The sequence below is a fragment of the Cyanistes caeruleus genome, chromosome 3, assembly GCF_971803275.1.
Source record: "Cyanistes caeruleus chromosome 3, bCyaCae1.hap1.1, whole genome shotgun sequence".
Classification (NCBI taxonomy): Eukaryota; Metazoa; Chordata; class Aves; order Passeriformes; family Paridae; genus Cyanistes; species Cyanistes caeruleus.
The window spans coordinates 109022957-109167135 of NC_141703.1; the positions used below are offsets into that span (position 1 = coordinate 109022957).

The following is a 144179-nucleotide window of genomic DNA, read 5'->3' on the forward strand; positions in this document are numbered from 1 at the left end:
CCCCTCCCACCTCCTTGAGCCCCCCAGCTCAGCCATGGGCTGAGAGGCAGAAAAGGCCTTGGCTGTGTGCAAGCTCTGCCCAGCAGTGAGGAAAACATCCCTGCACCATCAGCACTGCTTCCAGCACAAATCCAAAACACAGCCCCACGCTAGCTACTGTGAGGGAAGTTACCTAAGCCAAAACCAGCTTGAGGCATGATTTTTTCCATCCACACTGCAAAGACTTTTGGACAAAACTATTAGGGCCTGAGAAAATATTATTATAAAACAGCTACTCAAATTTGCTATATAAACTTGCCAAGCCAAAGTAGAGAATATTGAAAACATTTTGCATATCCCTATAAGTGCCCTCAGCAAACAATGACTTTCATTTTCCAGAGACCACAGGTACAGTTTTACATTGAAATTAGTCATCCAACAGTTTTCTGTTGGGTGAGTTTTACATCAAATAATTAATGCACAACAGGTTTTGTGGTCTTTTCCTGCAAAACTGGTAGCATTTCAGTTTAGTATTCAGCAAAATAAATGTTCTTAAATACATGTTGTATCATCATCAATGAACATCACATTCTAAAGGTCAGTATATACAAGTTCACCAAGAAAACATAAAGGAAAGTCAGCTTTAAACAGTGGGAGAGCAGGAAGAGTGAGAAGGATACTAAAAATATTTCATTAGAGTACAGCATCCTCTCAGGAACAATCTCTCTGTAATACCACAGGTGCCACTCTGCTGAATCTTTTGTTTCCTTCCAAGCTTATATTAGAGTTATCACAAAGGGACAGTTTTACTTAGGAAAATAAGTGTGGGAAAAGCCTAGTGCTGCAGGGTTTGTACTTCCAGCAGTATTCAAAACCTTTCTCTAAGCTGTTATTAATTACAAAAAAATTGCTCAGAAAAGGAGCCAAGCACTCTTGCCCAAACTCTATCATGCCACACCAAAGCTCTTACAGATTATTTCACTATTTCATGTTTAAAAAAAAATTCATAAAGTCCAATTTATTCTTATTTCCATCTTCTCCATGGGCTCTGATTTAGGCTAATAGTAATACATTATAATAAGAGAACAGAAATGCTTTCACTAAGAGTTAAAATAGGGATGTCTCTTCAGAGCATCAAAGCACTTGACTGCCTTAATTCCAAATGTTTATCTCAAGGTTAATGGCAAAATTTTATGCTCTCAAAAGCATGTTCAGCTGAAGCTTTGTAGAGTAATAGTGCTGCCCACCCCTCAGTTATTGTCACAAATATTTCCATTCAAGGCCACAGCAAGATCTCCTCAAAAGAGCCAGATACTCCACACAAGATACTTCCCCACCTTTAAATACAAGAATCACAACAACAAAGCTCTTAAAACAAGCTCCAGAGTCAGGCAGCAGTGATGTGGAGATGACCAGCAAAGACAAGACTGTCCAGCCAAGAGGCGCCTGACACAGCACATGGTGAGGCTGGAGCCCATCCCTGAAGGTGATATCCCATATCCCCTGAAGATATGGGAACCAGGTGCATTCATCTGCACTTAACCTGAACAAAATGGAAATGTATCAGCCATAAACCCCCTTGCCTTGATTTCACTGAGATAGGAACGCTCATGAAGTCAGCAGTACTCGCCTTTTCCCCGCCATCCATCGGGCCTAATCCTTTCTCCACAGACTGAATGCTGCCACTTAAGGTGCCAGCTCCAAATCCCAAGACATCTTCTCTCTTCCAACAACTAAACTTTCCGTTTCAGAGCACCAAAACAAGCTGACAACTTACACAGAGGAACTAGAGTTGCCACTAAGGCATTACTTTTCGGGATAACCTCTACTGCTGAAGCAGAGAGGCCACCCAGCCCAGGCAGGCTGAAAGCAGTTCAGACCCCCTCACATCTGCTCCAAACAAACCCAACTCCTCATTTATGCTGCTGTATGGAAATCACTTATTTCCCACCTGGATCTGATAATAAAGTCAGCTGGATCCCAGCCTTGAGCTCCACCTAATCTGCAAAGCAGATCAACAGTTACATTTGTGAGCTCAAAGTAATGTGTTTATAGTTTTGAATGTGTTTTATTATTAACTTCAAGTACTTCTCTCACAAACACCTTCCAAAAGACTGGTGAATGATGTTCCCATGTTCATTTTATATGTACATACATACATATATACATATATATATATACATATATATATACACATAATATGTGTGTGTGTATAAAACATGTAGGAAGAACCTTGGTTTTCACTTAAGACTTCCTTTGTTCCTTGCAAAGACAGTTTCATAAAAGTAACACAAACCAAGAAAGATTAAAGTTCAAGGAAAGCAGCAGCTGAGCTCCACACAGATGATGTCAGGAACAAACTAATGAGACACTTGTCACTCCTATATCAAATATATCTCAAGATTATGGATGGTGACATATGTCTTAATTGCATTTTATGATTCCTCATAAAGATTCTAGGCTATTCTAGGAGAAGCAAGACCTACCCTAAGGGTATGAAAAAGATTTTGAGATGTTGTCCCTCCTAAATGTTAAGATTAAAGATTTTGTTAGAGGTGGAGGAGCAGATTAAAGATTGAAAAAGCAAAAAGCTTGTACAACACAGGACTCAGAGCAAAGGACATGCTCAGAAGGAATCTTTCTCTATGAGGGAGCAGGTGAAGGTCTAGAAGCTTTGGAGGCACACAAGGGTTTGTAAGGTAGAAGAGAAAAACAAGCATGGAAGGATAGAAAACATATGTAGGAAGTGGTTGCTGCCAGGAAATGTAGGAAAGAAAAATGTTTAAAGCTCCATGGTGACAGGGAGAGCCCAGAATCTCTGGGAAAAAAAAAAAAAAAGAGGGGAGGCACAAGGATGAGTAATGCCAGGCAGAAAATTTAACAGAGGTGGTTTTCTATTGGGAAACAATGGGAAAATTAGCTAAAGGTTTTCATGGCAAAAGCACAACTGCCAGTAACTTCCTCAGTCCTCTTGTCCTTGGTGAAAGGCAGCTATCCTTAGAAGTCTTCTCTCCATTTTAAATAACTGGAAGGCCAGATATAGTGAATGACCATGAACTTCATCATCCTCAGATCATCCAACATGCAGCTGATCCATAGAAATCTATGTTCACTCTTTTTTGAAACCTGCTCTCCACTACTGCTTCCCCATGACAATCTCATCATCACTTACAAAGTTACATTTAAATATCTCCTGAAAAAAAAAAGGCATAATCTAGTGATTTATGTAAAATAAAATAACACCACAATGCTTTATTTATATTCTTCCAGCAGGACTTTTTACAGATTGAAACTCATCTCAACTTCAAAATAGTAAGTTTTTCAGAGCTGGAGGAAAACATATAGATAGATGAGTGGGGGAGGGTCCTAAAATATGATCTACATTTTTACAAGTCAAGAAACTGAGGGGGAAAAAAAAGTGATCTTACACATTTTCAGAGATGTAGCTTGGTGACAAAGCTGCTTTTTAGAAAACAAAGACTTTTAAAATCTCCAACACATTCATTCTATAGTCTGTACTCAAAGCAAACACACCAAGCTTTTGCATAAAAGAAGGTGAATAATCAGCCAGCTATACACTATTCACTAATGATGCAAGAAGCTATTTCAGAGAGTGGGATCTTTAAAAGCAAACACTGTCATGGAAAGATGCATTTATTTAGAAGTCATTAGAATATTTGTCTCATCTATTCTTCCATTTCCTCACCTGAGCTCAGTCTGTTTAAGAGCAACACAGTCAAGCTGTTTAATAATGGAAAATTCAAAACCTTTGCAATAAATATGTCCCTAGGCTATTTATTTTCCAATGCAATTTTCAAAATATTAATCAAAGCAGCAGAAAACAGAAAGACTCAGAGATATCTGAGCAAATCTAATAATTTTAACTTATATTAAATGTTTTCTCTCTTGTATGAGCTATTTAATTTTTAGTCAATCAGAACCAACCATACACAAGGACTTCCTTAAGAGAAGAATTAGAAGCTATTTAGTGCCATGCTGGGTTGGAAATTTTTTAATATCTTTCTGGATGTGGTGGGCTGACACCAGGTGCCCATGGAAGCTGGTCTATCATTGCCCTTCTCAGCTGGAAACCAGAGAGAAAATATATCAAAAGGCTGATAGGTCAATAAGAAAAGGGAGAGATCACCCACCAGCAAAACAGATTTGACCTGGGGAAATGGCTTCATTACCCACCAAAGTCCTTTTTCTCAGGCTCCACTCACAATTTTCTCTCCCTCCCCCGCAGCAGCAGCACAGGGGTGGAGGGAGTGGGGACCATGCTCAGTTCCTCACACATCGTCTCTGCCGCTCCTTCCTCCTCAGGGAGAACTCCTCACACCCTTCCCCTGCCCCAGGAGGGATCCCTCCCACGGGGAGACATCCTTCACAAATTTCAGCAGGTTCCCCTGGGCTGCAGCTGCTCCAGTGTGGAACCCCCATGGACTCAGGAGCTCTGCCAGCAAACCTGCTCCAGCGTGGGCTCCTCTCTCCAGGGTGGGCTTCCCATGGGGTCACAGCCTTGTTTCAAGCTTCCACTCACAAAGTTACATTTAAATATCAGGCTCCACTGTGGACTCCTCCATGGGCTGCAGGTGGATCCCTGCATCCCTCTGATCCTCCATTGGCTGCAGGTGGATCCCTGCATCCCTCTGATCCTCCATGGGCTGCAGGTGGATCCCTGCATCCCTCTGATCCTCCATGGGCTGCAAGGAAATCTCAGCTCTGGGGCCTAGAGCACCTCCTGCCCTCCTTTTCCACTGACCTGGGTGTCTGCTTCTTCCCTTCTCACCTCTCTCTCCATCCACAGGTTGTTGTGCAGGTATTCTCCTCCTCATTCTTAAATCCCAGAGCCTGTTCCACCATCCCTGAGGGGCCTGGCCTTGGCCAGCAGTGAGTCTGTCTTGGAGCCACCTGGACTTAGCTCTGTTGGACACAGAGGCAGCTTCACACAGAAGCCACCCCTGCAGACCCCCACCATCAAAACCTGGTCATGCAAACACAATATGCTGATTTAAGAAGGGTAAGGGAAGGAGAGAAGGATTATTTTTAAATATGAAGTCCAGCAGTCTTTGTGGCAGTCAGCACTTGGTTGAAGCAAACAGTGGCAAATGCTGATCTAGCTGTGCAAAAAGTCATGCTGGTCTCATTCAGTCAAAATCATGACAAATGTCCATGGAAAGTGTAAAAAAAGCTTAGAGAAAGGAATGCCAGACTTGACAGCGCTGAAAAAAATGCATGCACACCATTTAGCCAGCTTGGAAGGCTTGCTTTATTACTGCTCTGTTGTTTGGCTGTCTTTTCCTGATTCTTCTCCAGCACAGATCCTAGGTTCATTCTGAATAAGGTTATGTAGAAACCTCCTTTGTCATTCCTGATGGATGATACAGATGACTTTTTCTTTACTGAAGAAAACAGATCTAAGTACTCTTAACATTTGCATTGTTAGACCTGCTTTTTTTACATCAGGTGGAGGCAGCTATTCCCCTCAGCAAGTTCTTACTCGTTTTAAAACCACCTTGAATATGACAGACTCTCATTCTCAGTGAAACTGAGAATTGAGGCGGAGCCCCTCAGACTTCAGTAAATCTTCAGTAAATTCTGAATCAGAACAAAATCAACCCAGTAGCTAACTGGTCAGCACCCTTGGGCAGAGACCAGAATGCTTCTTATCAAAATTTTTCTGGTAGCTCATTGGAGGGAATGAAGTTCTGGGTTTTCTAGATAGTAATGCTTCTAAACTATCCAAAGGGAAGGAGAGTTGTAACATCAGAATGTGTTTGGGTTTGTTGGATTCTTTTACCTCATCATCAAATCATAAAATTTTAATGGGTTTAATGATCTAAGGGCACTACTGCTGTAGCTATCACGGTATTGTATCACCATTTTGCTCTGTAATTAGCAATTTTCCCTTTTTCTGGTCAAACTCCTCCTTTTCCAGTTGGATGTTGCCCTGATACCAGGCTCTGTGAGTCTGGGTGTGTGAGAGTGTGTGCAAACGCCATCACAGCAGCTGACAGAACAGCAGCACCCAGCCAAGTGGAAAATACAACTTTCAGAAGATAAAAACATGCATTCCCAGAGACAACAATCTGTCTGAATAAGTCATCTGTTAAATGTAGTTAGCCAGTAATTGAGCAGTGAAAACTGATCAAGATTTCTAGTGGCTCTCATCTAAAATTTTCCTATGTTCTTTGTTATAATTAAAAAAAGATATCATAAAATCAGACTTATTACGGTTGGAAAAGACCTCCAAGGTCATTGAGTCCAAACTTTGACCAAACACCACCATGTCAACTCAGGGCTTTCATACCCACCTACCTCTTAGGCAGTTATTACTTTGGATAAATAATTGTCTTTCTATTGTATAGAATCTGATCTTAGAAATACATGAAATATGGAGGACATCCTCACTTTTGCAAGAAGAAGGAAAGTACAGTGATTTTAACAGCTTCTATAGTTCTTCCCAGTGCATGAATATACTCTGGTATATGCTGGTGTGAAGAAAGCCACCAAGTTCCCAGTGGACAACTGGAATGGAAGTTACTAAATCTAAGAAAGAGGCCATAAACCTCTTGCTGACATAATAAATTAGGATATAAGCATCCTTGTCCTCCCCCTCAGCTGTGTGTCATATCCAGTTTCCACATTCTGAAAACTCTAATGAATTTTTCTGGTAACAGCAAGACCCGTGCTTTTCTTCTGAGTGATTTCTCACTGCATTCTGCTTGTCCTGTCCATTGTGAGGCAACATTCATGCTTTTTAAAATTCCAGTCTTTTTCTTCAGTCCAAGTGCTGAGCATCTCCATTGCCACCGTCTGACTTAATAGGTGTGGCATTTCCTTTTTTCCAAGAGGCAGCCTTAGCTTCTCCAGTTTTCTCTGAAGAGTAACACACCATCCCCTGTCCCAGAGCCCCTGCTAAATGTGCTGGAGGGCACCCTTGAGCTTGATGCCTTGGCCTCTGTGATGAGAGCAGATTTGAATATGTGGAGTGTAAATATTATTTAAAGGGAACAAACATCTTCAGGTTTTTCCCTCTTTAGCTCAATAGCAGTGAGACACGCATATTTCATTAAGCAAAAATAATCATCTGCTTTCCTAAGCAGCAATCCTCATTCTCGCTTAATAATCAGCCTTTAAGTGTTTTAATTAAAGGATGCAGACAAATGGTCTGATTTTGAGAGATGCTGAGCACCTGGTATTGCAAACTGCAGATGGTCTGTCCCTGCTCCCCTGACCTGCTCCTCTGGCCCTCGTTAAGGGCACACCACAGCACATGATGGCTGTGCAGAGTCAACTCTCACCTCTCTAGACATCATCATGTAAATAATAACATCATAACCCCTGTCATCTAACTGAAGCTAACCTGGCATCTGCATGGCATAGTTTATCCCAAATGTGCAGTTATTTATGGTGAAGTAGGAAAGGCAAGAACTGAGAGGGATCAGGCTCTAGGTCATGCTGGGACTCAGCAGCAGCTATGAAAAATGTCTCTGATGCCAAATACTGTTCAGCCAGCTCCTTCCTATCTTTTCTTTCTGTGTAACACTGATTCAGTCTCCCTTAACCCCACATGAGATAGTCAGGATATGCACAACAGACAGATAGATATGCTCAGAAAGGAAAGCAAAGGAGTAGAGGGATTTAAAAGCAGGGGGGAATGGTCAGTTAGATCTCTCCTTAGAGCACAGCAGTAAAAATCAAAAAAGGATGCACATCCCCTGCAATGCTGAGTTATTGCCCTAATAAATGCCACTGCCAAGGAGGAGCTGCTTGCACAAGACAGTGTGGCCCTAGAGACTAAACAGTAACTATTATACTTGCCTTTCATAAACCCAGTGGGAGGAAATTTTTCTGACAGCAGTATCTGCCACATTAATTTCTTACATCAGTTCAAGCTGTTTTATCTTCTGTTTGGTGTCTTTGGTTATACCCACACAAATGTGTTCAGGGGCTCTTCTCTGCTCCCCAGAAAGCAAGTGCACCCAGGGAGGTTCTGATGGAGGGCATAGTGGTGTCACAACTGTAAAAACATCACTAAAACTTTCCTTTGTCCCTCTGTCACAGCTGATACCAGCAGAGGTGAGGTAATATGAGAGGTAAGGAGGAAGAACAGGAGGGGAAAAACTCCAGCATCCCAATCTGATTAACCTCTGACCTGCAGTTATAACACAAGAGAGGAAAGGCATCTGCAAGCAAACTTCAGCAATCTGATCCATGCAAGTGAATGGGAAAGGATGAAGAAGGAGGAAACAACTAAATCTTCTTAACATTCCAGGAAAGAAACATCCCAGAAAGGAAGAGAGCCTGCAGAGGGATCCATAGAGGAAATAAAAATTGCCCACCTGATTTATTGCACAAGGGGAATTTAAATGTGATAGAAACCACCAAAAGTTTCAGATGTATCAAGTCTACACTGCCAGGAAGAGAGGAGAGTTTACAAATGATGGTGGCTTACAAACAAGCTACAGTCTTTCTTTCACTCCATAACCATGTGAGGCAGAGTTTGAGAAAGAAAAAGAGAAGGAGGAAAGGAACCTGGACTTCACAGCTGGATACTGGAATTTCAAACAAGGTGTTAAACTGAGGGTTTCCTGCCCTGCTCTTCTCCAGCACCAGCTTCACACATCAGCTCAGAGACCAGTCACCATATCATTTTTTATTTTTTTATTTACCATTCAAACAAATCCACTAGTACCTTTTTATTTTCATAGTGTCTTAGAGCCTGAGTCCAGGATCAAGACTTTAATACAGCAGGTGTCACACAAACTCAGGGCAAAAAGATTGTTTCAAAAAGCTTGAGATGTAAGTACATAAGATGTGTGGACATTCTTTCCCAAATAAAGCCTGCATGAAGCTGTTTGCACTTCAATTACCCATTTCTAGGTTGCTTTTTTTTTCTTTTAAATTTCATGCAGGGGATTAAATAACTTTATCTAAACTAACATAAATACCACTTAGGCTAAGTAAAACTTTCCTACCAATTCTTGACTTTCAGTTTGACACATTTCCTTGAAAGAAGTTTAAAATCCAGAAATACTTTTCCATAATCCCCATGGTGTGCTGTAGAATGCCTTGCTGGAGTCACAGAGCAGATACCAAAAGCAGAAATGTGTTCAAAAACTACCTGTAGACACTCTTAAAAAAAAGATCTCTCAAGGTGGGTAGATAGAAAGGCATAGGCAGTGTTTCAAACCTGCATTGCCTAAGCTTCAGCCAGATGAGAGGATGTTCCAGGACAAGGATCTCCCTGTATTTGCTCAGGTCTTGTACTCTTTCCCTAGGTACCCACTGCCAGCCCTCCTCAGGGAGAAAACAATGGACTCAGAAAGAATTTCTGCCTGCCCCAGCATGACCATTCCTGTGTAAAAGACAATGACAAAAAATTGTCATTGCTCAGAAAAATAAGCTTGAAATTGCCGCCTGATATGATCAAAACAGAAAAGCCCCTTGCTACCATCAAATCTATTTCTGTGAGGCACAGCAGCTGAGCAAGATGTCACTACACTGAGCAGGGCACGATCTGAGGATGAGCCACAGCTTGAAACCAAAACAGCACACAAAATAACAACGAGCAAACTCTTAGCAAACACCACGGGAAGCAAGAGGTCCTAAGGAGATATTTGAAGGAGATGGAGAGACTACTTGCTCTCACTGTGACATTCAATGCCCTTTCATACTGTTTTGGGAATTACTAGAGAGTTTCTGCCACCACCAATGTCACTCAGGCAATTCTCCCTAGGATAAAATATATTTTAAAGGTTTACAGACACAGCAGAAAAATAATATACTAAATTGTCAGTTCTAGAGAGGCACTTTCACATTCCTGCTCAGTTGAGTGTAGTGGCATCAATCTGACATCAAATGCAGATTACAGTGCAGAGATTAATCATAAACAGTTGGCTCTTACTGGTCAAGAGCAATGGACAGAGCAGGAATGTTTTGCTATTATTTTTGCCATTTCTAAGGTCACTTGTGGTATAATACATTAATTCAAACAATAGCCAGTGATGTGTGTAGCTGAGAGAGGAGATTGTATTCACTAGTGCCAAAACCTGCAAAAGCAAAAACAGTGTTCAGCCCATATAAAACTGGAGCTTAAAAGGCTGCAAAAGACAGGTCCTAAGCAGCAAGTTCAGCACCCAGCAGGCACCAAATGACCCGGGGAAACCGCATCTAATTAGACTAATGAAGCTACAGCGTGGCTGTGTGATGAAGGTAGCTGTTAGAACTTCTGTCTTTAAAGGCTTTGCTTTTCTTAATAAACAACGTTAGAAATTACCTTCTAGTACTTTCAACTCTTAAAAGCTTTAGTGGAATAAATATTTGCAAAGGGATGTAGGGGCTGGTTTCACCGAAACACATTTTGGGGCTGCTTCAGAAACAAAAGCTCACATAAACAGAAGCAAACAATAAACACCATGAGCTAAAGGAAAGGGCACGAGTAGCACTCTGGGTTACTTGGCACCAAGGTAAAATGTGCACCGTGGCAGGGAACTGCGATCAGCACGCAAAGAGGAGCTCGAAGCAGTGCCTGCAAACAGGTTGTGTGTGTGTGTGTGGCACTCGGCCCCCTCAGATGACGGGCTGGAAACAGCCACTGGGAGATGCTGAGGCTGAGTCCCAGCGCTGAGTGCCGAGAAGAGAGAGGGAGGGAGGGAGGGAGGGAGGGAGGGAGGGAGGGAGGGAAGGAGGGAGGGAGGGAGGGAGGGAGGGAGGGAGGGAGGGAGGGAGGGAGGGAGGGAGGGAGGGAGGGAGGGAGGGAGGGAGGGAGGGAGGGAGGGAGGGAGGGAGGGAGGGAGGGAGGGAGGGAGGGAGAAGGAGGAGGTGTGCGAGTGTTGCCGGGTGCTGAAGAGCTGGGGCTCAGCCCGGGGACAGCAGGTCACAGCTCCCGGGCGTGTCTGAGCTCCTCGGCAAGGTATCACCCACTTCAGGGTCTGCTGGTCCAAATACACGGCTCTGACAGCTGCGCTGTTTCTCTGCGGAAGATCTGAGCAAATGCTCTGCGCCACTTTACCCGCACCCTGGCACCCCTTCCCCACAGCCCGGCCGTAACTCTCCGGAGGAGGCTAACAGCATCACCCACGGGCACGCACTTGTGAAGATCCCAAATCCCACACGAGTCGGGTGCTTGAAACATTCCTTCCCCTTCATCCCCGACCCAGGCAGCAGCCTTTCCACCCAATTTAGGATACGCCACCCCCCTCCCCACACCGGAGGACTCGTGTGGCCCCTCCCAGCCCTGGAGCCGCGGAGGCGGCACAAGCGCAGGGTCCGCGGTCAGCATCGCACCGGGGCTGCTGCAGGTGGGCGCATCCCTGCATCCCGCCGGGCATCCCGCCGGGCATCCCGCCGGGTATCCAGCCCGCCATCCCCCCGGACATCCAGCCGGGTACCCAACCGGGCATCCCGCCGGGCATCCAGCCCGCCATCCCACCGGGCATCCCCCAGGACATCCCCCCGGGCATCCAGCCCACCATCCAGCCGGACATCCCGCCGGCTCGCCCCCGGCACCTCCCGCCCCGCCGCTCCCGCAGGTTGCGGGGAGCGCGGAGCCGCCGCGGCCGCGGCGCCGGGCAGGGAGCGCTCGGGGCGGCACCGGAGTTTTCCCCGCCGGCTGCCGCTCCCCCGTCCCTCCCCTCTCCTCCCCTCCCCTCCCCGCCTTCTCAGCGTTTCATTTTTGGCGGGGGCAGCGCCGGCTGCGGAGGGAAACGCTTGGCTCTCCGGGACCGGCGCCTGCCGCGGTGCGGATGCGTATGGACGAATCCTCGTGAAAACAGCTCCCGACGTTTTCCCCCACCCCCCCAAAAAAAAAAACCAAACCCAAACAAACCACCCACTTGGATAATTAAAACGGTAAATCTAGCTAACTTTTCATTATCTTGCTTGCTGTGTGCTTATATATGTAGATATTCATTATTTATCTGGCTTCATTTCGTCATCCTTTGGTTTTTGTTAGTTATCTGATCTTGTGCTGCCGGAAAACTTGAAATACTGGGGTTTGGAACAGAGGAGGACTCCGTTTCTGCTTTTTCCTAAAGTTGGACTGAGGAATGAAAACGTTCCTAGTTCATACCAACCTTGTGAATGCTTTTACTTGCTTTACCAACCTGAACGTAGATGAGATTTCCTGTGGCAGCATCCTGGAGTTTGCTTTCCTTTAATTTTGGGCATAATACAGCAAAGATGTGTGCATGCTACACACATACAGTCCTGTAGGCTGATGGATTTTGTATGCTGAGATTCTCTTTAGCTTGTGATGTTAACAAGTGAATTGTCTTCTGTTTTCATCCTAATTCAACTTGTGGATTCTGCCAAGAGATCATCTAAACCAAATGGAGTAGTGTTTCTTAGCCCTGTAATTAGTCAGCTGCCTTTTCAGGGATAGAAGCATGCTCTCGTTTGTACAGGTCACACAATTTGTGCAGCTTCATAATCCAGAGGGCTTTTGTTTGAGAGGATATTAATTTTATATAGTCCCTGTATTGACTGGATAGTTTATGAGACTGGGCAACCCCAGGCTTTCTGCAAATTATGAAAACCAACTTTAGGAAATTATATGTCTTTGCTTTGTTAGGTATTATAATACCACAGATACTTATGGTTGCTACTATAAGATATTCTTCTTGGCATATTAATCCAGCAGATATTTACCTGAGGAAAATAAAATTGAGATGTTAGTTAAAAAAAAAAAATAAATCAACGTATAATGGGAGAAAAGACTGTCTTATTTTCATCAAATAAGAGAAAATGAGAGCATCAGTTGCATAGTTGGTAAAAATTACTGACCTGAACTTTGCTGTAAAACACGGGCTAAACTGCCAAGTCTGACTTGGGAAAAACTTAGCTCAGGGCAGACTCTGTTGCTCTTCATTGATTTTGTTTCTTCCCTTTCTGAGAAGTCAATCATGTATTGATCTACCTGCCTATACATGCATGGGCATATTCACCTGCCCAGGCACACACCTGATACTGTCCAAGTTCAGGACTTGTGAGCTGAGGTTTTCAGCCACAATGACTACAAACAATGCAGGAGAAAGGAAAAAGGAGGAGGGATTTACAATATTTGCTGTTGGGTATGTATTTTACAGACCTTACCTTGGAAATGAGTCTCAGTAGTCACAGAAGAGAGGCAGGACCTCACGTGCACTTGGCACAGCTTCTGCTCTGAGCTGCTGCCTGCTGAATTTTCATCTGTATTTAAAGTAATCTTTGAAAAATGCGTTTTCATCCATCATTTATCTTGTTAGTGTTAAAAATGGGATAAAACATGCATTTGCTGGTTAATTTGGTCTGCTAAATTCTAGGATCTGTTGACCCAAGAGACAAGTACTTTGCTTAGGGGCTGAAAAAATTATTTTTGCTTATGATCATACAAACTGCTGTGTGCTGATGCTGCACGCTTCACTTCTTGCAGTGTTGTATGAAACAGGAATATGGAATTAGGAGTCATTTTTTTCTCCTACACATAGGACTTCAAGGGGTTAAGTGATTGGTCAGCAGCACTGCTCAGAGCATTAGTAACTCCAAGGATTATTACTTTCTGAACACTTGGAAAGTTACAGCCTTTGCCTCAGGTTGTTTTAAGGTACTGTGAATAAACTGCTCTTGGTACCCCAGCCTCTTCACAATTACCATTCACAACTTTTCTCTTTGGTGAGATTTCTGCAAAGTCCAGATTTCCACCAAGCTTGTCATAAATATCTGGAAGTTTCTTCTTTTTGATTGTGGAGACTGAAGCACTTGGAAGGTTAAAGGAGTGGGAAAGGTCATCAGCTGCAAGCCATTGTGAAAAGCTAATATAATATCTAAAATTTGATTTCTGACTTACCTAAAAGTCTGGTGTTTTTAAGAGGAGATTAATCAAGCCTTCATTATTTTGGAGTTTCATTGTAATTATTATTATTATTATTATTATTCCCAGAAGTTTGGGACTCTACAGCTTTCACTGCCCTCAGTGAAACCTGCAAATAAGCAAGTTTCCTTGCATGCTTCCTCTTCCTTCTCCGAGAGCTCCAAATTGCCTGATCTTTCCATCCAAGTAGCAAATGAAAGGGCTTGCAGAATACACTCAGGCAGGAGGCACCCACTGCATGTGGAATCCGACTTCTGAGTACTGAGAGTCCCCTTGAGCTGGGGTTACAGGACATCTCTCAGGTGCTCACATCATTTTGTGCTAATTCCATATCTGAGGGTGACATACCACTTTTGTAGTGTTTGAGAGAGCAGGAGTGATTAAAATTCAGATATTTTTAATGACTTACTGATGCACAGCTGTTAAAAGTGACAACTGAATTTATTTGATCTGAAAGAGTAACACCTTTTTGCCCCAATTTTCTCTTTCAGGTATTTACTGGAAATAAGCCTTATATGCTGCCAGATTCAGTGTTCTGCCCTGCTATTAACCCCCTACCCAGAAACAGGGGAAAAAAGGCACAAGTTCAAAATGCATGAAAAACTGACTTTAAGACAGCTTTAGCTGAAATTGAAATCAGTTTTTATAGCTTTGTCTTTTAAATGACTAATCTCTATCTGTGGGTGTCCATTTAACCTGTGATATAACTTTAGAAGCTGCTGGAGGCAATTTGTACTATAGGATCTGAGGTGATTAACATTGGATACACATGTCCATAAAGCATTTCAGTATTTGATGGGTTGCATCTCTTGGTGTTGGATGCCTTTCTCCTTTTTTTAATATCACATTCTCATCTGCAGGGTAATTTATGAGCACGAGCAAAGGTTACAGGCTTCCTTAATTCCAGCTTCAACTGTTATGGCATTTTTATATAAATGCTCATTTTCTTTGTCATTTAGCAAAAAGGATCAATGTGATCCATTATCCTGCAACTATTGTGGTGAAAAACAGCAAAAAAAAAAGTGGTTCTATCAAAAATGTGTCCCCTGGTTGTATTTTTTTGTAAACTAATTATATATGTCAGACATAATGTTGCCCTCTGCTATGACATTATGTTTCCAAATGTAATAAAGTTGGGGTAGTTTCAATGCATGAAAAAAAACAAGTATTTTTTCCATGGGCATTTGATGTCCATGGTTTGAGATTTGCTCCTGGCAGAGGAGCAAGTCTTTCTGCCTATACAATTCATATTTTAATTAAAACCAGGGTCAGAAAACGTATATTATATATATTGAATTTCAAGTGTTATTTTCTTAGTGGTTCATCTTAAATATTAATGCTGGAGTAAGAGAATGGAATTGGAGGTTATTTCCTCCACATTCTCTTTAGGTCCTCAGTTCTGCAGTTACTGGAGGAAGAAAAGCACATGGGACTACAGTGAAATATGGAGACCTAGACATCCTAAGAACTGACTAAACACTTTTTAGTTTGCCTTGCCTGCAGTAGGAGTGTGTCACATGGTAATTTGGGAAGTTTGCTTGGAAATGGAAGAGTTATGAAACTGGGTTTGCCTCCGACAGCTGTGCATCCCTGTGTGTGCCTTTGCAGGTTTGATATAGGGGAGAGGTGAAAAGCCCAAAATTAAAAGCAGGATGGCTACTTTTAAATAGGCTTGCTCTGCCATAAAGCATCAGATCAGCACTACAAAAAGTCCAACCTAAGGGCTCCCACATCACTGGCTCCTCTGAAAAATGGGAGGATTGGTAAAGCTCTATCAGTACATGAGAAAAGCAGCCTCGTTGACTATGTTTAAGTATTGTTTCTTGTCAAAATACAAAATGAGCTTTGAAAGTTTTGAGTGGCAAGCATCCCCAAATTTAAGACAAGGCTTACCAAAGTGAAAAAAATGGCTGCCTATGTTGTTGGTTTGTGTTTTTTTGTTGGGTTTGGGGTTTTTTTTCCTTATTTGTTCCTAGAATCTTGTGCCTAATTCATTGTATTTTGTAAGAAATTACCCCACTATGTTAAATGGCAGTGTTACCTTTTCAAGCTTTGACTGAGCTGGAATTGTGTTGATTGTGGAAAATAGAATGGTTTGATGGTAAAAACATCCCAAAATAATCAGCCAGTCATCTGGCCCATGCACAGATACAGCAGTTATGCCCCAAGTGCCTACCTGTTAAAAAGTCATTCCCTGCCACAGGGAATATTGAATTGCAGAGTGACAAACCTGCTGCTGAGCTGTCTGTGAGGTGCAAAGTGGGGCCAAGATGATTTAGCTGCCTACTTGCATAAGTAGGTGTCTGTGCTTACATATGTGCACAAACACACAGAACAGTTCGATGGAGGCCAATACAAAATTCATGTGAATGAACAAAAGTTGTGGTGAATTGTGAGGCAACATTGGGACAGGACCTACTGGGGAAAGAGGAAAGGAAAGCAGAAATGAAAACCAGGAATCACAGTATGTAGATCCAGTACGTAGACTTTTGACCAGAGTGAGAAGGGTTAGAACTGGCTACCTCTCCCAGAAATGCTCGTGCAGTAACGAGAGGGGATTGTAATTTGATGGAATTCTGCCAAAGGGTACTTTGTACCTATTGAAGTGTGGTTTCATTTGGCAGCTTCTCCTGACTTGAGGAGAACTTCCAAACTCTGCTGCTATAAGTCACAATCAAAAATATGACGGTGTTAGAACACTTTGACCTTCAAAAGAGAATTTGAGAGTATTAAATAACTGTACCTGTAACATAGTCGTGTCTGCAATAACAATTACAGGCAAAATGACAGAAGTCAGCATCCCCTTCCCCCTTTTACACAGTGGAAATATAAGTTCATTTTAGTCAAGTTTCATTCCTTTTCCTTTCTTCCTAGAGCTGTCTGTAGTTGTTTCCTGCAGCAGCTGGGTGAGCAGGACAGTTGGCCTGGGTCTTTTCATGGACTGGAATGCCAAATGTCCCTGCTTATCATTCCCTCCCTCTGACAGAGGACACGCTGTTCAGTGAATCACTCTTATGGCCAGCAGCAGAACATGACTTCAGCATCACCTTGCATCTTCTGTCCTCCCAGTCCTGCTGCTTTTTGTGCCTCACAGCAATTAGGTTTCAGGCAGACCACAAGTCCTCATCCTCCGCTGTTTGAGTTTCCTGGGGTTTGACTTGTTGGATTGCTGCTGATTGCACTCACGTGGTAGCACTGACACTGCCCTGCCTGGAAAACTTCCTGTGTGGGCAGCAATAATCCTTTGGGCTCTTGTTTCTGCCTGAATCCAGAAGCCACTGTGCATGACACTTACTGGAGGGTGGCTGTAATACATCAAAACAAACATTTTCCAATTTTAAGTGCAGATGATTTATTTGTATTATAACCACATTAGTTAGTCTCTAGATGCATACATTTGGGCCCTAATTGGATCTTTCATTGTATAAAAGCGATCCTTCCTCTAGGAGGAAAGAAACACATTATTTTTTTATTTTTTTCTACCTAGCACTGTTGATAGCATCAAATCCATCCAGTTTATTTGTATTAAGCCTAAGATTATATCTAAATTTAATGGGGGTAGGGGTGGAAGTAGCTATCAATACTCATTTTCTTATCCTTAGCTTTGTGCTAGATTATAAAAGATCAGCCTGGCTTGGAGAAGCCACTGCAGTAGGCAGTGGTGGAGCCCACGGAGTACAAGTTTGCCACCTCACTGTGATGACTGTGGCTCACTGAGTCACTGACGAGAAGGGGGAGCTCTGAAACCAGCAGAGACAACTGAAACAGGGAGATCTGTGATCAAAATATGATCCCTGAGAGAGATTTTAGGCCAAGGTTTATTGGTAGCTCAACCACTAAAGGATGTAGGCTAACTTGGACCTCATCAGTATTACTCAGAGATGCAGCCCAGTCAGTTATCAGAGTATCTTCCTCTAATTTGTGTTATAATAAATCCTGGTAAATACAGCACAAGCTTTTAACAGGGCCACAGACACAAAGCAATAAATGTGTGCTGGGTAAAAATATTAGGAGTATGTACCATTGTCTGGAAAGCTTTTATCAAAAATGGCTCATTATAACAACTATTGTCAAGTTATAAACCTTACACCACTTGTGATTGTTCAGGAGACTCTCCTGGGTGCCCTGAAATGTTTTAATTAATAGTTTAATAAAAATTAGTGTTTAATTATTCATTAACAGTTGAGCTGAGGGAATAACCTGTAAAGTAACCGGTAAGCGTGCAGGTGATGAAAGGTTGGGGAAGAATGCAAATGGATGGAACAACTGAGTTAGAATTAAAGACTGTCTTAAAAAATGCAGCTGCATAGAACCAGTATCAGGGATGCTCTCGGGCAGGAACAGCCAAGAGTGCAAATTTAACAGTGGAAATGAGTGGCCAGGCAGAGGTGACACCCCAGCAATATCACAGAGCTGATTCATGTTCAGATGATGTCTCTGGTGAATCCTTTTTGAATAACTGCTACGTGGCCCTCCACATCCTGGGCACGTGGGAAACAGAGAGAGCAGGGCTGCTCTGCAAGGGGGACATGCTGGGAGCCCAGGTGACCCCAGCACAGGCACTCCTCACAGAGGGGCCACAGCCCAGCACAGACAGGCAGAGCCAGGTGCCCATAATGGGACCAGTGACAGCCCCAGAACTGTGGGGGAATGAACCAGGGGCCACCCCAGGGAGCAGCCAGGAGCAAAAAATGACAGACATTATTTAGTGACAGAGAAAAAAAAATCAAATGTACCAGAGAAAACAAGCAAATAATACAATTATCCTCTCAAGAAAACAGGAAAGTCAAACTTTAGAAGTCTAATAGCATTTTGGTCTCTGTGAAAGATGCATTATAGGCTGCTGATTTCTTTCCTAGGGAAATGACTTCCATTCTGTCCTAACACTTGTATCTGCATAAACAATCTTCTGTATTGGGCTTGCCCAACATAATGGCATCATTACCATCTCTTCCGCACAAAGAATTTTTACATTATGGTCATAAATCAAACTCCTTCTCACTCTGCCTTTTACTGAAGACTTTTAATTTTTTTCTTCCAGTCAAGTCTCTCTCCTCTCAAAGACTGTACTGCAGGTCTCATTAGGAAATTACCTGAAGATTGACAGTTGCCAGTGGCAAAAAAGAGCCCCTGCTGTTTTCTAAAAGGCAAAATGTGTTTCTTTTCATTTAGACCAAAGCCTTGTGTGATTATGGGGTTTTGGCTTTTTTTTTTTTTTAATTAATATTTTAGGATGTTTATATCCAGAATAAACAACCATTTTCTATCAATACTAAGGATCTATGTCTACACTGTCACTTTCTGATTTTCTGTTAAGTTCCTGTCTCCTGATCATCAAAACTGTCTCGGTTTGAGTTTGTTTGGACCCTGTTATGCAGAAAACCAATCCGTTCCTTTCAAGACAAAAGCCATGTGTGGATTTAGAGGTGATTTGTTGAGGAGACCATTTCAAATAAGCACAGTAGCCAGGACCATATCCAGACTGGGGTCTTTCTGTACTGCACAGTGTTTTCCAGCACACTTCCAGCAGATCTTCTGCTCTCAAGGGCTCGCAAACCTTTGTGTCGTGTCCAAGGATGTGCAATTTATCCCCCCTTTGATAACAGGCTATCAAACTACCAATCCACTGATTGAGCTCTCATGTCAATTTAGGTCTTTTGAACCATAAAATCTCTAAAAAACAGTGATGATGTCTTTCAGCCACATGGCCCTGTGTTACAGGCCACACAGAGTGGGCACTGCTGCTTGTTCACCCTGCTCTAGATGGAGTTAACAGGAATATTGTGGGCACCAGCCCCACTTCAGCTAAGGAGCTGGGAACTCGCAGCAAGAGAGACATTTTTCCTGTTTGTTTCAGAGATTTGTGATTCAGGATTAAGTTTTTTGTTTGCATTTCAGATTTTGTCAATGGCCTAGAGACACCCTAAGATTTCTCCTTGGGAAAAGCAGATCAGGCTCTCCTCAGCCCAGGGCAAGGCAGCTACCACTGGAAAGATGACAAAATGAAACAGCAAGATGAGCAGCTCAGGATGCATCCATTAGTTTTTGGCACAAAATTCAGTGATGCTTTGAACTCTCTGTAAAAGACAAATCTGACCTACAAAATACCTATATTTGGATCCAGCTGCCAAAGAAAGACAGGTAAAGAGCACCTCTAAGTGCTGTGCCATCCAGATCCCCTCGTAACAACAAAGAACAGGAGCCTTACAAATGCTGTCACTTCTCCAGAACATGATTTGTGAGGCTTTTGTGAGGCAGTTCCACAGTCCCTCGTGAACAACAGACTGGGCTGTGGGTGTATATGGTATTGGGACACAATGTGCTATTCACACTGGAATTCCAAATCCACTGTAGTCACCCAAAAGCCAGGAGTGTCATCTGCACTTAGATGTGTGATCTTTAAACAGCAGCAGGAGTGCTGGGTGTATATCTTGTTTTTAAGATGACCTATGAAGCTGTCAGCTGTAGCTGCTTGACCTATAACAGATAATGCCATCAGGAGGAGCAAGCACTAAAATGAAAAATAGCTTTCTTTGCTTTGCCTAACATTCATCTGACACTCCTAAAGGCTGGAGCTGGGCAGCACAACTACAAACAGAGTGTAAGTTCACTATGAAGGTGCCTCAATTGTCTCTTTCTAGTGGGCTTATGTTTCTTCTCTCAATTCTTAGGTAACAAGTCTGTTCCTCATTAGCCTTCTCCTTGATCTGGTGCTGAAATTATTTATTTGCTCTCTTGGTAGTTTGTTAGACTAATGGCACTCATTTCCTGTTATATACTGCTACATGTAAGAAATAAGCAAACCATGTTTTGTCATTTCAGTCATTTCAATCTACAAAATCTCCCAAACAGAACAAAGAAAAGAGATGCTTAGATGCACTGAAACTTCATCTGGTTTTTAGTCTTAAGAAGCTAAATTCGGAAAAGGTACCAAAAGAGCATGAAAAGTATTATTTAGGAAAACCAGACATTAGATTTACAGTGAGATTCTTTGAGGTTCTTTAGATATTATGCTTCAGAAGCAGCTGCTGTCTCAATGGCACACATCACTGGTTACATTTTCCCTCGAAAGCATGACATCTAATTTCAGAAAAGCAGCCATTAATTTCTAGCTTCAAAAGTCTGTAAAGTGTGTCAATCATTAATGACAATAAACAAAAATTCTCAATGTAGCAATAATTTAATCTCTAAAAAAGAAGAGAGGGTAAAAATGTGTCTTGGACATTTTCAGGCTTGAATGGTTAAACTAGAGAGTTTTTGACAACACATTCTGCCTTCAGCTTCAAAATGTTTATTGTCTTGTGCTCTGAAGAGCTAAAGAACCACTGCAATTGATAGAGGAAATAATTTTAGTGGGCCATATGTCCACCAAAATTATGCCATTTAAAGAAGTGAAATTATTTGCAGATACACTGAATTTTATGCCAGAACAAACCTTAACCAAGGATTATTGGGCACAGAGATTTGGGTTTTTTTAACAATCCTGATACAGCAGTAAAGGAAGATAGTTGCAACAGGATGGCAGTATTTCTGTTTCCATAATAGCTCAGTAACTGGAAAGCACAGTCCAGAGATAAAGTCTTGCTCTTTGGGGGTTTCTCATCATGCAACAGTTTTAACCTCACCAAGGACCACTGTCAGAGTCTTCTGCTCCTTCTGCTCATTACAGGCTGTTCTCAAACAGGCTTGGAGCCACAGAGCAGCAGCAAGAGGAGCTCTCTAACCATTTTTTATGGCAGTCCTGAAGACAGAGATGCTCTGGTTCAAAGCCCTTTTATCTCCGTTTAAGAGAAGGGCCTGAAATGGGCTTAAGTTAGTGCTGTGAGGGGCAGTGGGAAAAGCAGAGCTTTGTGTTGCAAGGTGTGCAGGCACCCACACTTTGAACTGCTTTATCCATCCCCAACACAGGCAGAGCTGACCTCTGCTGGAATCAAGGAGTATAGAAAGTAAATCGAGGGATTTATGTCCATATGAAGAGAGGAACACATTTTTTTGCAAACTCCTCATTACCTTTCAATATGTGTTTGCAGAAAATCCCATTAAATTCTTCTTTGCTGATGCCTATCTGTGAAGGCTGGTGGATGCAACACAAGATAAATGGAAAAAACAACCCACCAGAAACTCAGGTCTGTGTTGCATCCACTTGCAGTAATGGGCTTGGTCAGCTTGATTTGGACATATCCTGAGGCAAGGATGGAGAAAGAGGAGGGTGGGTCCTGATTCTCTTTGGAAAATGCTTTCCACTGCAGACCCACAGAGATGCTTCTCTCTCTCTAAAGACTCATGTGGTCTCCACTACTGCAGTATCACCTGAGTTTTACTGAATGTCCATCCCACTGCAGTCTGTGAGGTTGGAAATGTGACATTTTATTGATTCAGAGGGAGAGGCAGGCCCCTGTCTGTGGCTGGCATAGGAGGTCAGGGAGTTTGCCCCTCATCTCCCCAGATAACACAGCAATGATGCTGCTGAATTCTTGGCTGTGTGGTGAGTATAAACTGGTGACCCTTTGCTGTTCCCAGGGCCATTGCAACACACCCAATCAGCTCCCAACAGTCAAAGGCTTTGTTAGAAATTGCTCATCTCTGCTCCATTGGAAAAGTCACAAGAAAAAGCTCTTTATGAGATACTGGAAAAAAGGTTTGGCCAGAATTTATCTGAGCAAATATAGAATTAAAATGGAATCAAATGCAGAAAGATGACAAAGCAACCGTTTTTCTGACCTGAAGGCATCAGTCTGCTGAAATCTGATTTCCATGTATCAAAGAGGAATGTAACCAAGGAAGAAGGGAACAGTCCATGTATCTTCACTTCTCTCATAAAGAAGTGAAGATGTGAAGAGGTACCTTCCTCTGGGAGGTACCTCAGTGGAAGTGGCACAGAAATCTGGATTGAAATTCAATGCAACAGTGTAGAGCCTAAGTTAAAGTTAGGAAGATAGAGAGATGTGCTGGAAATACATATAGGATGAAGCACCATTTACACAGGAAGGACCACTGGTGACTTCAGGAGCAGCTTCAATTCATCAGAACTTATTTCACATGGAACTGTAATTCTGAATTTTTTAATGCCAATTCTTTTCATAAAAGCTGCATGGTTTGTTTTTTTTTGTTGTGACCAACTAGTTTGTTCTTTTAACTGTTATTGAGAGAACTACTCATGCAATGGCATAATTTAATGATGCCTTTTCTGCATCTTAATGTGTAGTACACCTGTGACTAAATGATTTTTATTTTCTCATTTTTTATTGAGACAATATTGTGCAGACTTCTTTGGCAGGAACCTGACATAAAGCTCTGTCTGTGGAGCCCAAACACATTTACTTTCTGGAAACTCATCCATTTAATCTAGAGAAGCATAGATCATTTGAAGAATGATAAAATTACATGGTCAGCCTGGAAATTAAGCCATTTATATGAAGAGGTTTGCTCTTATGCAGCTGTAGGTATGAGTCACTGACCTAAAAAGTTAAGGCATTGCAGGGATATTAAGAAAATAAAAATAAAGAATTTAATAAATTGGTGAAGTAATAAAAGAAGACAGGAAATAAAAGACTTGTTTGTCCTGACAGAAACAAAAATCTTCTTTTTGTGGTAATGAGAACAGATCATACCCCTCGTGTTTCCTGTTACAAATCTTCTGACCCAACGCCTGTCAAATGCAATTGCTGGATGTTCTCCCTTTTAAAGAGCTGTAGCAATCAAGGATCAAGAAGTACTGCTCTTGCTTCCAGTAAAGAAGACTTTGCCACTCTTTTCTTCAGACTCTTCCTGCCTGCAGTCATTGCCAGCTCAGAAACATCTGAATTGCAACAAGGAAATATCCAGGAGGGGTGGAGTGGGCCTTGTGGGCAGAACTGTTCTCAGACACAGACACCTCCAGCCAGGGAAGAGAAGGTAGTTGTGGTTGAGTGTAGAGATGGGGTAAACAATACCTTTCTTTCTTTCTTTGCATCCTCAGCTACCTCTGAAACCTAGCCTGAAAGTGAGAATCACTTTTTCTTCTGTCTCTGTAGTGGAGGGAACTACAGGAATCTGTTCTCACCTCTCATTTGGTGCCTTTGAGGGAGAGCTGTGTCACTCTGAGCTCTCAGGCAAGAGCCTCATCTCCAGCATCTACAGGGGAGCAGCTCATACATTACAATAAACTGGCTTGGAGTCAATTCAATTTAGATCAAAGTGATGATAATGCCTTAAAGGAACTAAAGAGCTGATTCAAAAGATGTTTCTGCCTTCTGGAAGGTTATCCAGCTAGCTACTCTTATCCCTCAGGTTTGTTTGCAAATTTAGGTTCCAAGTTACTTCTAAGTACCCCTTGCTCAAGTCACAATGTTTTTGTGTGTGTATGTGTGGTTTTTACCCCATTTTAGCTGAGTGATTGCAGAGGCCAGTGGGAGGTAGAAAGGTCCCTATCAGAAGGAAATAGGGTACCTCTGATAGTAGGTATTACCTTATCAGGGTAATACCTTAACAAATAAATTGTGAAGATAGAAATATTTCTATAAATATAGTGTAGTCTCTGTTTCTCAGATTTAGATTCTCTGTGGTAGGGAGGAGGCTGTACCACAGACTGTGCCATGGGTCTCTGTGTCTGATTACAGAATTAAATCCTTATTTAAACAGCTTTTCCTGCTGTGAACTTGCTGCCTCTCAGACACAGACACACCACCACCACCACCCCTTTATGCTCCTTGTCAGGGACTTATGAATGTGCTCCATGCCAGCATCTGCCAGTGGCTGCAGGATGCATCTTCCTTAGCAAGAGGCAGAAGCTGGGATGGGTTTGGGGACAGTGCCTGTTTGTGTGGGTACACAAAAGTCACTTCCAAGGCAGAGGAATCATTCATGGATTGCAAAAGTCCAGCAACTCTGAGCCAGGAATTCCAATAAAAATTGTAACCAGATTGCAAATATACATATTAATATACATATTAAACATGATCCTAAAGAAGCTTCTAAATCAAAATGCAATAGGATAAACACAGATGATGAGAAAAAGCTGGAATAATTGCAAGCCAGAGACTGAAGCTTCTGCTATATCATCTACCTGTTTTTCCCTCATACCACCCCAGCATTCTTGCTAGACCTTTCTGAATCACACTTGTGATATATTGTCAGTTCAGCAGCAGCAGAGCTGGGGATAAGGCACCATGATTAAATCCTCACAGAGACTGTAACAGAATAAATCAAATTATGTAAGTAGTTAATTTTCATAATTTGAAATTACTTGTCTTTTATGCAGTCAGAATCAATCTAGGCTATTAGCAACTACTTTGGAGTATTTTTGGGCATGGTTTATGAATGCTGTAAGGGAAGGCACCAAGCCATTTTTGTAAGCAGGTTTGTAATACCCAGTCTTACACTGGGTTATACTCAATCAAAAGTGATGGCACAATGGTCAGTTCTGGGAAACCTGACATGCCAAAGCAGAGTCAGAAATTGTAAGCAGGAATCAGAGAGCTGATTTGAGAAGAGAAAAGGGCAGAGAGCACATAGAAGAGCTTAACATCCTGCAGACAGCCCAAGGATGCCCCTTCCCACAGCTCTCAGAGTCACTGCCGGCCCACAGCTCAGAGGGTTTGGGTTTAACTTCATCCTCTGCCAAAATGTGTGACCTTGGTGTCACCATCTAGTCTCCCTGCATCTCACTGTCCTGACTCATAAAGCAAGGTGAGGAACATTCCCCTGATTAACAAAGAACTGGAAACAAAAAACACATTGAACAGTAAAAAGTACTTGAGCTCTGTAAGGATGGGGCATTGCTTGAACCGACAGATCTTCCTGTGAGGAGCTTCCCTGCAGCTTCAAGCCAGGGTTACTCAGTCTGTTCTCTTGGTATGGGAACAGGCAGAACACATGCAAATAAGTTTTAAGCAGGACATGCAGTTCTGGAGGCCTCCACACAAGAGGCATGCCTCTGATTTTCTCTATAGCCAGCCACAAGTTTAAAGGACGAGAATTCGCAAATGGTGGTTTGGTCTTACAGCTCTCCCCTCCCACCAAGCTGACAGAAGGCTTTCACAGCTGGTTCTGCAGACCTTCACAAGACCTTTCCCTCTTCTCTGCAAGCAGCAATGGCAACTGAACATTGATTTTCAATGTGGCTTTTCATCACTGAAACGCTGACACTTTAATTATCAGGAGGCCCTGCACAGGTTGGAATTAGAAAACAATTACAAGTACTTGTATCACAGAGCTTAGTACAGCAACTCCCAAAAACTTATCTGAGCAGCAACACTTCTGAAGCTTGCTTGCTGTAGTTTTTGTTCTTACAAAAGTTTTCAGTCCTTCTGTTCCCTCAGACAGATCCTCTAATGTCTAATAATATGTTGAACACATGCTGTGGCCTTTCCATTAACAGGGGCTTGCCTTGTATCTGCTTGTTTTCATCAAAGGCAAAGGGACTCTTGATCTCTGTAAATATAGTTGAAACTGGGCAATGAGTTCAAAAGGAGCTTATGGGCACTGACAATGGCACAATCTTGTAACTGTTATTTCCCAAGGAAACTGGATTAAAAGGAAGCATCTGGCTATGTGGTAGGCTAATTCTAACCTTCCTTTCTGTCAGGTTTTTTTTTTAAAAAAAAGGAAAAATATATTTTTGCACAATGTTTACTAGCTGGGTTTCAGTCAGAGGGAAACTGATTCCCCAAATTATTTTTTTTCTCTCATTACTGGGTCTAGAAGAAGGGAAGGTTTATGTCTTTGGACATAACTAGAAGAAATTACTCTTTTAAAGTTCCCTCTTTTATTAATTACAGGTAATTTGCTTTGTCAAGGGTTTTCACGGCATGGTGTCTCCTTTGAAATAATTGCAAAATAATTCTTTCTTTAAGGTTGTTGATGGAAGTCTCCCATAGCCTGGTCTCCTACTGGAATTTTTATCCTTCTTGATTATAGGCTGTGTTCCCATGACAATTCCTGTGCTCATGCATCCCAGAATTAGCTCCTAACACATTCCAGCCTGATGGTACATTAAGCCCACTCAGTGCTCTGCAAACTACATGTACGCTCTAGGCTCTGAATATGTGGGGAGAGGAAGGTCTCTAATTTGGGTATTAAGGCTATGGGATTTAAAGATGGGAGAAGGGATGGACAGAAGGTAGTGGAGGAAGTAAAAGATGCCCAGGTTTATTCCCTTTTTAATTTCTTTTTAATAGAAATGCCTCATGTCTGCAGGCTAAGAAGGGTATGTAACAGTAGTAAGTATAAACTTTTGGCAAAATGGAACACTTGCTTGAAAATGACATCACTTTAACTTCAGAGTCTGCTGACACGGAAAGGAGTTCTGTTTTGAGTTAACTTTCCTGCAGCTTTCCTTGACTGAGCCCTCAGTTTACCTGCAAGCTCCCTGTTTCCATGAGGTGCCTGTGTGGCATTCCCATTTTAAACACCACAGCATTCCAGCTGCAGAGCTACACACCTTCCTGGAGATCTCATCTTAGTCCAAACCTGAGGAATATTAGTAAAGACCTTCTCAAAAGGAACAGCTCTGTGCTCAGTCTAGGCTGCCAGAGCAGTGCCAGAGCTGATGGTAACGCCCAACAGTGCCAGGAGCCAAGAAGGGAACACCTGGATACTCCATCACTGCAAGAGAAGTCAAGGTCCATTGACAAAAAAGACTCCCAGTAGGTGCTGGTTTGGCTCCAAATGACACTGCTGGATTATTAGGAAGATCACCATTGCATTCCCATGTTTTGTAGACAGCATTAATGTCTCTCAGCCAAAGCACAATGAATTCCAGCCAGGACTCCTGATGGATCTTCATGGACACCCAGCACTGCTAGCAGAACATGTTCAACCACCACAGCTGCTGAGAGAGCTGCTCACTGACTCTTCTCCACCAGCAGCTACAGCTCACACATTAAAGCTGTTCTGAGGCTTTCTGGATGTTTTTGCCCCGAGCCTGTTCTCAAGAAGCTGTCCAGAATGGAGAAGCAAAACTCTTCAACATGTTTCCATCTGAGAACAGCTTACCATCTCACCATCTGTCACAACAGCACTTTCTAACATTTTCTTCTCCTTCTTGGTACTTCTTATGCCTCTTCAAAGTTTGCCCTCTGGCATTCTCCAAATGGCACAGCAGTGTTCAGCAGTGTTGGGACACTTGCATTTGTGGAGTATCAAAAAGTCTCCTCCCTCCCAGATTTTTCTTGCTCAGTATGATGGTACCACGAGGGTTAAAAAAACCCAAAGCTTATTATAATGCAAGCATGGTTACCAAGATATCAGGTATAAGAGAAAATGCAATTGAGATTGTAGTTTGCTTACAGTTTGAATGATGCTCTGAGCTTTCAGCCACCTTCAGCTTCTACAAGATACATTACCCAAACTAAGATATGTAAAGATACCTACAGATTTTAAGATACTCAGTTTGCATTAATCAATCTTACACTATTAATGCTTTGAAAATAGTGCAAAATGTCTAATATTTTGCTATGCGATTTGCTCAGACCTTCAGATGACCTAAACCCAAATTTCAAGGATAATACATTCAAAGGCAAGAGCATCTCTCTGAGGGGTCACCTATAAAAGTAACATTGACCTCAGCCTCACAGAACCTCAGTGAGAAGCTCCCCACAGAATAATGTACCAGCTGCCATCACCATCTGAACAAGACCCTTTCTGTTCCTTGGTGACAAACTTCCTGATCAGATCTGTCCCATACCTCAGGGGCAGCCCATAGAGTTGCACCAGGAGGTTAACACTGATTTCTTCAAATCTCATCCATTTTCCAGCAATTCAAAGGCACACAGGCACCCTCCCAGTCCCTGTGCCAGTGCTGGTCTCCAGGCTGAGCCCAGGAGGAGACCATAGGAGGGAAATTCCAGGAGTGAGGGAAAAACATTGCATTAGTGTTGCTATGGAGATGAAAATTAGCACAATAACTATTGTGTTCTGTTTCAATGCTTCCCAGTCTTCAGTTTTAACTCCTTCCCCTACTCTACCACTGTTTCAGTTCTGTCCCAGCAGCATTCCAGCACACCTGACAGATTTCTGGGCCAGGAATTGGAAAGGGAATGGCAGAACACATAAGAACCTGAAGTCTGGGCAGGGACCAGAAAGGAAGGAGAAAAAAGTGAGGGAAGGCCTTGTAGAAGGAGGGGATAAAATAAAAAAAAAAAAAAATAAAAACAGGGAAAAGAAATTAGCAGGGAAAAAAAAAGAGAGAGAGAGAATTGTAAGAGGCAGAGATCTAGAAAAAGTGCTTTTGAAGAAAGTGCAGAAACAAAATTGGAAAATACTTTGGTACCATATGGTCACCTTCTACCATTCCTTAATGAAGCCCTGCTCCTCACAGACAGCAATGCACAGGCTGTGCACACTCAGCAGTGAATACTGAGATCTCTTTCTTCCAGCATGCAACAGACTCTCACTTTTCTTCAGCACTAAGAGGAAGAGAAAAGCTTCTAGCAAAGAAATATAACATCATGCTTTCCTCTCAGAGGAAGAGCGAAAGTTTGAATTAATTTGATAATTTTAAAGTTTTCCACGTCCACATGGTTGCACTGAATTATGTGGTTGTGCCATTTCTGATAGGGTTTATGTTTCAGTTCCCTAAAGCTTGCACTTCTTATGGATGAGTTGTTGTTGACCTGAGTTCAATCCTTTCTTTAAAATCACTTGGGCTGTAAAAGTAATGCCCTGCCCTTCTTCAGAAAGCGGAAAAGCATTCAGGCAGGGTAATAAAGATTCAGTGGAGCTTGTAGATGAAAATTAAGAAGACAAGGCACTTATGATCAACTAGGCTTCACAACTACTCACAGAGGCACCATGGGCAGCATGGCCAGCTATGTAAAGTCTCTGAACACACCTTTCACCCATGGAAAATGTTGTCCTCTTGCTGCCACAGCTCTTGTGCAAAACCCAGTGAACAAGCCTTGCTCTGCTACCTCTGGCTCTGCAGCAAGCACTGCCTTTGTTCTTCCACTCTTCCAAAATCTCATTCCTTTGCAGCCACCAAGGGTACAGCTGAAATTTTATTCTTCCCAGCCAGCAAGAGCAAGCCTTTAAAAGCAAGGAGATGATGAATGTTTTCCCTCACAGAGTTTAAAGAGGAGGAAACACCTTCACTAATTTATTGATTTATAAGGCATATTTGTGGAAGTTCAAGAAAGTCCAAAACCAGAGGAGGGATCAGTGGGACTCTGACCAACTCCAACCATAATTCGACTGCTACCATCTCATTTCCATCTCCTTTCCCTCCTCCAGCCTTGCAAAGGAAAATATCTTCAGAAGAAAAGTCCTATATCTGTTACTTCTGAAGGCTCATTCCCTTGCTTTCTTGTGAAGAACTGTAGAAATCCTTTTCTGAGAAAACTTCAAACCAGACAGGAAACACAGACAGAAAAACTGTTCTTTGAAGCTCAGAAAGTTAAGGAAAAGGCTGTTGCAAATGAAGCCTTTCAATTAAAATTTCTCCAGTCAACAAAACATCAGGCTCTTCTTATTATTAAAAGATTATCTTATCTAACAAATGATCGGTTTAAACTTGAAACTCACATGCAATATAGAATGGCTGAAGTCTGAAAATACATGGAGTTGGGTGAGAATGCTACTAATTATCCCTTCCCTGAAAGTCTCATTTTCTTTTTCTGAAATATAATACATAAAACCGTGACAAATAACTAAGATCTTTCTAATTGAGGAAGTATCAGGAAAGGGAGAAGCAGCAGGGTATGGATTTTGTTCACATGCCAAAAGCATGGTATATGAAATGTCATTGTGAAGTTCCAAAAACACTGAAGAGTCTTGCTTGGCAGCTGGTTAGTTAGGATCTTCTTAACTCTAGCAGTGCTGAACATTTCAAGTGCAATTCAAAATCATCTTTCTACCATGTTTCCCTCTCACACTTTTGCAAGACAGGGTGATGAAATCCTTTATTTTGTGAGCCTTAAAGACAAGAAATTACCAAGAGATCTTTTTTTAGCTACTGTACTCTAACCTTTCTGGATTTCTGAGAAGTTTTGTCTTTAGGATGGTATACTTATCTTTATCCCTGGAATTTTATCTACCACAAAGAGAATGCAATTTTTTAACAACAGAGTACATGCTCATGTTTCGATTCAGGGGTCACTTCATAGACAAAACACTTGTATGAATGCATAAATTAATTCTCTGTCACACCGAAATAACCAAACACCCAAACTACAAACACAATTTTGGAAAATGCTGTTAGGCTGGGGCGATACTGTCTTAATCTAGATAATTCTAGATATCCTGATCATGTCACTGAGAGGATTGGTTTTGCAAGGATGATTAATCTCCTTTTCCCCCTAACATTATGAATGCTACTAACCACTCCATCTAAGTTTGTGCAGTGTTGTTATTACTATCATCTCACAAATAAAACCTAGCCTGACATGTTGATGCCTTAAGTTTTAGCTTTCATATTTTCCAAATTTTGTACTGTACTTGTACTCTATTTATTGTGTGACTCTGAACTTCATATAAAGTGTTAGCAAGTTCTCCTCACAGTTTGGTCAGACAAAACAATCCTTTTCTAGCCCCAGAACCATTGCAGCTTCAGGCCCAAAAAGTACAAACAGCAAATTGAGGAGGGCAATCTGTGAGGATGTGACTTCATTACCTGAAGCTGTAATTGGACAATTAACCCAATATGTAAATGGAACAAAACTTATAAAAGTGTGAACACTCGTGACCGGGTGTCCACCTTGGGTGGAGCCTTGGCCTGGCTCCTGTGCTGCCCAGGGTGTATCCTTTGAAGGCCTTTTAATAAATACTCACTTTATTCCTTTAACTCTGTCCAGCCTCTGCTCCAGGTAGCCTCTCCAGGCATCAGTGTCAGTAACTTGTGCATCATCTATATTAACAAATCCTTCTTACACAATATTTATTCTGTGCGTTTTTTAAGCCTTAAAACAACATGGTCAGTGTTAAGGTACTGGGAACTTTCCCACCTTTAGTGAGGGGCTGGAGTGAATGAGCTGGCATGTCATGAAATAGCTCAGATGGGTCACAGTGATGGTCTGGTACATGCAAAACCATGCCTGGATCTTTGGACAATGCCTGGATGAAAAGTAGAGCTTCTCAGGGTGCTCCATCCCACCAAAGCATCCCATAGGAAACATGCTGCCTTCCTGGGCTCTGGTTGTAATGCCACCTGATGGTGAGTGAAAATGTCTCAGGCGATATGAAAAAAACAGAAATCCAGGCTGAGCTGCATCAGTTTGACTCTTGAACGGACAGAGCCGTGGTCCAGCAGAGAGCTGCTGGATGCTGACGCTGTTTTCTCTCTTCCAAGGATTGCTGCACACTTGGGAAGCAGAGCTAAGCCTTTTGCACTCCACTGCCACGAAAAAATCATGAATGTTGTTGTGTTTTTTCCAAGCCCATTTTCGCTTTCCCTTACGCTCAGCCTTTCCAGCTTTGATCACAATGCAGCACAGCTAACAGCACCTGAGGAACATTGCTAGGCAACAGATGCTGCAAAGGACCGCTTCCCCTCCCCTCACACCGAGGTGGCAGCAGACCTTACAGTGCTCCACGCTGCCTGTCACCAAATATTCAAGGCAAAACCTGCTTAGTTTTATGATGGCGGTCAGCCAAAGCAAGAAATTACTCTGAAAGTAGGAGCTGGAAACAAAACTGCAGTAGGTAAAAAGAGGCAAGTCAAGGAAATGAAAGAGAAACACGATGGGAGACAACAAAAGGCAACATTAAATAAGGAGTTATTAGATGTGTGGGAGCGGGTGGAGAATATGAGGAATGAAATTGGCAAAACACATGTACAGAACTGAGTTGAAAACTTCTGTGTTAGCATAAATACAACTAAGCTTAATTTACTGTCCTTGTTGTAAAAGTTTATTTATTGCTGAAATTCTGGTTAGTGTTCATTTTACACCACCTTATCAAAAATTATGTCTACCATGAGGAAACCAACACTACTGTTGTGTTTTTCTTCTGAATTACCGGAGTAGTTCACATTCATTTTTGCTCAGTCCATAAATGTCATCCATGGAGTAAATAGAAAAATTTCATTTCATCATCATTTAGGAGTGAATATAGAAGCTACATAAGGCCACATAAATCTTTATAGAACACAAATGGGTATTTCACCCAGAATATAGCTTGAAAGGCACATAGAAAATGGTACATACTAAGCAATGCTAAGTAAGCAAGGGAATGTTGCATCTGTCTAATGAGAGTTTTCTTTAGGACAACAAAAACCAGCTGCTAGAATAACCTGACCTGGAAGCTGTGAAGCACAGTGCAGTATCACATTTAGGAAATGTGCTTCTGCATTGTTTGAATCTCTGATTGCTCTTTTAAATGTGTAAATAGGCTTGCCCAGTAGGATGAACAGTGGCAACGAAAACAGATGTTAGGTATGAAGAACCAACAAGAAAAGTTCTGAGCATCAAATTAAGCTGTGTGTTAGAAATTAACAAATGCAGACTTATGGTGAAAATTAGACTTGGCAAAGGATATTAAAGTAAACTGGGAGGAGGATGGAGTTACTATGCAGAGAGGACAGACATTAAAGATAATCTGGGTACAGTCCAAAAACTGGGTAGATACTCTGTGCCTCGTTTCAGTCAGAGGAGATGATGTGGAACATAGAACAAGAGACAGAATGGCTAAGGGGAATCAGGTTAGGAAAATTGTTAAGGAGCTTATTTAGTCTTTTGGACCAAACAATCACCACAGCAGAATTCTGAAAGAAGAGGATGCAAAATAGCAGGTAGAAAAATGCTTTCAGTAATTCTGTTGTCAATCCATTCTTAAGTGACCATACAACTGCAAAGAGGTTGATGAATGACTGAGTTTGCCAAAGTAAGAGCTTTGGCAGATAAGGAATCTGTCAACAAACTTACAGTTGAAGCAAAAAACAGAAAAGGGAAAATAATATTTTAGCTGAAGGGTAATATTGCCATGAGAGCAAACACAACATGAAGTTAGAAGAACATATCCAGCCTTCAGTACAATGAGGTTGGGTTTGGAGAACAGTTTGCTGAGGGTAATTGACATAGAAGTATTTAGAAATGGAGATTGATAGTTTTGGGTAATTAGAGATGAACTTGCCTGAGGTAGGAGAAGAGACCATTCCTAGACCAGAAACAAACAGGTCTGTTCTTTCTGTCCTCTCAGAAGGCAAAGGTTTAGGTTGAAGGTGTTGGCATGGCACAGACTGAGTCCTGCCAGTTGTTCCTGGGGAGAAGGGAGGAAATGGAAAAGTCAAAACCTGCCTGCTGTCAGAGGGGTTGAAATCCCTACATGGCTCACCCTCTGCTCATGGAATTGACTGTACACATGCTGCCCAGATGAGAGACTCACTTAGGGAAAAGCAACCAACCATTTTCCCTCAGTCAATTACTTTTTAACTTAACAGAGTTTATGCAGTTTGTCTAACCTAAACCAAATTATTGACTGTGTTGAAATAGGAGAATAGAATTGGAGGCATAGGTATCTTCAGAAAATTACTGTTATGCTTTTCAAGTTTCAAGTAAATGAAATATTCCCTCCAAGGGCTTAACCAAACTTGAGTATGTTTTGTTTGTGAACTCTTCAGCCAGCTCTCTCTGCCACTGACACATCACTTTGATAAGTCCCTTTTTAATTGCTTCAACACACCAGTTAAAATATCTGACTCATTTCATAAATGCACTTTAAGGTTTCTTATTAAAAATTTTTTCAATAGTCCAAGAGAAAACGGGTTCTGCAAACACAGAATAAAGTTTACTAATCTATTTTTGGAAAATGAGAGCAGTGCCAATTAGCCTGCAGCAGTCTGATGGTGAAATTCCCCATGCCCTACTGGGAAAGGTCACTGGAGTTGTGCCTGCATGTTGACACAACCTTTTAATGCATATACACATTAAAAATAATTATTTTGCATGCCAAGCCATATCTTTCTCTTCTAAGTTCATTTCCACTGTGGAATGGATGGTTTGAAATCCAATTTAACTAATTTTCTTGATGCAATTTTCTTCCATGTCTACTATTTTCAGTGTATATTACATCTTTACTACTTCTGAATACATCTTATTAAGTAATAATCACAAATATATATAAATATATATATATACACCATAAATTTCAATTCTGTAATTTTGCCTTTCAGTCAACTCTAATGTTTGTCATTTCTGAAAGCTTTAAAAAAAAAATCTGTTGAATAAGTATGCACTTCAATTGTTCTTCAAACCCACTGAACAAAGACATTTCATAGCTAACTTGCATTTATTTATCCCTAAAACCAATTCCATTTTCTATTGAATCTTCTTAATGTGTTTTGTTGGGGGTTTTTTTGCCTTTATAACAATTGATATGCAGTTATGGAATTCAATTGGATCACAGAATTTTTTTCAGAGCTGGAAATGAAATTTGCTAGCATCTCTTTTCTCATCCTCAGAGCACCAGTTTGATGTATTTGAAACGCTGCTACAAACCATAGAGTGAAACAAGAGAACTGGGGGCTGTGGGAAGGTCCAGAGAATCTGCTCTCCTTCTAACCCTGAAGCATGGAGGGGTCTGGAGGGATGCTGGGACATTGTTACCCTTATATCCCACATGGAGGAGGGTTCAGGAACTGGGTTTTGAGCAAGGGGGTTTTTGTTAGGTTTTGCAGTCCTCATATGAAGTTCCTCCTGCTTATGCAATTGTTTCAAAAGATTTAACTTTAGGAAGAAAATTCTTAGATTCATCTGCTTTAAAATAAAGCAAACAACAACAAAAAAACCCAGTCTGTCTTAAAACTGGCTACCTCACAGACACTAAATATTCACAGAAGGGATGGGCTGTTTATTAATGTTTATTTATTTTTTAATTATTTATTAATGTTTATAAAAAACATTTTTCATGATGCATTTAGAAGTGTTCTGTACTCAACTATTCCATTCTAAACAGATTTAACTCGATCACAATGAAATCTTCAGGAGAGTGTGGCAGTGCTTTCTGCTTCCATTTAAATGATAGTTCTGTCTGCAAAGTGGTCATAAAAGCAGCAGGCAAGGACTTTATAAGTTGTTGTCTGTCAGTTATTTCCATGTAAAGTATACGTTATCTGCAAGTTAAATTTGGTTTGGTTTCCCCAATCTGTCAGTGCTACCAACTCAAGCTGACAATCAAGCAAAGTCCTTCTCATGCATAATTAGCTTTAATGAGGAATCCTCTGGCCCAGTTGTTTCACTGACACTTGAGCACTGTTTCCTGCCAGTATTTTTTGCACAGACAGCACAGACCAGATCTCAACAAACAATGCCAGTGACATACAAGAAAATGCTGAACCTGGTTGACTCTCAGCACATCTCCTGTGCTGGGCTTGCACACCAAATAAAAGAGTTAAAACATCAGTTTGAAAGGCAAGCAAGTAACTGTGCCTTTGAATACACAAATAACATACCGAGTAGGCGGTAATTTTACATCAAAGTGGGAGATGTTAGATAAACTCTCTTCTCAGAGCAGCTTTTGAAATACCTGGGGTCTGAGTGCTGCTTTCACATTCACTTTACTCTGCCTTTTACTGAACACTTGTAGCACCTTCTCTTTACCAAACCCCATGGAAAAAAAAAATCTAGGACAAATAAGTTTTCAGGACTTGGAAAGAGACAATTAGTTTAGTTTTCTTCTTTAAGAAACAGTGTAAATTTTAGTGCTTAAACATCTCACTTTTGTTTTCGTCCACTTTTGGCCTTAGAAAGTAGGAAAGTTTTATATGCATTGTGCAGAGGTAGCAGCATGGCCTGAGCACAGGTAGAGTGTTCTTTATCTGATATAATAAGCAGTTATTTTAAACTAGAAGCAACAAACTGATAACTGCTACTTAAAAAATGAAAAACATTTCATAAAACACACTTTACCACATAGTATTTGTCTCATATCCAACCCAGTGGGCCAGATGTTGATTTTCATTTGGAACAAAGGTCAGGAATCCCTGCTAGTGTGAGGTCAGTATTAAAGCCCTTATGAGCAGGAGTGAGGTGATCTCTCCATTTTTTTCCTTTGTTCATACAGGGTAACATACACTGGTTCCTGCTGTCAGTATTTACTTTTATTGTGCTGCTATCTGCTTTTCACAGTAATTTATGGAATCACATTACACACCATTCATCTAGTAGCTATGAAAGACCCATAAATTCTGCTCTGATGAAAGACCACTGTGCCACACATAATATCTGTGAGACATTTGTGTTGTACCCACTCACATCCAGAAGTCAGGCAGCCCCTCATGCCTAAGTGATTGCTTTCAGTGGCAGATGAAAACGTCTTCCCTACTTCTCCAGATGCATGAATTTTTCAGCTTACTGCTTTTTTTTGGAGGATAGGCGATCAAAGCAAAGATGATGATAAATCTCTCTAACTCCATCCATATCAACATCTTCAGACATAAAGATGAAGAGCTTTAAGTATGTTTGCACAAAGATTCTTTCAGCATTATACTGATCTGCAAGAAATGATATATGCACTAGTGTCAGTGCTGCAGAACTTTACACTCAAAGATGAAATTGTCAGTTAATAGCAAATAATCCTAACATTTGCTGACACAGTCAATAGAGGACTGTTTGAAACAGATTGTTATTTACAGCTGTGCCAGATGGGACAGTTTGAAATATGTTTAACTGCTCTTTAGATAACATTTAAAATATATTCCTCATATCCTCAAACAATTTGAAGTTGCTGAGATTTTTATTTGAGTAAAATTTACCTGCAAACATTTTTATGTTCCTGCTGTTGACCACAATTATATGTGCCTGAAAATAAAAGACAAACTGCCTACAGCAAATTCTTACTGGAGCTCAGTAAGAGCTCCAGTATTAATATTAATTAATATTAATAAATATTAATAAATTAATACATCAATTTCATACAAACTGAGTGAACTTTGTGGGAAACTTATGTGTTAATTTATGATAATACATTATTTTAACATGACCTTTATCCTGTACTGTGCATTGGTGGGGAATTTGTGCCATCTGTGTGTCTAGCCCTCAGATAAATGGTTAATAACTAAACCATTAAGGAAGGGGCATTGAGGTGGTGCTGCTTTGGTTCAGTGTTATTTTCATATTTTTTTAGACCCTACATCTTTTTGCTGCTTTCTTCCACCCTTTCTTATCCTCTGAGAAATGTAAAATTACATTAACCAAAGATTTTAGCAGAGTGGCTGGAGTGATGGGGCAGAAACCATGGCCTGCAGAGCTGAACATAGCATTATGGCCTAAAACTAAAGGAAGTGTTAGCTTTTCTATAAAGCCAGAAGTAATCAGTAAAATACACTTGCAGCATTCTCATCAGACCTCCAGTGAGGCATTACACAGCCAGTTCATATCTGAACAGCAAGCTATACTGTTTTACAAGCTTTTAGGAATTTTCTTAGGAGTGTTTGTGTACAGGACATGTACCTGGTGAATATACCTGGGAATATATCTGTGTGAGCTGCTTTTTTTGTTTCCCTCCAAAACAGGTATGTAGACCAAAGCATCTGAGCTCCACAACTATCTCCCATTCCCCCTTGCATATGATTCAGCTCAGATCTCCAGTGAGATCTCTGGGGACACCACAACTTCAGTCTTTCGCTTGTCTGCTGAGACTTCTGGCAGCACTATCAATTATTTTAAGAGGTGCAGCCCAGGATCCACTGAAACCAGGGCAAAGTTAATTTTACATACACTGAAACAGCCATTGTTAGCTTGGGCTGGATTTGAAGCATCAGCCTGAAGCAGCAGCTTTAACCACAATTCCCAATTCCCTAACAGCCCAGGAAAAAGAATAGAGGGCGAAAAAAAAATTAAAAAATAAAAAAAGGCACAGATAAAGGAGATCATACAGGGAATAAGCTTGCCCTTCCCTGTGCTATTCCAAGGCATTATTGTTCTGTGTTTCAGAATGCCAAAATCATGTCAGCAGGGGGTTTGGGATGTCATGCTGAGGGGTGGAACAAGGACAAGGGGTTGCTGGGTTGGTACCCCAAGCACAGGGGCCAGCCCCAGATCCAGCCCCATCTTTTCTAACCCCACAAAACCACAAGACAACTAACTCTCTTCCCTGTGGCAGGGCTTTCTTTGCTCCTCCCGGCCTCACACATTCAAAGAGAAGAGAAAATAGTTTTTGTTTTTAGATGCACATAACGCATTAGTACCGTGCATCAATGTGCATAAATAGAAGCCTAAAGTTTTCATTTTGATGCATGCCAGTAGCTAATGTTTCTCTCATGGCATTGCCTCAAGCATGAATTTTAGCACAGGTGCAGAACAGAATCTTTGAATTTGCATTGGTATTTTAAGCACTATGTGTTCCCTTCAGAATTCTTATTGCATTTTTGGATGTATGTCTAAGAAAACCCAGTGAGAACTTGATCAAACCTTTTATTTGTACAAGTGGTTTGGACAGTCACTATTTTATTAGCTGTTAAATCATTTAGCCTTGCATTGTTTCTGCTGCTATGTGCTGGAAACACAAATTACAAGATCCTTGTAAGGATAAACCAATATTTATTCACTTTTGTTTTACACCAGGGCTGTATGGGGGTGGCACAGCTAGCCACTGCTTTTATACACCTATGGCTACCAAAAGTGGTTCTGGTGGGTTTGCCTTTCAGGGTGGGGGTTTTGTTTGTTTGTTTTAATATTGTGCAAATAAAAGTAGTCTTTATCACTCAGAAAAAATGTGCAATCAGAAAACCCAGCAGACCAGCTGGAGAAATTTAAGAAGAATATATCTTTTTCTTTATTTTCCGACTACAGGAGTTCTAATGGCAGCGGTAGAAGCATTAGCACATTGGATCGATAGCCAAATGAAATCTACTGTTCTGGTCCTTTTTTCACTCTTCAGAACAGGGAAAAGGAGGAATAGAGAACAAAAAGTTCAAAAAAGAACCCCTCAGAGACCTGAAAGAAGAGTTTAAGTTCTCTTGTTCTCATATTAAAATTAAATTTGCAAGATGATTAACACAGAGCTGTTTAGTCATGGTAATTTCAGATTTGGCACAGTCCTTTGTGTACTGTGCACAGATCAGGAAAGGTTTATATCCAGTTTCCAAAATTCTCACTTGAGACATTAACTAAATAGCATACACTCTCTATTGAAGTTTAGCACACACCTTCAAAAGAGATGCACTGTAAGGGAACAGATCCTTCCCAGGACTGTGGAAATTGCAGTCAGTTACAGCAGCTCTAGAGATCTGGGACAGTTACAGGACCCCTAAAAAACTTCATTTATGGTGGCTCCTGACTGTGGTGAGGAGCTGCTGCTCAGCACAGGGCTGTAGGCTCTGCTCACAGCTCTGAACTGACCCAAAAGTAGAACCTCAGGTATTTGACTCCTGCAGGAGGTTTCAGAGTGGAGACCTGTAAAAACTATGAGCTACCTAGCATCTTCTCAGCCAGGTGGACTCTGGACAACATGTTTAAGAATAAAAGAACTCCCTTACCCCCATTTCCTCAGTAGAAAAAAAAAAATCCTAGCTTAGTAGGGGAGATTTGCCAAGTGGTATTGTCGATCCACTTTAAAGCACACTGGATTTATCACAGCAAATTTTCAGTCTAGCCAGATATTCATACAAAAGATAGTAGTTCAGCAACCATATATTTTCTGTAAATCCAATTTTTTTTATGAAGTTATGTCAATTGGTGCTGTTGAGACAAGATTTTCATATGTAATTTAGAAACCTATCCAGGCAGGTCATCCCACACTCTCTTTGAAGCCAATAAAGTGAAAAAGACAAAATGAAAATCCTCTCATCTGTTTTAAACATTTTACTTTCAGATGTAAAGCACTGCACCCTGGAAAGACTATTGAACATAAAGAAAATGAAAAAAAAACCAAAAAACCCACCATCATAATTTATAAATCTTTGCATTACATGCATCCAAAGAGGAATAACAGAGCTGGAGAAGGGTTTAAAGCACAGAGGGTTTGAGGAGCAGCTGAGAGAGCTGGGCTTGTTTATCCTGAAGAAAAGGAGGCTCAAGGGGGAGCCTTATCACCCTCTACAACTCCCTGAAAGGAGGGTGCAGCCAGGGGTGGTTGGTCTTTTCTCACAAGTAACAGGTGACAGGACAAGAGGAAGCAGCCTCAAGTTGTGCCAGGGGAGGCTTAGATTGGATATCAGGAAAAAAAATCTTAATGGAAAGCGTTGTCAAGGCCTGGAACAGGCTGCCCACAGAAGTGGTGGAATCAGCATCCCTGGAGGTGTTTAAAAGATGTGGTGCTTAGGGACATGGTCTAGTGGAGGACTTGGCAACACTGGGTTAATGCTTGGACTCCAAGGTCTTTTCAAATCTAAACACTTCACTTCTGTGTGTCTACGTTTAAGGAAATTTTTCTCTTCCCTGGAAGTTTTAAGTCTGCTGCAGAACTAAATTTCCATTAAAAGTAGACACCACATCGCTTAAATGGATGGATTAAGGTTGTATAAAAATCATGCTCCTCTCAGAACTGGGTCACTGGAAATCCTGTGTTAACTTCCTCAAAAAGGGACTCTCTTACAGTAAAAATATTCTCAGTCACAGACTGAGCTGGTTCAGGATACTCAAAGTGGAATGGGGTTTTTATGAAAATTTACTCCTCCTAAATAAAATTATTTTAAAAATAAATCAAGCCAAAAATTAATTTCAAGGAAGCATAATATAAGAGCACTTCACTGAGCATAATGGATGTCTGCCTGATCTGAAAAACTTTTAATTTCACCACATATTTCTCTTCCAGATGTAAAGATACCTCACCCATGTCACTGTCTGGGATTGTTTTAGCTTCTAGCATTACAATATTAATTAGTTATTCATCAGCCTAGATGGATATATGACATCCTGCAAGATGATATTGCAATTATTGTGGCTTTTAAATACATTTCTGACATTTGATATTTGTTTGATCTCATCTCTTGCTTTCTTTCTTTCCTTGTTACAGCCCAAATTGTCTTTATTTACATTACTCCTTCAGTAACTCATACAAGAAATTCTTGGCACACCAAACCATCCTTGCATAGCATTTCTGTTCATTAGAAACGTTTTATTTCAGCACTTCAGTTATTCATTTTCTATGCAGCAATTTATTCTCTAGCTTTCTGTGAATTTGAATTTGTAAAGCTCTGGTAAAACTCTTAAATTTTCAGATAAACTTTTCTTCACAAGGCTGTTTGTCTAGTACAGAGAGCTGCCCACCTCTTCTATTATCAAAGCATCTGAGTGCACATGCTCCAGTGGCAAAAATGTTGTTTAGCTGGTGTTATTCTCAGCCATCAAAATACTTTGCAAACATTGTCTTTGGACACTGCAAGGGTAAGATTTAGGAGTATCATTAGTGCCTTTAACTACAAGAAATACCAAGGAGAATAGATGGCACAGAGCTTCGGAAGGAGCACAAGGCTGTGATTAGAGCACACTTCTCTCTGTATTCAGGCTCTGTTTGAATCTCTTCTTTCCTTGACGAGCTGTGCTTTGGTGACACACATCAGACGTAGTAACAATCCTTTTCTAATGCATTTTGAAAATATGTAGGTACTGAAAACACGTTGGTGTAGAATGGGGCTGTTCAGCTTTTATGCGTCTCGTCAGGGAGAGAAGATCATCTGCTCTTCCCTCCATCTTCTCATGCCTCCTCCATCCCACATTCTTTTCAGCATCCCTCACAACTCAATATTCTCTGAGGAGTGACTTGTGTTTAGTCCCTGCAAGCATATCAGATGTAGACTTGTGGGAGTCGTGAAATGTAATTTTTTGTAATCTGTCACTATTAGGGAATAGAACATGGCTTTTTGGCTTAGCTATAGTCCACTTTACACACTGTGAATAACTTCAAGTTTTTGCAATTAAATGTATTTTGTTTGAGTGTGCCATTTGTATGTTTATCTGCCTCTTCCTCATAACTAAAAATTACCTGATAAAAAGTCTGGTTTAGCTAGTAATAGCTCTGGGATCAGAGCAAGATCTTCAACATTTCACTATAAAGTTCTAGGAAAAGCTTCCAGATCATCTTCTAGTATGGCAGCTTGGAGTGGTGTTTTTAACACTGCCTTTGTTTTTGAAAACACCTACTCAAAAGAAAAATCAGGGATTAACTTGTGTATACAATCAGAATCTCTTCACTCTACAGTATTTCTACTATATTCAAATTCATGTTTGTTTTGGCTCTTGCACATATTAAATGCATAAAATATTCGTAAGTCTGAGTACTGTGTCCAACTTAATTATGTTAGTTCTGCCTTTTTATTTATGACTTTAATTCAAAAGAGTGGATTTGGCAACCAAACCCATGTCAGAGTTTGTCTTGTTGCTGTAATGAAGATCACCAACCTGCATGGGCCACATTTTAGGTTTTATAGGAGTCTCAGGAAAGCTTGGATGTTTTAGTTGGTCAATGAGTGAGCGCTATGTTTTTATCCTTAAATATGACCTTTCAGAATGGTGCCCAACATGACTGGAGCTCTTGAGTTTCTATGCCAAGAGGCAATAACACATTCTCACAAAAACAAAAAAAGGGAAGACATTTTACAGTTTAAGAGATGGAATTGGTTGAACCCTAATCACTGTATGATTAGAGATCAGTAACAAGAATACAGAATATTTCTGCAGAGATTACGTCAAAGAGATGGCTAAAAGGAGGAAAATCAGGTTGCACTTGTCAATCAGCATTTGGCTGCGAGTTGTTGGTGTGATGCAGGTGTGGAAGAAGTTAATGACATCAGAAAATGCTTTAGGCAAGATAATTTTGGAAGAGAAAAAGACTTGCTAAAGACTTCACTGAAATACCATTTGGACTACGTTTCTGGTCATTTACATTCTGAGGAAAGTAATGTAAGTTAGAATGGATACAGAGGAAGAACAGAAAAATGATTAAAGGACTGGAAAAGTTAAAAGAGCTTGGACAGTTTTGTCATGCCAAATTTGAAAGGGGGAAAACAAGAAGATAAGAGAAGATATGTTTCAAAGGCATAAGTAAAATTCAAGGAAATCCAAAGTCATAATGAATCAGCTAGAACTGGAAGCTGGGCAAGGAAAAAAAAAATCGCTTTCATGCTTATCAGCATAAAAATCTGGATCAATCTTCCAGACAAAGCAGTTGGGATGAGGAACTCTCATTGTTTTAAAACATGATTCAATCACATTATGCAGGGATTTATAAACCTAGGAATTGCTGCAGACTGAAAAATAAGTCTGCTACAGGTTCTTGAGTTGTTGGTGCAGCAGTACAGCCAAAAGAATTACTATTAAAAAAAAAATTACACTTATACTCTAGTAACACTGCATCAGGATTTCTTTTGTTTACCTGCCAAGAGCAAGGAAGTTCTTTTCCACCTTTGACACATCATTTGTTTTCCAAGTTTTTTTTCCCTCCTGCCCAAATCCTGTGAGATTAAGTCTAGAGTGTCTTTCAGCATTCAGCTTGACTGCCCCAAGCTTGGCCCCATTGACTGGCTGCAGCTCCAAACATGCTGCGAGTAACCTGTGCCAGCTTCTCTGCCAAAATCCAATTCCCAGGTCTAGGGGCAGCAATTCCCTCAGGCTAAGCCAAACCATTTTAGCACCAGCTGAGAAAAGCAGAAAACTGAGCCAAAAATAAATACATAAATAAATAAATAAAGCAGGTCACTACCTTTAACAAGAGAGAAAATATTTTGGAGCTCTGGACAATTCTTGCATCACATTACCTACTACTGCAAGTACTTGGGCTTTTACAACCTTTTGTTTGTCCATGGCTTCTGTCATTTACCACATATGGCCTGTCTTGGTAACAGCATTATCAAGCAATTTGCTCCTGGACCGCTTAGGAACATGCAAAGTAGATGTTTTGCAGACCTTCTAAATCAGACACCTGTGGTCAAACAGCCTGTGCAGGCAGGAGGCTGGCACAGGTCTTCCAAACCATTAATAGCATCTAAAAGAAATTTAATCCTGTAAAACAAATAATTGTAGATGTGGAACATATGTTTATGTAAGTGCTCTGAAACAGCAGTTGAGCTCTTCTGAAGTTGATAGTATTTACCTCAGGCAGGAGCACTTTTCAAGCTCTGTTTGAAAATAATTGGCAGAGCTCCCTATATAACTTACTCTGAGAATTAGGTTGCTAAAACACAGTAAAATGCCCACGTCAATTCCCCAATACCCTTCCAGCTCAGTATTTAATTTTAACACCTCCCCCTTGACCAGCAGCTCTGGCTGACAATAAACTCCTGAGACCTTTTCCTGCTTATGAAAATGCACTCAAGTGCTCACTGCACAGAGAGCTCAGCAAGCTTCTACCCCTCCATTGATGGCTCTGACTGGCCTTGGCCTCTCCCCAGCTTCACTTTGAAACTTCTCCTTCTCCAGGTGGCCCCCAAAAACCACCTGGTGCCAGCCCAGGTAACCTGGTTACCTCCCCTCCCAGCCCATTCCATGACCTTTCTCTGCCCTTGTCCACGGGGCCCAGTTGGATTCAGCAGGGGCTGATCTGCCCCCACCATGCTCCTTACCTGAGTCAACCATGTAAAGCAGGAGGGAAGGCACTCAGCAGACAATTTTATCGTGCTGCTAATAATTGGAATTGTTTTAACTGAACAAAACAGGCTGCCAAATGAGTAGGCAGTAATGGTAACTATTATCACTTGCACTATTCATGTGCGGTGACAAGGCAGTATGACCTAACTGCAGCTTTCCTGTAGTTCAGCTATTATAGACATCACAGCTGTGATTTCCAAGAATGGTCTTGGCAGTTTGGACGTGCTGCTGCCAAAAATAATAAGGGAATTGCAAGTCCGGTGTCACAGCCAGCTTTAAACATTAATTCATCCTCTGATTTTGTTTACAAAGTTCTAAGATCTCTGCTTTTACTTTTCTGTAATCACAGTCTTTGCTGAAAGAGGATCTTGGGGATGTATGCAGGAGCATTCTTTCTCAAAATAGGAATAGACCAAAAATTAAATCACCCTACCATATAAATGGAGGAGTGAATTCCACATAAAGGCAGAATTAGAATGCTGATTGAAAGCAAACATAGAAAGAAAAAAAAAAAAAAAAGAAAAAGCTATATCCTTTATTTAATAATGGGTTTTCATCACAGTTTTCAAATGTAATCTTCTTTAGCCACACATTATGGTTTAAAAAACGTGATGAAACTCCCCAGGTGTGGGAGTTACAATATAGACTATCAAGGAAAACAATATATAGACAGATAAAAATCAAAACAGAGAAAGACAATCTATTCAATCATTTACATAAGGCTGTATTACCGTATGATTTTTCCCAAATATCATTCCCTGTAATATCAGAGATTAGTTTTCTCCATAGGATAGTACTTTTAGAGGCAATCATCTACCAATTAGTATTAATTAAGATCATAAAAGATGAAGTATTGTATAGGAAGCAACTCTCTAGGGTGAGAAATATGAAAGCATCTGTCTGCTTAATGGCTTGAATCCTGTCTGAGCACTCAAGCCCACCCTTCTATCAGCATCCACACAGGCAGTCTCTTGCATCCTGCACTCAACCTGGTTCTTTTCTTGCTTTTCAGTTTAGAAATGGAGCCTGAAACACTGATTTCAGACATCCCACTGCAAGAATTTGGACCATGTTGCAAAATGGATCCCCTGTTTCCAGGCGTTGCTGATTACTTTTAACTTCAAGACTGAAAAATTCCTTCAAGCTAGGAAATCTGAGGGTAGTTGTGAGCTAGGAACATCTATTGGTAGGTCCTTCAGCTCAGAAATTTTCTTTCCCCTTACAGTCACATCCTGAAGATCAAGGTGGTCCCTACATACTGCAAGTGTGTCCTTGGTGCACTTGTTATCAGGGGAAAACAAAAAAAGGAGGGAAACTGGAAAAAGAAAGCGGAAAATCTACAGATCACAAACGATGATAACAATAGGGAAGGAGATTAAACAGGATCTTTGGTAGGGGGATCTAAGCCACCATCAGCCCCAGAGATAACATCCAATAAGCTGCAAAGAGCTGACAACAAATGTCACAGCCTTGTGCCAGGGCAGCCAAGCCCCTTGAAGTGAGAGGTGCCAGAGAGTGCTGATGCCCTCAGTGTCCTGACAGAGAGTCCAACCCTTCTGTGGAGAGGTCAGGGACAGGTGAGCAAGGTTCAGGAGAAAGACAGTTCTCATATATACATATACTGGAGGAAGGGGTGAAAAGATAGGTCAGTTTATTTGTAGAAGATTCTAGTGTCAAAACCACTAATTTGGAAGGAGAACATCAGCCAGCAGGTTGGACTGCATGCTGGGCAGAAAGCAATGAGGAAGATGAAAGGAAAAAATAACAAAAGGAAGCAGCAACTAATGAAATCTGAAGAGTTAGAGATGCATGTCCCTGACATGGAGAGGTCTAAATGTGTGTAAGAGGAGAGTGGAGATGGGAGTTCATGCAGGCAGAATCTGACATCAAATACTGACTCTGTCTATTGTCTAAAGTTGTTGAAACCCCACCCTAAAGAAAGCATGCTTTTACAGAGACACTCTTCTAACAATTTCTTCACTTCAAACACTTAACAAAAGAAATTCAGGAGGAAACTTTTTAAAATCGTGCTGGAAGTAAACACTTATATTATTGTTAAAGCAGGTATCACTTGAGTTTCTTTTCATTTTCTAAATCCCAGAAACAGTGTGAAATCAGAATATAAAAGAGAGAAAGAGCTCATTGCTAGAAGGTCATTTAAACAAGGAGCTTCTTAAGAGATGCAAAGTGACTTCAGTATTATGTAATCCCAGTCACTCAGCAGGGTGTCAGAGACCTACTCTATTTTAGCAGATATCCCTCCAGACTGTACCAATACCTGAAACACTGCAAAACACTTATTTATGCTTTTGTATTTTACAGTGATCACAAAGAAAAGCCTTCCCTGGTTTCTAGGTGTTAGGAAACAAATTCCATCCAGTTTTGTGAGGCCATCTCTCCCACAAGATGCTCTCGTGAACCCACAGAGCAGAGTCACAAATGCTGGGCCTTATTTGCAGCCATGTAATCCCACTATTCCCTGAAGAGGAAACAACACGTGCAGTGGAGATCAAAAACACTTAATGGCAGAGACCCAGATCCCTAGAGACAAACTAACAACAGAATAAATGCTCTGAGTCATGAAATAACTAAAAGGACTACTACAGAAATGAGGTAAAGCCGGAGGCTGACAGAGTTTGGGATTTTTGGCATTAGCAAAGAGGTTAAACAATCAAAAGAAATCTTGTTAAACACCTGTTCCTTGTATTTCCTGCTGTTGCATCTAAGTGCTATTAAAATTCTGTTCTTTCCTTAATTAGTTTTCAGGTTACAGTATCATGTCACCCTCACAGTCAGTATCCTGCTTCTCCTTTTATTCAATCCAGAAGCTGCTCTTCTTTTATTGAGAGCAGGAGACTCTTGGTGTCCCAGTCCTTCACTCATATGCAAATATATACATAGATATAGATACATCTAATACCCCGTAATGCATTTTCTTCATGATCTACAGTAGCTGATACTTTTTAAACATGCTATTCCTGTGCTTGTGAATGATGAGGACCAATATCCAGAAATTTTAAGACACACAAGACAAAAATATTTACTTAAAAATGCTCAGAACAAAAGTACCCTTTAAAAAAAAAAAAAAATCAGCTGTGTCCTGTTTTCTGCTAACAAGCAGGAGAAAAAGAGGTAAAGAAGCTTCACTGATCTCTGGATGCTGAAATTGGCCAGGTCACTTAATCAGGCATGAAATCATTTAGTGTGAACATAAAGGAAAGCTGTAGCTTTCAGTTTTTCCCTCAGTTTTTGAGAGGGCATGGGTTAAGTCAGGTTGTACCCAGAAGACAAGAAGGACAGGGATGAAGGGGGAAGCCCTTGGAAATTGCCCTTGGCTTTTGTCTCTTCCCTCTCGCTTCCTCCCTCCCCTTTCCTTCTTCCACTCATGTTTGTTCTCCTCACTCGGAGCAGCCTCCATCGAAACTCTGCTCCTACTGTCAGCATCCAGCATTCACCCTGCTTGTACCTACTCTCCTCCCAATCTTTCTGGCACATCTGGAGCCACCTGCTCTATTTTTTCATCAATCCTTCCCTTAACCTGCCAAGCAAATATGTTAGGAAGAAAAATAAACATAATTATTGAATTCTCATTGCCAAGATTCTTAAATGCAGAAATTTCTTTGCCTGAAATGCAGCCTTCACCAGAGTTCAGCAACATCTTCCTCTTTCAAAAGTATCCACATGCTAGTGGGTTTTCTCAGCAGAAGTCATAAAGGTCCTGCACCAACCAGCAGTAAATCTTAGCCATCAGACCAGCATCAGCTGTAGGCATTCACTATGTAGGTATTACAAATTATATGTTCAAGTCTGACAGTGGCTGAAGCCCCACATATTCCATTTGGCCTTGCCCCAGAAATGCAGAGTCTCAACATGCAGGGAGTCACTCCTCTCCCTCCTGTTTCCTGTAAAACAGCCAGAGCAGCAAATGTGACTCTCCCCACCCAGCCTTCCTCCCCACTCTGCAACTATCCTTCCCTCTGACTCCCCAGATCTTGACCAGACCAAACCCCCATCCTTGGGATCAAAGATTTCAACTGTGTCTCCACCACTGATACACCTTGAGCATGTTCTGTCTCAGCTGTTATCATCCCCACTACTAAACCAGGTATTAGTTACTGCAAGATTTTTTCCCACAGCAGAAATCCCATCTCCTCAACTACCCACATGGGTCCTGTGGTATTTAGGAGTAAATCTAATTCCGTAGGCCCTTTGAGCACAAATCATAAACCCAATACCGGCATTAACCACATCCATGCAGACTCTGGCTTGTTAGGAGCCATTTGCCTCATCTCCAGCATTGCTCATCCAAAGTTTTCTTCTGCAGAATCCTTCAAACTCTGAAGGTTATGGTTGAGATGAGAGCTAGCAAAATCCCCCTTTCTTGTCCAACACTGTTCCATTGCTGTGCTCTCTTTCCTGTGTCTCTTGTCCTGGCAAAGCAGCTTGAGAACAAGCCCAGTAGGGCAGAAGAGAATCTTGGCAGGCAAAGAGAAATCCTTCCCAGGCAAAGAAGAGCAGCCATGGGTGCATTTTCCAAGCCTGCTTCATGTTCCAGTCCCCACAAGCAGATCAGCTGCTGCCAGAGCTGGAGATGGCAGCAGTTGCTAGGAGCAGTTTTGAGGCGGTCACAGTCTCCACGGGAGCCACCCCGGGGCCAGTGCCAGACCTCCTTTGCATCACATGAAGTGAGATACAACGGCGACTATCAGCTCACACATCTCTGTAAACACAGCCAGGTGTTCCAGTCTTGACAGGTGCCACATTGGCTAAGAGAGGCTTCAAACAACAGGGTTTGTCTAAAAATCCTGGGATCTTTCCTGTTTCAATCTCCTTGCTTAGAGGATTTGATATTTTAAGACTATTTTCCTCCCGGCTAGCTGAGCTTGCAGCTCTGCCTTAACTCTCCAGTCAGGATAATGAGACATTTGGTTAGACCTCACCACTTCTGGCTGAGGTTGTACCTTGCTCCAACATTAGAAACTATTTTAAGAGGTAGGAGAAGGGTGTTTAGGAAAGGGAAGAATTACTCATGATTGACAAGTAAGCAGTTCTGTCTTCAGAAGGCAAGGGGGATGATATGAGCCTGAGGTTTAGGACAGGGAAACAATAAAACGAAACACTTATCTGTCTTTTCATTATACATCTAGATTTCTTAAAGATGTTTTTTTCTCCGAGGGAATCTGAATATGAAACTCTGAGATGTTCTGCACATTTCCTCTTTACCTCACAGCTTTTATCTGAAATTCTGCAGCATCAAATCTTGGCTTCAAATTCTTGAACTGTCCCTAAAAAATAGTGGAAAAATTATAGTGGAGCAAGGACAATAGAATTCTCATAAGAATATAAAAGAAAATATTCTACTACTCCCCAAAAAAATACTCTGTGGGCACTTCCATATTTTCAGTATAAATTTCATTATCTAATCTTCTGCACAAACACTGTGTACTTAAAATCAATAGCATTTTTCCATTTTAAAATGTCCAGATTTTGAAGACTGATCTTTCTTCTACCTCTACATTCCTTTCATTTGCAAGTAAAGGGATGCTGAGGACAATGAAAAATTTGTTTTTTGTTTGCTGGAATAGAGTAAGATCCTGTTTCAAGTATGATTAGTTTCAGTATCTTTGCCTACTTTTATCCCCTCCACTGCACACCCCATTCCAGCCTCTTCTCCTTCTCTGACCTCTCCTTGCTTACTCTCTGTCCTTGCCCCTGGCAGGGAGGCTGGAACTCAAGCCACTCTAGGATTCTACCGAATGTCCTATTCATTAGTAGGACAGGCAGGGAATGTCATGTCATTGGTATTTGTCTGCTTTGAAGAACTTCTACCACTTCTTGACAGATTGTGTGGATTTTTCCATTAAGAAAGGAACAGATTTACTTGCTTCTTTAAAAAAGCACTTTCACCCATTGTTGCTACCCACAGTTTCTTCAAGGCAGGTACTTAAATACTAAGAAGTTTTAGGTCCTAACAAGCTGAAAGCACTTCTGCAGGTCTTGTACTCAGATCAGTATCTCCCCCTCTCTCTTCCCTCTCCTTATTGTGAGATGCTCGGTTTCCCAGAAGTGCTATGCATGGTGAATTGAAGAGCTGTATCTTGAAAATTCCCAACTTTTCTGTAATATACATCTTCTCCAGAGAACTGGCAAGCCTAAAAAGTTCAGCTGCAAATACGTCAGCCTGAACCAAAGAGGCGCAGATTGAAGGCGGTGACTCACTAGCTCGCGATGGAGTGGCTTTGTGCACTCAGCTTTTTCCCACATTAAAAAGTTCTAAGAGAAAAAAGTTGTGGGGCTGGAGGCTATTGTGGGGTTTCTGCTCATGTGTAGACTTCTGCTCCGTATTAGCCTCTGGTTTTGTGCAAAATGAAGTAAACCTAGTAAACCTTTTTCACAAGAAATCATATTTAATAAACTCCTTAGCCTATCACCCATTTTTTCTTGGAATTTGCCAATATAGGCTCAAATGGGCACAGATACCTCCACCAACTCCACGAAGGAATAAAAAGAAAATTTCTGTAGAGAAAGTGATCTGACAAATGTGCACATTTATTTAAGCCTGGAGAAACCGGATGAGGTGCAAGTGACCATCCTTAACATTGAAAACTTACCTGGTTTCTGACCCATAGTGAAAAAGAGCACTGGCAAATTTCAAATCTTTCCACAGAGAATGGATGACAGGTAGTGCAGCTATCTCAGCATCTGGAACAAATGAAAAATTAAGTGGTTTCACCCACAGCAAAAGTTGAGCCATTAAGATTTTGCAGCTTGTAGTTGGAGTGGGATGAATTAATGTTTTTGTCTGAGAATAAATAATAGCAGCAATGGTCTGTGACTTACACTGGAATATGGTAATTACCATGCTGGATCACAGTGGTACCTCACCTTTAATCAAGAGCAGGCAGAACACTAAACTGGTCACCCTGGGCTGGAAAAGGACAAGGAAGAGAAAGGCATTTTCTACATTTGGTACTTGAACTAGAACTGTGTGGTTTTCAAGCCCTAACACATCATTTTGAAACTAAACCCTACGGTGAAGCGTGGGCTCTTTTAAAGGATAGAAAGATACGGTTCAGTGCACAATTCAGCAAAAGACTTTGGAGAGCTTGTCCTTGAAAATGTTGTAGAAAAATCTAGACATCTTTACCTAAATCTGTGGTCTCTCTATTTGATAATTTTTTTACCCCACAATGTAAAAGAAAGCTGGCTATTTCTCCCTCCACTATCTTTTAAAGAGAAATGCAATTACTTTTGTGCAACTTTCAGATACAAAGCCAAAATAAAGAGTGCGCAGCATTTTCAAAATTCCCTTATTTCTATGGCATTAAAAATTGATTTATTCATAAAAGTCCTATTTTTTCCTCATTTAATTACAAACATCTCTACAATGTTCTCAAATACATCAACAGAAAACATTCTGCATGCAGAAAGTTAGAATTGATTTATAACTACATATTAAAATGATGTGCCTGAGATGTAATCTCAGCCAGGCTGCCAGTGAATTTTCTTAAACTGACCCAGCTTTTGGATATGGCTTAAAGGTTGGGGTGCTGAAACAAAATGTAATTTAGCAGAATGCAGAGCAATTCTTTGCACATCACCATTAAACACATCTCTTTCAAAGGTACCTCTGAGAGCAGCATCCTTTGGAGCTGCATTCATCAGGGCCTCACAAACACTAGCCAGTTCTGAAAATATTGAGTAAAAGTTGAGATTCTTAAATTGACTTCAATTGAAAGCAGCAGTGAAGGATAACATAAACATTTATGTTAGGCCTTCTCTAAAAGAAAAACATAATCAGTCCCTTTAGTGGCCCTGCTGTACCCATCACCATTTCTGTGTTTCACAACTAGAACTCTTCCCCAAAAACTCTTCCAGCAGCAGCACCTGCATCAGGAAGAAAGGAGTTAAATAGTCTCAACATGTTTTTGTAAGCCAGCATGGTGTCCAGAACCCCAAACTCTGAGATTAAAGATGAACATCAAAGTTGTCTGTCTACCAAAGGGTTGCCAAGCTTCTGATAGAGCTTATGGCAAGATTCCCTTTCATTTTCCAAGAACTTTGTCTCTTTTAAGTCTTGCATCACCAATAGCTATACTTTAAAAGAGAATGACTATTTCAGGAAAGTTGGAGCCATATGATAACTTTGCTAAAAGAATGTTACATAGGACTGAAAGGCTGCCTGTTCTAGAGACATGACCTTTTGATATGTAAAACATTTGTCTGTGAAAAAGACAGCACACAGTTATACCACTCCAGAAGCAACATACACATTTTTTTAATCCCATACTTAGTTCTTTGTCTGTTAATCCCTGCTTTTCCTCACTAAAGGTGCTCTGCTTGAGCCATTAAATGGCAAGAAACCTAATCCATTTTAGCAACACAGCTTTCACAGAGAGATACTGGCGTGCATCATAAACTTAGATGACCAAGAGCCATCAGGTTACATCAACAAGTGTATTAATATGATGCTAAAAATGTTATTTGCCTGAGAAGACCGAGGCGTTTCATTATTTCCTTAAGTAAGTCACAGATTGTTCTCCAAATGAGTTTGAAAAAGAGACTTTTATCCCCAAAATGAGAGCCCAAAATTTGTCTCAGGAGAGACAGACAGAGATGTGGAATTGTGGTTACAACTTTGTTGGCAGTGAAGAAGGTAGTTTTACTGAATATATCTTTATTAATTAAAATAAACATACTTTCTTCTTGAAAGTGAAGTTAGGTTTTATTTTCAGTCTTAATCATCCTTTTCAGTTTCCTAATCTGTCAAGGTTTGACAGACAAGTCCTGAAAACTGTGACAAAACTCCGTGGCTTCCATTAGAAGTCTGAAGATAATTCAATTCACTCTGGCTCATCTTTACCACTTTTTGGAACTCTTGAGTCACTTTTGACCTTGTAGCAAGGCCTGCAGAATGTAGAATTGTTTTTTAAAGTAGATGAAAGGCCATTTCCATTAAATTTCCTCTACTTACGTGACTCACTGAGGAATGATCCCTACAGAAGAGTGTAAAGGAACTCTGACTACTTGGCTTTCCTTATTGTGTCTTATCTTCTCAGACTTCAACCTTTCAAAGAATGCTAGGGCTAGAGCAAAATGTTCTTCCAAGTAGTTCACAGCCCTAGATGGGAACTTACAGGTTCTTTATGACACAACTTTCATTTCCATGAGAAAAAGTTCTCTCAGTCATGGTTAATCAATGCCTGGGAGCCTAAATGGTTATAAATATTTGATTTATGTTTCATAATTGATTCATCCTGAAGCAAAAGAGAGGGGAACACACGCTGACATAATTTTGTTGTAATTCCACTTAAATTATGTAACCTTAACCTTATTAGCCAAACTGGTACTGGTTTGACATTAAGCAGTGGGAATGCTCACAGATGGTGAGGGCTTGCTTAGCCATTGCTTCTTCCACACTTGTGTGGTGTATGTGAGGATACACCAGTGACAGTACTCAGTTTACAGGTTAATACAAGCAGCAAAAAAAATTGAGGAGAAAGAAACAAACCCACGAGTGTAATTTGGCTTTTTTGGGGTTTCTTTTGGGGTTTTTTGAGTTTAGAAGTGATTCCTCCTTGCATCTTCACACACTCTTTTGCTTTATGAACCAACTTTATGTAGTCCTCATGGCAGAAATGGGTCTTGAGGAACAATAAAGAAATAAAGAAATCAGTCTTTCATCCTGTTCAACAACCAACAATTTTCCCTTGCCATATGATGAGGACAGATGTGGGAGGAAGACTAACTTCCTGGAGCAGCACAGGAGGTAGGCACAAAGCATCCACAATCTAATCAAGACAGGCCAGGCAATCTCATCTTTGTGCTTCTCCTGCCCCAGCCCTGCTTTAAATCCTCGTCTGCAATTAGTGATGACATGTTTCTAATCCTCTTCATACAAGCCATCAGAGGATTGTAACTTCATATGGGAAATGTCAGAGGAAGAAAAATACAGAACAAGAATCCTTCCTTCTTACAATAGCATTTAATACTGAAGAAGGAGGAACTAAAAATAAAAAACAGACAGACTGCAAGGGAAGTTTGTTTAGAACTAAATAACTCCAGCTGGGCTTTTGCCTGGCTTATTGCTGTTCCTTTGTGGGGCTGAGATCTTGTTTGAGGGTGCAGTTTATGCCTGCAAAAATTCATACTGAAGTAGTTGCACTTGTGAGTAGGTATTATCCTCTTTAGATAATAAAAGAAATAATGGTAACAGTCAGATTTGTTTCTAGAATTGAACAGTAGCTTAAAAACTGTCAACAGAATTACTCACAAAACCAACCATCCTACATATTTAACTCTTTGTTTTGCTGCCACTTCCTAGATTGCAAAGGTTTCTTTTAACTTCATGGCAATGAACACTGGAAAGGGATAATTAATTTATACACAGGTTATGTCATATAATGCTTCAGTCTCAGCAATATTTATCGTGCTCAGATAAATTTTGCTATTAATATTGTTATTATCATCATCATCACCACATTCCAATACAGAGGAAATAAATTTTGAACACATTTCTCTTTTTTTCACTTGTAGCTGGGAGTTTTTGACATTTGAGCATCAGCTCTTTCTTCTTATTTTATGCATTTGCCCTCTAGCCATTGTCAACCCCTGCAGTCCTAATAATGAATTCCTCTTTATTGCACTGTCAGTGTGCTGTCATTATTGCAGACTTCTTCTCCTCTGGAAGGCTGTTTTGTAAGTTATTTCTGAAAAGGTATATACCACATACGTGTTTGGGATTTATAGGACTGTACTGATCCATCATTTTCTGGAACATCTGATGCAGCCACTCTAAATTTAAACAAAAAGAGAATTTTCATCCAGCTATGGATGTCAAGCCATTCTAGGAAGTATTATCTGCTTCTAACTCCTTGCTACTTTTGTACAAGAAACACAAACTCAGCTTGTGATCACAGAGAGATTTCTGTTTGCCTTTGCAGTAAGATCATAACTTTCTTTATGACACCTTCACTTCTTGCTGCCTTTTGAGAAGACAAAAAACTGTGTGTGATCTAAAACTCAGGTCTTCTGCATGATAGGAAATGATGCTGCCAGCTGAGCTTTTAAAACAGATGTTAGGTTCATGGAAAGCTGTTTTCCTTCCATAATTATCCTGGAAAAAGGTAATATTTTAAAAAGTGTAATTTAGCATCCTCCACATGGTAAGAAAGTCGCTTTTATTCTTCTCATAGAATTATGGTATTTTTAATCACAAAGAAAGCTTTCCTTCCACACTTTTCACAAGATTTTTCCCGTTGTGTTTCACAAGACCAAAGCCTTCATAATATCAATGTCTTTGCTAAGAAAGGAGGGCTGGAAATGAAAGTTCTGTGTTTTGGTTACTGGCAGACTTCAACCTGCATAATAAATATTCAGACTTGAAGTAGGAGTACCCTGAGGCTTGAGAAGCAATGGAAACAATAAATGTGTTTCAGAGATGGAAGCACATCCAGAATTATTTCTGCTGGACTGCTTTCCTAGAGGAAGTTGCTGCCACACAGAAACTGAGGCTGCTGGGATTTTGAGCAGATGTGAAATGACTTTATATTGGATAAAAAGAGGTTTGGGTTTTGTTCAGAAATAGTAAGTCCTTATATGTACAAAACAAATCTGCAAATATTTTAAAAGCTTGGATTCTGTTTATTAAACAAAACAGAGTTCATAAGACTTGGGGTAATTCCCCATTTTTTTTTTCTTATGTGGGGCTGTTCTACTATAAAAAAAATTGTAAATTACTTATCAATAGTTCCAAAAACCCTTATTTCTGCAATTTTGTAATGTCCTCTTCTCTGTCCTCAGCCTATGGGAATCACTACTCTAAACCTGACCTCACTTAACTCACTGAACATTACCTGGGTTTTTTCAGATGATCTTAGAAACTTAAAACATAATTCTACATGAACATTGCTTGCCAGCTAAGATTCATCTTGGAGATGTCTGTTCAGTTCCTGTGCTGATCCCCTAGGTCCAGGGTGCTTACATTTCAATTAAGCTGAAAATGATAAGGCAATGATAATTAAATTATAATGATAATGATAAATGAAGAGGTAAAACAGCTCCATCCATTCAGCTGTATCATCAACACGGACTCCCACATCCTTCCCATCCAGACAAGGTTTTCACAAGAGCTTGTAGGCAGCCTGCAAATCTCCCTCACGGGCTGGCTGGCTGGCTGGCAGTGTTCCAAACAAGATAACAGAGAGCAAATAGTGATCAGAGCACCCAGGGGCCTCCAGATCCCCTTCAGAGGTCACTCTCCTCATTCAGACAAGAATGAAGTCATTGGATGGCAGTGCCAACAGTGAAATTCTTGACTCTGTAAGCACATGCATGTCAGAAATATTCCTTTTTGCATTAGAGGACCAGGAGAGAAACAGGGAATGCAACTGGAGATGGACTGAATGCAAAGACACATTTGAGATGAAGATGAAAATGTGAATATGCAGAAGCTGAAAGAGAAGAGAAAGGGGAAAAAGACATACTGCAGGGGTAAGGCATGTATGAAAAAGACTTTGAGTTTGTGAAGAAACAGAGACTTCTTATTTGTTTAGAAAAGCAAAATAAAATGTCTGAGGTGTTTAGGTGCTGCCTAGATGTTGTGATACTTAAAATTCCCAGTTCTCTTAACTGGGAATGAAGGTGCAAGGTCTCAAACAAGAACTAATGCCTCCTCACCATCCATCCCTTAAGATGGAAATACTTCTGAGGATTTTAATATCACTCTAAAATTATCCCAGCTCTTGTGCACTCCTGCAGTCTCACTCAGAACAGAGTTTTGCTACATCTGAAGGAGTGTGTTGAGAGAAAAGGATGGAGGCAATGGTTACACCAACAACTTCCAAACAAGACCAGACAGAAGAGCCACTCTGCCTCTACTTTCAATCACTTAGATCAGTTACTGATGGTCTTCTGGTGGATGCTTATCGAGATACAGCAAAGCAGATCATCATATCCTGAGTACTGCATATTCCCACAGTAGGTCATGCTGGCCCCTCTGCCTTCTGTCCTTTCTGGCCTTGCCTACAGAGAGAAATCTGAATTACAAGAGCAGGGGAAAACAGAGCACAGGCACTCATTTTACTTTTTAAGCTCTATTATTACTGCAAATAAGTTACATTTTGAAGGTTAATGTTCTGTACAAAGCAGGAGACTTAATTTTTGAAAAATGTCTTACATCTACCAGTGGCATGGGTACAAAAGTATAAGAGCTTTTACTTTTCCAAGTTTTTGCAAGACATGCAGCACTGATGCTGTAACTCATGATTTGCTCAGTGCTCTCACCCTTCCTTTAGCAATAAGGAAACCAGAACTTCCCAAAGTTGCACTGGCAACCTCAAGAAACCACATCACCTACTGTCCTAGCCTACCACACAGAATCATAGAATTAGTAAGGTTTGAAAAGAACTCCAAGATCATAAAATCCAACCCTTGATCAAACACCACCTTTTCAACTAAACCACAGCACTAAGTGCCACATCCAGACATTTCTTGAACACTCTAGGGATGTTGGCCATAATGCCAACAAACAGGCCAGTAACCTCAAAACCTGCCCCAGAACACTGAGCTGTAAGAACTCATCTGATACCAAATAACAGCCAATTATGTTCCAGATAAATTACCATGTTATTTGATAATGTGTGAAAAATTATTAGGTTTTATTCTCTTTTTTCCCAGGAAATCAATGATAGTTCCTTATTTTTCTTGTCACTTTTTCTTCTTTTTATTCGTTTTTCTCACTTATTGCTGCTCTCCTTTGAAACAAGAACTGCTTTTGTTATCTGATTTTCTACATTTTAAGCACATTAGCTATTTAAAGATTTTATATTTAAAATTAAATCAGCCTACTCTTGGTAGAATGATATATTTCTGCACTTCACAGTGCAGACTTTTCACAGTGCATATTCCTTTGCATTATGTTTCCTCTTTAGGCAGTTGCTCGCCATGAGACACTGCTAACTGGGAAAAAAAAAAAGATATTAAAGTTGGGAGAAGGCAAGAAACAATGCTTTGCACTTCAAACATCACATACTCTGGCATGTTTATCTCTTTAGCTTAATAACAGCAGGTTAATACAGCAAAATTCCAAGTGCCCCGTGCTCCTACTGCAGTCAGTGGGAGTTGACAATTAGCACCTGACAGATGCACTGGGGTGCTAAAAGCTTGAGGCACACTAAAACTGCTGGTTTGGCTAAACAGCACAGCCTTCCTTCCCCTTTCCTTTAACTGGTCATTTATCTTCAGGAAAGTACAAGTCAGGCCTTTCGATTTCTTGAGTTCCTCAAGTGGAGTCGATTTCTGAACTGTCCAATCCTGCAAGGCCCTTGCTGGTCATTAACTCCTTACAAAGTATTTCTGTCATCACCAGCTATGCTCTTATGTGAACTCTGGGAAGGGGGAGGTCCTGGCACTGATCTCTAAGCTTTTAAATAAACATTCCCAGTTATTTGAAGAGATCCTGAAAATTATTCTGAAAAATCATTTCCTTCCTCTGAAGTAGATATTGCCATTTATGGAGCCTATATTACGTTTTTGTGCTTTCTTGCAGGTTTTTGGCAGTATCCAGTGTTGCTAAGGATGATTTAATTCCTACTACCGGTCCTATTCCCAGAGGCAGCTTCTCCAAGGTGGCTCCTGATACAGGAAATGGTGAGTTGTTTTTTACCTTCATACAGAGAGACTTTATACATGTGTTTGTGGTGTACCTGCTTTAGAGACCAAGTTCATTTGGTTGGGTCTTCCATAGGGATTCTGCAAAGCAAGTTGAATACAGAGTTTTGCTGACCTCTGCCAGGCTGACCTTTCCTTAAAGCAGCACAAGAGGAGAGAAAAGTCTGCACTGCAAAAAGCCTCAAGTGGGAGCAGGGAAACACAGCCAAGTGAGGGTTGACCTGTGGGGTTATTGAAGGCTGAATGGGGCAATCTGAGCACACTCAGTGCAGTGGAAAGCTGCAGACCAGCCAGGAAAAGATGTCAAGGAGGACAATCAGTTGAGAAAAGGAGCAGTGGCTGACAGAAGGATGACTGAACAAATGAAGAATGTCTAGCCCAGTCTGAGAAATTCAGGCACTCCAGAAGCAGCTTAGTGTGCAGTCCTAGATCTGAGCGACCTTCTCCACAGCCTTGGACATTTAAACACTCAACATCTACTTTAACTGAGAGGAAAAAAACAATGGTGCCAATATAATGCTTCACTGCACAGATATATTTTAAAGACTTAACCTTTGCAAGACATTTTGAAGATGGAAAGCCCAAGAGCACAAAGATATTTTATGAGAAGACTTTTCTCAATTTTTGTATTAGCCACTGTATGCTCGATTTTATTTCTGGTTTTGCCTTGTGCAGATTTACCAAGTGACTTTTTCCATAGTCTTGTAGATTTTTAACAACAAAGATTAAATCCCAAAATCCTTGTTTCCTGTAGTTGTTCAAATACAACAGCTTAACATTGATAACATTTCAGAAAGGACAATTGGTTCAAATACAAAAATATTTAAAAACAGAAGGGTAAAACTTCTTACAACAGTAACAGGAAAAAAATTGTCATTTAACACTGAAACGTGAATAATAAAGCCAAAAGAAACAAAGTGAATCTTCAGCAACCATTTAATTGCCTGAGTAAATGAACATGAAATATGATTGCTCAGAAGTGAAAGTGAAAATTCCACATGTTGAGACAGAGTCATGTGCCACTCTGATATTCAGAGACTTTCTAAGGTATTTGATCACATTGGGATTTTTTTTGCTAGAGGAAGAAAAAGACTTTTAAGGCTGATGTGTTCCCATGCTCAGCTCTCCCTACCTTCACCTATACCTACACCAGTTCTGACCCCTACCATCTCAGGATTGTGTCCACACTCTCAAATATACAGCAAATTGCACTTTAAAGTGCAATTTACAGTGAGAGGTAAACACAAGATTGCTACATTTGTAATAATGGAACAAACAAAAAAGGTCACTGGGTAGCTGTAAAATGGACTAAAGTCACCCAGTTGGCTCATGGTAGTGTTAATACCATGAAACATACAGATTTTAGTGAAAAATAGGTCAGAATAGGGGCCAGTTTCAGCCCTTACAAGCCTTTGCTGCTGCCATGAAGAATATATACAGAAAGACAAAGTTCCCAAATTTGTATTATTTCATACTTTTAAATTGGATTTTGTCTTGGCCAGGAATTCCTCCAAGTGCCATCTGTATACTTAACAGAGAAAAGGAAGACTTTTGTACTGTATCTGGAAAGTTCAGCAGATTCAGGTGTGGGGAGTGCTTGATTTGAAAGCTTCTCTTTCCTTTACTCTTATCATTACTAAAACCTATTTTCTCTCTTCTACTTCCTGTTTTTTATGTAATAAGAGAGAAATTTTGGCTGTTCCTTAATTCTACTGTAATACCTGTGGTGACACTAGAGAGAGAAATTACCTGGTGGGAGAAAATGAAAGTGAGGTATAAACAGGGCTTGTTTCTGATGGAAATGGTTTTCCTGGGTGCATGCTGTTTCCCAAAAGACAACGACAGGCTGGCAGCTTGAAGAAAACAGGTCTTGGCAGCGCATGTTAGTGAGCCAAACATTTTCTAACACCTTGTGTCACACAAAGCACTTTCATACCATCTGTGCTCCAGCAATGAAGGGCTGTTCTGTCCCAGGCAGAACCTTTTGTCTCTGCAGAGTCACAAAGAAGCAGAGAGCAGCTTTGTAACACCTGTCTGAGGCTGGATGTGTGCAGGGTGTCAGCTCCTCCTGTGAATCCTCTGTGTGTCCCTGACTGCCCACAGCCTGCCAGGAGCAGCAGCACAGCTCGGCAGAGAGGAGGCAGATGGGCACTGGTTTTCTTGTTTAACGCTGCCTTGGCTGGCTGAATATAAGAAATAAAGATGGGAGGATGGGAGGAAGAAGGAATGCAATTCAAAGGCAAGCACGTGCCTCATTAGTGCTCACTATGCAAGTTCCTTAAACTCTGGGGAAGGCAAAAATATTTTTCAGCATGTTTTCAAATATTTATTTTAAAAAAAGGACTTTATAAGGACAACACATTTCTAAGATAAATAAAAGTATCACTATCTGCAACTTAAATAGAGACCAGGAGGGTAAATAGAAAGCATATCTTGATTACAATAAATTGCCTTCTTTGAGCAGCTTTGGTGTTTGTCATTATTAAGTTGTATGTTTCTCAGCACTGGAAGAAGGGAAATCATTAAAACTAACACTTATATAAGTAGCATAAAGGATTGTCCCTGATAATCACTATCAGGCACAGGTTTTGTGCTAGTAAACTCCCATATGCCTATGGCAATTTAAAACTAACCGTGTTGCCAAAATTTTATGTGATTTGTCAGAATTAAAAATAAAATAAAATAAAATAAAAAAATCTCTGGAAAAAGAAAACAGCCCTTTCCATGCAGTAAGCCCTAAATGCAATCTCTCCTTTCAGTATTGTCATCTTTGAGGCTCAATATTTTCCTCATTATCCTCCCTGTTTCATGGATTTTTTTCTTACTTTAATGAATTCCTGTTCCCAGTCACATAGCTATTTTCTTGGCTATCTTGCTTCATTATGCTGATGGAAGCAGCCTTTTAATTTAAGACATTATTATTAAAAGTAATGCATGAAAGGCTTATCTGAAAGATATATTGGGTTGGCAGTAGATGCAAATCAAAATGCAACTGTCTAGGTACTCAATTACATATTTTAATGGAAGACTTTGAGTAAAGCTCAGGCAGGAAAGGAAAAAGTACTTATCAGCATCTATCATTTAAATTACCAGCATATTGGTAGACTGTTCCTATATTTCCTACCCCTCAAAAAGGCTGAGACTGAATATGGGTCAGTGGACAGCAGCTGGCTTGTGAAGTCTCCGTCCTTGGAATTCACAGCAGTTTTCCAGAAGCACAAGATATTCCTGCATTTTTTTTCTCCCATGTATTCAATACTTGCATCTTCCAACATCTGGTAGGCTACTTCATCTTTTGTAATCCATGTAAACATTTACCATCTACTTGCCTTTGAATGGACCCCATACTTTTTTTCTTTGGTGTCTTGGGAGATTCTCTCTGTGACTTAGGCTGAGGGTACTCCACAAGAATGCACATGGAGTGATGCCTCCACTGGGGCACTCATCACACATTCAGCTGTCACAACCACATTTGGGGTTACTTTCAGGTTTCAAATTTGCAGGGCTTTTCTTCTCAGATCAGTACAGCACAAGTGGCTGAAGCTTATTGAAGAGGGTAAGAGCATCCTGCAGGCTCCTGCTGACCAAAAGCTCACATGACACAAGTCCTACATGAGCAGAAAGGATGTCAGCGAGTTTAACCCCTGCAGTGCTCCATGGAACTCAGCTCTTTGGAGATATGTTTGACAAGTTTGATAGGTTCCTTACTGCTCAGCTTCCTGGCAGCCACCTCAGTCCAAGTCCTTTGCAATGCAGCAGAGGTTACAGGGATCTCTGTAATGCTGGGATCTGGGATCAAGCATCCTGAACAGAAAGATCAGAAAATAGGCACACAGACACTTCTAAAACCTGAATGAAGATTCTCTGTAACTTACTCCTTCCTAAAGAGGAATGAAATGCAGATTTTTAGAGCCAGCATTTAAGCTCACGTATTTCTGCACATGTAAGGAAAGCAAATGTGCTCTGAAAAAAACCTCAAGGTCATGGAGTACTCTGCTTCACTGTAGAAGCACCTCCAGCAGGACAGAGAAGTAGCTTGTCATCTCACTCTATAACTGATTCATATCTAATACACAGCTTAATTTAATTTATTTTTTTTAATTGCTGTCCATCTTTTTTATTTTATAGCAGTCTGTCAGCTGAAAACTGGCATGATGGTCAAACAAAATGTCACCATATAAATATTAACTCTATTTGTGGTGGCTCAGCTTAAATGATTTCTGGAGTTTGTAGACAGCAACAATGCTGGTAGTGGTAAGTTTTGCCACTTGCTAAACTTGCTAGAGTTTATCACAACTTTTGGATCATCTACTTTTATTTCTGATCTCTGTACCTGCACTCAAAATTTTAACATATTTAACATTTTAACTAGACTTTTAACAGCAGCTTAACAATAAGTCATCAAAGCATAAAGTTAGGATTTAAAATGGAAATCTGAAATGAAGGGAAAGTTCAGATTGAAAATGGAAAACTGCAAAGAAGATAGGTCCTGCTTGCAAAAGGGTTTCATTTTGGCATGTTTCCTATTAATACAGAATAATTGCTTTAGCAGGGCTTTTTTGTTCAAATATTTAGGAATTTTCCTGACATTCACTCAAATCCTAGCAGCCTTAGCTACATTCAGAAGGACTGATAATTTAAAGATTGTTTTACTTTCACACAGTAGAGTTAATTCAAAGAGTTTTATCAAAATTCTCACCTGGTAAATTTGACTTTGAGCTTATTTTAATTATACTGGAACCTTCTAACTTGTTAAAAAAGTCACTGAGATGCCAAACTTAAATCAGAAATTCAGGACAATTGGTACAAACACTGAGGCAGAAGAAGAGGACCTATCAGAAGACTGTACTTAATGAGATTTCCACAAGACATCTGAAATGCTGACCTTTGCCAAGTGCTTCTTTTATCATGTATTGGCAGAAATATGTTACTTCTTTAGGTTATGTATCTGCAGTAGAGTCTATCAGCTAAAATCATGCAAGTTGTAATTCTGCTGAAGCCAGTGCACTCTGGGGAGGACAATTTTAGCTACAAATGAATAGGGTCATTTACAGTTAAGATAAGGGAAAGCAAGTTACTGCTAGTTCAGTAAAATGCATACACTTATAATAATAAGGGGAAGAAATGTTCAGACTTTGAAAATGTGTTTTCAAAAATTATGGTAACTACAATATATTTGATAAGCTTGTGTCCTGTTTTGAACAGAGTGTTGTCATCACCTAAACATGTTTAGTTGAATTAAACTAAGCTCAATTATTGCAGACAGAGTTGGTACAGCAAAGGTCAGCAGATTCACTTTCAAAAGGCTCAGCAGATGAATTCTCAAATTTGAGATTTTAGGACCTAAGATGCAGTACTAAAGGGTTTTCTCTCTTGCTCTTCAATCTCCTTCAGGGAAGAGACATCTTTTTCTCTTTCAAAAATGTGGGATTCTCAGGACACTAAACACCAGGACTATGCTGTAGTAGGATCAATTAATATCTGTTAGAACCTATTCCTACTGTCACAACTATCACAACACCTTTCCCACCAGAAAATTGCCAAATATCCCTTATTCTCAGACAAAGCTTAAAAACCTGAAAATAAAGGTTAGAACTCAACTGACCAAAGACAGACACCTTGAACCAATCACTCCAACTTTCTTTTTGCAGTCATAGAGAGAAGCAGACACTCATAAGGCATGAGGCATCTGATGTAAATAGGTCAACACAATCTCACCCCAGTATTTGCTTCACTTCTTTCCCACAAAGGGTGCCTAGAGTGCCAAAGAGTACCCAGATTGCTTTTAGCTTAGGCAGACACATAAAATGAGGTGAGAGGAATTCTTCTGAAAGAAGCTGAAAAACTTAGAAAAGAGACATTTCATTTCCCTTTATATAAACAGGTGCATGAAACTTTCTCACTTTAGTAGGAGCTGGTGGCTTCAGGAAGAGGATTTTATCAGAAACATAGGAAAGAAAAAGTGGGGAGAGAAAAGCTTTAATTCATAGGGAAGATTAACATAAGCAAATGCCTTTTGCAATGTCCCCAGTGGAGGGGAACAGGTAGCATGTTTTGTTCAAGAAACGCTGGCAAATCTTTAGTGAGCAGCAAATTCCATGGTTTCCTCTGTGTGACAGCTGTGATGTGCTTTCAGAGTCCTTGCTGCAGCGATTTTTGACAAGGTCTGTGCTGTTGTGAGCCTTGTCTCCCATGACAGCTAAGGGCTATAATCCCTAAAAATCAAAGCTTGCATGTAAATGTTGTCCTGAAAGAGTGTCTTGGGTTTTATCGGAGCCTGTCGTTAGAAACTTTTCCCCTGGGGTCTTTCAAGTCCTTGGAAAGAAAGATCGATATTTCTGTAGAGAAAAATACAAGGCAGCCGATTGAAAATATTACTTATTCTAAATACAGGATTTCTTGATGTGCCTCGGACCCTGAGCAGATTCCAGAGATTATCTGCTAACAAAGATCTGTTTGACTATGCAGGATCCTTTGGAATCAGCTGCTGACATGCTGGAGATGATGGAGCATCTAAGAGACTGATAATAGCCTGGAAATGGAATAGAAATACAATGCATTGTGTTTTTCCTATGAGGAAACAAAACTGAGCACTGGCATTCTTTGCAGAATTCATTTCTCAAAAATCTGTGAAGTCTGTACTAAGCCTGTAGACATTTAGAGATTTTCTTTTCTGTTACTCAGATTTAATTGAGCTTCCACAAAGATGTCAAGGCCATGTTTCTCACCAGCAAGGTCATCCATGTCAGATGTCAAGGTCATAAAAGACAGCTAGAATTTCTCAGCCCAGAAAAATATTCACAGACATTTTACATTGGCAAGAACAACTTTTCTCTGTCTGCCTCTGAAAAAACATGGCTGTTGGAAAATATTCTAACGTTTATTTCCTGGAAATGTTTCTTTTTTCTTTTCCTACGCTGAAAAGAAAATAACCCAAGGCAGACAGAAATTTTAACCAGCTGGTTAAGGTTAGCTTAGAAAGTAGAGAACAGTAGAGAAATAGGGCTTTGGAATAGAAATTTTGAGACAGTGGTCATCAGATCTTCACCTATCCCAGCACCAAGCTGGAAATTTAGATTTAATTCTGTACTCCTTCAAGGAGTTGTTTACCTGGCCAGGCAAACAAAGTTCTCTGAGGTCTGTTATGAGAATACTATTTCCTTTATTTTGGAATAGGATTTGGTTCTAACTTATAAAATGTCATAACTGCCAAGCTGGACAAACACATATACCATGCCTTCAGCTGTATCTGAAAGTGTACATAGGATAGCAAAAAAAAAAAAAATAATCAGAAGCTTGCCTGCTTAAATATGATTAATATTATGGCAAAGTAAGCAGTTTACATTTTGTTATTGCAGTTTACAAAAAGACAACCCTAAAATACAAAAATGCTGTGTTTGACCAGGAGGAGACATTAAACCCATATTTGAACTTCACATCTTCAAGTATCTTGGTCATTGCCTCCATGAAATGATTTCTAAAGTTCTAAAGTAATTAGTGGTTATTGCACTGATTAATTATGTAAAATAAGGAAGCAGCTGAGAAACCTGCTGTGGATTCAGGCTGGCATTTAAAATAATAGAAATGGACTGTTTGGCAACAAGGCTGATTGCCAGATGCTGAGCTGCTGCTCAGAGAGATGGATTTTGAACTGACCCATAAGAAGAAATGGAAAAAATTGACAGTTTTGCTGCTCTTGCTCGTCAGCAAAAAGAAATCGCTGGGTCTGGTCCTTTTTCTTTCCCATATCTTTCACTGCTTTAAGACACACAAACATTAACTTTCAACACTTGCAATTTACATTTCAAAAAGATAAAACAGTTCCATGACTTGGAAGCCACAGATATATGTCATAAGTAGGCTCAGGTTAGCTTAATTAATTGATGTACTGAGTAAGCTGTGAATGTGTCTGAGGTACCAAAATATGAATATGAAGGTCTGTATGGAATTACCCTGGAGTGGTTATTTGCTCATAATTGTGTTACTGCAGTAGTGCCTCAAAACCCAGGCACTCATACTGAACACAAATACAATAATAAGTGGTCCATTTGCTAGAGAGCTTTCAGTATGAACAGGCAAAGTGAAGGGCAGGGGAAAAGTGCTTTTGAAAACACTTGTGGTCTTTCGTAGGCAGATAAATTGTAACAATTTAACTAAAGCCCTTTAGAAGCTGAAGTTACACCAGGCAATTGAAGATGACATAGGTAAGGATTTAATAGTTTACATCTGCTGCCCATCAAACACACCTTCAGCTGTAAACTCGCAGCCCTAACAATGTTTCCACAGGCAGCTGTTCTGTTCTATACCCAACACATGGATGTTCCAGTACCCAGCTGTCCTCAGGTATTAACTCTAAGCAGCTCAAAATGGGTTTTGGGCTCACAATCCTTCAGAAGCAATATAATTGTGAAAACTTCACTGTGGTCTAATAAGCAGGTGGGCTTTTTACATCACAAGGGGACTGGCAAGCTGTGGTTCCAGCTTTTCATAACTTTTCTATCAAGCATGGCAGCTTCATGCTTTCACCAGCTTCTTATTGGAAAGCAGAGAGGAAAAACAAATAAAAACAAATGAACAAACCAAACTTTGCATGGGTTTGAAAGAACCTGTGCTCTCCACATTTTCTTTGCAAGCTCCAGAAGAGAGCAAGTGAGAGTTTGGAGGTTTGGTGCCTTGCTGCTGCTGCCAGTTCTGGGTGGCTGGGCTATGGCTGCAAACACAGAGGTCACAGCACAGCAGAAGTACAGAGGATACTCGTGCCTGTTTCAAACAAATCAGTCTTCTAATCTAAAGAATATTGAAAGAACATTTCTTGGTATCTTAGATACTCCAGTGCTAGAAAGAGATAGTGGCAAAAGGTTATCCTACAGAAAGGAAAGTCATAATTTTGTGGAAAAGAGGGGAGTATCCACATTCCTGGGATTATCTGAGGATCCAGCTAGAAAAAAAATAAGGCATACAGAGGAAAAACTAAGGAAATCAAACTAACTAGAGGCTTTTTTGTGCTTTGAAGTGCTGGGCTAACTTGCCAACTCTTGTATCTCCCTCCCATTCCCTCATGAGCCTCACATACAAAATGATTTGTGTTTAGCAACAGCTTTTATAGCTCAGTGTGCTACAAGCTCTGGTACAGCACAGCCCTCACTTATTCTCAGCTGAAGAAAGGCAGAGCTTACAGCAGCAGCTGGGGAAACAAGTCATTGTGCCAATGGAAGGGAGTGACTGAGCCCTCTGGCTCATCAGGGCCCAGAATCCATCACTAAAGGGGAAGCTGCTACTTTACCACAGAAAAGTTTTCAGCCTGGGCTAGAGGAATCCTTCCAGTCAATTAATAATCTGGCAAAAAGCTTTCCAGCTTGCATGCAAGAATCCCATGGCACTAAACAGAACATCATCCCTGTTAAGTTCTTTATAATTCACTGCTATGAACCAATAAGTTCTTCCTTGTCACTACACAGGTATTTTTCACTAAGACCCAAAAAACATTCACTTTGTGACATCTTCTAAATACAACCACACTGGAATAGTCCTGCTGAAAACAGCTCAGGAGTTCTGGGGATAGAGGTTACCTGCAGAGTCACCACATGCAAGTAACAGTGGTGGATGCTTACCCGTGAATTTGCTGTGATCTTTTTCAAATCTATTTTTATTGTTGGCTGTTTCAGCATCCTGTGGTGATAGGTGCTGCAGTTTTAATAATTTCATAGCCAGGCCTCATGAATTTGGTGGTAGGGCATGTGTGTTGTTATTAAAACCATACTTGCAGGTACCTTCCCTGATTCCACTGATTTCTCTGTAATTTGTCTTGCATAGTTAAAAGATAGATTTGCAACTTTGGGCCTCAGAAGCTGAATATGCATTATAGTGAGTTGAAAAAATACAGGAGAGGCTTTTGCTTGTGCACTTCATCTCTCAACAGTTCTACATCACTTACCTTCAAACAACTTACCTTCAAATAATAACTTTGCTAGTGGAAATTAAAATTCAGAAACTCTCCAAGTTTAGGATTCTCCTCCCCAGTGATGAAAATCTGGAAATAGCCAATATAGTTACAGCCCTAAAAATAATACATAAAATGCATATTTAAAATTTTAAACAAGTCTGACACAATTGTATAAATTTGACTTAAGGTAATTTGAACTTTGAAAACTCTTGTTTGAACTGCCCTCACAAAGGCATTTTAACACTGAAAAAAATCCCAAAAAAACAAGGTATTTGGTTATACTTTAGAAGCAAGAAAAAAGAGCTTTCTTAGGAAAGCTTTCAGAAATTTTAGGACCAGAACAGAAGACTAGCACTTACATGAATTCATTATCTGCTTCAAAACAATTTATTCAGAAGCAGTGGAACAGAAACAAATTAAAATGTCCCTTTAGATTTCACTCAGGAAATATATTCTTTTATAGGCCTTTGACTCCAACCTTCTAACAGCTAAAATTAACTTTGCATTACTGAAACAGATAATGCGTTGTCCTTACTCTGTTCAGAGATAATACAGTAAATACTGATTAGGTTTAACATATTAGGTTTAGAGCAGAAACATTTCTTGATTTATATTACTTTGTATGTGTGAATGATGTCTAGCTGCCCACTAGGCTTCACTATTTCAAAACTTTATTTAAAATCAACGTGTCAGCTTTAATATTTTTCTGTTGTGGGGAGTTTTTTAGTGCTTCTATGTGTATGTATTTATACAAATATTTCTTTAAGTCACTAAAATTTAATAATAACCATTCTCTTTATCTTCTGCTGCCTGCCAGACAGCTTGCTTGTACAGAAGAAAAAATCCTATTTTGGATTAAACCAGTTATGTATTTTTAGGGAATGTAATAATCTTCGTACAGTAGCAGAAAAGTGATGACTTTATAGTGCCATAAAATGTGTCCTTTTCCCAGGATTTTCAAGACTGCAATATGTAGGTTAATACAATCAAATCCCAACTACATAATGTAGCTCACAGTGATGAGAATGATGTAAAAGCACCAGGTGCATTATAGGTAAGGTGGATGGTTTGGTGGCTTTCTTAAGCAATCCTGTCCCTTTACACTTTTGGAAAAACAACTTGGTCAGTGCACGAATTTTTATGTTACACAGTGACATAAACCAACACCCCTGACCACCTCATTTATTCCAAAGTATCCTCAGATATATTTCTTAATTAAATCTTGACAATGAAACTGTAGTTCATGAAAACAATCCATGGTGGTTTGCAAGCCAGTGTGTGTGCATATTAAACCAGCACTTGACCAGATTGAATTTTTTACAGTTCAGTCAGATATAATGCTTTGAAAGCATTATCGGGGATAAGTGGTGGGTATTTGAAGAATAAGCACTCTATGTCTGCCTCTGGGATGAAATACAAAGCTCCTCAGGCAGACTGCAGGGTTGTAAAGCTCAGTCAGAATGTTTGGTATTTTGTTCTGCTGCAAGCAGCCATAGTTTACTTAGACACCAAGCTATTTTTCTGATCCTTTTTCCCTGGCAGCAGTGGTGCCTCACCAGCCCATGCAGCCAGAGGTGTTATTATTCCCATTCTAACTCCCCTCTCTGACCTATATTCACTCATCTGTTTGTTAGTCTTTCACTTACAAATAGACTTTAAATGTTACTGTGTGAATTCAAACCTATGTTAATAGATAACACCACCCACTCCTACTAAATAGAAATACTATTTTTCACCATCTTACAAGTTCAGAGCCATAATTAAGATAAATTTCAAGCACACTTTAAACATCTCAGTCCAAACGCATGCACATCTCAGAAGTGCTCTTATTAGTAACTTGGTGATAATTTTCTTCTTGCAGTTAGAGGTGAATTTTATTCCTGAAAAACAGAGTTGCTTTTCAAAGGACAAAGTTAATCTTCCCATTTATTTGAAATCCTATTTTTCATTTGAAACAGTGACAGTTTTGACCTTGCTTGCTCTGTGGTGACTCCTTTACAATACCAAATGCACCAGTCAAGCCAATGTTCAGCAGCATGTAAGAAGCCAAAGGGATTGGAAGTGTAGTACCTCAGCTAAAAATTGTCACCAGAGGCCAATGTGCAAATTAACATGGAAGACTTAAGGGTAATCAGGAATTCCCATTCCAGTTTGAAATATTCCTACAGAGGTATATTTTCTACACAGGAGAAGTAGATATCTAGAATTTATTCTTCATTTAGAAAATGAAAACACTGAAATTGTACAATAGGCACCTGAAGCCACATGGAAATTGTCTCTATGCTGCACACCAGCAAAAAGAAACACAGACACCAAACCAGCTGGTGTAGATGGTCTCAGGCTGCCCAGACCTGGCACCCTCTGGAGCAAACATAATTTGACAATAACTAATTTTTTGGAAAGAAAATCATGAAAAATTGTTGCATGGCCAAGATGTTCCTGAAATGTCAGGAGAAAATGAGGTAGACCAGAAAAGTTCCTGGGGGAAGTGCTGCCTGCACTGCATTTTTACACTTATTCATAGGTATATGTTTTCTGCCCTTTAGTTCTTATCAGGCCTTTATTTGCAAGAGCCAAGAACAGAGATAAAGACTGTCAGGTGTGAGTGTGCTTAGAGGACATCAGCTGGAATGAGAAGGCACAATTCATCACAGCAACTCATTTTACTCAGTTTCATGGTCAGCACAGGAAGCTGACCCCAAGTTTGAGCCCCAGAGCAATTTCCAGTGTTCTTCCAGAGCCAGACTTAGCACCTGCTGGGCCAGTCCATTTGCCAGGTTGTTATAGTGGGAAATGCTGCAACCATGACCCAGGGCCAAAGCAATGTTTGATTTGAGCCTATAACCATCTCTCAGATATTCTCCCTCAGGCTGGTAGCTCTTGTGGCACCAAAACACAGTTATTATATATAATTCTTATCACATGGTTGGGTTTTTTTCAGGTAAAATCTAAAAAGATGAAAACCCACGTCCTAACCTGGCAGAGTAGCATTTTCACACCATAACACTTGAATTACAGGGCTGTGCTATGGCATGAGGGTCAGAATTTGGATACAAAGGATGCTCTTGGAAGGGGACAGATGTGATGCTACCCTATTCCTATTGCCCTGAAGCAGGTTCAGGTATAAAACCTGCAGGCTTTGGTGCTCAGGTTTGTCCTGTTAGAAATTGGCTTGTTCTCTAAGAGAGACAATTTTAGTGTGTGAACAGTGTGAATAATAAAGCAGAAGGCAAAAAGGCAGCAGAGCCAGAGTGCAAGGGCAGCATCTCCTCAGGAAAATGAGGGAAAAATGAAAGAGAGCTTGAGTGAAACCATGACAGGAAAGGATTTATGAGGCATAACCGTCCACAATAGCCCACAATCTTTTCTAGCCCTCCTAGAGGAGAGATTGATGTTTTACACATTGGGTTCAGAATTTAGGAAAGGAACAAGAGGAATTCTAGAGGAAGTCCTCTCCCTTGCATCTCATAGCTAGTGGTGACAAAGTCAAGCAGTTATCATCATCATCAAAGTCATCAGGTCTGTGGGTAAGACAGAATTATATAGGAAAATTGTGTATTTCAGATTAATTTCTATAATTTTAAAAAAGTAACCTGGTAGTTAAATAAAAATAATAGATATTCTTTCTAAATCAAATAATTTTTTTCAGTTTTTTCCAGGATTCTAAATAAGATAACAGTAAAGGTCATAAAATTATATATTAATATTTATCTGTGTAAACGATAGGAAGACTTTTAAGGAACACATTTTACAAACAGTGCAGCCAAAATTTAAACCATAAATTTCCTTAAATAAGTGCATCTGTAAGAGATGCTGTTCAAGGAGTTTAGACAAATTATCAGACTGATATTTCTAGATACAAAGTCATTAAAAATATCTTCAGAATGATCTCCACATTAAAAGTGACACACTGAAGGATAACTTCATTTATTCTCTGACATTGAGTAAAGCAGGTTTCTCTTGCCCAGAAATGTAAAATAAATAACTGCAAACCCCCATGGTGGAAAAGGAAAAACAATCACGTCGTAAAAAGACAGAAGTTACATAAGCATCATTTTTAGACATATTTGGGAAGGTAATACTTTTACCCCACAGCAAGTTAGAAGTACTCAAGGTGTTTTCCAGTGGTGTTCATCACTACAGATTTTTCCAAAATCCAGTGGAGGCCTCTGCCCCAAGCTCCATGGGCGGTGGCCTTAGGTTTCAGTAATGCACAGCCCTTTGTTTTCACTCTACACCTCCCAGATATCAGCTTTTCACATCATCTTATCACTCCTGAAAATCAGAGATGGGCACTCAAGTCAAGCATTAGAGATAATACAGAGGGACAAGAGCCTTATGTAAGTGACTTCAAAGTCACTGATATTAGAACAGAAAGAGGATTAAAACTGATTTTAAGATCCAGAGGCAAGTGTTGAATCCTGAAATTTTTAGTTTCTTTTCCCTTTCATTGCCAATTCATCCTAAGGAACAAAATCAGCATGGCAACTCTTTTTTTGTTTGGTTTGGATTTTTTGGGGATCTTTTTTGGGGTTTTTTTTTGGTTTTTTTGCAAAGCTGCAGGAAGTAAAAAATCACATTTAGAGTGGAAAATACATGGATAGATTTAGGCATAGGCCTGAATTAATTTCACGATTATTACATTCCTCTCTAAGGTATGAAACAGCAATTCTATTTCCCTTTTCACTCCTCTCTGGCAAACCTGAAGACCCAATAATGTCATACAACATATTGCAATGTGACAGCAGAGTGCTGTTATGCCCTATACAGGCATTTGTCATTTTAGGTGTGGGATGATTTTTCAATATATTCAACAACACTTTAAAATATTTGCCTAAATTAGATTTTTTACCTTCTGTTGTGCAAATCTTGATTATTTTTATCCATACAGGGACATTCAAGCTAAAAGGAGCTGTTATCAACACAAACAGAAATTTTTTGTAGGAAACAGAAATCCCTATGAAAACAAACAGGATGCAGAAGGAAGATGCTATATTCTGTAGCATGTACAGTAATAGGGATGCCAGTTTGACCAGATGTTTATAATTAAATAAGGAGCAGCCAAACTACTACAAATATTGTAGTGCTCCTTGCTCTGTTCAGAAATCTGCACATTCAGAACTAAAATGCTCTGTTCATCCATTCCCTTTGAACACAAGAATTTACTAGGAGTACAGGTAACAGAACTGAAGGGATACCCCAAAAAAAAGGGTTTATAGACTCACGTTGAAGTTGACCTTATATATGGAAGGCAGTAGTCTGTAACCCAGATAATGCTCTTATTTTCGTGTGTTGCTCCCAGTGCTTCTAACAATGCTCAGGACAGATTTTGAAGAAATACTAATCTAGAATATTATGCATGCATCACTTTTCCCTGCTCAAAGCAGCTGGAATAACTGCAGTGCTTCTAACATATTTTCAGGTTGTTTGTTACAAGTGACTTCATAGCTCAGACATGACAAGAGCTGATAGAGAGCAGGAATGATTCCCAAAGTAATTTTGGAAGTGAATGAATTGAAAATTTTATTGTATATTTATTAACTATGCTCATTATCTAAGTCAGAATTTAGTTAAATTAATTAGATTTTAATTTAGTAGAATCATCTACCAAACAAAGTGCTTCCTTAACTTTTGGTATAGTTTACTTTCTGTTTTTTTCCTCAATGTGTTGCCATTTATCCTCGGTGTAGAACTAACTTGTTTATACTTAATTTATTTGAAACTTGCCATGACTTGTAGAAAAGATACTACTTAAAGACACTAGGCAATGAACCTGACTTTTAAAACTATATACTCATTTTTCCCCTAAAATACTCCTTTTTTAATTCTTGACCTTCCCTGAAGGCCTATGGTATTAATATCTCCTGAGCTGCAAGTCCTCTTCTAGAACAACAGCTCAAGCACTGACATTTGCCTTTTCCTGGTAAAATGTGTCCTTGATTGTGGCACAACTCTGACAACTCAGCCCTAAATCAAGAACATCTGTGGGCAAACTGGAGGAACAGCCCATTTCAAAAGAGACAGCCATTCATTGCCCACAGTGAATCTGAAAGCACTACATTGAGTTAGGAATAATCACCTGTCCAAAGCAGAGCTGTGAGAGACTCTGCAGAGAAGGATTGAAGGGATCACAAACAATGCCATGCTATTGGAGAGGAAAAAAACCCCACAAAATATTATAGTGTAATACATTAAATGTCACTCCAGACCAGTCTGTTTGTTTTTGACCACTTTAGGAGGGTCAAAGTCATACCGGAAAGCACACAGGAAAGAACAAGGAAAAAATTCAAATAAGTAGAAAATGTGGAGTAAGAAGAAATATCAAAGAAATCATGTTCTTTAGTCTAAACAAGGGAAGCACATTTGGAAGCCTAAAGGCTGGTGCAGTGAAGGAGGGACAAAAACAGTCTTCATGCCCACCCAGAGCCCAGCATGCCTGACAACAAGAAAGGTTTAGCTCCAAATTCTGACTGTGTTGGGAGATGGTGCCTAGGAATTGTTTATTTCTATTGCTGGAATGCCCTAAACAATAGAAACGTAAATATTTGTCAGATGTGACAGTAACACTGGCATGATGAAACACTGAAGATTACTGTTCAAAACCAGTTTTCCAGCAGATTATATTTCTGCCTTGTATATACTATGTTCACAAAGGGAATTTTGCCTTCACAGAAGATTAAAATTGGGACTGGCATAACTGGATGTTTGCTAGTGTAAATAAAAGTCTTTAAGGGGTAATAACTCCTTGAATTTTATTTTTGTCAACAGCACAGAGACTCTGGCAAAACATCAAAACCCAAACTTGCAGTCCTTGGAAGTCTTTCATTGCTCATTTCTGGCAAACTCAACAACTACTCAGACTTTCATATAAGCTTTTATTCTAGCTTTTATTTCAAAAATACTTACCTAGCATACTGACACCCTTACTTGTGTTTCACCTACTTCATGTCTTCCTTTTGATCCCTTCTCTAACACTTCACATTCAACATGTCGTCTGGGGACAAAACATCTTCTGCAGTTTACCAAAGCTAAGGTACCCACCTATGCATCAGAAGAATGCTCATGAGGAAGCAGGGGATGTTTTACATTCAGGGCTGGTTATTTGGCTGCACAGAACATAATTGCACACTTGGGCGGCAGTAACTTCTTAATTATAGTCCTCTGGGGACTGGGAGGAATCAAAGCAGTGGCATGTCTGAAAGGGACTTGACAGAAGTAGCCAAAGTGGCCTAATCCCATCAGAGGAGAAAGTACTTGATCTGTGCTCCAGCAAGCGCCCAGCCTTCCTCTGGCACTGTATAATTAACTATTTAAAATTGCTCCCCTCAGTGCACTTCCCTGCTTCTGCTCTTCTATCAGCTTCACCCCTGAAATCACCAGCCTGGTTAACCAGCCCTGATTTTTGCTTCCTGCCCCTGCACTCTCCAGTTTCAGTGGCTGGGGGTGAGATTGTGACTAAGGCACTGGGCTGGGGGTCAGCTCTCAGTTCCTGCATGGCCCATATCACACATGCTCTCAGTTTTGGGTGGCTGTCATGAGGCACGTCAGCTGAATGCCCACGGGAACTCTGAATGCATGAAATTATCCTAGAAATGATCACTTTTTTAAAAGTTAAGGCCTGGACGTTGGAAAGAACTCATGCTTGAGAACAGTGTTGGAACACATGCTAGTTTTATTTATTTCAAAGTATCATCCAAGTTTAAAAAGAACTAAAACACATTGCTGGATCAGGACATGTGACTGACTAAAAAAAGGGAATATCCACACCACTTCTAAAGTGTGTCATTTTAAAAGGAATGCAATTATTCATTCTTCAACCAGCAGCCAACCTGCAGCTCATGGCAGTTAGGAACAAGCACTTTCTCCAGGCCTGCTTTTTCCATGCATTCATTTCGTTCATTTTCCTGCTTATTGTCTAGCCCTAATGCCAAACAAAATCAGGATCTTGGAGTTGAAAGAGAAGACACTGATAAAATCAAGGGTGGCTTCCCTTACAAAGCAATGTGAAGCAGGCACTTTTTTTTAGCTGAGGACCAGAGTGCTGCCCAGCCCTCCAACCACCACCAACCCAGAGACCACTTTGTGAACTGTTTCAGGTAATTTTCCCTACAAACCCCACATTTCACAGTGGGAAATAATGTAAGAAACTTTCAGGGTTATTATCTGTAAGTTCTCTTTCTGGGAATACAGCAAACCACCAAATCCATAAGAACTAGGTACCATTAACACCACCAGAGAGGTCCTCTGATGTGGGTAAACTCACCCACAGCTAAAACAGGGTGGAAGACAATGAAACTGCAAGCACTTAACATCTCTTTATATAAAATGGGTAAATTTTTAATGCTACGACCAAGAAAGAAAAAAATGAATGAAATAATCTTTCTGTAAAAAATTATAACCTGCAGAAAACTAAACATTTTCACTAATCTTGAACTTTGGCACCAGAATGATATACTCCACAGGGCTGGTGCCTCATTAATACAGCCACAGCACTGCAATCCATGAAGGAAGAAATGGGGGAGGAGGACTGTACTAATTTAGCTCTGAGTTCCACAGGAGAGAATGTCACACTCACTCCCCCTCAGCAGTGGGCTTTTCATATGGCTGCATCCAGGATGGCTGGTGGCTGAAAAGAGAAATTGCTACTGCTGAGAGAGAGCAAGTCAGTCACTCATCAGGCCAGTGCCTTTTTCTGCTGTCCTTAACAACAGTACACCTCTTGCCCTGTTAAAATACTGTCCCTCTTACCTAATCCTGGGTCTGGGCTGAGATAGAACAGAATGAGGCACGTTGATTTCATCTTCTAAGTTTTTGTTGAAGATGTCTATCAAACTGAAAGAACTTTGTGGTTTCTCAAAAAGAGGTTTTGCTTATTAGCCCTTTATTCTTTAGTGAACAAAGGGAGTCAAATATGTGTTTTGCTGTGAATCCTGTAGGCAATATCAGCCAAATATATATTTCATGTAGTTATCCCATGTGGCTCTCTCTACTGTAAGTTACAGCCTAAGATTATTCCTTTTCTATTTTTCCATCAGATAAAAAAAAATGGTTGTTTTCATCTTGGGGTCTGTAAACCTTTATATGAACATCTTCTAAGAGAGCCATTCAAAACAATTAGGCAAAAAACAAACCCACCACACTACTAGTTCATGACATCAGTTATCACATGGGAACTTACATTTCTACTGAAAGATTTTTAGTAATCTACACATTGGCTGGTGAAAAAAATGAAGTTTAAAACCACTGCAGAAGCTAAATACACCAAAATAATATCTGCGTAGTCAATAGCAGAAGGCAGATAACCCTTGAGAGAGACTACAAAATTAAAAGAAAAGAATATGCACAGAAATATACCCATTGGGGCCTTATTGTCTAAAATAAAGTGTCTAAAATAAAATAAAAGGGAAAACTGATGAGAAAACAATAAAAATTGGGGGTTATCAGATGTTAACAGGAAGGGTAACAAGGAAATCCCACCATGGGTTAACTGGCCACAAGTTTCCCTATTTACAAATAATGGAACCTTAACAGAAGAGAATAGGCAGGAAGGCAAGCCAACATTTTATACCAAACAATTATTAATGCACCGACAGTCTGAACATTAAGTTAAGGTTCCATAATAAGGCTAACAGTCTGTGGAGATGGTTCAGTCATAAGACTGTTCTCAGCTTAATGGGTGCCATAACCATTAGAGATGAAACACAATATTTGGAAGGCAGAATAGACACAAAGAAGAAGAACATCACAGCAAACAGGAAAAAAAAAGCTCTTGTTCCATTCAGGCTTGGCACTGCACAGCAGGATGAAAAGAAAACACAATACTAGTTTCTCTATATCCCCCACTGTTCTCACTTCTGGAAACTAAGGCTGAAGACACTCAAAGCCAACCATAGCTTAGGGAATGTCTTCCATAGTTCCCTCTATAGTTAGTGGATAGAGAAATCTCCTTTAAAAGAATAAATCAGAGCAGAAACTTGCCTGAAGTTTTTTGTATCCTCTAGGATAATAGATTAGAAGTTTCTGACATGACAAAAGACAGAGCTTCAGCACAAAGGGAGCTGGCCATAAATTTGAGGACCGAGCAAACACACATCATGAAGTTCAAAACAGCCAAGTGCAAAGCCATGCATTCACGGAAGAAAAACCCCAGGTCCAGGCACCTGAAAGGGCAGGAAACCAAATGGATTGACACTAGTCCTGCCAAAAGGGTCCTGAGGTTACCAAGGGTGCCAGATTAATATAAACCAACACTGCACTCATGTCACAAAGAAAGCAAATGACCTCATTAAAATAAGCAAGTCCAGCAGGTCAAGAGGTTATTATCCCAATCCAGTCAGCACTGATCAGGCCAGACTTGCAGTACTTCAACCACTTCTGGGAAGAAGGGTGAGATCAAGATGGATGAGGAAAAAATGGAGACAGTCCAGTCTATGAGATGGTCAGGGCTTGGGGCACATGGCTTGTGAGAGAGGGTGAAAGCAGGGGTTGCTCCATCCCATCAAAGAAGGAGTGATCCATCAGACTAAAGAAAGGATGATCTAGTGCAAATACTATTAGGGAGGTTAAAGACCACACTGAGAACTTGTTTTGAGTGGCAGGCAAGATAATGAAGGATGACAACATTCACAAACGTTGTCTTGATAGGTTCAGGTTGGACACTAGGAAAAACTTCCTCACCTGCAGGACAGGGCAGTGCTCTTATCCACAGAGCTTGTAATGTCTCAGTTTTTAAGGATTTCCAAAACTCCTAAATACAAAGCCATGGCTGACCTGGTCTCTAATGCCAGCAAGTCCCCAGCTACATAGGGGAGGCTGGATGAGGCAACTTCCAGCTGTCCCATCCAACCAAGAGCTCTGTGACTCTCCACAGGAGCCTCACTATTAGTGGGTTTAGGAAGACAAGTGTCCCCACACAGAATCAAGCAGTGTGAACAAACCTCTCTGAACTTGCAGGAGCAAACAAAGCTTCAGATCTCTTCAGCCTTTCTATGGATTGTGTAAGCTAGAAAGAAAGCTGCTGTCTTCCCTGTTTCACCAAATTAATATTACAAACACTGCCTCAAAGTGAGAATCTGTAGGATCAGCCTCACACTTTGCAACAGGAAAAAGAAAGCCTTTGTAAACAATGTGGCACAGAATACAGGTATTCATCAGCTACATTAGGAATCTCTAGATAATAAGCAAGTTAATGGCAGCAGTAAATTTCAAGTTGGTTATTGCAGGCTGGGGAACAAGCTAAGCATAGGGGATGGTTAGCAAAATAGACCTAGACATCATGTGACTGGTAACTATAAGTTTCAAGTCTTTGGCAGTATTTTTTTAAATATTTTTCAATAGTGAGTACAGAATTTAAATTGGTTGGTTTTAACCAGCACTGCAAGTCCACATGGAAACTGCATATTTAGTAAGAAAGCTATCTGAATATGTGCCCAGAATTAAAGAAACAAAGGTGGGGGGGCAGGGGAGGAAATTGCTTGAGGTTTTTTTTGAACACATTCAAAGGTTTATTTAGTAGAATCCTTGCAGTCCTCTCCTATATTTGTGGTGGGGAATTTTGTATTTCTGCATTGTTTGGATAACACCAGATCCAGAAATGTTGCAAAACAGTAAGAGAAGGTATTTCAGGCTATTTGACTTAGCTTAAAGCATGAACTACAATATTTGACATCCAAAGAGAGCTTGTTTCTCAGGAAGTTTTGGAAGTTCAAGAAACTTACCCAGTATTCATTGTGTAAGCATCCAAAATTGCCGATGCCCACCTTGACAGAAGGCTTTGTGACTAACACAACACTGACCACCCATGTCATATCTAAAGATTGACTGAAGCATGGTGCAAAACACAAATTAAATAGTGCATATCTATCTCCATGCTTCTACGTCTCTCTTGGGACAAGTGTGGTATGAAGATTTTATCAGAAAGACTGCAATAGCTTCAGAGGCAAATGAGCTCTAAAGGCCATTCCATAAAATCACTGCTAAAACTCATTGTTAGCATCTCCAAAATGATCAGCCCTCATTTCTGAGGTTCAGAGCCCCCTTCACCCCCAGATCTCCTAGGGTGGATCTCAGTAGTAGTGCTCCTGTTTTTAAGGACTGCAGGCTAGAATAGCATTTCTGAATAACCCCTCAGGATACCTCACAACAGGGTAACTCCTGCCCTCTGTTTCTGATCTGTACAACTGTAGGGGGTAAATTAAGTAGCAATTGGTTGCTTGCTCAGATGTGCCACTATGGGCGGTAATATGGGGATAAAATTGTTCTGTACTGACCAAATTAGAAATGAGTAGCTGAACATACTTGAATTTATGCCAGTAGTCTCAGTAAGGTAGGGCAGAAACTGAGCAGTGACTTATGAGATCTGCCATCATCACCCAAGAGCTTGTTTTATAAATAATAGTTGATTGGCAGCAACTCAAGGAGTAAAAGACAGAAAGATTAAGCCCCAGTTAAAGGACTTAGCAGCGTTGCTCCTTGTGGAAGAAAGGATAAATCAGAAGTGACGAGGTGCCTCTGCAGCACGCTGCTGTGGTTGTGCACGCTTTGGAGAGGAAAGGGTTCTGGGGTGAGAAAGGCAACTCACACATTTTTACTGGGACAGGCTGGGAGAGGGAAGTGAGGGGGCTGTTCAGCCAGAGGCACTGCACTGCACGGGAAGCAGCAGCACACAAACCCAGAAGGGCTTTCTGCTGAGCCAATGTCAGAGTTTCTCACACTATCAGTGCAGACAAGAACTATAAACAGTGAACAAATGCCCACAAAATACATACACTGGAGTTCTGGCTTACACACAATAACATACAGGGAAACATGCTCCTTTCTAAATAATTTTGTGAGGCTCATCCAGAGCTGTAGCAAAATCCTGATTTTTTATGGGGAGACCACTGTAGGGAGAAAGAAGCAAAAGGCCTGCAAAGAGAAGTTTCTAGGGACTATGAAGTAAGCACTTCAAAAGAAAGAAATCAGACTTCTCCATCTGTTTTTACCTAGTACACAGGAAACATGTTCTTAGGTAATGCACTGAAAATAGGAAAAATACCTTGACTATTCTTCCAAGCCCTACAGCTGTCAGAGACAAAAATACTAATTGTGCCTTCACTAAATAAATCAGCGCCTTAAATAATTCAATCAATTAACAAGACAAGCCTGTAGCTAAAGATATCACCATGAACAATGGGTAGTAAAAATTGGGAGAATTCTCTTTTCTTCCCTCTGAAGGTCTCTGCTGTAAATGTCAGGTGGGAGGCATTATTGTATTATATGCAAATAGCTTTTCTCACTTAGAAAACGTGCCGATACAGATAATCAAATTCTAGCTACGACCAACCCACTTCAACACAGAGGGAAAGTCTCCCACAACAGGATCCCTCCAGCTATAAGTTTTTATATCCTGTGATGAGCAACAATGCTTTATATCCAGAGATCCCACACTTGATCTATCACCATAACTACTGGTGTTATTTGTGAGAGGCCTAACTGGCCTTTATGAAATTACACAGCTGCATTTCTGCTTAGCACTGATGAAGTACCAAGGGCATTGCAAAGACCTAAGTCTTAATAAAGTTCTACAGTCTACCCACTGATTAACTGAGCACACAGGATCCCCAAGCAGCAGATAGGTGTTGTTTGATGATAGTTTTGCAGAAATCTGGCCCCTGCACAAGAACAGAAGCTCAGCAATAGTTCAGCAAAGAATGCAGAGCACAAAACCACTGCAGGATAGATAAACAACTGAACTATCAGGCCATCTACTGCCCAAGAACCCAAACTAACAATCCTAAAATTACAAAAAGTTCAGTTTTCTTTTTGTTGTACCCTAAGGCAGAATTCAGTGTTCACTTCACCCTGCTCACAACAAAATGCAAATCAGCTCTCTTTTCCCTTCTTGTGCCTTCTCCACCTGTGAGATGAGCCATAGACAATTTGGGCTCCTGATCTCGAAGCAGATAGATGAAGCCCTACCTGGTGCTAGAAACATTTTGCATGCTGGAAGACTTGTATCTGCCAGCCTCTCATGGTCTCTTTCTTACCAAAACTACAATAAAGAGTTGTTATGACACCAAAGGAGAAAGAAGATCATTTTCTAAGTTATATGCCTGCTTATCATTTCAGTTTTGTTGCCTTTCAGGCTTTTTCATAACTTTGCCATTACTTTCTACAGTTCTTTAGAATTGCCATAAAGAAGTCAAAAGTTGCTGCTTAAAAATAACATTTCAAGGTTGAAGCAATATTCCAGAGCAAGACACCCTATAGTTCTTCTTTAGATGCCTGCAATCACCACTGACTCAATTTAAGGAGATGGTAAACTGGGGCTAAGAGCCATCAGCTGCAATAGTCAAATGGTCTTTTACTCAGGGAGCTGCACTTGAAAGCAAAAAGGTATTGAAGGGCTGCACATCTACCTGTCCTTTTCCTTTTCTTCCAATTCATTGAAATGTAGCCCCTTTGGGGCTTGTCCTTAGCAAGGCTGATTGTAAATCCATGCAGCAAGCAGCTACACCATGCCTTTAATGGTAAAGGACAAATAATCACTCATTATCACAAGTATCATGAATTTCATGAATACCATTAAAACACATTATCTTTGGACTAACAGATTAACAGAAATTTCAAGAATTTCAAGAACCTCTCGTTCTGTTACTTTCTGATATTTAAAAGTAAAGAATCTCTAACTCAATTCTATTAGAGTCTCCCACTCAGTATTCCCTTAAGTCAGGGGCAATTCTCATAGGGACTTTTAGCCAGGGCAAAAGTATTCTTTGAAGAGAATAAATAATCCAGAAAGAGGTGGAGATTTCTTCCATGGAAACACAAAGGGAAGAAACTGTGAAGTTATTTTGTGAAAACAGTTTGTTTCATTTGTATTGAACATGAAATTAAATGCTCCAAGCAGCACCGAAAACAGTAATTATCTTCACGTAATATCAGTGACATTTTTCACCACAGCATGCATGGTGTTGGGTTTTGAGATACAGCAAAATAAAAAGCAGCCAGGGGGCTGGCTGAGAGAGAAAGGGGAGATGCTTGATTTGGTTGGGTTTGTTTGAGTTTGTTTTGTTAATAAAGAAAAATTTCAAAGCTCATCACCCATCAGGTATTCTCAGACAGGAATTAATCTTTCTTGATGTGTTCTAGTTTGACTCAAGCAATTTAATTCAGAATGCTGATGCTCTTGCTGCAATCAGGTTGGTAGTGGAGCCTTCAAAACCCACTGCCAAGACATTGGAGTGATACTGCATCTGCTTCCCACCAGAGGTTTTTGAGACACCACCCACTCCAACTGGAATATCAGTCTCTAAATTCAGACCTGGACACATCCACTCCAGGGATTGTGCCCTGCACTCTGCACAGTCTGTGGCATTCCCAGAAGAGGAATTTCTTACTGGAGGTGTAGGTTGTCAGAGTACAAAACAACATTTAATGAGTTGGGAATAAGAAATCTTGCAACATTATGTAAATATTGTTTAGGATATTTTCCATTCCAGTGACTTAGAGGCAGAGATATAAAGGTAACGGATTTACTTTAAAAATTTTAAAAATCTACAAGACTTTCCAGAACACAGAAATTTGGCAACTTTTTCTGCTCTTTATCATTTATTTCCAAAGGTTTTACAAGCCAAAAGACTTTCTCCTAAGAGAAGACAGCTGTATGCTTTACAAGACCCAATAGATTACCCTGCCATGTTTAATAGGAGGTCACAGTGGTTTTGGTGTATCAGGCTGTCCTGGGCTGACAGAAGGCCATAAATCTGCTGTAGATTTACTGCCTCTCCCTCCAGGAAGGGGAGAAATCACCATAAGAAGGTTCAAGCACATAAAGGGGGAAGTCTGTCCAAGCAGGTTCAAGTTTCAATATTCAGGACAGGATAGGAAGGGAGGGATTCCTCTGGAGCTCCATCTCATAGCATAGGCTTTGGACTGTAGGAAGAACATGCTTGCAGCACCTCTTCAGCAAAATCCTTGTCATTTCTAGTGGTTTGGTTCCCAAGGGCAGTGACATAAACGAGACAGCCTCATGTTGTGGTGAATTTTCAAGAAAGGTTGCATTTATTTTGTCCATGTGTGGATAGTACTGCTGCCAGATCCACACAGCCAGTGGCAGAAGTTTCCTCCATTTCAACAGAATGGAAAAAAATACATGTTTTTAAAGATAAAAAAGTCACAGTGTGGGTAAAATCTGTCCTGTCTCTGGTTGTGAAAGCAGAGAAATAGAAACACAGTGCAGGATCATTGACAATAGATTGCTATTCATCAAAGCACAAATGTTTACAAACTGAAATTAATACTTTCAAAATACTAGCAGCATCATGTAAATTAAGCTGCAGCTCTAAGAGCCCTCAAATTTGAAGCCTCACAGTAGGCCATTTCAGCATAGAAAATATTGTTATTTCAAGCAGTTGAATCCTGTCAAGATTAACGATATTCATCAAATCAGAGATGGAAAAGCAAGAACAGGATCAGTACTGATGTTGAGAAAATAGGTTTGCAAATTCTTATACAATGATGAATAAAAGAACTGCTCCAAGAACAAAGCTGTCTGTAAGGCTAATGCTGAACAAGTACATGATGCTCTTAGCAGACAGCACATATTTGTTTACAGTAGCTGCAGGAAACAGTACTAAACCTCAATGTGACTTCAGGCTTCTGGCAGTCAGTAGTGCCAAATTAAGTTTGTCCTATAATGAACAAGAACTTGGCAAGTTCCCTAAGACACAAAGTGCTGAGCAATCATGTCCCTTCAGAAGGGATGACCACAGCCCTCAATCAGAGATCTGCACCTCAAATCCCCTTGGATCACAGTCATTTTGGGACCTCCATGTCCCTTGGGTTCCCCGTACAGCATCTGTAGCCCACGGGGTGAACTCAGTCAGTCCCAGCACAGGTGATCATTAACTATTCTCCCTGCCCTCTTTGGACTTGAGCAGGCTCTCCTTGCACCTTTGCTGCACAGCAAGAATTAATAATAAGCAGAGCAGAGCCAGAGTGAATCAAAACTCTGCCAGCAGGACCTGTGGGAAGCACTGAGTCTGAGATGAATGATGTGATGCTCACCTGCTGGATCCACAGAGGCCTTGGAGCGAGACAAGTGCCAGATCACTGTGCCCTGAGGGTGGATTGGGTGCTGTCTTGCTGCTAAACTCTTTCTTCAGAGTAGCTGCGAATACTTTGGCAATTTGTAGTGTTGGACAGACTCCATGGAAAGGAAAAGGGAACAATAAATCTCTGACCTAGACTCACACATAGCCTTAGTCTTCCCATTAATTAATAAATCAGCCTGCAGCTATCCTACCCTCAAGTTTTAAGACGTGATGGGCCAGAGAGGTCCCTTTAGACTGGAAGAGCAGTGCAGGAGAAGTTAAGTAACAATCCTCCAACTGCAGTTTTTAGTAAGAGATCTGTCTGTAGGTTACATAACACGTTCACCTGGATACATAAATCTTACAGGTAATTCCTACAAGCATGTCTTTTTGCATATCCAAATTTAACTATCAGTAAATCTCCCAAAAAAAGTTAAGTCAGTCTTAGTTTTTAGATTACTATAAGACTGTTTAAGGATGCTGTTCCAGTCCAGAAAGCTCTGGGAAAAAGAAAATGAAATTACCCTATCTTCATTTGTAACTCTCTAGTCTTCCATAAAGGGATTTGCTCACATAAAATAATTTAATTTTCATATTTTTCTCATCTTAGAATAAAAGAAACAAGTTCTTACAAGCATAGCACCTGGCCACCAAAATTATGTAAATAGCATGAGCTACTAAACATCTCTATGAATTGCCTCTTTCATCTGCAAAACACCTTCAGAGCCTTCATTTTCTTACACATTGGCTGTTTGTTACACGTCATTCTTCCTCCCCTGAGGCAGCTCAACTTTGACTGCTCTGATGAGTAACTTCTGCCCAAAGGAGTTTGCTCTCAGAGCTCTGCAGAACACAGTGATAACCTAAAAAAGTTCACCAGAATCTCATACTACATGCTCAGTGCTCTCCCCACAGCTGCTGTTACCTCCTGGCAGTATCTGAGCACACAACTGGGAAAAGGAATGTTGGCCACAAAAACAACTAAGAAGCCTCTTCCTTCTTAACTGACCTTTCATAATACACTTACTAGTTGTAATCCTAATGATTTGGATATTCTAAACTATTTACAGCTGAAAACTGATCCTGTCTGAGCACTTTATTCTTATGGAGTATATTGTTTCAAGCTGCCAAAATTGTCTTCTGAAACAAATTAATTTGTGTAGCTTTATAGTCTGGTAGTGTAAATCAAGGTAGTTGCAAGTTCTGGTCCAGCAAAACAATCTTAAAAGATGCAAGTTAGTTTCTTTCTGGAAAATATATCTGTTCTTTGTTTACAGCAAAACCACACTGCAGAAACATTCACTGTGCAGACCATATGTAACAGCTGATGCCCTGCTCAGCCATATTCCCCCAAGTAAAAGCAAATCTTACAGCATCTGATCTATAGGGAAACACAAGGACTTATTTCCCTTTACATTACTCTGAGATATTTAAATTCATGGAAAGCTGTTTGTGACAGCTGTCAATGGCTTCCTGGAACTGGCACCCATTGTATCGAGCAGAGAACAGCATTTCTATGGCAACTGTCTCATCACATTTCAAAAAACGGACGAACAAGAAGGATTCATCACCTTCTACATTCCCTATTTTCTCAGTAGCACCTTGCCTTTCCATTCTCCCAACTCTTAGGGGCCAAGATAAGAAGAGAACACTTTCAGTCAAGCTCTGTAGAAGTTTCTGGTTCCTTGGCCACTTGCTCATTAAAGCTCTCAATTAATGCTTCCAAGAGACCTGTATTGTTTTTCCTGCCTGTCCTACTGACTCACAGCAAGGCACTGCCAGCTATAACGTTAAGTATCCCCACTGTCCTGGGACATAAGCCTGCCAAGGATGTCCAGTTTATCTCTGCCAGGGGAAAACACAGCCAGTGCACACTGGGCTGGCTGCTACCACCAGCTGCATGAAGAGAGGAAGGCTGTGGTTCATCAGCTTTTTTCCCCCAGAGGCTCCCAGAAAGGCATCACTCAGGCTTGTTCTCCTCTTCTAAACGCTCCTCTGTAATGCAGCTCATGTAACACTGAAGAAATTGCTATGTGAGAAGGGCAGCCTGACAAGCAGGAGCGGCTGGGGAGGAAATACAGGACAGCAGCATCCCCAGGGAGACTGGTCTCTGTGCTGCATATTTGCACCTGTGCTTGCTGAGACTGCAATGATCTGAATGCAAGGCAAAGCTGCTCAAATTTTAGAGTTTCTGAGGAAGAAATGTAGTGGTTATTTTTCACAACTATTTCTCTGAAGTAGGAAGAGACCCAGAATTCTATCTTTTTTTTTTCTGTTTCTTCCCAAAATGGACACTTTAGTATCCCCAGAGAGAGAAAAGTATTTAAAGCATTATGTGCATATACTCCATTCCCCTTTGAAAAGGACTATAAACAGCTACATCTCATTCTGCAGTTCAAACTGGCTATCATGGAAAAGACAAGCAAACAGCATGATTCAATCATTCTTACTTTCAAGGTCTTTTTTGAAAGATGTTCAAACTTTTAACATTTTCAAGACTGAAACCTGTCAGTCACAACCCCCACATTTCTTCATGCTCTGTTCAAAGCACATGATATGTGATTTCTTCTGTTAAGGAACTTCTGCAATTTCTTTCAAAGAATGAGCAAATTCTGTCTTATTTCACTCTTTTGTTCACGTTCTTAATAGCATCAGTGTGCTCAGATTTAGAATCACTGCACTGACCTGCTCTAAACATAGACATGCATGGGATGGTGTTTGGGTTTCCAAACTTGCTGTGTGCCACATGAACTCTATTAACAGCTTTACATACTGTATTTGTACTTGACTTATTTGGCTTACTACTGAAAATGTCATTTTTAAATAGTTGTTTTAAACATTTCCATTAGATACCTAATGGATCGCCTAAACCATTAGTCCAGCAAATTTAAAAAAATCATCAAGCCAGTAAAACATGCTTCCTTAGCAAATTTCTTTCCTTATTTGTCCTCAAGGATCATTTACTTCGTATATACGCACACAAAATCTTTCACATAATCTCACTTTCCCCAATCATTTAGCATTAGCTGTATGCAAGGTTATATTCATTATATCAATTACATTGTTCATCCTTTAGTACTTCCCACAAAAATTAAAGCCATAAGTCTTGTAATTGCTGCTTTAAAAATAGCTATATATTTATCACTGAGAAAAAGGCTTGACTAAGGAAATGTGTAACACATTTATTGTTGTGTTGTTGCAGCTTCATGCTGCAGCATGGTGCTAATCAGCTTTCTTGTACAAACCAGGTTTATGGGATTTGAAATAGAGAGAATAAGCTAATTAGAGAATTGATATTCCATTAATGAACCAATACCATTATTGCAGAACTAACATGATTATTGCAGAAGCTGTTGCTCATCTGCACTGCACTGTAGTATTCCAGATGGAATTCTAGAGGACTGGACTGTTCTCAAAGGAAAAGAATGTCTGGAGAGGGCCTTCATCATCCTGTAATACTCAAAATCAGCAGGGAATTCGCAGAAAGTTTGTATGAAAAGATTTTATACATATATATATATATATATATATATTCCTATATTTATATAAATATATATATAAATTAAGGAAAATTAACATAAATATTCCAGTGTTGGTTGAGAGCACCCACTTAAGTGTTGGGTCCTGAGGGCAGGCAATTCTGGGAGCATTTTCGAGGAACTAACCAGTTTGAGGAAGGTCAAGCTGCTAAGGTACAGCAAGGTGGGCAGTGGTACTGTGAAATGTGAAACTTCCTCTGTTTCTGAGTGCACTAGTCATAGAAATCCCTGCCAGCCATCCTTTCTAAACACAAAATTACTGCACAATAACTCCCAAAGTTCTCCTTCCTCACAATACAGAGCTGTTACTGCAATGCAGGAGCTTGAGGATGTATGGAGCAGCAATTTGAGGACTCTTATTAGATAGAAACATTCATTGCATTACTTAATAAAGAAGAAAAGTCTTCTACTTACCAACATTATCAAAAGTGCAATGCAGGAAATATTTATATCTCTCCTACTAAACCAATAATTCCGACTAGCCTAGTGCTTATAACCTTTAAATCCCAAACTCTAGGTCAAAGGAATGAGCAGAAAATTGCAGTAAATTGTCAGGCAGCACAACTGAATGAACAAGACAACAACTAATCTGATGATGAGGGGGTAAAAATTTGATAAGCCCTTCAGAACAGATGTTTCTTCAACAATCCCCTGTTATGCTGGTAGAACAGTTAATGTAATTTTGAACCTGGCAAGAAATTTTAACAACTCAATTGGACATTTCCTGCAGAGAAGTTTATAAAATACTTCTGTCTGAACTGAGGAATAAACTCATACAGGACGTTGCTTGACTTAATAAATTTTACGTTGCTTTAAGAAAATTAGTATTAACTGATCTGAAACTACCAGGAAGCCAGTCTAGCAGCCTACATTACCAAAAGTAACTTTCTGTAATTGTTTGATTACAAAAAATGCTAGGAACAGAGATGGCTTCAAACACAGATTAAGTATCACTGTCCCTTGAAGCCTATAAAAGCCCCAGCATATTGGATCATCTGGGTCATAAAGAGAGCGCAAGACACTGTGTACCAGACTCCCACAGTTGCATCAGTCACAGCTGCCAGTTTAAAATAATGGCCCAAAGAAGCTTCTCCAAGTTATTCATGGATCACTTAGGAGGAAGGATGTGAGAGTTATTGGAAATTACTCCAAATGGTATTGGTGTGGGACAGGTGAGGTAACCAAAACCCACATGGGGAGAATGGCTCCAAGCCTGCCCCATTAGGCTTCCCCAAAATGCTGTGGGCACAGCAGGTGGGGGCAGCAGGGCAGAGAGAACAGGCACCTCCTCCCTACACATCACCTGGCCCAGGGCAGGCTGGAATCCATGAGCTGAGAACACCAAGCCATGTTGTCCAAGAGGTCTATGGAACAGCTGCTGAGAGGAGATTCCCCACTCCCCTCCATCCCTGACAGCTTTTGCTTTGTCAAAGACCCATGACATGCACTAAACTCTCAGAAGTCCCACCAGCAATGAAGGAGGAAGGAAAGGGTGATTTTACTCAGGATTCCCAGCCCTGGGAATCAGGGGTCCCATCTTTGGCTCCAGTTATCCCTTTCAGGCTGTGTGGTTTCCTCACAAATCCCTACAACAACTTCTGCTACCACCTCCCCTCCCACCCACCAGTGCTACTCAGAAATATGCCTATTCCTGAGTTTGGAGGGGGTTGTTTTGTGATTTTTTACTGTGTATAAAAACCCCTATATATCTATTTGTTTATAGACATTTTTCAATGTTATGCACACACAGCATTTGCACACAGGCACATTCCTCAAAACCACCAAGCAAACACTTCACAGTTAAAAGTTCTGTACCTTCAAATGCCAAGGTCTCCCCAGTGATCCCAAATACTCACACATCTGCTGCAATTTCCTTTGAGAGACATTTCTTTCATCCTGGAGGAAATTTATTAAAACACTGACTTCTTATTTAGGACACTTCCTAATTAATACCAATCTTTAAAGCTTCTGCCTTCTAAGACTTATTGTTCCTTGCACAAGATGAGAAGGCAGTCACAATTCATTGTCTTTATAGAGACACATATTTGTTCAAAAAAAATATATATTTAGCAGCTTGCAGTTCCATGTCCTTGAAGTTAGAAGTGCTTTTACAGTTTCATATAGGGAAATAGCAAACTTTTGCTGTTCTAGACACGGGCCCTCAACACATCCCTATGTCCATGGTACATTTTAAAAATATGTAAAATCTTTTATACTGTAATTAAATTGTTGAAGACTCACTGAAAGTTCTTCAGTTCCATAAATTGGGCCATTACCTCACATCTTATATTCCCACATTCTTGTTTATAGGAAACAGATGATTGCCAATAAGATAAAATCCAAGTGGCACTATATACAATTTTCCAGCTAGAAGAGAGAGGGAAAGGAGAACTTATTAACAGAAGTATTACAGGAAAGCATCTATCTCCTAAGAATAATACAAACAGGCTAAAATGAGATGAAGCCTAAATTCTCTTGCTTTTCCTTTGAGTGGAGGAGTCCACTTTACAGGGGTGTAAAGACAGCTGGTGAACTCAAATGGGATAAATTCCCCAGCAGAGGTTATCTCAATGCTGGCATTACTACAAACATCCTAATACATGCTCCTTTGCATGCCCTGCTATGTTGGTTATCTTCACTGATGAACCACTGCAGCTCTGAAATTTTTGTGCCATGTCTACAACCTTCTCTGGCCACTGTGTAACAGCGCAATGGACATGACAAATGATCTCTTTGGAAATTTTATCTGTTGACTTTCTACTATTGATCTCATGGGCAGGGCTCATCTCTTTGAGCTCTAGAGGACCACACTGCACACTTCTGTATCTGAGTCAGTCTTCCCAGGCTCCCTTTACAATCAGTGGGGACGAACAAGCACCTCCAGGCATAATTCACCCGATTCAACTGAGACAGCTACTTCAGCCTGAGAATAACTCTGCCCTGGAGATGATTGCTTCCCTGTGTAGGGTGACAATTAAGGATTGGATGGCTGTATTTAGTCAGTTAAATCCCACCATTAGTGGTTTAAAATGTTATTTTCCCCCAATGCTCCCAATGTGGAGCATGACACAAGGGTAGTGAAATCTCACACGTTCATAAATGGAGCCTGTACACAATAACCTCCGGGAGAGTTTTCCTTCTAAAGAGCTGATTTTCTTTTGAGAGTACAGACTCAACATTTCCCAGCAGAAGAAAATCATCAGTTTGTTCAAATTAATGTGGCTGAACATGTGTACTAAAATGGACTTCCTCCATTTTTCACCCTTATGTTCAATGATTTGACAGAATACTTCACGCTCTTAGGTGCCTATTTCAATCCAAAACACTCTCTGAATAGCACTTGTAGCTAATTGATTTGTCGTAATTTACTTCCAGCTTGCTCTCTAATGCTCCAGCATGGTGCTTTTTAAATTTGGAACACAGCAGAAGGCCCTCCTGGGACAAAAGCTTCTCTGAGCTTCCCCATGGGGTTTTCAAGCTGCAGTTCACAGATGAGGGAGCAATGGGAAGACAAAGACCACTTCCAGCCATGCTAGAGGTGCATGCAGCAGCTGTCACTCCCACACACCTCCTGAGTGACTGCATTTCATCCTTTTGACCAGCAATGACAAGGAGACAGGGTGCTCCCTGAAGCTTGTCCCTTTGGGATTTATAATAGGGATGGCTGCTAGGACCATCCCTCTCCAGTTTATAAATGGCAGTTTCCCAGAGGGAACAGAGAGGTCACTTTGGGAACTATCTGACTTTCCCAGTCCTCAAGTCCAGAGTCATCAGTGCAAAGACAGACACAGACAGGTTTTATTTTGTCCATACACTCAAGCAAGGCACCACAGTGTCAGAATAAACATCAGCTGTGGATCTTTCTCCACTACCAGGAGCTTAGGCCTAGGGATACCTTTCTCCAACAGAAAAAATTACTTTTAAACCTTCATGTAGCTTTTGCTAAGAAACCCAGGATCACTCAGTGTAAAGCATGGAGGTAAAGCTCAGCCTAAAAGAGGGAGATGACAATGCAAAATGTGCTTGAAGACAGCCTACCAACTACACAGATTAATACAACTTTCCTTCGTGAACTTCTCGTACTTGCTTCGTTTCTTGAGGTTCCCAGTACACTAAGGATAATCCAGATCCCTTTGTGGCAGGGATAATCCACCTTAGGAACAACACTGGTGATTCCTCATCTGGAGCTGGGTCATGTGCCATCATTGACAGAAAAGTCTTTTCTGGTCCCACTGCTTCCAAATAATACCTCTTACCAACAGAATCAAATCAACAGAATCAAATATGTCACAGTTTACCTTCAGCCATGTGAAATGGAAAAGGGATCAACTTTCAAGTACCAAGTCAATTCGAAAAGGAGACTGTTGTCCTTTGAAGCTCACTTGTTACTATTATGACAGTTATTTTCAGCCACACTCTTGTTTCTGGGAAAAAAAATATTTTCTAACTACACAATATAAGACTTGGAATGAAATTTTACAAAAATTGTGTTTCATGGATACATCATTGAGCTACACCTTTTTTTGTAAGAGATCTTCCACCTGTAGCTCTGCCTTGGCTAGAAGAAAACCCAAGAGCCTCCTTCTGTCTTGTTATTCTGAAGCACACCAAGAAGTACTTAATCAAAGAATTTTGGCTTTGCTTGGAGAGAAGTTTACAGCTGGTGGCCAGCTAAATTGCCTTTAAGTTATTTATACTCAGCTCTCTTGTTCACTAGCAACCTAAGAAAATTACTGCAGCCTTATGCAAGTCATGGTGGACATGTTGATTTGCCATGTCTGAATCCCTGATTTAGATGTTTAAGGCACTTGGATAGTTTCTCCTGGGAGGAGGCACCTTTTGGCAGGGGGATTGTGATGGATCAGTTAACAGGATCAATCAGCATTTGATTTCATCTCACCCAGTGCATCCATCAAGGCTCACAAGGACTGGTGCAAAGCGTTTGCACCCTGGACTTCATCTTGCACCTTCAAAAACCCTCTGACATTACCACCCCTGGTGAAACCGTAATTGCTTCAAGGTAAAAAAACCTTATAAATGCAAATGTGCTGAAACCAGTACATCATTCTTAATGGTAAGCTCCTTGTCTCAGACAGCTTTTGAGTATCCTAGACACCCATTACATTTCCAAATGGCTCTCCAGGCTTAATAAATCACCCCCTGAAGTTCAAGCAAGAGCTCACAAAGTCCTCTCTAACCTTTCAGTGCGCTTAGGCTGGATTTCTACCAGACAGGTCAGAAGCTGTGGACCTGAGAAACAAATCCCCTCCCCAGGAGATGCACCAGGAAGGATTTGCTGCTGGGTTCTCTGCTGCAGAACTAATGGACAGTGTTCATGGCTCAGACTGCTTACAGGCTGTGCACAGATTGGCACGGAAAATGCGACCAGCTCGCTGCTGCCAAGGGGTATGGATTGGGAAAGGCAGCCAAATGGGAGCATTTGGTCAAATTGCACGGAAAGATATTCTAAAAGCTCTGTGAAACCAGGGACTGGGCTTGGCTTTACTTCAAGACATTTTTGCCACTAGAGCAAAAGGAAAGTACTTATTCGACCTCTCCTGGGGCATTAAGTCATCCATTTTTTACATTTCTTTGCAGCTAAAGCAAAATGGTAAAAATCTTATCTCTAACTTTGCTAGTGTCTGTGTTTCTAGTAGATGAGGAAGGAAATGGGGGGCTAGGAAATATTCAACTTCTTTCCCTCACAGATGCTCTACGACTAATATCATCAAACATCTAAATGATTAATAAAATAAAGAAACCCAAAAATCAATTTAAGTGCCATGTGTTGTTGGCAATCCAGATGTCCAAAGACAAAAAAATGGATAATTAAATTTATATGTATGTGAATTTTCTATTGCCACCCATTATTAGTGTCATAATTCTATGTGCTGAAGGAAGGGTTATAACTCCTTGATAGAGAAGGTTCATTTCATTAACTCCTTATGTACAAGTAGGAAGATTGCAGTAGTGCCTAGAGGAATAGACGCACCATCAAGCCTAAGTATTAAAAATACAATTAAACAAATACAGTCCCTGACATACTGTTTGCAATATAGCAGAATAGTAAAATACTATTTAACTACATTTAATTCCTTTGAAACACTTCAATTTTAGATACTTAGCTATAACATTTCCTAAGGTTGAGACTCATTTGATTAAAATATCTAGGCAAGATGAAATGTTCTTTAAAGGTATGCAGGAAGTCACCTAGATGTTGAAAGGGTTTCTCAAGAAATTGATGCATGTGGTTTTTTATCCAGTTTCATGGAGAACAGGAGATCCTTATGAGCTTTTCTCTGGTCATAAAGAGAGCTTTAGGAAAATCAAGCTGATGAATCTATGACTTTTGGCTAAAGTCAATAAACATAGGCAGCATGGTTGTTGTCTTTTCAAAAACTCTCCTATATATGACTACAGTATTAGCACTAAAAGCTTCTTTATAGCCAATATAATATAATTTCTAACCACATAAAACCAAGTCCAGAAGGAGGCATGTGGATTCCTCACTCCCTAACAACTAAAGTGTTAGTTCTCTAGAATCTGTAGCATGCATATAGGAATAAAAAATATCCTGATTGAACAGGACACAGAATTTGAGCACGACTTTAATGTTCTGATCAAATGGCAGTAGAATTTTAAATGAAAAGCAAAGGCTTGAAACGGCAAGAACTGCTCAGACTGACACTTTTACTGTAGTCAGAAGAAAATTCCTGTGCTCATCAGTCTCTTGTTTTGATAGATAGATGATTCAAATAGTGCTCTCCCAGCAATCCCAAGCAGCATTTGTGACATTCTCAAAGGCAGTTACTTTTCAGACTACCTGCTCTGAGACCACACAGATAAATACTTAATAACACAGCTTATGAAAACTTTTCAAAGTCAATTGCCTTTCCTCTGACACACCTTTTGCTGGTTTTACATAACTGCTTTTAAAAGTGCAAATGCAGTAAACATCATCCTTGGTGAACTGAGAATATAAAAAGACCTATTCCCACATATAAGCCACTGCAATCTATAACACCACTTTTATTAGCAACCTGCAATGCAGCCAACACATGGAGATGAAGAAGCCTGAAGAGAAGTAACTGCTGTTATTATTATTATTGTTCTTATGAGTCTCTCATACGGTGGCAGTCAAAAATCCAAATACTTCCTTCAGTTCCAGACTGGAAAATAACTTTGTTGTGCCACAAAGTCAAGCAAATGAAGAGCCCCCTGCCACCAATTTCCTAAACGGATGTCTCTTCTCAGCAATTATTCTGCAGACTTCTGTTAGCACAATACTGTCACTGACGCAGCCCAGCTTCCTTCTCAGGCATACTTCTCCACCCACACAAAAACTCAAGAAAGTACACTCCCAGCAGTTGAAAAAAAGGTCAAAAGCACCTCTTCCCTACTCTTACACGTGAGCAAAAGAAGGGCCACAAAGACATCAACTTCTTGTAATTTGAAGGCAGCTCAATATCCTCCTTCTGGGTATGCTATAACAACCATCATGGCAGTAAAAGATTAATTATATTAGGGTGAAAAAACACATTATTAAGTAACAATCAAACAGTTTTTATCTTAAAACCTATTAAAGCTTACAGACCCTAAGCCTTGATCTGACAATTGTTCAGCCAGACATAGAAAAACGTGTATGAAACCATCAGTGGCACAGGGCAAGGAGCCCCAGCTGGAGTGCATCTATTTTTCCAGCTGTAAAGGAATTACAGGAAAATGACCGATAAATAACTGCCTTGTGTTCAAAGCATCTGATGAACAAACCCCCTTTGTGCTACATTTCATTATGCAAACAGGAGGGGATGAGAGAAGAAAAAAGGAGGACCTGCTGTGCCCCCAAACACAGCACTGCTGATAGCAACTCCCTGAGGCTTTACTCACCCTTTCAGAGACCCAGACTTCTCATCATTGCTTGTCTTTGAAAAGGTTACCTCGAGCAATATGCAAGCATTTGACCATGCTGACTGACACCTGTAAATACTGAGCACTGTTATTTTCAAGTGGTTCTGCAGCACAGCTTTCTGGGGGTCCACACCATGGCATCTTAGCAACCTTGAATGAAATTAAACAGATGTGACTAAAGTATCCCACACTCAGACTGAAGAAAGAACAACTGGAAGCTGTTACAGATTATTTGAGCTGGATACTTTCTAGCCTAAGTGCATTTCACACCTTAATTCAATTTTTCCATCCCAGGACTACCTGCAGAGCTGACAGTTTTCAATATATTTACAAAACACAAGTGCTGGATTATCCATTTTACATGCTGAAGTCATTCACTCACCAAGCTCTCCTAGTACATCATGAAGCACAATTTCCTAGCAGTCACAAAGGAGCAGCAGGGATCCCACCACCCTGCTTGGCACCAGCTTCTGGACACTGCAGGGCATGTGGGATCCTGGGCAGGCAGGGGGATGCCAAGGTGACAAAGAGGTGCCCTGGTACAAGAGAGAGGAATCAATTCAGGGAGGTGGGAAGGGGCCAGCACAGTTGCTTGATTTATATTGTCCTGCTCCAGCATCCAGGGACCTTTCCAAAATAGTTTTGGCACTGATACCAGCTTCTCCCAACTGAATAACAACCTCTAGCATTTAAACAGATTCATCTGTTTCACAGGCCTGAAGAGGCATATTTTAATACGGTTCTCTAAATAGGGCAGAGGCAAACCTAAAAGGGCAGCCAAGTTCTGTGAGTTGGGCAGATCCTGCTGCTTTTATCCAGGATTACCCACATGGACATTGGCTCCACCATTCCTGCTGCAACATCCACACAAAGAACATAATTCCTTTTTGCCACCCAAATTCAGCACTGCTCACTACAGGAAAAGTAATTATCTGTTAATCATCACAGAAGTCAGAAGCCAACATAAAAGCATAAGTTATGTATAAAAAAAACACAAAAACAACACAACAACAGACCATGTCAGGTACCCATTTATCTAAATTAAAATCTTTATCCGTTTCAACGTAATAAGGAGCATAAACCTACTGATCCCATTAAATACAGCTGAAAAACATCTTACAGTGATGCTTTTCATCATAACAAAAGGTTAATCTAATAATCCTGTGCCATATTTGATGGTTATAAGACCTAGTCAAGTTTTATTTTTGGGGGTTGGTTTGTTGTGGTGTTTTTTTGTTGTTTTCCATTTGGTTGGTTTTTTCCTTAGGCTTGTGGGGGGTTTGCTTCTTTCTTCACTGCTGTTCTGCACCTACTTTCCACAAAATATCTTGTCTCCAACAGAGATAAGAGAAACCTTCATGGTATTTAAAAGTCTGCAGCATTTTTTCCACTACTAGCTGAAAATAACAGGGAAACAAGGACTTCAGTGCATTGCATTTTTTACCTCCTACAACACTACCTAAAATCACAAATTTTCTGAAAGCTCCTATGCTGTTTGTTATAGGGTTCTTTTCCAAATTAAAATTTGAATTGTGACTTAGAATAGTTGATGAATGAATGGTTATGTCCTTGCAGTTTTCTTCCACACAGTGCTGCCTATTATCTAGTGAATAAAGAATACTGACAGTCAATATTGTGGTCAAACCAGGTCAAACTGCAGCAATCAAAAGAAAATGTGTAAGTGTATAATGTAATGTTATTTCCCACACAACTGATTCTAAGATTCTAGGATAAAGTTTGCTGCATGGCCTAAATTATTGCCTAATGATTTTTTTTTTTTTTTCATTTGGAGGCATTATCAGAAACAGAGAGAACAAATAAACTCAAACTCTTTGTGACTGCTTGCCTGGGTCTAAAACAATCCATTTGAATTATCAAAAAGGATAATAATCTTGCAGTAGAGGTCAAGTAACAGCAGAGCCAGGAACTGCAGCCTAATGGTGTTGGAACTTTTCAACCTCAAATTCCAGAGCTAAGCAAGTACAAACAGGTGGAGCTTCCATGTAAAAATACATATAAGTTCTTCAGATGCTGGCAACCACATCCATTTTTCCTCTTCCAACAGCTGGTGATCTGGCTATTTCTCTTCACTCTTACTTGAAGCCTTTGATACTCAGGTCAACAGCTTAGAGAAAGCATCTTCCTAATTTATGCAGATATAACCACCTGTGTCTTTTTAAGAAAGCCTCTCACCCTTGGGACTAGGAGGGGGAATAATTGGTATATATGAACTAGTCACATCCGAAAGATCATGAATAAAGAAACAAAGAGGGAAAAGAATCACAGAATGTAATGTCAGCATTTAGTGGCTGAAAATGGGAAAAACTGAAATGAGGAAAAAAAACTCAAGGTATTATACAGAAGTGGGCACTTGCCTGAATCTGTTCATTGCTCCTTTCCAGAAGAGTTAACATTATAACATTCTTCAGCTTCAAAGAGCAAAGAAGCATTTTGAGCACTAAGGAAATGTAGTTTTCCATGATGACTTCTTAAAATAGAAAATACAGAAATGATGGGGGAAATAGGATGCAATATACACATGTGTACCCACACAAGGGCAAAATGTAAGAACCAGTACTACAGTTCTCATTATTTGTCAACAGTTCATTTATGTTAAAAAGTTAAAAGCCTTTTTCCATAAATTTCAGTAGCTTCAGAGGTTAAAATTGAAAAAGCACTTTTGAGCAGACAGATTTGAAGTTATAATTTGGTCTTTTCCAATCTCCTAGCAGAAAAATAGTTTTTCATGCTATAGTTCTTAGGGGAATCCTCCAGCTTCCTGATGTGACAGTTGGGTTGTAAGCAACCCAGGGAAAGGAATTCAGCATTTCCAGCAGTGCTAAGCACAACGTTGTTGCTCCCATACATGACAAACAAGCCAGAGCATACAGAAGCAGGGGCTCATCTTTGATTTTTCCAGGCCTCTGCCAGTCTCTGAAGATCAGCACTTTAACCATTTGCCTCTGTCCTTTACTCTTGCTTTTTACCATGTTATTACATGAAAGCACATCTTATAATCTTGATCTCTCTCAGAAATTTAAAGGGCCACAGAAAGCTTAGAATTGCTGAGAATCCACTGGAGGTTTTCTGAACTCTCCTGCAGCAGTTGAGAGCACTGATGTGCCTTCTGTGGATTGGGGCAATTAGACACATTCTGTTCAATGCCTCTTTTCACAACCAAACTAATATTTCATATTATCATGTGCAAGTATGGTCAAACAGCTCTTTTTCAACAGCCCTTGTGCAATATATTGAAATACAATGCAAGTATGCACCAAGTTTTCAAAGAAACATTCTTATATAAAAACACAAATTTCATTTTCTCAGCATACAACTTAAGGAGAAATCAACTACTAGAATTATTCCCTCTTTATGTTATGATTACACTCTAAATCTAAAAGTTAGATTTGCACAACCCTCTTTAGAAACTACATAGGTGTTTCTTAATCAGGAAATGAAGAGCTAAAGTGCTGCCTACAAGAATCTCTAGGACAAAGTTGTCCCTAAACTTCTATACAGTGCTGAAGGCTTTCATAATCACAAAGTTATGTTTTAAAAGATCTTAGAAAGCAAACATCGATAGATTCTCAAAGGGAAAAAAAATTAACAACAGGAAACCCAAAAACTTTGAGATACTTCCTTAGTCTATCATTCAAGACTCTTTATCAATGAGAAATTTTGGGGATCATCTGGAGCTGGGTGATCTTAGACAATGATCATCTGTACTGAATTCCTGGGACAACTATAAGGTTGGTTTTCATAATTAATTCTGAATCATCTGTTTAAATTTTAAGGAGCTATTCTCAGTCATCTGTGCTGTGTGTCAAGTGTCACAACTATATCTGAATTATGCAAAGGAAAAAAGTTGTATGTGACAGTCTGTTATTTTCCTATCAGAAATGAAAATGAATTCATAAAGCATTAGAGAGTTTGAGAGCCGATTTTGTAATCACAGCATCTACAACAAGAGAGCTGGCAGATCCAGGAAGGTTCCTAAGATAAATCCTTGTTTCTGTGTTTGGACACTTTTTACACTGTCCTGCTGCTACAAGCTTTCTGGAAAGTGTTGTACCCCTAAAAATACACCCAAGGCTGAATGTTTCCAGGAATTATTCAGCAAGCTTTGTTGGCAGCTGACCACAGAGACAGTCATTCTCTGCCAAAACAGGATCTTTGGAGATGTTGTTGGGCTCCCAGTCCTGACCAAGCACAAGTCATTTCCAGACCAGCTGCCAGTCTGGGCTGGTGGCAGCTGCTCCAGTTTGCCTTCCTCTCATCCTCACTGCTGCAGACACACACTGAGCCAAGGAAACCTGCCAGAAATCTCAGAAATCCCACACGCTGTCTTCCACTGCACAGTGGATGTGCTACTTGATGCACCTTAGTTCTTCAAGGAAGTTGCTGTATTTGTATCATTTCAGCACCAGTGTGGGATACAGACACATGCAAATCTAAGCAGGGGTTACTCCAGCAGCCCTCCTTCCTAGCTGATCCACTTCCTCAAGTGCTCCTCACAACCCTTTCACTTGATGTACTCTCCCCTATCTCCACAGCTCTCCTCACCACACACTTGATTTCACACAGGCTGTCCTGAGACTTATTCTGCCTAACACTGGTGCTTTTCAAGAGAATCACATTGCAGTGCAGTAAGAAACTGAAGTAAAGAGAAAGACATGCTCAAGAGCTGCAGAGTAGCTGGAAACTGAAAAGGATGAAAGCTAAAGCCCAATCTGTACTAGAGAAGCTTTGCCAGTGTAGCTGCATCCCAGATCTCAAGACACAGATGGTTTAAACAGCCCTGGAACTAATGGGCATAAATTAGCATTTATGCCAATTCACTGATTGAACACAATCCTTCTGGCTAAAATATTCAGGTGTGTCAATGCTAGGATTTAAATCCCTAAAAAAAATAATTAAAACAAAACAAACAAACAGAAGAGAAAGCCCAACAGCAAAACCTTCACACACCTGGAAAAGCACATGAAAGCAGCAAATGAGGACTTCCTGGTTATCCTGTGGTGCTCATAGAAAGTCTGAACAGTTACCTGCCCACATTAACGCTCTGCCTCCATGCATGAGAAAGCAGGTACAAGAATAGCTCTCTGTACTGTATCACCAGCAGTGTGGCACCCCATGCAGAGCATAGCAAAAACCACATCCTGGTTAGTATAGATCTAAATTTGAAGGCACAGAATCTGAATTTTAGAAAGACAGCCCCCAATCTAAGTGTATAAGTCATCAAGGCAAGTGGAAGTTATCAAGGTGAGGTAGCCTGGCATCCTCTGGTGGAAAAGCATTGTCTGAAAGAACAAAACCAAACATTCCTCCACAACAAAATCTTCTGCCATGGATCCATCACTTTGAGAAAGTTTTCCACAATTTTTTCCAGGTTTCCTCTCTGTCTTTCCCATGGAGACTGGGCAAAAAAGAACTATCTTGAGTTCTACTTCCTCTAAAAGACTGATGCTCTTAATATTCCTGCCTATTCCAAAATCATCAGCTTTAAGGACTGTTTTGTTTGTTTTGCTTGAAGTGCTTCTTGGCCAGAGCTACATGCACAGCATTCAGGGGAAATAGCCTGAATTGTCTGTTAGTCCTGATAAAGGAAGTGTTAGAGAAGTGCTATTTAGGGAAAACCCAATGCAGAGTTTACATCTGATAGGATTATCCCATGCTATATGGATAATAAGATCAAAGGGAAAAGACCTTCAGTCTCCAAGATGATCAGGTGAGGACTAGAACAAAGACAAACGACACAGTGAGAAGTACAGAGAAAGACACTGGGAAATATGCACTAAGACAAATACTATCTAAAATAGCATCAGTCTCCAAAACCTAGTCAGAGATGAGATTAAAGATTAAGTGAATTTTGCCATCTCTCCTAACTGTAAGAGAACAACCACAGACTTGTGCTTTCTTGTGTCACACAGAATTCTGCAGCAGAAGAGGAGCACAGGGACGTGTCGCCTCCACTCCCCTTCCAGCAAACTCTTCTGAGACCAATTCTCCCTCAAAGCTGTCCTGGTGATTACACAGCAGAAAAATAATTCCCCAGCTGTTGGACCAGGGTACAGTCTGAAAACTATGTTTTCTTATATTATAGATTGAAATAGAGATCTTTTCCAGACACACATTTGAAAATATTGATTTTTTTGTTGCTGAACCTCTTTCTTGTAAAAGAGTTTCAAAGGGAGGTCTGTCACTGAAGGAGGGTTGGGATTTGCAGCTGCACACACAAGTGTTTTCAGAGGGCTGTCAAAGAACACATGGCCTCAAAGCATAAGGATGAGTGGGAAGTGGGAGAAACAAGGTTGCATTTTATGACTGTTCAAGCAAACTAAAACTGCATCTCAACCTCCTTGCTCCAGCACTGCTTTGTAATTCCTACAGGTTGCAATCCCCTACCTGAAAGGCACTTTTTTGGAACACAAGAAAAGCCATTCTGCATTTTCAACCCTCTGTCCAAATTTAGTTGATAACAATGAAAACAAACCACTTCTGTCTAGTAAGAAACTAGTTGTACAAACTAGATAAAAAATGGATTAGTCACTTTTTTGATTCACTACCAATCAAAAATAAATAAATAAATAAATACATAAACCCTTCAAATGAAACCAAACAGGAACTTTGCTTTTTCTTTACCAGGACTAAAGTAAAAATTTTAAACCCTTTCTTAATACAGATAATTTTTGGTTGAATGGAACATTTCAGGCATGTTTAGATCTAAACTAAACAATGGATAAATGCCAAAGAGCAGGGATGGGAAGTGAGTGGACCACTTATGTTATGGAGGGTTCAAGCTCAGATCCCAAGTCCAAGGGATATGTGCCTCTAAGGAGAGGGTGCTGGCCACGTGGTTACATGGCATTTTGTCTTTAGAGAACACTTGCCATCATGAACATGCCATTCTGCTCAGTGTGGAGCTCACACTGGAGGCTGGGGTGCTCAAACACTCTTTCTCACATTTATTTATTTATTTATTTAAACAGCTGTGAGCATCAGCAGCAGAGAAGATGTCAGGAAGCAGCTCCCATGGGGATTGCTGTCCAGAATCTGATCTTCTGGGGCTCTTCCACAACATATACAACACATCAGCCAACTAGCCAAGCCATTATCCTGAGAGATCTGGACTAGAGGTTCAGACCAGCCTCAAATAAGAGAGGAAACCAAATCCCTTCATCTAACAAATTATAGAAACAAATCACTGTCATCTCTTCTGGAGAACTATGACTAGGGGAATGAAATTTTCTCTTTCTCCAGCCAAAAATGATCAAATCATAACAGGTTCTGTCTGTGACCACCCAAGAACTGAAGCTGGATTTGGGAGTCGTGTTATATAAGCAAGTCCATCATCCTGTGTTCTTGCTGCTCCTCCTTCCCTCCCCCCCACACCCCTCAGCTAGATTAAAACAGATGGCAGAGGGACATGAAATAAAGAGCAAACCCAGGCAAGTGACTAATTTTCCAAAAGGAGACAGAAAGACAAACCCTAAACTTCAACATTAGAAGCAGCAAGGAATGCATAATTACCCTCTGAACATCAAATTCTTCCACATAAGCAGATGCAGTGGTTGCTACAGATATCATGACAACAGGGAGGGGAGGGATCCTCCAGGCAGGCTTGACAGGCAGTCTGAGATTACACTGCAGTCCTAGAGGCACAAACAGAGAACCTGGCAAAGGAATCACAGTAGGAAACATGAAGGTGAGTAAATCCCACCAAGGAGATGAGGACAGAGCTATTCCAGTGCTTTCATTTTACCAGAGAGCACTGTCTTCATTCCAGTCCCGCTGGAGTTGGTGCTTCCATCTCTCCTGTCAGCACCCAGTGGCAGAAGGCAAATTCCCCTTCCTTGGCAGCTTGAGGAAGGCTTCAGACTTTGCATTTCAGTGGAAGCACTACCCAGCTCTGTTGGTTTTGCTCCAGGAGCAATAACATGACAGAGCAGACATTTGGGGTGGTAATTTTCAGGGCTAAATCTATCAGACTTTGTCATTTTAGCCATTTGGGATTATTTCTGCTGGCTGAACAAATTTAAAGAGACATCCAGAAAATTTAAAGCAAGCATAATCTTTGTTATGCCTGACACAAAGCATACTGCAGCACATCATTTTGCCAACAGAAGGACTTTTAAGACTGTTACACAGCTAAGAAAAGCACCAAATCCAGGTTCAAGGCACAGAAAGGGACTTTCCTTTGCCATTCTGTAAGAAATCAGAGTGCCTGTGCTCAGAGATGGAGGTACTTATTCTCCAGGACTCAGATTTGTTTCCCTCCTGCGTTATATTGGTATTCAGGGCATGATGCAAATCCTATTTATTTGCCCGTGCTTCTCTTGAGGCGTGCTTGGGAGACAAAATTCCACATTATCTTTAGTTGATATTAGTTCAATTGATTTATCTGTAATTTTGCAGTTATTTGTCGTCTGTGTTTCTAGGTCTGTTGTGACCTTTTACAAGTGGAAATTATAAATAACTCCAGTTTGTGGAGACTCAGACAGCAAAACCTAAACAGCTTTTAAGATATTCCTCCAGTTGCCAATACATTTCAGGTCCAGACTGTGCTCAATCCCATGGACTGGACAGCATCACCCAAAGAGGGAATCTTAAGCATTACTTTAGCATGCACATACATTTGCTGACAGATTAAGAACTGGAAATAACTCCAAGTTCAGACATGGGGAAAAAAAGAAAAGTAAGGTTTGAAGCATGCAGAAATGCAGACTGGGAAAGGAGAGTTGGCAACCTTGTAATTTCTGCTTTGCACTTCAGTCTGCTGACAGACATCTACTTTTGATTCCAGGAAAGGCAGGTTTGCTGCAGCAGCCTTCAGCTGGCAAGGAGCTTCCCTTGCAAACCTTCCCTGCCTTGTCCCAGGGATACACTGTGGCTTTAGGAGCCTTAGCAAGAGTTACTGGTGGGAAAGAATTTAAGAACACCAAGAATCAAGTGAAAGTGTCCCTCTACCCTTCCTCCTCTGTTGGGATACCAGGGCTCAGGCTCAAAGAGCCTGTCCCCTATCAGATTCAAGCACAAGCTCATCTTTCTTAAATGGATTTTTTTAATCCAAAGCAGTAATATTTCCCTCTATTCACACTTAATATGATGGATGGAGCTAATTGTCATTAGTACATCACTTGGTCAGTATCTAAAGACACACAGTCACTCTAGGAAGACATTGTATACATTTCTAAAGTGTCATAAAAAATTTTACATCCAATTGGCTTGCACATCAGAGCAGCCAACAGAGCAAGGGACTCTTGCTGGCAAGTGAAGTGTTTCATTTCAAAGCCAGTTGAATCCTGGTGAGAGGTGGAAAAGTAGGAACTTTCTCTGCCCAGGCACAACTTTGTGTTTACTTAAAGCATGAAGGCTGCTATTGCTGCCTGCAGCAGTTTAAATGCCCTAAATTCAATCCTTGTCTGATTACTGTTACTGTTTATAATTAAGGCACATTTTGCTAATGAACCCAACAAAAAAAAAAAAAGAAAAAAAAAAAAAGAAAAAAGCAAACACCTTCTCCCACCCTTCACAGCACTTTCAGAAAACCTGTATTCGAAAGCAGTACTTAAAACCTAATCAGCAAGTTTTCTCCCTGCCAATGCTTAAAGCAAAATAAAAATAATAATGATGAAAAAAAAAAAGAATCAGGCCCAAAAATCAACAGCTGTACATTTCTAGCAGTTCAGGCTGCAGCCAGAACCCTAAACAGCAGACTGATGATGCCTTTCCCAAAGGTTTTCCCGGTCATGTTTCTCCAGCATTAGGGATTTTTATTAATTTTCCAGGTTTTCAAAGGCAGAATAGTACTGTTTTCCAAACCTGGAAGGTCAGACTAAAGCTGTTGAACAAGAGCAATTACATTGTTACTTTGTAAATCCTAGTCACAAATGGGGGGGGGTTATGGGCTTAAACACACACACACATGCTCAGGAAAAGCTGAAACACCAACAACATCCATTTTCCTTGAGCAGCTACTAGACAAATTCAATGTTTACTTCTGTGATAAGGCTGCACAGACAATTTCACCCATGCCTTCTAAACATGATCAGTAAGATGATATATGTGTGTGTTTACAGACCAGGAAGTATTTACATTCAGGTCACCCTAATATGCCAGATCTGGAAGGGAAGGAAGAAAGATTTGTCAAAGTGGCTAATTCCTCCCATTCCACAAGAGATAAATCATGCTACTAAGAGAAAGCAATAATAATAAACAAACTAAGGTTCCAGGGAATTCCTCTTGTTTAACAGTGAATTAGCAGAAGCACTGAAATTAATTTGCTCAAAAATTGACAAGGAAAGGCTAAAGCAGAGGGGCAGAGGCCAGCTCTCCTGCATCTTAATCCAGTGAACTGTCTCCAGGACCATCCTTCATACTCCTAAAATTGGGTTGGTTGCTTGCTGAGGACAGAACCCAGCCATGGCAACTGACTGAACTTAGTTCCTCTTAAGAAAAAAAACAGAATTAGGCCACTTTGGCCATTAACAATAGAGAAGGAAACAGCAGTCCTTAAATACTGCAAACGTTTCAACTCCACATATTTGTAAAACAATCTTTTTAGTTAATGATCACCCAGTAAAGCTGCACAAATTCCCACCAGTTAGAAAAGGATCCCCACCCCACTTGACCAGGAAAGCTCCCAAATTTTGTGACTGGCAGACCTAAGCAACACAGCCCTCTGCATGGCTCTGCCTCCACACAGAGTCATAATCACTGTACAGAAATGTGCAAACCAGCACATTTCTGCCACTGTGCTTCTCATAAAGAGCCTCCAAATCACAGCAGCATTAAGGAAACTACTTATTCCTGCAAGCCACTTTTACAAATCTACCCACACTATCTTCCTTACTCCACGGTCTCAAACTGAAGAATCCTTCAAAAATGATTAATCAGCTTTCATTAGCTCTAAATTGCTTTTTTTCCTTGCTTGCAATTAAGGACTAATATCCAAAGAGTTAAAAATTTATAAGGTGATTAACCATAATGAGTAACTGTTTTAAAGTGTGATCAACTGCTGAGTATCAACAGATATCCTAGTTTTTCCCAATAAACTTTTTTTCCCTATGTATTTGCACAAGCTCAAAAAGGAAGATTTATTTAGGAAAGGTTGAACACTTACCAGATAATAGCATATGTGTCTGTCCTTTCCCTAGAAGCTATAGACAAAAATATCTCCAAAATAGAAATCAGAGTGGATTCAGAAAGTTTTAAGGTGACATTGACATGATGAAAAATGTATTTTTACACCAGTAAAGTATATTTCAAGTTCAGAGAGAGGAACACAGAAAGCACACACATGTTGTGATCAGCTCATGTACAGGACAAAAATCTGCTCAGTAAATACCACCAGATAAAATGCATTTCCTTTCCTTCCATTCAATTAAATGTTGGTCAGCTGGTGCTAAAAATATTTTTGAGTAGTAAGTAGCACATTAAGCAGTGCCCAGGTCAAAATATCAAACCAAGTGAGTGAGTTGGGTCCAAGACTATAAGCAGTAAATGAGATTCTTTTCCAGCCACTCCAGCATAATATCAAAAAGCTTTAGTTATATTATTGAAACCAAATTTCTAAAAGAAAAAATAATTTCACATGTTTCCATACATGTGGCATCCAATGTAACACAAGTGCAACTCACTACACTCAAAAATCTGTCAGAGATAACCCCACTTAGGGGTATTCACCACTTAGGGATTCATCAAGCAGATATTACACAAAAAATTACAAGTCAACACTCACTAGAGGATGAAACCTGACCCTCTTTGGAGTAGAGCTTGCCACTCACAGTCAAAGCTGGAAACTCCAATTCAGCTGCACTCTGCAGGGTACTCAGAAACTCTTCTTGATAAGAACATATCTCCAGAACACAACCAAGAACTTATGTCATCAGTATTGCCCTGTATTTTTCTTCCTGAAGAGCCATAGGAGGAGTTAGGCTATTTCCATAGAGAGAGTCATCAGCAGAACAAGTAACATCCAAGTTTTCTGAAGTTTTCTTTGGCAGAAACCACAGAACAGCAAAACTTGAGGAAAAGTAGAGATGTTCTCAGGACTCTAATGTTTATATTATACTTCAATTAGACAATAAGTGAACCATTTGAAGCTTTAAAACATATTAAGCTGTTTCATTTTAGAGATGTGTAAGAGGAAGACATAAAATGACACTTTCATCACACAATTTTTTTCTTCTCCTGTTTGTACGGTGTCACCCTGGGACATACGGCAATGTTTCACATTTCTGTTTTCTCTTCAAAACTATGTCCCAGTTAAGAAATCCCATCTTTAGCTAATACACGAAGAATGAGTCATTTATTGATGGGGGAAAATGAGTCTATACGGGGAAAACAAGCATTATGCCTGCTGGATTAATGTTTTCAACAGCCATTACGTTGCTTAGTGGAGCAGACAGCATGAGCCTAAGAGTAGTATTAGTGCTTACTTTAGGATGAGGTTGTTCACATTTAACCAGGTTCAGGACTCCTCTACAAAGCATTCAGAATAAGTGCTTTTAGCTGGAGGGGAAATAAGTATTTTTAGCCACTTGACGAAACAGGCTGGAGTCTGGAGCCAGAATAATTTCTAATGATAAGTCTGAACTTCTTGCAAGCTTAGGGCCATCAGTCTTTTAAGATGACAAAAATCAAGGGTGCATTATCTGAATGTTTTTACTTTTCCAACAGGTAACTGCTACAGGTAAAGATCGTCTTTAAAAGCAAACATGGATTTAATAAACTCAACTGAACAAAACATTACATCAGAAGAACCTTTCAAATGGGCAACATCCAAGATTCTCATTTCCATTACCCTGTCTGTGCTTGCTCTAATGACAACGGCCATCAATTCTCTTGTGATGACTGCAATAATTGTGACAAGAAAGCTCCACCACCCCGCCAACTATCTAATCTGCTCTCTTGCAGTGACTGACTTCCTTGTGGCAGTCCTGGTGATGCCCTTCAGCATTGTCTACATTGTAAAGGAGACCTGGATCATGGGGCAGGTGGTGTGTGACATTTGGCTGAGCGTGGACATCACGTGCTGCACTTGTTCCATCTTGCACCTCTCCGCCATTGCTTTGGACCGGTACAGAGCGATCACGGATGCCGTGGAGTATGCCCGGAAAAGGACACCTAAGCACGCTGGCATCATGATAGCAGTTGTATGGATCATATCCATCTTTATCTCCATGCCACCTTTGTTTTGGAGGCACCAGACAACCAGCAGGGAGGACGAATGCATCATCAAACACGACCACATTGTTTCCACCATTTACTCCACATTTGGCGCCTTCTACATCCCGCTGGCCTTGATCCTGATCCTTTACTACAAGATCTACAAAGCAGCAAAGACATTTCACAGGAGAAGCGTCAGCCGGATTGTGAGGGAGGAGGGTGTGAATGGACAAGTCCTTTTGGACACAGGTGAAAGAAGCACCAAATCAGCTTCAATGCCCAGCACAACAGAGAAGACCTCAGATCCCGTGGCGAGCTCTGATAAAATCAACATCACCCTACGAAGCCCCAGGTCTGAATCCAAGCATGAGAAGTCCTGGAAAAAACAGAGAATCTCCAGCACAAGAGAGCGAAAGGCAGCAACGACGTTGGGTTTGATCTTGGGAGCATTTGTGATCTGCTGGCTCCCGTTTTTTGTAAAAGAAGTAGTTGTTAATACCTGTGAAACATGTCACATCTCAGAAGACATGTCTAATTTCTTAGCATGGCTGGGATATATAAACTCTCTCATTAACCCTTTAATCTACACAATCTTTAATGAAGATTTCAAGAAAGCCTTCCAGAAGCTTGTACGGTGTGGGCAATACCTTTAAGAGCTTTTGTTCATCTAAGGAGAACATAGTCATTGTTTTTTAACCTGTATAAATTTATATAACTGAGATGGCATTTGTTGTATTTAAGGCAAAGCACCAGGACTCTGCATTTACATTATAATGACTTCTTTTGTATAGGTAATATTGGGAGCATTAATTGCCCAAGTTTTAAAGAGATGGATCATCTGGGATTGGTTTTGCTCTAGAAAAAGAGGTATTATATTGTGGCTCTGATCCAGTTGGGATTTGCACAACTGCCTAGCTTGAAGCATAAGGTATTACTGTAAATGTCAAGGAAATACGCACTTCAAGTAAACAAAGAAACAAAACTTTTTTAAAAGTAACCCTCAGTCATCAATGAAATGTTAAGTAAAACAACACACACTTTTAAACCCTACTGATGGGTATAAGATTCTATCTTATGATAGAAAATACACCATGGAATGACAACATGATTTTAACAGTCTGGCACAGGCCTGCAGCATAAAGCCAAGTCATTCACAGCCAAGGGTAGTAGCTTTAAATATATCTACCATCATCCCATGTCAGCCAGCTGAGTGAGCTGCAGCCCTGCCTTGTCCCATAAATGGACTTCCCTGTCTTACACAGCACCCCAGCAGCAGGCAAGGGGCTGTCACAGGTTACCAGTTTCACAGCAAGCCAGTGTTGGGAATACTCTGCCACTGCACACCCACAGCAGATGTGAGCATAACCCCAAGAAAAACAGCCAAATATCTGGGGCACCCTCAGTGAGCTGGGAACACAGAGTACCCAGTGCTCTGAGATACCCCTTCTGTGGGGAAGGGAAGGCTCATAAAGGGCAGCTGATTCTCCTTGTGGAGATATTAGAAAGGAGAGAAGCAGGAGACAAGGAGACACTCCTTCCTCCATGTCCTCAAACCTGGCCAGGCACAGAGCCTGTGACCTGCAGCACCACACCAGCCACAGCTCATGGCAGGGCTGAGCACTGCTGACAGAGGGTGGCTTAGGGAGGTTTGAAGAACTAGGGCTGGCAGCTCCAGCTCAGCATGTTCAGCCCTCCATCCTCAAAGCCTGATTCCCCTGAGCCCCAAGCACCAGGGCTGTGCTCCCATTCCAAGCAAGTGAGAAAGCACCACAGGGCTGGCAGCGTGGGTCTCTGGAAAAGGCTGTGATGCACATTCTGCAGCAGGAGCAGAGGGAGTGACCTCAGTATGTACTGCACACCTGGGCAGGGGAGCCTGTGGGATGCTCACCTCTAAACCCCTTCTTCCCCCAGAGCACCCATCCACATCCCCATTCCCAGCAGAGTTAAAAAGGCATTACAAGAACTTCAGCCTGCCCTAACTTATTTAGTCAAGGATGGCTCAAACAAATCCTTTCCAAGGCCTGAAAGATGGCAGCTTGGCCAATCCTGACTGACATGCTCAAGATGCCAAGCCATAAAGTTGTTAAGAACCACACCAAAGCCCAGGTTTTGCACTTTTCAGGAAAAACATATTCATGCTGTGTCACTAAGAGCCCAGTTTCAAATTCTTTGTCAGAATTCAGTGCTGCCTCACAGGAACTGGGACTTGAGGGCCCTTACAGGGACTCCAAACCCCACTGTCAATAGCAGCAAAAGTGCTCCAATTTGGCACCTGGGCAGCAGCCAAGGGACACCACAAAGGAACTAAGACATAACAGCACCATGGTCACCTTCAGTTGGGGAAAGGTGTCACTGTCCCTTGAAGCTGTTCTTCCAAGAGACTTTCAGGGATTTGCATTAGACAAAAAAAGAAAAACACTGGAGAGAAGTCATCACTGTTGTTTCTCCCCCTCTCCCTCCTCTGTATTACAAAATCTGGAGTTTGTAATAATTTTTGTATTTTCCCAACTGACTACCAGCTGACACAACACCTGGTCAGAGGGGTTTCCTGCAAGACGATGAGGTTTGAAACTTGAGATACTGATTTGTTTCTGTCACTTGCAACTTACTGTATTCTGCTTTCACATCAAGGTCCAAATGAAATGCTATTCAGAATTATCAGAAACAGTGCATTTGCTTTGCCATTGATTTTAATGCAGCCAGGAATCTAATGGAAAGCTCACTTGTCACAACATGGAGCTCTAGCACAGCAGTGGCACAGCTAAATTTTGAAGATCCTGGGATGCGACAGAGTGGAATTGGCTCATGCTCAGTTCAAGCCAGAACACTTTATTACCATTGCAGTCAGAGCACAGTCTCTGCAGCCCCCATGACCTCAGCACTGGCTGCATTATGCTGAGAGAAAAAATTGCTCTCAGCATCAGCTATCGCCAGAAAGAGCCATGAAATTTAGCTTTCCAAAAGGATTAGCAGATTAGCAGTGGGCAGCACAGAAAACCCCACTAAATCACTCACTCTTGAAGACCTCTGTTTCCCACATTTCCTGAGCCATAACCCTGGGTGTCTTGGGGGAATCCATCCCTCTCCCCCTGGCTCTCCCTTTACGGCTGCTGGAGTACAGGCTATATTGTTTATCCTCTTACTCGTAAGATGCTTGACAATATCTTGTGAAATCAAATTGGAAGAAAAAATAGAGGCTGCTTTTCAGGAGAAAAGATACTTAAAACACTCATTTAAATAATAATGGGTGAAGTTCAAAGGAACCATATGTAGATAAACAGAAAATAGCTGTCATATGCACTGTTAACAGTATTATACTCTGAAACTAATTAAGCTGCTAAACATTTCTCAAGATGCAAGGTGGTTTCTTTTGTATAGTTTTCACTGAGCTGTATCTGCTCATCCTTCAACGCAGCAGTGGGAGAGGCAACTACAAGAAATCTGATCAAACAAGTGGGCAGTTATTCCATTAAAAGCACTTGTGGCTTGTGGACCATCATTTCTTGGTGTCTGACTGCGACTCATCACTCATTCCCTTACAGAACCCACTGTGCCAAACACTTCCCCACACAGCACCACACAGTTATCATTTCATCTCTAGCATTTACCCATGCATGTGATGCATCCAGAAAAAAAACAAGAATTCCCCTTTCAAAATGGATAAAGGTTAAGATGTCTGCAGGATGCTGCCTTTCCTCACACGAGGCACACAGGCTTCCACTGGACCTTAGCACCAGGTTCAAGGAGCACAATGGAGCAAGATTTTATGCACTGGAGCTAAGATTTTTTTGCAAGTAGCTCTGTGCCCTGTGAGAGTTCAATCTCAGTAAAGAGAAAAAAAAAAAAAAAGTGTCTGGTTTCCCACCTCTGTCAGAAGACTGAGTGTATTTCAGGGAGAGGGTTTACATGTTCTCCAGAGTTTGCACAAAGCTTCCTGGGTCACTATTTCTGCTGCAGCTGCCCTCCCCTTTGCTGTTTGCTGCCCACCCGTCGGTTTAGATTTCTTCCAACACCCAGAGAACTGGATTTGGAGCAGCTGACCCACTCTCCCACTTCAGCTTTCTCAGAGAATGGTTCCTAAAGCAGCTGTGAACATGATATCCAGCTCAGGTGGATGGTTTACTAACAACAAGCAGTTAGACACACCTCGTTATGCTGTACCCATTTCTTTGCCTTTCCTCCCTGCCAGATGCTTTATTGGTGTCCTTTTCTCTTGAGGATGGCATATCCCTTACAAAGAGCTTGGGGACTCAAAAATATATTTGTTTTAGTGATGCAGTCACACTTGTTAACACATGACTGTACCACCCAGAAACACCCACCTCATCCAAATGCGCTTTTGGCAGTCACTGTCTTCAGCTGGTGCCTGATTGTTCTCGGTGCTGGGGAGGTGCACGGAAATAGCTCTGTGCCAAATTATTTTCTCCAGTAGTTACAAACTCAGCACATTATTTCTAGGCAAGTACACATTACTACTCGACCTCTGCACGTCAGATTCCCCTCGCAGAAGAGAAACAGAAATTCACTGCTGTAGCTGCTGAAAAAAAAAAAAAACAACAAAAGAACAAAAAAGGGCTTTTCGGAAGTCTGCACACCAAAGAGTAAGTCCTGCAAGAAAGTGAGAGGAAACCCTTGTAGCAGCCCTGTAAAGATTAACAATCCTAACACTTGTGTCAGTTCTGCTATAGGGGCAGTACTACCAACAGCAGAACTGCTAAAAATTACCAGCAAGATGTTGATATCTCCTCCCCTGTGAAATGCTGAAATTAACTAAACCAAGTAATTTTTTTCAGATTTGCCATTGTCTTCTGGAGAGCCAGGATCAAATTTCTTATTTTGCTCCTCCACCAGGAAAGCTAAACCTCCAAGAGAAACATTTTTTATTTTTTTTATTTAGTGTTTCTAACCATCATAAAGACACTCAAAAAAGCTAAAAATTGATGATACTGATCTTGGCTAAGAGGAAAGATTACAGAGAACAGAACAAACAGAAGTCAGCAGCAAGGGCTGTGAACAGCCAAGGTTACCAGCAAAATTCAAAACAGACTTTCTGGTGTTGAATCTCCCACACATAATGGACATCAGTGACTGAAAGAAACTTTGTATCCTCACTTTCTATCCTAACTTACTAAAGTATGAGTTTCATAAATTTCAGTTGTTTACTTCACATTCTAATGAGTTACTTCTTAAGTAAGAACTCTGCAACTCAGGAAAATTTCAGAAGGGAATATTTTCAGGCAAGGAAAAAGTACTGTGTTTCATTAGTCAGAGTACATTAGTACAATTATGAATTCAAAATTCTGTTTGGGGCAGTGTAAAGTCAAAGATGCTGCTAATTGAATGCTATTGCTTTTTATCCACTAATAGCTTAAACCAATTGTATCTACTCTTGTTTATAATATAATACTATTATATATATTATATATAAGCCTAAAATATAGTTTTGAAGGTATTCACTGCTATGCACCAGATGGGAAGTACTAATAAAAATTAGCCTCTCTTTCCACTTTAAAGCACGTTACCTCCTATACATGGATGATATTTTCCCCTCACTAAATTAAGACTTTTTCCTTTCTTCCTGTACACCCATTTATCTGAAACTCAGAGCTGTATTTCATGGTTTGGGTTTAAAGATGAAAAACATGTTTAACACCACAAAAAGCGCTAACTGCTAATGCTAGAAGAGGGATTAATCTTCTCACTTTCGGTTTAGATCATGACTGGTGGTAGACATTTAATGCAATAGCTGGTTCTGTGCTGGCAGCACTCCAAGATGCAAAAGCTGTGGCTAATTTGTATGACAGCAAGCGTCTGCTAAGCAACTCACTCTTGGCTAAGCCTGGTTTCCCATCTTTCACAGCACAAAGCTGCATGAAACAGTCCACGGCCATGAAATAAGGAATCAGCCAGTTTGCACTCCAGCTGTTTCTAGTCTGGCAGTCACTGGAAGATAGTTGCCCACAAACTCACACCACTAACCAACAGCAGCAAAGCTGTGCCTGCATCCACAGCAAAAAAAAATATTTCATCTACTACTTTGGAGACAGCCTGAACTGACTCATGAACAGGTGGGATCAACACAGAGCAGCACTGCTCCCAGCCAGCCACAAAAAGAGATCCCTTCAAGGATAATGCCAGTGATTAGCAAAACTCTGTTGAATTAAAGCTCTGGTCAATACAGTGCTTGCATTCTCTGCCATCAAAAAGGTCACTTCTGAAGCCTGAGGTGATCCATCAGCTTAGATATACACAAAAATACTGGAATTTAAGATAAGAAAAATTCAAGCTAAATGTTTTCAGGTTGGGGATTTGTCTTCCACATCTACTTTAACATCCAGTAAACCGTGGTCATTTTGAACCCAAAACAGTTTCCCAAGATATAACACCTAAGCAAGACTTCATTTTTTCACACACATAAATATAAGATATGTTACTATTGGACTGTTTCAAATCTCTTTCATTGATGGTCTCTTGCATTTTGACAAGTATTTATTTCATCTGGTTTTCAAAGTGTAGAAGAAATATTAATTAATGAATTATCTTAGATAGGTCTTATCTCATTTTTATGGTTAAAAAACAAAAAGCTAAGGGAAGAAGGCAGCCAGCATCTAGTCCTGAGGTCCTGGGGTGGAGGATGGGAGGGGAAGGAAAAGAATGGGAAGGGAGAACAGGAATCCCTTTGTTAACTGCACAAGGAATCACACACACAACTGTTTGAGGGATGAAAATGAGAGCTGTGGAGCAAAGCAAATCAGGAAAGGGGAAGGAGGAGGAGAACAGGGAGAGAGGAAGACTGATCAGTTTTCTCCTTATAGGGCCTGGCAGCCTTGAAATCAACTTGCATGAACTCATCACAGCTCAGATCCAGCTAACAGAAGTGCCAGTTCACTTTGGAGCTGCCTGGCACCTCCTGGAGCTGAGAGAGGGAGAGGAGGTGGTTTTGTCACCTCCATCCCACACAGGGTCAGTGCAGCACTGCACAGCCCAGCACACGTCATCCTGCTCCAAGACTGCTGTGACAACTCTGGTCAGCACCAGCCGTGCTCAGCCAGTGAGGCTGGGGAACTGCAAGTACTGAGACCTTGAAAGGTAAAACAACAGAGAAAAATAAAATATAAAAAAAATTAGTAGTAAGAAAGGATATCTTAAAATCTTATCTACATTCCAATGCCTTCCCATCTTCTTAAAAGGTACCTCAAGTACCTGGAGAGCTGAATGGAGACTTTGTCCCTTGCTTTAGACATGGCAGGGATAGATGCTCAGCTTGTTTTGTATTTCAGAAGTACAACTTACACAGTCAAACCACTACAACATTTCTTACTCTTCTTAGTTAAATACCCCAGTGTATGCCAATCCTCCTCAGCCCCTGCCAGCCTGGCCCTCGCCTGTGTCTCCAGCTCACTGAACATGGTGTTAAAGCACTCCATAACAATTTACTCCAGCACTCCTCTCTTTCACTTGACTGGAGAAGAATAACAAAAAGCAACTGAAACACCCTCCAAGCTCTAAAACTGCAAATAGGGCATAAAATAGAAACAGAAGGAAGCAGTCTAGATTTAAGAGAAAATAAATCAAGTGACACTCCTGTGAACCGCCCTTTCTATTCACTCCACTCCACGCTCTCTTCTCACCCAAAAGTGTGCACTGTGAGGGAAGGGGGAAAGTTATTTCAGTAGCAGGTTTGACTTATTTTGTATAGATGGACTTTGTATAAAGATCTCTCGTTTAAAGATCCTTCAGGGGAACGAGGAAGGCTGTGAAATGATAACCTGCTTTGCCTTCTCTCATCCTCAGCTGTACTAAGAAAACCAAGGAGGAGCGAGGCATTGACTCAGGTGCATACAGGGAGACACAGCACAGACGAAAGGGAAGAAGGAGGAAGGAGCAGGCTCTCACTGAAGGCTGGATCTCACGGCACAGCGCAGCTTTGCCTCAGACAGGACACCGGGTGAGGGGGCAACCCCAGCCCCCGTCCGCAGGCAAGAAACCAGGAGGACAGGAACAGGAGGAACGGGAGGCGATTCGGGGCTGGGATCGCCGTGCCAGGCCCTGGAGCCGCTCGCTGGGGATGTGCCGGGCCGCGGAGCCTTTTCCCGGGCGGGCGGGTCCCTCTAGCGGCACCTGAGGCCGGCACTGGCCTCGGCCGAGCTCCCGGGCCTTGCCCGCCCAGTCTGGGGACAATCCCGCGGGTCAGCCCCGGCTGCCGTCCCCACACAGCCGCCTGGTCGGGGCGGGCCCGGCTGGCAGCCGAGCCCCGCTCCCCGTGTCCCCAGCACGGCAGCCCTGGCGTGGGAGCCAACGTGGCGGCATGGGGGGAAACCATCAGCACCAGCATGGGACCCCCTCTTTCACAGCACAATTCTCATGTCTACCCGCAGCCCCCTTCAGTAGGGTTTATCAAAGAATCGTAAAATACACTGAGCTGAAAGGGAACCACAAGAATCATCGAGTCCAGCCCCTGGCCCTGCACACCCCAATAACCACATCATGTGCCCAAGAGCTTTGTGCAAGCATTTCTTGACCTCTGGCAGGCTTGGATCTGCTTGGACCTGTTCCCTGTGGAACCTGTTCCAGTGCACAGCCACCCTCTGGGTGAAGAACCTTTTCCTGATATCCAGGCCACTTTCCCATCCCCAAAACAGCTCCTTGCCGTTCCCTCAGGGCTGGATGCCAGAGTGAAGGGAGCTGTGTCAGCCGCTCGGCTTCCCCTTGTGAGGGTGTTGAAGACAACAATGAGCTCTCCCCTCAATCTCCTCTTCCCCAGGCTGAACAGACCAAGTGACCTCAGCCACTCCTCTTAAGGCTTCCCTTCCACTCCCCTCACCATCCTCGTGGCCTCCTTTGGACACTCTCCAATGGCTTCATGTCTTTTCTTTTATATCAAGGCACACAAAAATGCCCTCAGGGCTCGAGGTAAGGCCACACCAATGCAGAGCAGAGCAGAACAATCGCCTCCCTCGACTGCTCAGTGCTGCTGGGCCCGATGCACCCCAGTGTCTGCTCATTTAGAGACTCGGTGCACCACACTGTACACAAAAGGAAGAAAAATGTCAGTGAAAGGTTGATTCACATAAGGAATCATTACTGGGACAACAACCTGAGAGGAGCCACTGAGCACAGAGCAGGTGGAAGGCTGGGTTAGTGAACAAGGGAGCTGCAATATAGCTTTCCTCTGGGTTTATACTCCCAAAGCATGAGGCTCCTGAGAAACCAGTTACCAGAGGCAGTGGAGGTTTCCAAGAAAGCCAACATGACATTTGCTCCCTCTCATGGCTGCTCCAAGACTGAGGTAGTAAGTAACATTTTGTGAGCTGAATGAAACTCCCTGGCATTCCAGTTAAAGTTGGCAAGTCTGGGTAGCTCAGAAGTGTGTGTACAACCTCCCAAGAAAAGGTCAGAAAAGACTGTCATTTGAAATGGTGTGTAGAAACACCTATGCAGTTGAAAAATGTACATAAGGGAGAAAAAATTACAAATCACCAGAGATCAAGGAAGCTGATAACACAATAATAAAGGCATCAGTGACAAGTAGAAGCCTTCTAAGGTGGTTTCTAGAGAAGCAGTTTCTTTCTGATATGTTATTCTGATTTCTAATATGAAATTTCATATCAGAAATATGATTCTATTTCTGATATGAAATAACATATGTTATATGTTATTTCAGGATTTAATTCTAAGTACTCACGCACAATACCAAGCACTACAGAAACAGCCACTTACCTCTCTATTTAAAGTAATGGCATTATTTATAATGTTTTATTCACAGTTGACACATACACAAAGAAAAACATATAGGCCACACAAATATTTGTACATGAACATAGAGATAAAGTGTCACAAACGATCCTTTTCAAGATTAGAAATTACCAAATATACGGGATTCATGATGGCAGATTTTTCTGAGCAAGAGAATGCATGAATTGTGTGGGTTCTTTCTAATTCCCTTAGCATTTTTCATGTTAAGAAATTGTCTCTCTTGCATTACCTAACCATTGATTTATACCCAAGTGCTTCACTTGGTTCCTGTCAGATGTCCAATTCCATTCCTGGAAAAGTGAATCTAGAATTGTTTATGCAATTCACTTGCAGCTCGAATTTTCTTTTTCTTCTTTTTTTTTTTAATATAGGCAGCACAAAAGCCACAAAAATACTTCAGCTGCTCTGTAAAGCTAAGAAAGAAAAATTATGACAGATTTTCTGACTCCAGTGCTTCTGTCAACATCTTTTTTCTGTCCTATGTGCATTCTTCACTGTCATATAGACACAAAACAAACAAAACAAAGAAACAAATAAAACAAACAAGGAAATAGCCACACCAACAACTTTACCAGACCTGGAAATTTCTTTCCAAGTTTTGTTCAATTCTAAGGGGAAGGGGAAAAAAAAACAAAAAACAATGATCAAAAAAATCAATCCAAATCTTTCATCACAGCTGTGAGGCCAGTTACAGTTATTTGTGCTGCATTTCCAAGGGAATACACAGTGGCAGTATGATCCCATCTCATTCCCTTCTGCTGTGGAATGTGTTGCTATAGAGGTGGTAATTACAAATATTCAGACACCCTAAAGGCAGGCTAGTTTTAAATAGTAGAGAATTTACATTTTCAGGTTGTTCAGAGAGATGTACAAACAGTAACTATGCATTCAGCAGACCACATCCTCCTATTCAATTGCCCAGAAACATGTGAGCAGGATTTCTTGGCAGATAGTGCTCTTTACAATGTTCAGCATTTGTTTGATGCAAAAATAGGACAGGGACTCTTTCTACCTGCAGTAGTTCACCATATAATAAGCAAGTATGGAGTAAGCTTCTTCCCTTATTCCCCTATCTCGATTTATTCATGTCACTACATGGCATATCCAGACAAATGTTCTGGCATGGGAGGTCTCCTTGCTCAAATGCATCTCCTGGAGTTTCACTGCTGTAGCAGGGAAGTTCAAATATTGTCACCATTGCAGGAGATCACAGATATAAAGTGAGTGATCATCTCTGCATCACACAAGGTGCCTGTCAAAAGCCCTGAGGTAAAATGAAGCAAATTGATCTGAAACAAATGATAGGAGTTTCCCCAGGCCCTGCTAAGGAAAAGGAAGACTGATGGTGAGCCAGTCTGCTGAGTGTGGCTTGGAGCACAACCAGAATGAGTGAAATCTACAATCCAGCATGAGTGAAATCCACAGTCCAGCACACAGGAAAAGCACCCTCCCGAAATGTCTGTGTTCAGCTGAGCTGGTGTGCCAGCAGCAACTGCAGGACAGTGTGGGCACACACTGGCTCAACAGGTCGCTACAGTCAGGGAAAGGCCTGTGTCCCCTTAGTCCTTGCACTGACAAACACTGCTTGCTAGGCAGTCTGCTGTCATTAAGGTATGGTCACTCCTGAGCCTTTTGAGGGCCTTTTTCATACAGGGAAGTCCCCTGCTGACTCATTAGCCCAGCTTGCCCCTTGCTTGGCATCAGCTGCGGAAACAATGCAGACCATGAATATGCTCCAGATAACTCTGGCCTTTAATGCCAGGAATGGAATGAGGAATATCACTGCCCTCAGCAATGAATTTTCTGATCTGGCTATCTGTACATATAAAGCACAGCTTAGTAACCCAAAATATAAATACAAAATAATCCTTTATTAATGCAGCAAAAGACTGACACGTGGTATCATTTCCTGCCTGGTCTATAGAGGTGTATTTCTATTTCTTTTTTTCACACTACATCCTCCACACTGTGGTCATTTCCTTGCTCTAACCCTATCATCATGATCTTCTCCTACTTCAGTACCACTTCTTAGTAGGTGGCCCACCGCTTCAGAGACCACAAATCAGCCAGAGTCTGATACGTAGCTTCTACGTACAGAATTACTGCCTACAGACTCATGAGGGCTTTTTCCATTTGCACATTTCCAAGTGTGTCAAAAGAGCAAAGTCAAGCACCTGAACTTTTTTTCAAGTGCAGAAATACAGATATTACCTTGTCCCAAAAAGGCTAAAGAGTGCTCCCCAAGCAAATGGGGATTAAAAAAATAATAAAAACAAAAAACCCCAGAAACTGACAATGAACCAGGCATTCATTTGAATGACAGCACTATCAGCCAGCAGTTTGTCCTGTCAGGTAGATGTTTTGTCTTGATGTTGTAGGGAAATTCCTTGCTTCCAGGCTGCTTCTGCCTGAAGTTCATCAAAACCAAAGGTATCAGCCAACACCATTTGTGTACAGTCTTGATAGCTATGGGAGATCAATGTGATGTGCCGTTTCCTTGCTGATCTACTCATTTCTTTTTCAAAGTTGTTATTAAGCCCAAGCTGTAGCAATCTAGGCACAAAGCTCAAGTAGGACAAGAGGAATTCATTAAGTACCTTATTTTCTATTTTAATAAGAACATTTAAAAAAAAAACCAAACACCAAAAGCCAGAAAAAGAAATAGCCATTTCATTCTACACTTCCATTTCACAGATGGGTGTATTTTCTACAGTCTTTTTCAACACCAGAGATTAACAGTTGCAAAGATATTTGTAAAAATGAGACCAAGGTTTGAATTGGCAGTAGAGGTTGGATCTCTAGCCCAGTAAGGTTCAGAGGTTATTGGTGTCCTCACACTTCTCATGTTCACAGAGAGCACAACAAATTGATAGAAATATTTAAACAATATTTATCCAGCCTTAAGTCAGGAGCCTCAGAGTGGCTTTGTGTTCTTTTTCCTCTCTTGTATTTAACACAATCCCCTTGCTTTACTGTCTGAGCTCTTCTTTGTCTTTTATAATGATTAAAATAATGCATCTCCAGGAGAAGCAAGAAAGTTTCCTTTGTTCTGTGTCCTCAGTTAGAGATAAAAAATTGTACCAGAGAGAGAGAGAGACAGAGAAGGAGAAACTATTGCCCAAGATCACAAAAGAAAACAGCTGCAAAGAATTAAACCCAAGCCTTCTCACCTGCTATGACATTATTTGATTCTCTCCTTAGGCTCCATTATGTCATTTTTAAAAGCTTGTAAAATGTTAAAGTCAGGAAACAAGCAAAGGAGCTCCTTTGACATAAAAGTGCAGGGTCTAGAGTGGAGATTTGATGAAAGGATATAGAAATTTATTATTTTTGGTTAGTCTCTTTATTGTTAACTTTTACTGTTTGAAGTCATAGCTGGGACTTCAGAAGATAGTACAACTGAGATTTGCTTAATTTGTCATTAAGAGCTGTGTTGTCAGATCCACTGGGTTTTCAGTCATTTTAAAATCCAGGAACCCTAAGCCAAACACCAAAACTGGGACTCAAACAAATGGGATTTTAAGGTAAAAAAAAGCAAAAACCATCAGAGACTCTGTGAGTAATCAGTAAAAACAAGCAAAGTTGAAGTCAGCTTGTGTTTTCAGAGATGGTGGAAAGGGAAAAATTATTCCACGTGAGGAAATTCTGCATGAATTGTAGGGAAAATGTTAAGTAGGTTTCTGTGGAAGGCCACAATGAAATTTTCATTTTGTCCATTCAACATCACACTAAGATGGCTCCTGAGGCTGGAACATTTTGTGGGTACAAAATTGTGGGGATCAAATTTGCAGAAATCAAATTTTGTAAGGAAAATCCACACACATTAAAATAATTCTTATTTTTCTCCATTTTTGACACCAAAAGTGAATGTCTTATGTTGCAATTCCTTATAAGATGGACACAAGTTTAGCTATTTAGATTACTCAAAAGCAGTTTAGGAAAAAAAAAAAAACATTAAAAAGGAAAAAAACCCAAAACTATTGCTTTGCTACAGATTACCATGCTTGTCCCAAAGTTCACAGAAAGTAAAGCTTCCCCATAGCTATAGTCTACACAATAAATGTATCTAGAGTAAAAAGATATTGACTATTAACTAATGTTCTCAGCTCTTTATAAGTAGCACTTTAAGGATAAGTAGTGCAATTTATCGCAAGCAATTGTAACCAAGCAGTAAGAGTGAACATCTGTACGCTGCAGATTTAAGCACACCAAAAATGTATACATTCACTTTAAAAAACTTTTTGCTTATCACTCTTCTTTGGTAGTAGTGAAGTAAGCTGCCTGCTCAACCAAGCTGCACAATAGAGAATGTTTCAGCATGCTTCCACTGAGAAGAATAGTCAGTGGCATGAAAGAAGTAAATCTCACCTTAAAACATGAAACTGTAGCAGAAAATGCATCAATGCCTTCTTCATACAAGAACTTGGTACCCTTGGAAGGGTATGCTTTGGAAGGGTGTGATCTTCCAAACATCAAGCAGATATCAAGCTCTTACCATATCCAGCAGTTTTCTGATCCAGATACAGCCACCACAGGATTTGAGGAGGGGCACATCCTCCTTAGGCAGGTGGTAATTTTTGGTGTGTCTGTCTATCCCCCCACACTCCCAAAGAATGGACACAAAAAACATATAGGAGCCATACTGAATGTGTACCTTGCAGCAGCACGGATTAATTTCCATCTCTGCCCAAACAGCTGCTAAATCCTCTGATGTGAAGCCATCAGACATCAAATTAGTGATGAGACTGATAACTAAAATCTCCTAACACTGCAATAAAAGACTTTGTTTGTATCACTTCTCAAGGCTTTTCACTGCTCAGACTGACCCCCTTCTGCCTCAAACAGGTGCCTCATATCACTATCACAAAGTTCTGGCCCAGCCCACCTTGCCAGGTACCAAAAGCAAACTTGGACTGAAATGCTCCACTCATTACAGAAAAAACTACAAATGTTTCTCTGTAGAGAACCCTTTTCCTACTTGAAGAGCACTGGCTGTGCCTGACTCCAAACACCAATACCACAAGATCCTCTGGCTGTCTCAAAGGACAGGGATGCAGAGAGCTTTGGGATTCAGGGCTGCTCCCAGCACAGCTTTTCTTGCCCAAAACATAGCAATTAAAGGTATTTTGCAAGACCAGTTGTGCACTTGCACAGCAGTTGGCAATTCCCTGAGCTTCTCGAGCCTTAGGACAGGCCTTTCTGCAGGGCAGTCATCTTTACCCATCCTTGCAGGGTTTCCCTTTGTTCCTAATGTCCATTTCAATAGACTTTACCCTTATTTCCAGAGCTGGCTGGGCTGATGTTTCCTTTGGTTTAGAAGAGAAGTCCCCAACATCTCTTTGTGTTTAACATAAAGAAATTCCCAGCTTCACTTAAAATTAAGTCTGGAGATTTTTGGTCCATTCTTCACCATTTCGTTCCCCCTAGTTATGCATGATTTTCCCTTTTTAAACTAAGATTGCGTATCCATGATCCAGGTGACAACTAAATCAACCTCACTTGCTCACTCAAGGGTTTTTTCTACAACTATCTCCTCTAAGTTGTTAATGTTAGACTCAGAAACAAATTTTTAAGTTGTATCAGCCCCTTGCTTCATTGACTGTGGAGTTAAATAGATCTTCTGTTGTCACTCCTGTGGCATATGATTGCTAATGGTTTTCAGTCTGGATGACTAAGAAAATTTCCTGTGACACAAATCTCTGGAGTATTTCACTCTCTAAAAGCATTCAGTAATTCTTTATTTGCATCCAAATTCAACTCCCCAGTCTATCCCAGGAGGGCTTCCTTTGACATCTTTTCCTGGAATAATTCTGATGGAAACTAATCTACCTTATCCACATTATCACTTCTTTTTCTTAACATCTTTAAAATATGTTTCTACTCCTCCAATACCTTTAAAATCATTATTCTATCATTTCTGTACAGCCCATTTCCAACATGATTGCTCTTGTCATGTAATAATCACTGCTGCTCTTCCACCTCAATGTAATTGATGCAGTTGATGTTGGTGAGGATATTCAGTTTGCTGCTCTGACAACACCTTCAATAAACATTTTCATGGTGTGAACACCATATGTGTTGCCTCCTGACCGTAGACCTCCTAGGCATATAAAAGTAAATACTTTGGTATTGATATTGCCCACTTAACTACAGTTGGCAACAGTTTTACTCCCCCTTCTCCTTGTATTACAAAAATAGCTGTAAGGACTTTACTACTTTTCCAAACAATTTTATTCATTTCGTTATTTATATTTCTTTTCACAAGTTTTGTTAAGTGTGATCCCAGGAAGCTGTGTCTTCAGCATTATCCACCCTGTCCTAATCCTTCCTCAGGGATGTGGTTCATGAGTCTCCCACTCATCAGTGAAAACCTGACCAATTTTTCCTTAGTCAGGGTTGTTTACACTCCTGGGTGTGCCCTTCTGGGAGCAGGTGGAAATCTTTGAGATCCTCTCCCTGCTATCCTTCTTCCTAACTCTTGCCTCTCTTTTGGAATGAGGTGCTTTGCTCCTCTTCTTTGCCATTACTGTTTCTTTTGCTGCTTATTTATTTCAGCTTCACCACAGTAATGCTTCCTCCTCTCAGCATTTGAATACCAAGAAGTGCGTTTCAACCACCAGCATAAATATTTTTTCACAGAACATAATTAAATTTGTGGAACTCATTGCTGCATTTTATGGATTAAAAATATAAAAAAGGTTAAAAGACACTGAAATAATTATGGAGGGCTGGTTTGTCAGTGTATGTTAAGAGATGGTTCAAACACAACCTCCATATCACGAAGTCCTAAACCCTCGGGTGTAAGAAGTTGGGCACAGTTTTCAAAGGGTCAGATAGCTGTGGTTTTCTATGGTCTTTTCTCCTCTGGCCATTCTGGACCATCCTGTAAAATATTACACAAAGTTAAGAATCTCAAGCCATCTCCAGGATGTTCCTCTGTGTTGCTGAAAAACAGATGCATTTCACAATGTCTGGGCTTGGTGCACAGCAACAGCTCTACTTTTTCTAGAAAAAAATATTCTAAAAAAATTCTAGAAATTCTACCAGTTTTTAATATATATATATATATATATGTATATAGAGAATAAAGGAAATAGGACTAATGCATTTGCAAATCATTGTGCAGATGGCTCTTAAATCATTCTATGTGGTATTTCAGCATTTGTGAAGAAAACGTGAGGCTTAGCCTGTAATAATGCCTGCATGAAGCCATGGCTGCTATGTTTTCTTGTCAAGCGATCCAGTTTTAGCAAGTCAAGAATCAGTCCCCAATGCTTTTTGTTAGACTGAAAATCACAGGAGCACACTCAGTAGTTGGCCCCATCTTTTCCACACACATCCTTTGTGTGAAGATCTTCAATACTTGAGCACTGCAAATTGGTATTTTTCAGCGCTTCCTTGGAGCTGATGCTGAAGTTATTTCTTGCATACAAAACAGCTTCCAAAAAAAAAAAAAAAAATCACACTGCAGGAAGAGCTTGTTTAACAAAAGAGAAGTTTATCTCATCAGCTGCGTAGCTCACCAGGAGTGATTTGACAGAGCACAGCACGGGTTGGGGATTTTATTTCGGGCTAGCTCTGGTCTGATCCTGTGAGCTGAACACCCGAGAGCAGCTGGAGAGCATTAGGTGAATCCCTGGGGTGCTGCAGAAAAGATGCAGCGTTTGCTGTGTGCTCCAAGGCTGCTGGACAATACCAACCCCACACAGTGAGCACGGGACCACCAGGAGTTTCTTTTCAAAAGCACATTCCTGACCCAGGCTAACACTGTGGGAATGCATCTGCCAGGAGATGACTGCAGAAAACAAAAGCTACAGGAGAGTCCCGAGGACAGAACATGGACACCAGCTCTGGTGTGATCCAGCCTCTCCATAGCAGAGCTCAAATATCTTTTTGCTCATTTGACAGGCCCTATTTGAAATGTGTTTTTCTAAGAATGTGCTGTAGAAGGATGATGACAGCTGCAAGCTGAGAGCTAAAGAGCATTTTGTGTTTAGCCAAACATTTCCTCTGTGCCTTAGCATCTTCTATGTGTTTCTTATTCTCTCCTCTATACCCTACCCCAAGCTGTCTCCTACCCCAAAATTAGCTCCAATTAAGTCATTAATATCATCAGTTCAAAACTGCTGCAGCTGGTCAGATGTGACCAGTACTGACCAACAAGGATTACATTTTTTTCTGCCTTACACCAGACTGATACCAAGGCAAGAGAAAGGCTTAAAATACTCACAGGAGAAGGGGAAAAAAAAATTCTGTTAGTCTGAGATGCACTTTATAGTCACTGTCAAGATGGGATTTCCATTTGTGTATCAGAAATTCAGATTCTTTCTAAAAGAGGGAAATGATATGCAAACAATATTCTAATAGAAGACAAAGACTGGGATTTTGAGTGCACAGAAGAAAGATTTATTTCAGGTTATGGTTTCCACAGCAACTTTTCATTTTATCCCTCATGTGTCTATCTGTCTTATAAGGTCTTTCACAACATTTATATATAATGAGATGTTCTGTTAATGGGAAATTATTAAGAAATTAATTTCTCAAGGAAAAAACTTTGTAACTTTTCCTTTGTATAATCACAGCTTCACACACACACACACAGCAATGTACCTACGGAACAAGATGTTTGCATATAGGTGTACATTTTTAGTTTTGCTATCTATAGCAGCATGAAATTGGCAGTCACTGTTGATTACACAAGAATGACAATGATGCAGGATGTGATACTAAGTGTAGCTGGTAGATATTCAGACCTGGAGGCAGGCAGTGTTCCTGAAGGTATCAGAGCTTTGCAGGCACTAACTTGCCTGATTAGGAGGCAGCCCTAACAATACACTGACTGGTGATGCTGGATTCCAGTCTTCCTGATTTAAATATTTCAAGTGAATTGCACAAAAAGACTAGCAGACAGACCAGAGCTTTTCAGTAGTTGGCTCACTTGTTTATTCCACGCAACACTCCTCTCACACGAGACGGAGTGAGTTACAAGACATTCATGTACTAAGCACGTTGTTCTGCAGCATGTGGCCGTATGTTTTGCACAGAGGAGGGGGTTCTACTTTTCATAAATCTAACACAGAAACTATTTCAGGGGGGTTGCCCATGGTTTCTTTTTCAGATATACACATGGAAATCTAAAATATAAGCACAGCTAGATACGAACATTATGATATGACAATATAAATGCTGTTGGACTGTGGCAGAAGTGAGACAAAAATCAATCCCAAAAGCACTTAGCCTTGTTTGCTCAGCAGTACTTATTGACAGCTGAGAGAATAGAATGAGTGGAAATGAAATTTTCAGAGCTCTGTACACAGTGATGAGATTAAAGTCAGGAGACCTAGAGAGGGACCATCGGCATAAAAATGCCTTAATAATGTGGAATCTGATGTTTACAGCATCCTCTTTCCTATAATAGCTCTGCTGGTGACTAAGCCTTGCCTGGTGCATTGACCTTGGCTGGCTGCCACCTGACAGTGCCCAGACAGACACTCTCTCACTCCCCATCCTCAGCACAACACGGGGAGAAAATACGATGGAAAAGTTCATGGGTCAAGATAAGAACAGGGAGATCACTGGCTAGGGTCATGGGCAAAGCAGACTTGACTTGGGGGAGTTAATTTAATTTATTAGCAATTAACAACAGAGTAGGATAATGAGAAATAAAAAACAAAATTGAAACCACCTTTGCTCTCACTCCCTCTTCTTCACAGATTTACATCACATTCCCCAGCCCCAGCAGTGCACTGGGGTGGGGAATGGGGTTGGGGGGGCAGTTCATTCCTCTTCACTTCCACCACTCCTTCTTCACACAGTTCCTCTGTTCCAGCAAGTTCCTTTTCGTGGGATAGAGTCCTTCACAAACTGCTCCACTGCTCCAGCATGGGTCCTTTCCATGGGATGCAGCCCTTCAGGAACAGACTGCTCCAGTGTGGTTTCTGCCAGAAAACCTGCTCCTGCACAAATCCCTCTCCAGGGTCACAGCTCCTGCCAGAACTGTTCTCCAGGCTGGGACCCTCATGAGCTGCAGGTGGAAGTGTGCCCCTCCATGGATTCCCATGGGCTGCAGGGGAACAGCTGCCTCACCATGGTCTCACCATGGGCTGCAGAGGAATCTCAGCTTTGGCACCTGGAGTACCTCCTGCCCTTCTTCTCCGCTGACCTTGGTGTCTCCAGGGCTGTTCCTCTCACATTTTTCTCACTCCTCTTCCTCACAGGTGCTGCAGAGTGTTTTCAATATCCAGAAAAGTTTCTTCACTGGGAAGCTGGTCAGGTATTGTAAAAGGCTGCCTGTGAAATCACCATCCCTGGATGTGGTCAGAACATGAAAATGTGTCACAGAGGAACACAGTTTAGTTGTGACCACAATGGTTCAGGGTTAATAGTTGAACTCGATGATCTCAGAAGTTATTTCCAACCTTAACAGTTCTATGATTCTGTAAGACAGATGTCAGCCAAGAACAAATAAAATGCTGCATATTATGCATTTGGATTTGGTAAGTGAGCTTAGATTCACAGAAGTCTAAGAACAGAAGAGGTTTCTTATCATAATGATTAATTTCCTATTATGCATTGGTAGGGGAGGAAAAAAAAGAAGGAGACCTGGAGTAAGTATGTGTCTTTGAAGAAGTTCAGTGAAAAGTGCTAAAAAATTCCAAAACAAGTTACTATTTGAAACCTCTTGCTACACACATACAAAAGGCAACAAAAGAATGAATAATAAAATTGTATTTGATGCCAAAAAGAGAAAGAAATAAAACTATATAATAAAATGCATAGAGAACATAAAAATAAAAAAATTAAAAAAACTGAGAAAACTAGTGCATAGAAAGACTGGGGAGGAAAAAGAAAAGTGGGTACTTGCATAAAGAAATACCATTGAGAGCACAAGTACAAACTAAGGCAGGACAGAGAAGCAATAGGAAATGTAGAATAATAACCCACTTGGTTAATTCCTGAGTTCCTCACTGCCTCCAGCCCATGACAGATGTACACAGATTGTGGACACAAAATCAAGGAGCTGACAAGTTATCATTAACAGCAAAGACTTCACAAAGTCAGAAAGGCCAGGTCACAAAGTCAGAAAGACCAGGTCACAAAGACAACACAGGTGTTACAGTTACTAGAGGAGAACCAGGAATGCATTTTCTCATCAGAGAAGAAAAGCTGTGACAAATTGATGCCAGGAAGAATAGACAAAACTTATAGCTGCTACTTCAAGTTTAGGAAAACTGAGCTCTTCACTGAACTGGAAAATCCCCTTTGGACATCTGCTCCATTTCCAAAATCTGCAGGAAAATTGTTTACCTTTTTCATTTCAATCTTGGTGTTGTGATTTTAAACAAATATTGCTCATAATGTGAAGTCACATTCCAGTTTATGAGGCTCTAAACATAATGCTTTGTCACCATTTTTTTCCAAATTCAGTGAAGAGAAAGAGGCATCACAACACCTGCTATTTCCAGAAGACAAATTGTTCATAGATTAATCAGAAAGCAGACATCATCATTATCACAAAGAGTGTCCTATGAACAATGTGAGTGAAAATCCACACAATAAACAGGAGCATTTTCATCTATAATCACGTCTGGTGCTAAAAAGCTCAAGTGACATTTGGTCAACTGTGCATTTGACTAAATAGTCAATCTGAAACAGCAGTGTCACGCTCCCAGGCTTTTTCTAAAATTTTTTTTCTTGTGACAATGTGCAAATAGTTCACTCCAATTCCCATCACTTTTTAGTAGCTCTTTCACAATGATTAGTCAACAAACAGTCAGCATTTTCCTACACATTTTGGCAGTCTAAAATACCTGCCTTGATTAAACTTTCTTTCAGTGCAAATAAAAAGAGTATAGGGTCACCAAAAGTGTACTTATAATTAAAGGGAGGGTAGGGGAATCATGATAAATACACTCATAAAAACCTTTCAAGTTGCTTATTTTTGAGACCAAACTGTTATAAGACACCAAACACACAATTTGAGTTGTTCTTTGGGTTACACCAAGCTGCCTATCCCATACAAAAGGAGCATGACAGAAAATATTTGAGTGATTTATTTCTCATTATCAAATACTCAACAGATCAGCTCATCAGCCCAAGAAGCAGGGCACACATGGCTCTGGTCATGGCACGCAGAGAGGAAGCCACCAAAGCCAGAAACTCCACATAAGACAAAACTCTTCCCTTCACTAGTCACAGCCAACAGTGAAAGTACCTATATAGAAACTTTATTGTTGTCCCAGCCTTTCTTGCAACCACCCCCATAGCCACACTATTCTCTTTGGCCTGATAACTTTTATTAATCATACACAACAAGTCTAAAAAACATAAGGACCAACTTTATTTCAGGATAGCCCATGTCATTGCCAGAGCACTTAGTTTCAGCACTAAGGCTGCTCAGAATTTCTACATTAATGGAAGTGTTGAGACATTGCAGGTGACTGGACCAATTCCACCAAATACAAATTAAAGGTGAAAATGAAGTTATGAGCGTGAAAACTGTAGTTTTCAGCCAGGACAAATTATCACAGATAGCTTCAGAGAGCTTTCCCCCCAACACATCATCATCTCCCTGTCAAGGTTCTATCTTTTCTGTCTCCATTAGATCTCACCCTTCAACATTTCACTTGGTGCAAAGGAATTAAGAAAAGGTCTTACATAACACCCTAATAATCACAGCACACATGCACTGTGATTCCCAGAAGCAGACTGCTCCACAGCTCTCTTAATTTTAACAGATCCTTCGGTCTGGCTGCAATGTTCCAGCTTCTGAAAAAGGCACAGATTGCTGTAGCTGTCCCTGAAAACAATCCATGCTCACTTACCACACTGACAAACACCAGCCCAGGACCCAAGGTTTAGACCTGACTGGGCAGTTCCTTAAGCAACAAGAGATCTTCCCCCCTATTTCAGAAGCTTCAAGTCACAAGTGACCCCTCGACTGCACCTTGGACTAAGGCTCTGTTGCGGATTTCACTAGAGCTACAGAACACTTTTCCTATCTAGAATCATTTCAAACCTATTTGCACTACTTCCAAGCTGTCACTTTTTTTCTCCCAGAGGTTTCACATGTGAAAAGTGCTTCTCCCTCCCCACAGAAGACAGGATGATGCTGCATACAGCTCTGAGAGTGACCCATCACTGACATTCAGCACTCCAGGAAAGGCTTTGCTTGTCCACCAAGCCTGGAAACCAACCTGGCTTCTGTAGGCCCTTTTTCTTCTGGCAGAGAGTCATTCTTCATGCCTTTCTGACTAAAAATGAAAGGCTGGATGTCAGCAGACATCCATGTCTATTTAGGAGTGATAAAGTGCAATTAAAAGGCACTGGGAGATGCTCATGCCTAACACTTAGGGAGCAGAGATGACCCTGCAGAAACAAGCAGGAAAAGGCCCTTCAAAACACACATTTCAGTGTGGTTACTGCTGCATTAGTGTTTGGAAGGGCTGACACACCTGACCAATGAAAACTGAAATTAACAACCAGTCTGTGGAGGTATTTTTAGCTTGGGGACATAAAGATGAGAAGAAATATATGGTGTGGTTAGGGTTGTCTTTTTTTTTTTCCTTTGTTTTAAATAAGCACACCACCTGCCTTTTGTACTACTTAACACTTCTGTTCTCAGGAAAACCATGCTGTGATCTCAGCTTCTCAGAAACTGGTCAACATTTACCCAAATAACCACAGAAATACTTGAGGTAAATATTTGCATTTTTGTGCATTTACTTTAAAGAGTGTCCAAATATTATCCATTGCTGTTTCTCATTTCCATATCCAGTATGATAGCAAATTGGTTTTATTTTCCATCAATTATCAATGCAAACAGAAAAATTAATTGCAAAAGAGATACATTAAAAATTCAAAAATAGACAAAGATGTCAAATACTAGCTCATCATGTGTCAGGTACAACCATCTACTCAGAAAACAAAACAACCAAAAAAGAACCCTAAAAATCTCTTATTTCTGCATTTCTGTTAGATGTATTGCTTTGACCTTCTATGTTTTGAGGTGCCCCATGTCACACAGAACTTTAAAGAGAATCCAGTTGCCAAAATGGACAGAAAAGTGCTGTATTTTCACCAGCAGTCTTTTACTCTGGCACAGAAATATGTCCATTATAGTTTTGAGGAAAGGCAGCACATACATCAGAGTCCACTTTCAAAGAAAATTAAGGTATTTCCCTAATTCAATCTTTAAAAGTTCCAACTTTTTCTAGAGCTGTACTGATATTTAGAGAACGAGAAAAAAACTTACTAAAATGGGTCTTTCTGCCCCACCATCGTCAGGTCAGGAAAGACAAAGGCTTTTGTGGGTAAGGTCAGAGGCTCAAGAGTTGAAGTACAAGTTTGAATAGCTGAGTATCATTAGTAGCTGAGCTGGCTACTTGTGCCTACACTGTTATAAGCATACATAAACAGATCTTGGGCTGTAGTTCTGATAGATTCTCTCTGAAAAGTCAGGAGGCTTGGCTGCTTCTCTTCTTGCACCTGAAGGTGGGAAGTTGCAGGTTTTAGTCTGCAACAGAAAGAAAAAGATGTACTATTGTATTACATTGTAGAATTTTGTGGGACCCTCAGTCCTATAGATCCCAAACAAAAAGCAGAAGAAACCTGGTAGATAACATTACTGTTGCAAAAGAAATGTGAAGTGATTTCTCTGAGCTCTCTGAGCAAGAGGGCAGAGCACAGAGGGTCGAACATAAACTGGCAGACAGATGCAAGAGCAGCCTTCACAAAGCCTCAACAGGACAGCCTTTGAAATTTCTTTTCTTAATATAATCGAAAACAAAGTTTGAAATGTTGGCATCTACAGCAAAATAAATGACAATGAACAATGCTAGCTTCTCTGAAAACGAAACACCAAAACAAAAACAAAACAGACAGACCACAAACAATCCAATTTAGGCACCTAAAATCATTGGAAACCTTTGATCTCTGCAACTCCCCCTCTCATCAATGAAATTGTCCTGAATGCCACACAAGAGCATGTCAGGAAATGAATCATTCTAACTTCAGAGCACTCTGACTTGTTTGCAACAAACAAGGCACACGACCATTAATTAAATCATGAGCAGAAAACAAAATAGGAAATAATTGGTCTCTCCATGTGCATTAAGTGAGGCAGAAGCCCTGAGGAAAAGCAGCACTTTTTCACTTTGTTAAATATATATCACAACACACTGGATTTAGAGACTAAAAGTTGTGGTGGCAGATTTATCACTGCTATTTTCCTGGCTTCCAAGTATATGAACTGCCATGTAAAAAATAAAAGTTTCATAGCTGTGTTTGTCTCCACTACAGCAAAACAAAGTGGACCTTTTTCCTCCATTGTAAAAGGCATGTCTGGTTCCATCCAACCTATAATCAAGTAGGCTTCTGCTATTAAGAATACACATTCTTAAATAAAACATCTGAGTAAAGACTACCCTGTGAAGCAGAAATATGAATATATTGAGTTTTGGGAGAGTTAAAATTCAGCATTGTAAATAGACAGGAAACGCACTACACCACTCTCTATCCAGGGCTTAAATGACTGCTCAAATACTCTGATTATACATAAAGATAGAGCCATCCAAACAACAGACATTGTCACAGATGATGTGTTCCTCATTCCCCACTGCAAGTGCTCACAGAGGTAAATGGGAGATTTGTCAGAGCAGACACATTGCCAAGAAATTACAAGTTTTAGTGAAGAATACACCAAAACCTGCAAAGCACACACAAGCACGAAGCCCACTTACTGTAGAGTGTTCTGCTGGGCCAGGTGCCTGTTTACGTAACCAGCAAGCTGAAAGTAGGATGTCAGGAAGTTAGGATGGTTTGATAGTGCAGGGTACACAGCTGTTATAGCTGGGGCTCTCCTCTAGCTGCCCCCAGCTCTTGAAAGACTTTCTCCAAAATATGGTTACCCTCATATGTTAAATTCTTATGTTTGTTTGTTTTTAAAACTTATCACTGCTCATGGAAACAGAGTTTGTGTTTAGTCATTAGTTTATGAACTGTCATTCTTAAGAATAGAATTTTGGGCCAGTAAATGCAGAACAAACAAAAATTTCTAAAAACTCAAAGCCTGCCCTATTCTCAGAAAGAACCCCTTTCATCCTGAATGAATCTCTGACATGTCTGTAATGCATTAATACCACAGTACCTATAGCTCTTTCAAAAATCCAGACTTATTTTTAATTGCCACCCCTTATTTTATTACAACTTCTCCAAAAGGACAGTACATAAATGAACATTTTCCTCCCTTGCCTCCCACCTCAGTCTCAGCAGTAAAGTGCTGAGGGTACCTTGTACCTGCACATAGTCAGCAATGGTATTGTAATATATTTCAGGTTCATCAAAGGACTCACCTCTGCACCTGAAAATCAAGCATAAAGCCACACCAGTGATAGCACTGACACCTGTAGCTGCTCCAACCAGGATGTAGAGAAGCCTATGGTACGTGTCTGATCAAAGAGAAGAGAGCAAGTTACAGAGCTAGATGTCAGTATTCATAAATTTGTGACTGTTAACTGCCTACCTTAACTGGAGGAAAAAGCTAATCCTCTGCTTCCAAACAAAGCAGAGAGAAACAGATGAGATGCCTGGGTGCAGCAATAACCCCTCACACCCCCAGTCATTTGTGTGCACAAACACATTTTCATTTTCAACTTGTCTGCCTTTACATTCTCATTTTCTTTAAGTACTACTAGCCCTGAACAACTGAGCAGCCATCCCTGCAAAATGCTGTTATTAATGACCAGTCTATGCTGATTTCTGTTCTTCATGCCTCTACTAGTAGAGATACTTTGGTGATACAAGCACTTATTTAGCTGTTCTTACAAATCCTACTGCAATAGACTTCCAACAGGTCCAGCACAGCCAGAGGAGAAGCTGAATTTTACCTTTTACTACCTTTGGAACACTTGCAAGTCACAGACAGATAGTGCCCAAGGAAAATCTCTCCAGACCATCACTACTGTGGAAAAGCTGGACAAAATGTTGTGGGGAAGGTGCTTTTTGATTATTTTTCGTTCTTGTTTCTTGCTATGCTATTCTGATTCGAGTGGCAAGAAATTACTTTCTCTCAAGTCTCTTTTGCCTGTTACAGAAATTGGTGAATGATCTTTCCCTGTCTTCACCTTGACCCACAAGCTGTCCATTGTATTTTTCTCCATGTCTTGTTGAAGAGAGGGGGAAAACAACAGAGCAGCTTGGAGGGCACCTGGCAGCCAGCCAAGGTGAACCTACTAAAAGAAGAGTAAGGACTTCTTGTAAAACAGAGCAGGAATTGAAAGAAAAACACCCTGAAAGCTTCTCCATACAGTGCCACAAAGCATTTGGTTTCAAAATTATTAATTTATCTCTCAACATGCCCTAGGACTTCACCTTAGAACCACACTAACCTATTTCCAGGGCCCTGGCATTTATTTGGAGCAGCTGCACAGAGCAGCAGAGAGGAGCCCAAAGCATGGTGAAAAGCAAAATAACATCAAAAAACAACATTTACATCTCAGGTCCATGACCAGAGTCTGGTTCTTGTTTGGGTAGGTGACCAGGCAGGTGACAGAGGGAAATGAGCTGTGGGCCCAGCCAAAGTAGCTCACTCTGGTCACTGTTCCATTGGGGTGGTGGAATTCTTCCTCAGAGCTGTGATTGCTTGCAGGGATCCAGGAGATGTCAGCAGGTGGCTTTCCTGCAGATGCCTGACAAACAGCCACCCTGCTCTTGTCATGGGTCAGAGTCACCATAGGAGGGACTGCAGAAGAAATTTTGAAAAGCCACAACCATTATTTCTATCAATATTTTATATTTTTATTTCATTTTTAATATTTCACTTATTTCAGTATAAAATCACCAACTGAGAAGCTGGCCAACAGGTGGTATTTTTCAGATTGCATGACCAATTTGTGAGATTTTAAATTAATATGAAATATTAGCACATCTTTAAGGAAGAACAATGCATCAAAAAGTCCAAGGTGAACATCTCAAAAACTATCTGGCTGCATCTAAAGTACTGCTTCCTCCTGTTTCCCAAAAGGTAATGACAGATTAGCAGGATATGGGGTGACAGAGAGGGGTGGATTAAATAAAGATTTACAACATGACTGAAGAAAAGGCAGATTGTTGAAGCTTCAGGTACATTATTTAGGAGTTTGAATATGTAGAATCAAAAATCTGATAGCAAGGAAATAAAAGAGGAATTGGGCAAAACTCTTCTGCTTGAAGTCCAACAACTCATATTCTGCATTTGGCAAAACAACACCTACATTTTCATCAGAAAGGCAAGATTCTGCAGGGAACAACCAAAAAAATACCAAAATCCAAAACCAAAACAAACTAATGAAATAATCCAACTAAAAAAAAACAAAAACAAGTGACTAAAATTAGTAATAGCAATCATAGAGTTGAAAATTAATTTCTTATAATTTTTAGTTATATAGAGACGATTTAACTAATATAGCCAAAACACAAAGTCTTCCTGTGGCTTGGTTTTTCTTTAATTTATGGAAACCTAGATATAGTTTACCTGACAATATAAAAAGGGTAACTTGATGTATTCATTATGCTTCCTAATATTCTTAAATTCCTGCCTATGTTGCAAATAGACTAATTAAATTTTTTATTTTAGTGATGCAATCCTACCTGTCACAGTCAGAGAAAAGAAAAAATGAAAATTCCCTTCACTGCTGGCAATTTCACAGGTGTAATTTCCCTCATCCCCGAGGTTCACGGGGTAAATACGAAGCTCAAGGTCACTGGCAGGTGAATATTTCCATGTGATCCTCTCACTGCAGTTCAGCCTGCTTGTCTTATTGAGATCCCTTCTATAAGACAGCAGGCAGCAACTGCTGTAATTCCTCTTCCATATCACCATCAGCAAAGATGCACTGTAGATGTTGGGGCAACTCAGCACAGCTTCATGGCCAGCCTCTACACTCACCCTGTTGTAAGTTGCATGCACTGAAAAAAAGATGTTAAAAAGATCTTACAGAGACATTGTAAAAGCCCAGGAAACTCTTGGCTTCAAAAATATACTTCCTGATTGCACTGGCAGCCTTGGGGCACATATTAGTGTTCAACTTCCAGATTCACCTTCCTGAAGTTTGGAAGTGCAGTGGAGATGGTGCCTTTTTGCTGTAGACAGTGATGAGCTGCAAGTCCTCCAACTTTATTTTAGGCAACAAGTTTCTATCACTTTAATACAGGCTTTGAAAAATTGATGGGGCAGGCAAAATTCATTCTTTAGGGAAAGGAAACTACTTTCAAAAAATTTACTGTGTTCCTGAATTAGATGCCTTGCTTCAAGTCCAGTAAAACCTGGGATAGCGATGGAATACACACCCGTGGCACGGTTAAAACCAGCACCATTCGTAGCACTAACTCAGTAAGAAATCTATGTGGATCCCTTTTATTCCAGAAATCATAGCTCTCCTGCCATTGTCCCAGCTGAACAGATGTGTCTTTAGATGACCAGTTTTGGATTCCTATCAGATTTATCATTCTGTGCCACTCTGCAAGGCACTCAATTATTTTTGCCAGCTGAGGTGACATTACTCTTTCCATTCCCACTAAACAATAGGCAAAATTTGCTCTGGTGTACTATGAAGCTTCAGTGTCCTGGAAAGTTGGAAATGCAGAGTACCAAACAGTGCTACATGCAGGTTTGGATCTTTCTTACTTACCTTCAACCAGACTGATTGGCAAGAAAAGGATCACAGCCAGAACTGACCAGTTCAGAGCCATCTTCAGCAGAAGGAATCAGCGCTACAGAAAATGAAGGCAAAGAAAATGACATGTAGTCACAAATTTTTGTGCTCATCCCTTCAAAGAGAAGATGTAGTAAAACCCCTGTTTCCTTTGAAAGCAGTTCTAAATAAGACCCCATGTCAAATCAGTCTTATACTGAAGAAAGTAAGGCAAAAACACAGTTGAATTTTTTTTTTAAAAATTTAAAAAAAGAAAATAGACAAAATAAAAGAAAGACAGCCCCAAAAACCCACCAAAAAAAACCCTACAAAAACAAACAAACAAAAGCTACTGTTTACACAGAGTTTTTTTAAAATCCTGGATCTCTGGTTCCTCTCAGGATTTAGACTTCATCAACTACTCAGCAAAGAAATTATTCCTAACCTTTGCATGCAGATTTTAATTTCTTGAAGAGTAACTCACTTTTTGGAGCAGAACAAAAAGAACAACCCTCCTACTGCAAGAGATCAAAACCATATGAGTTTGTTTCTTGCTTTCATAGGCAGGGTGGACTAAAAGAGGCATCTAGTAACCCCTGCTATTCTACAACTACATAAACCTTTTAACAAACCATATCTTATAAATGCTGCCATTTCTGTATCTTTAATAATTTACTTTCTGAATCAGGCACCCACAGCTAGAGATGATTGGAAAATTGTGCTCCTATCCCATGGGAAATACTGACACGATGTTTTCATTCCCAAGTCAAAACCCAAGATGCAGCAGACAAGCAAACATCTCTGTGCAATGGCTGATTCAGAAATGTCATATTTATAGTAACAGGACTTTCCTTGTGGGTTGTTTGCATCATGCACTGTTCTCACCCTTATTCAAACACAACAAGCAAGTGCTGGAGGAAGGAAAGGCAGTCAGGGTTCACTCTGCACCCAGAGACCCTAATCTTCATCTGGTACAAACTGCCATGACAGTAACAAGCTTTAATTAAACAGCATTACAGATTTCATTTCAAATGTGAAACAAAGCATGTGAGGATGCCTGGTGTACAGGAGAGAAGCCACAACACTGCCACACGTGTGGCACAGGAAGAGCAAACGCTGCCACAGTCACGAGCCAAATGCAACAGATGGTGTTTTCCTTAATACAGCGTGATAAAAGTGCATATTCAAGTCACTGAATCACAGAATGGTTTGGGTTAAAAGGGACCTCAAAGATCTTCCAATTCCAGCCCCCTGCCATGGACACTTCCACCGGACCAGGATGCTCAGAGCTCCATCCAACCTGACCCTGAACACTTCCAGGGATGGGGCATTCACAACTTGTGGATTGATTTGTGACTTGAATTGTGATGCATCTGGATGAAAAGCTTTCATTATCACCTGGTAAAAATGTCAGTACAAGCACATTGATCTATGTTCTGCTACTAATGTGCAATAAGGAATGTAACTATTACTTTAAAAACATCTCAGGTTTCATTTTCATTCACATAAAATCTTTGCCATAAAGGAAGCATATTGTTTTGTTTCATTTTAGTCAGTGCTGTCAAAAGTTTTGGGATTTTTTTTTTTTTTTTTTACTTTGCAATTTGGATACATTATGCATGCAAAAGTTGCTTTCAATCAAAAAGGTTTAAAACTTTAAAAGCTGAATTTTTTTAAAAACAAAAAGGTTAAAAATATACATTTTGACCAGACTTATGTAGTGAACTTGACCCAATTTGCAAAGAATTTCTCAGTCTCTTTCAAAAGGAAAGTAAAAGAAAAAACAATAAATCTTCCATGATTTCTATTAGCAAATTCAGTATTTTCCAGTTTTGATGGGTTCATAAATATTCATAACAGAATATTGTCATATTGGAACTTGTCCCAGAGAAGTGTCTTTTTTTTAAATGCATACAAATCTCATATATGGGGTTTATTTGCTCAGAAGAACAGGCATTAATGATTAAAAATGGGACCTTACAGAAAAAAAGAGAGTATATGACTGTTTAAATATTCATGTGTGAAACGCAGAATTTAATCTGCAATTTTTAAAATTCACAACCCTTGAACAGTCGTGCCTCTGAGCGAGAAGGAACTCTGAAAATCCAAAAAGGAACAACCAGGCAGAGATGAAGCAAACCCATTTAAAAGTAACAAATGAATACTTGTGGCTCGCCTTGTGTTATTGCCTTTGATGGAATTAAAACCCTTCAATAGCTGCATTAAAATAAATTAAATTTTTTACCCAGCCTCAGTGGCGGTGGCTGGCAAGATGTGCGTGTCACTCTTCCAGCTGGGGAATGGCACCACTCCCACTCGGATTCATCCCAAGGAGTGCTGAGGCTGGGGAAGATTCACTCAGTTACCAGGCTCAAGAAGAGGAGCCTTCCTCACCCCAGGAGCTTGGGAGAGGAGCAGCAGCAGCTCCAGCGTGCCCTGGTCTTCAATTCTCCTTCTGGGGTGAGCAGCCACTCCCGCGGGGATCCCAGTCCTGATGGCTGATCCTGAGGCAGCTCCTGCACACCAGGGAACTGCAGGGATGTCCCTGGAGCTCCCCTTCCTCTCTGTCCCCACGAAGGGCCCAGATGTAACTGCAAAGTGGGAATTATCTCAATTTAGGAGACTCCATCCCATGCAGTCCCCGAGTTCAGCTGTGTGGTCCATTAGTTTCTTCTCATTGTTGCTTCTGAGACCTTAACATGCAGCTGATTTTTCTCACCGACAGAGAAAGCCTCCACACCACCCCCCCGGAAAGAGGTGAGTAAAAAAAACCCTCTGGTGGTACACTGCCATGCAGAGGCTGTGGCAGAGCTAAACTGAGAGAAGCAAAGTGCTTTGTGACATGATGAACAAGTTGCAACCTTAGCTGTCTGCTACACGTCACACACCAGCCACAAGCCTTGAGCACCAACTTAAAATCAAGCAAATAAATGCAAAGTCCTACATGACTCAAATATTTGCTAACACAGCCTGAAAGAGAAAAAAGGTCTGGTATCCACCAGTACATCAACTGTCACCACAACTTCTTTAAGGATAACCAGTATGTCACAGAGCCGTTCCTGTGTTTAATTCAGCAAAATATGGTTCAGTTTTGAAGTGAAAGCACATTTTAAAAGGTACAAAAGACCCTACCTTAGAAGTCTGTTCTCTGTAAGACATCTGTCTTTAGGCAAGGAAGGGC

At 40.6% G+C, this 144179-nt stretch overlaps 2 protein-coding genes and 1 long non-coding RNA gene across 5 annotated transcripts; 1 reads left to right on the forward strand and 2 right to left on the reverse strand.

The window, feature by feature from the left end:
* Window positions 1-11639: 11639 nt before the first annotated feature.
* HTR1F (5-hydroxytryptamine receptor 1F) lies at window positions 11640-115073 on the forward strand. 2 transcript variants are annotated; one of them, XM_023945705.2, is made up of 4 exons: window positions 11640-11835; window positions 59816-59916; window positions 104333-104470; window positions 111084-115073. In XM_023945705.2, exon 4 carries the CDS (start codon window positions 111122-111124, stop codon window positions 112223-112225), a length of 1104 nt encoding a protein of 367 aa, XP_023801473.1. In that variant the 5' UTR covers window positions 11640-11835; window positions 59816-59916; window positions 104333-104470; window positions 111084-111121; the 3' UTR covers window positions 112226-115073. The 2 variants fall into 2 exon arrangements, with proteins under 2 accessions (XP_023801473.1, XP_023801474.1); XM_023945706.2 differs by lacking the exon at window positions 104333-104470 and having other exon boundaries at window positions 11648-11835.
* LOC111942591 (uncharacterized) lies at window positions 14257-119864 on the reverse strand. The gene is made up of 8 exons (XR_002870607.2): window positions 119469-119864; window positions 115895-116109; window positions 69887-69994; window positions 51879-51969; window positions 50491-50552; window positions 36997-37235; window positions 33878-34003; window positions 14257-17139 (listed from the first exon to the last, which is right to left on the reverse strand). It is a non-coding gene; the product is annotated as an uncharacterized LOC111942591 (long non-coding RNA).
* Window positions 119865-135026: 15162 nt separating this feature from the next.
* LOC111942584 (cell surface glycoprotein CD200 receptor 1-A-like) lies at window positions 135027-144043 on the reverse strand. Of its 2 annotated transcripts, XM_023945701.2 has the most exons (7): window positions 143244-144043; window positions 140996-141077; window positions 139956-140273; window positions 138820-139068; window positions 137681-137776; window positions 137069-137115; window positions 135027-135843 (listed from the first exon to the last, which is right to left on the reverse strand). In XM_023945701.2, exons 2-7 carry the CDS (start codon window positions 141054-141056, stop codon window positions 135727-135729), a joined length of 888 nt encoding a protein of 295 aa, XP_023801469.2. In that variant the 5' UTR covers window positions 141057-141077; window positions 143244-144043; the 3' UTR covers window positions 135027-135726. The 2 variants fall into 2 exon arrangements, with proteins under 2 accessions (XP_023801469.2, XP_023801470.2); XM_023945702.2 differs by lacking the exon at window positions 137069-137115 and having other exon boundaries at window positions 135799-135843.
* Window positions 144044-144179: the final 136 nt, after the last annotated feature.

Coding starts and splice junctions, on each gene's coding strand:
- LOC111942584 (XM_023945701.2), bottom strand. CDS start 141,056: ATGGCTCTGAACTGGTCAGTTCTGGCTGTGATCCTTTTCTTGCCAATC. Junction 140,274..140,995: donor GCCAATCAGTCTGGTTGAAG/GTAAGTAAGAAA, acceptor TCTTTTTTTCAG/TGCATGCAACTTACAACAGG. Junction 137,116..137,680: donor CTTGATTTTCAGGTGCAGAG/GTGAGTCCTTTG, acceptor TCCTACTTTCAG/CTTGCTGGTTACGTAAACAG.
- HTR1F (XM_023945705.2), top strand. CDS start 111,122: ATGGATTTAATAAACTCAACTGAACAAAACATTACATCAGAAGAACCT.